The 107,995-nt window shown below is 45.7% G+C and overlaps 2 protein-coding genes and 2 pseudogenes across 5 annotated transcripts; 3 read left to right on the top strand and 1 right to left on the bottom strand.

Annotated features, from left to right (window-relative positions):
* The first annotated feature begins 25,728 nt into the window (after positions 1-25,728).
* AGT (angiotensinogen) lies at positions 25,729-38,708 on the top strand. Of its 3 annotated transcripts, none has more exons than XM_055308970.1 (5): positions 25,729-25,791; positions 30,699-31,557; positions 35,034-35,301; positions 36,882-37,026; positions 37,783-38,707. In XM_055308970.1, the coding sequence occupies exons 2-5, from the start codon at positions 30,729-30,731 to the stop codon at positions 37,972-37,974; spliced, it is 1,434 nt and encodes a 477-aa protein (XP_055164945.1). In that variant the 5' UTR covers positions 25,729-25,791; positions 30,699-30,728; the 3' UTR covers positions 37,975-38,707. The 3 variants fall into 3 exon arrangements, with proteins under 3 accessions (XP_055164945.1, XP_055164943.1, XP_055164946.1); XM_055308968.1 differs by lacking the exon at positions 25,729-25,791 and adding an exon at positions 28,299-28,447 and having other exon boundaries at positions 37,783-38,708; XM_055308971.1 differs by lacking the exon at positions 25,729-25,791 and adding an exon at positions 29,820-29,999 and having other exon boundaries at positions 37,783-38,708.
* Positions 38,709-46,919: 8,211 nt separating this feature from the next.
* COG2 (component of oligomeric golgi complex 2) lies at positions 46,920-99,209 on the bottom strand. Of its 2 annotated transcripts, XM_055308828.1 has the most exons (18): positions 99,022-99,209; positions 81,634-81,795; positions 80,047-80,112; positions 77,442-77,522; positions 75,458-75,561; positions 72,665-72,773; positions 71,519-71,698; positions 69,687-69,811; positions 64,603-64,729; positions 62,552-62,691; positions 58,034-58,095; positions 55,529-55,680; positions 53,666-53,863; positions 52,726-52,798; positions 52,294-52,436; positions 50,602-50,741; positions 49,148-49,331; positions 46,920-47,612 (listed from the first exon to the last, which is right to left on the bottom strand). In XM_055308828.1, the coding sequence occupies exons 1-18, from the start codon at positions 99,091-99,093 to the stop codon at positions 47,517-47,519; spliced, it is 2,214 nt and encodes a 737-aa protein (XP_055164803.1). In that variant the 5' UTR covers positions 99,094-99,209; the 3' UTR covers positions 46,920-47,516. The 2 variants fall into 2 exon arrangements, 1 of the variants encoding a protein (XP_055164803.1); XR_008662309.1 differs by lacking the exon at positions 50,602-50,741.
* Positions 92,807-93,461, top strand: LOC129499168 (rRNA-processing protein FCF1 homolog; annotated as a pseudogene).
* A 2,173-nt stretch (positions 99,210-101,382) lies between the features above and the next one.
* On the top strand, positions 101,383-102,415 carry LOC129499183 (glyceraldehyde-3-phosphate dehydrogenase-like; annotated as a pseudogene).
* Positions 102,416-107,995: the final 5,580 nt, after the last annotated feature.

Below are 107,995 nucleotides of genomic sequence, written 5' to 3'. Positions count from 1 at the left end.
CACTGTCGGGGCTCACCTTGCACCCTGCTCCCCACGACCATGGTGCCAGCGTGGGAGACAGGACAGCAGCCAGGACCCTGTCTGAGTGCTCCCGCCACCTGCTCGACCCTCCCAGTCCCGTCCCAAGGGACGTGTCATGCAGGCCTCAGTGCCCCGGACTTAGGGCTGCATCAGAGCCCCCCTGAGCCCGCACCCAGCTCAACCTGACCCTGAGGACAAGGTACAGGCCCCCTGGCTGGGTGATGTTCCAACCAATGTGTCAGGAAAGCAGATATTGTTCTTGAGCCTCTCGGTTTAATTTTCTAAATCTTCACTTCTTCTCAGCGTAGAAACTGGCTGGAGGAACGTCAGCCACATCTGGAGGTCTGGAGGCCCTGCACACCTCCTCCATGCAGGCCCTCACTCACCCTAGGAAATGCTCTGGACACCTCGGAAGGGAAGGTCTGTGGGTTTGCTCATGGGAATGGGGTGCATTTCTTGTAATAAAGTCTGCTTATCACCAGCCTAGAGAGAGACGTGGGTGGCTTCGAGCCCTGTGAGCCTCAGGGGGCCCATTTATCATTTGAGCTGTATTTCCTTCCTCTTGACAGAACAATCTGCTGAAGTGAATTCTAAATTAATTGGTCCTTACCAGGGCCTCAAAGGGCCTACTAGTCCTTTCCCTCCACACCCTTGGCCTGTGCTGAACATGCTTTTTTTTTTCCTTTCTCCATGGGAAGCCCAGGTGTGTTTGTGTGCGGGGCAGAGGGATGCAAGGATCATGCCTGGGATGGCCTGTGATGCGTGGGGGCAAAACTCAGGAACCCACGGTCTGACCCCTTCCCTAGCTGCAGCCACTTTGTCCTAGGACTCGAGTGGACTTGGACGCTATAGTGGGGCAGACTGACTCATCCATCACCACGTCTTGCCAAGCACGCAAAACAGAGCTGATCCCGGGAAAGGGATGGTTCTGTTTTTCGTGCCCTGCTCAGCAGTGGTGGATGCTGCTTGTGGAGAATGGGTGGAGGAAGATCCCAGAGGGCAGGGGAGCCAGGGCGCATGCCCAGGTGTCCAGGTGTGCGGGGCCACGGCTTAGGCCAGGTGTGGTAGGAGAGCAGACGAGAAGGGACAGAGTCTCTTCGCAGATTACTGTCGGGGCCTCCTCGTGGGGTGCTAGGATGGGGCTTTCTGGTACAAGGACGGTTGAAGGATAGACCTGGAAGTTCAAAACTTTGCTAGGTTGGGATGAAAATGCTCTTCTTGCTGCTGCTGGGAGGATAGAGTGTTAACTATTGTAGCTTTTTTGGAGAGCAGTTTATTATAAATCTATCAAAATTACAAACGCTCAGATGCTCAGACCACCCCACCCCCACCCCAGAGCCAGCTGTTTCCTCCTAGCAACTTCTATAAACCTGCACCCCTGAAAAGTGAAAGATGTGCAAGCTTATTCATTTCACTGCAGCATTATTCACTTTAGAAAAAGGTTGAGAAGCACTCAGGGCCCACTATTAGAGGCCAGGATCAAAAATGAGGGCCCAGCCAACCATGCAACAGGACACGGTGCAGCCGCAGACCGGAACGGGGAGACTCCGCCGTGACACTGATGTTTGAGTGAAAGGTCCACGTGCAGCGTGGCGTGCTGCACCACGGCGTGGAGTCCGCCACCATTTGTGGAGAAAGGGGGAAGAGGGTATGTATTTCTAGCTGCATAAGAAGCTCTTGGAAAATGCATGAGGCATTAACAAGAGGGTCCCCTCCCCTGGGGATAGACTGAAAAAGCAGAGGCTAAGATGTCAGGGAGACTTGTCTAGCTGCCTTTTTATAGCTCTTTAATATTTGTAGCCTTTTGCACGTAGTTGGTTGAATTTCTAAGTTTGAGATGCCCAGGAGATGGCCAAAGTGGACGTCAAGTGGGCGGCTGGACAGCGAGCAGGGATGCAGAAGTGGAGGCCCTGGCCCGTGAATGCCCCCATCCCCCTCCCTGGTAGCTCCCTGCAGCTACCAGTCCCTCTAGCTGCAGGAGCCTGGGGTGCTCCCTCCCCTCAGCATAGAGTGCTCTCCACTTCCCCTCTCAGCTCTCCTCACAACTCCCCTCATACTTGAGTCCTGTGCCCCAGCATGTGACACCCACAGTGAGTGCGAAGGGGCTTCTGCAGTCAGTGCTGGAGGGGGGTGAGAGGGTCCCACATGTGCAGAAATGGAATTCCCTCTCTTCTGGTGCCTTCACCCCCCCGGGCCTCGGGACCTCAAACTGCATGAGCACACAGTTATCCTGTCCCTCTCCAGGGCTTTCTAGCACAGGGAGCTTGCAGCCAGTCACTGGCTTAGTGACTCTTTCAGGCCAAAGCAGAGTCCTCTTGAGGTAAGCACTGTCTCCAGTGTCTCTGCCCCTGTCTCCTTTTCGGACACAGGGAGATGGGCCTCCATGGTGCCAGAACCAGGCCAGATGTCCCCAAGTCTTCTGGCCTCCGGTGGATCTGTCCTTCTCCCCTGACCCCAGAGAGCTTTCTTTCTAAGGTGGGAGTGACCCTTGTGCCACCAGAGATTCTTAAAAGTCTAGCTTGAAGTTCAAAGCTCAGCAGTGATGTCTTTGTTCTAGAGAGGCTCTGTCCTCCGTCCCTGCATCTCACCCCCCAAGAAGTCCGTGTGCTTGCAAAGGAGGTTCAAGAGTGGTGCTCATGAGTGCCACCCCATTTCCTGGAAGGCAGGAGCTAGTGCTCCCTCTGTTATTTCCCAGGTTCACGCTGGGAAGCCCAGGTACCCGGTGAGACTCTCACTTCCTCCCCAAGGATGAGTCCTCCCCAGAACAGCCCCCATTCCACACCCCTCTTCCCCAGTGGGGCGTCGGCCTCCCATTGGTAGGGATGAGCCTCCTGTCAGCATCACATCATGGGGCAGGAGGTCATCCTCAGGCACTCAGCCCAGACCTTCCCCAGACACCCTGCCCAGTTTCTGACTGCGGAGAGGTTCCAGCTTGGAGACACACACTCATCAGCGACCTAATGGATCCTTCTCCGTTTCCCAGAACTGCTCAAGCTGCCTAGGCTTCCTTCAGCTGCCGGCTTGCTTTCTGGCTCAACTGTGGAATATAGTTTCCTCCAAGCCTTGTCACCCCCAATAAGCACTAGGCTCCTGCGCTATGGCCCTAGGTGACACTGTTAAAATTGCCTTTCCATCTCTGAGAGGTTTCACTCTAAAGTTTCAGTGTGGGGGCACCTGGGTGGCTCAGGCAGTTAAGCATACAACTCTTGGTTTTGGTTCAGGTTGTGATCTCCGGGTCATGAGATCAAGCCCCATGTAGGGCTCCATGCTCAGCATGGAGTCTGCCTAGGACTCTCTTTCCCTCTCTCTCTGCCCCTCCCTGCTCTCTCTCTCTCTCTCTCTCAAATAAATAAATAAATAAATAAATAAATAAATAAAAATGTCTTGAAAAAAAATAAAATAGGGGCAAGTGGGTGGCTCAGATGGTTGAGCATCTGCCTTCAGCTTGGGTCATGATCTGCGATCCTGGAATCGGGCCCCCGGGCTCCCTGCTCTGCCTCTCCCTCTCCCTCTGACTCCTGCTCCCTCTTCTAGTGCTCTCTCCCCCTCCCCCACACTGTCAATAAATAAATAAATAAAATCTAAAATAAAATAAAATAAAATGTCAGTGTGAAGGAAAGACTAATGTCCCTGGCTTCCTTCTGCTGACCCTGCAGCACCTCTTCTGTCCCTACAGTCTGAGCTCATTCCAAGAGGACAGCTTTCAAGGCCTCCCATAGGGGCTGCAAGTTGATGCCATGCACAGATCTTGGGATGCCTTGAACCCCAGGCACAGCAGAATGGAAATTTACTCTCTGTGGTTTAGTGTGCAAACATTCTAACTTGACTTTTTAAAAACTATACATCTTGTCTCCTCTTGCTCTGGAGCCCCCATTCCCAACCAGTAGTAAAAATGCAATTTAAATTTTGCTGTATGACACCCTCTTTCATTTTAAAATAGTCTTTTGCTCTATAAAGGAGAAGTCACTTCAGAATTCAAACACCCTCGGAGTTTCTTTCCACTCGATGGTCTTCCTCTCCCTTCTCTCCAAAAGTGAGTAACAGCTGGAACAGAGGGATCTGACTTATCCAGGGCATCGGGGCAGGACCCTCTGGGGGCCTCCGGGACTTCACCTCTTTTCTGACTGTTTGCTGCTGGAGGCTCACAAATAGTATGGCCTGTGTTTCCATTTCTTATCATGGATGATGCTTTGCAATTCCCTGGCTCCAACATTTCCCCCTGTTGGGAGCCCCTCCGCCTGGGTCTCTATGAGCCCCTCCATCTCTGGCCCTCGGTTCCCTTCCCTGGCCGGGATCTCGGCACTGCAGCCTCCGCTGTGCACCTCCTGCCCGCTCAGGGCAATGCCTTGATGGCAAAAGTGACTCTTGATTCTCAGCCATCGCCTCCCCGACAGAGGGGATTGTCACGTTCGCACTGTACGGCATCATTTGAACACCCTTCTTCCAACCAGAGAGTTTCCATTTCATAAATCCCATTTCCCAGGGGTGGGAGCAGACCCGATTCCCAGGTCTTCCTAGATTCCCAGGCTGCGTGACTCAGGCTCTGCTCCTCAGACGCCCCCGTGCGAGACTGATTCAGAGCGAGAGGTGGAGAAGCAGGAGAGAAGGAATTTGTTTTGTTGTGGGTGCAAGGCGGTGATGGAGGCAGTCCGGTCTTTGTGGCCTGTGTGGCGAGCTTTTGGGGTCCACTTGTCAGCATCTTGTGTGAGACTCCAACATGTGGGCCCGAGGAACAAATTCTCCAGCAGCCAGCGACTGTGAAGATGGCATTTCCCCAAAGCAGCCTCAGGATGGCGATGAGCATCACTGCTGGCTGTTCTTCATGAGCCTGGGTCTCTGGCTTCCCTAGAGAAGAAGCTGTTAAACTGTTTCTCCCTATACCCTTTAGTAAATGTTCTGCCGTAAGTAGGAACTGTTGCTTGCGACTAAGAATCCTGGGCCCTGTGGGCACCCTTGGCTTATTTCCATGTGACAGTTGGGTCCTGGAACCTGGGTGGGCTCACGTGCTTCCCTCTATCTGCTCCTTCAGATGCACACAGAACCGGGTGCACGGCGCACTGTTCTCAGAGTCTCCCACAAACATCTGGAGGTTTTCCACTGCTCTCTCTCTACAGGTTTAACCAAGAGGAGTGTTGGGGTGGGGCAGGCAATGACTTCAGACGTGAGAGCTCCAGTCTCACCTTGAGCTTCTCCCACTCCCACCTCCCCGGCCTGGGCCTTTGAACACTTGGGGACTTCTGCTCTGGTCCTGAGAACCCCTCTGGCAACGCACCCACGAGCCCTGGCCAGTGTTCTGCTGAGAGAGGGTCCAGTCATCCCACAGTCCAGAGCATCCCAGCTCTGTGGTCTCCTTCCAAGCCAGCTCAGGTGCAAACATCAGAGCCCACCCAGAACCGGACACCCCAGCTGAGACTGATGTAAAATGCCAAGTACAGACTACTGAAAAACACATATTCTTTAAAATTCTTAAGTTGGAGGTGGTTTGTTACATAGCAAAAGCTAACTGATACACCTCCCATGAAACAATAACTATCATGGAATTAATGAGACAACCATTATGAGGCAGCTAGGAATTGAGCATGACTGGGAGTAAAAATATACTGGTTTGGGATTTAGTGTCAAAAAAAAAATCATCAAAATCAAATTAAATTTGGTCTGAACTCCCAGTCTTCAGAACTGATAGAAAAAGGTCACTTCAGTTAGCTTAGGGGGAGGCTCTGCTTAGGCTTGTACAACCCCTGCACAGGGAGACCCAGGAGGGCAAGGAGGTTCTTATAAGTCAGTCACTGCCTCTCTGGGGCCTCCTGGCTTGGATGAAAAGCAGCGTGCAAGAGCTAGAGATGCTCCCCCCTGCCCCGGCATTGGTCCCATTGGCTCTGTGAGGGTGCACATTGTCCTGCCCCTCTTTCCCCTGCGTATGATCGCCTCTCCCAGCTATTAATCCACCCTCGATCCTCCTTTGTATCACCCAGAGGAAATACTGATTGGGGTGAGTCTGGGAGACTCCCTCTCTCCTTTCCAGAGATGCTATGGGGGGTCTGCTCTAGGTCTGAAGGTTCCTTCCAGCCTAAGTCTAACCACCATGTCTGGTACCTTCTGAAATACCAGAAGAATTATCCCGAAGATCCAGGCAAAACACTTAACTGTCCTGTACCATCCCAAATCCAGAAGGCTTCGCAATTACACAGCCTGTCCCAGGGTCCCGGGAGGAGTCCAGCCTAGCTTTGAGGGGAGCCCGCGGAGACACTATGACATCAAGCAAGCCCCCTGGACCTTGATTTTGTTTTGAGCCTACATCTAGGGAGACTGGAGTAAGGGAGGCCCGAAGCTCCAAGGATGGGACTTTGCCAACAAGTCATGGGGCTCTGGGCGTGAATACTGCAGAGCAGGGTTTGTCCTGAAGCATCTTCCATCACGTAGGAGGAAGGGCAGTCACCGATAGTTTGTGAAGTTTTTCCATAGTGGAAAGAGATGAAATAAAAACAAAGCCTTTCATTGTAGAGATTTTTATATTCTCCACCATGCTGCTGGGTTTGTTGAACAAATTAATATAATTTAAAATATCTCATTTGAGCTCTCTCCTACATCAGATGTCCAGCTGCATATTCAATAATTGATATAGATTTTATTTAATTTCCATCTTTTTGGTGGTAAAGGTTTATCTTCAGCATCTCTTTATGTGTCTCATCTTTTGTCACTTCTCATTTCATCTTTTTGACACAGATGGGAAGGCGCCATTAGGCAGCAAACACATGCTATGTTTGCTCTGATGAATGGCTCAGGAAAAGAACTATTTGTCTCCTTTGAGCTAACGGCTTTCATAAAATCTCATAGAAATCCTTACGCTCCAACTTTCAAAGGGATTTATTAGCTTAGGCTCCCATGAAAAGATAATTTATAAAGTCACTGTCAGTCCTAGCTGTGAGGACATAAAGGAACATAATAATCGCTTATTTTGGGTAAGACTTTTTTCATTCGAGTACTATGATATGAACTATTACAGTCACAAGTTCGACTACTATGACTGATATATAAATATAACTTCCTGTTTCACTTAAGTAATTAAAAACTGTGTGAGCTGATGGGGATGTAGCCACTTTGGAAAATAGTCTAGTAGTTCCTCAAATGATTAAACATAGTTATTATCATGTGACCCAGCAATCCCACTTATAGGCATATTCCCTCCCCCCCAAAAAAATGAAAATATATGTCTACACAAAACCTTGTTCATGAGTGTGTATAGCAACATTATTCATAACACCCAAAGGTAGAAAGAATGCCTATCAAATAATGAATGGATAAACAAAAAAATGGTATCTCCATGCAGTGGAATGCGAGCGCGTCATAACAAGGAATGAAGCACGCACGCTACAACACGGAAGAACCATGAAAACATTATGCCAAGTGAAAGAAGCCAGTCACAAAAATCCACGTATTATATGCTATAGACTGAATGTCCCTGTCGCCCCAATTCATATGTTGAAACCTAACCCCCAGTGAGATGTCATTTAGTGGTGAAGCCCTGGGAGGTAGAGCACTCATGAGTGGGACTGTTGCCCTAGTCAAGGGGTTCAAGAAAGCTCCCTTGTCCCCTTCACCACTGGGGACACAGGGAAAAGACGGCCATCCATGAAACCCACAGGAAATGGATTCTTACCAGACACAAGATCTGGCAGTGCTTTGGTCGTGGGACTTCCCAGCTTCCAGAACTGTGAAAAATAAATGTTTGTTGTTTAAGCCCCCCAATCCTTTTTTTGTATATTTTTTTATTGGAGTTCAATTTGCCAACGTATAGCATAACACCTAGTGCTCATCCCGTCAAGTGCCCCGCTCAGTGCCCGTCACCAGTCCCCCGTCCCCCCGCCCACCTCCCCCCTTCCACCACCCCTAGTTCGTTTCCCAGAGTTAGGAGTCTCTCATGTTCTGTCTCCCTCACTGATATTTTCACTCATTTTCTCTCCTTTCCCCTTTATTCCCTTTCACTATTTTTTATATTCCCTGAATGAATGAGATCATATAATATTTGTCCTCCGATCGACTTACTTCACTCAGCTTAATACCCTCCAGTTCCATCCACGTCGAAGCAAATGGTGGGTATTTGTCGTTTCTAATGGCTGAGGAATATTCCACTGGATCCATAGACCACATCTTCTTCATCCATTCGTCTTTCAATGGACACCGAGGCTCCTTCCACAGCTTGGCTATTGTGGACATTGTTGCTATAAACATTGGGGTGCAGTTTCCTGCTGTTTCACTGCATCTGTATCTTTGGGGTAAATCCCCAGCAGTGCAATTGCTGGGTCACAGGGTAGCTCTTTTTTTAACTCTTTGGGGAACCTCCATACAGTTTTCCAGAGTGGCTGCACCAGTTCACATTCCCACCAAAAGTGCAAGCGGGTTCCCCTTTCTTCACATCCTCGCCAACATTTGTGGTTTCCTGCCTTGTTAATGTTCCCCATTCTCACTGGTGTGAGGAGGTATCTCATTGTGGTTTTGATTTGTATCTCCCTGATGGCCAGTGATGCAGAGCATTTTCTCATGATAAGCCCCCAATCTGTGGCATTTTTAATAGCAACCCAAAAGGACTAAGATATTCTACGATTCCATTCATGTGAGAGTCTAGAATAGGAAAATCTGCAGAGACAGCAAATAGATTAGTGGTTGCCAGGGACTCGGGGAGTGTGGGGGGATGGAGTAGAAGTGGGGTGATAGTTACAGGATCCAGGGTTTCTCTGATGTGATGAAAACGTGCTGAAACTGACGGTGGTGATGGTTGCACACACCTGTGAAGATACTAAGTATTATTGACTCGTACACTTCAAACAGGTGAATTGTGTACTATGTGAATTATATCTCAATAGAGTTGCTTATAAAAGAAGATGTGTGTGAGTGCTGTGCTTAATTATGCCCCTGACAAGATTTCATAAAGTTATGTGCTGCAAATGTGATTTAGGTTATATACTAGTAATAGTACTAATAATAATCGCCGCGTATGGCTCTTGGCCATCCCCTGCATGCAGTGTTCTGTGCAGATGGCCCCTTATGTGTCAGTGTTCTCCTTCAAGTTGTGCAGATCAGTCTGTATAAATTGGCTAGAAGGCATTTATCAAAATTGCTGGGGAAACCCAGAAAAGGGACCATGGACAGGAAAGCTAAGAACCAGGCATGGAGATAAGCAGGAACTGGGGGAGATCCATGAGCTGCAAACAGGGGAGCGCCTGGGTGGCTCAATCAATTGAATGTCTGCCTTCAGCTTGGGTTGTGATCCCGGGGTCCTGGGATCGAGCCCCAAATTGGGCTTCCTGCTTAGCCTACTTCTCCCTCCCCTCTGTTGCTCCCCATCTGCTCATGCTCTCTCTCTGTATCTCTATCTCTCTCAAATAAATAAATAAAATCTTTTTTTTAAAAAAAAAAAGAGCTGTGAACAGGAACATTCTGGAAGCAGGGTCAGAAGCTGGGGTGACCGGAGCCAACTGTCCGCATTGTCTGCACCTCTGTGCTCCAGACTCCACCCTAGCCGGCTGCCCCTGAGCCCAAGTTGGGCAGAGCTTCCAACTGACTCCTTCCAGATTCTACCCCAGAATCACAGGGGTCCAGGTGCCAAAAACTGACCGATGCCCACTGCAGTCTCCAGGGACACTTCCCGTTTTTCCAGGGTGAACCTCGTGGCCCCATCAGGAAACAGAGTTTCCTGATTTTACAATTTGGCCCCTAAGTGCTGCTCGAAGAATTATATTAGGCAGTATAGCAGCATGTGACTGAGTCAGGAAAAATAAATGTGGAGTGGAGAAAATATTTAATTAAACCCCAAACACCCGAGTAACATATTTCTTCCTTGCCCAGCCCCCATTTGCAATTCAGATCAGTGTTCGTGCTCCAGATGTTGTGAAAATCCTGGGGAAATGAAAATGTTTGAAATAATTTTTCTGACCAAGACCAAAATGAGAAGAAGTCAATCAAGTTAGAAACAACAACAACCACTGTGCATTAAACCTTTATATGTAAAGAATGAATCTGTTTCAGGAGCTTGGAAGCAGAGCTGCGTATTACTGCTACTGAGTATTACTGAACAACACGTTTTCTCAGCCACACCAACAGGTGAGAGATACGCCCAATCTTTGGGTTTAGGGTATCATCTTTGAGTTTTTATACTCTTTTCCAAACTCCCCTAAATGTACATGAGACATTTTTCTTTTAAATAGTAAAGTCAGAATCCTGGGAATAGGCTGTGCACCCACCAAGGCAATTGAGAAGACTTTCATCAATGAACTGTTTACTGGGATGTGGGCAGGAAAACACAAGAGCCTGAGCAGTTCCCTGGAGCTTAGAGAGACAGGACATCTTTAGAACCTCCACGTTGGGGAGGGTGCAGGTAGGGGGCAGTTCCAGGATGGGGGCCCGGGCAGGAGCTGATGGAAGAGCGTGTAGTCCCTGGTGAGGCTCCTATTTGAAGCAGGGGCTGCAGGAGTGGTGGGCAGATAAATAATGGTCATACCCCACACACACACACACACACTTGCAGGAACCAGCTGGAAGCCCCACCAAGGCTGCTCTGTGCACCATTCATGTCAAAGAGCCTCCGTGGAACAGGACAGGGAGGTGAGGGCAGGAGGGAGCCTTCAGTGACGTTTTTGCAGGGGTCCTGGTGGCCAGCAGTGCTGTTGGCATTGCTCTCCCACAAGAGGGCAGGAGGCTCCCAAACACCAAGGACAGCCCTGACAGCACTTTCCTGAGCCAAGGAGCCATCTGATTATTTATCCACCTTTTCCTCCAGATTGCCTCTGGCTCTGGTCTTTTGTTAAGAAGATGCGTACAGCCAATGACTTATGGAATTTACTAGTTAAATTCTTCCCTAGAGACTTCTTGTGGTAAAATAAAATGTAACATAAAAGTTAGAACCTTTTTTAAAAAAAGATTTTATTTATTTATTCATGAGAGACAGAGAGAGAGAGACAGAGAGACAGAGAGAGGCAGAGACACAGGCAGAGGGAGAAGCAGGCCCCATGCAGGGAGCCCGATGTGAGACTCGATCCTGGGACTCCAGGATCATGCCCTGGGCCGAAGGCAGATGCTTAACTGCTGAGCCACCCGGGCTGCCCAAAAGTTATAATCTTAACCATTTCTAAGTGACCTATTTCACTCAGCATGTCTTCAGGGTCATCCATGTTGTAGCGTAGGCCAGAATTCCCTTCCTTTTTAAAACAGAGTAGTATTCTATTGTACACACATACCGCTTTGCTTGGCTTATCTGTTCACCCATCAGTGGGTTCCTGGATTGCCCCACCTTCTGGTTATTGTGAACAAAGCACAGGGGTTTTAAGTGAAACATAATGCAAACTCACTCTGCAAATTCCAGCGTGTGCCCATGACCCCACTTGGGGGGGGTCGTCTACTCAAGAGGAATAGAAAATGCAGGTGCTGCATGCAAGAGAATGCACGAGAAGCTTCAACAGGCCCGGGTTCTGCTCCTTTTGGTATCAGAGAAGTGAAATCCAAGCTGCTGCCTGAGCTCTCCCTCTCACCTTACAGATGGGGGTGGTGGTTCCTGGATGACAGCAGCACATGTCTCCAGAACATGGTGTCCCAGTAGAAGAGATAAAAGAAAAGGTCTGGGGGTGGCCCAGTGATCGGCCAGCCGAGATGAAGATTCCAGCCCTCATCACAGTGGCTGTCAGTTGAACCAGATGCACCAGCAGGCAGAGCCTGGGGAGAAGCCATTGTGGAAATGCAATCAGATGAGTTCACCCCACCCCAACTGCACTGGCAAGTTTTCCAGAGGAAAAGTCAATCCTTCAAATGCTTCCTACTTTTACGGGATAAGCAAAGATGCCATTATGGCATGCATGGGTTTATTACATTGTAGCACATGAAACAGCTTTTCGGGTGTTGGTGAAGACGAACAATCTAGTAAGAAAAACTGTCTTATGACCAAAGGTCCTGGCTAGGGGTCCTGATGGTATTTGTCACAGGTACTTGCTTTCACAAGCTTTAGCCTTTAGTTTTTTTGTTTGTTGGGGCACCTGGATGACTCAGTCTGTCAAGTGTTAAGACTCTTGATCTCAGCTCAGACAATGATCTCAGGATTCTGAGTTCAACCCCACTTTGGGCTCCATGCTGGGCTTGAAGCCTACTTTAAAAAAATGGTAGATTTTTTTTGTTTATTTGTTTAAAACCTGGTGAACATGTAAAAGTGTGCTTGGAAACATCTAGTGAAGAGCTGAGTTTAATAGCTGATAGAAATATTCTATCATTTCAACTGGAAGGAATTTTCATAAAAAGGGGGCTGAATTCAAGCTCATAATACAGAATTCAATACACACACCATGTAGTTTCATTTGATGATCACCGGCATAAGGAAGGTAAAGAGGAGTCATGGGATAAAGGGTGGGGCAGGGTGCTTCTCTAAGGTGCTCACAGCGTCCTCTGAAAGGCAAAGTTCCAACTGATCAATGAGAAATGAGCCACTGCTCACAGATCAAGGAAGAAATCATGCTGGGTAGTGGTTTCTGCATTTGGGGACAGGAATGAGGTCACAGTGGCCAGAGCCCAGAGGATAAGGAGGAACATGTACTAGTGCTTACAGAGGAAGGCTGTGGTCAGCTGTGCAAATGACTACATGTGGCAAGGGTTCGGATTTGTCACTAAATACTATGGGCCGCCTTTGGAGAGTCTTGCTCTTAGAGGGAATGTGATATGATTTACTCTGAAGAAAGACCACAACAGATGGAAGGGAGCAGAGGGGGTGGGAAGCAGGGAGTCTAGTAAGGCTGACTGTGGGACATCTGGGGGAGCCATGCATGCAGGAGACAAGCAGTTATGGGGCCCTGTTGGAACATTTAATTAAAAACAGAGTCTTCTCCCAACCCAGCAATTCTCTCCACAACACAGTAGGGAAAGAACACACTTTTATGAGTGAATAAGCATTAAACCGAATCCACAAAAAGATGGCAAGCAGATACCACCATTACACACAGATTCTCAAGACAGATGACAACTAGTTCTCAAGTCAGAGGACATGTTGGCACTCCTGGTCACACAGAGTTCATCTAACTTTACCTAGTGATTGGAGTGATAATCTGTGTTAGCCAATTGGTCTTATCCAAAGGAAAGACACACTTTTCACATCTTTAGGACAGGTGGTAGTTTTGCAACATGGAGCCAGACCCCAACTCAGGTTATGCTCCTACTTATGGCACACAGGGATGGGAGTATAAGGGAGCTGTGGCCCTTCCTGTTTATATTTCAAAAAGAAGAGAATTGTATTGACAATGCCAAGTTTTCTATGGTAAGTGCTCTGAGAAAATGAATGGGGGAAGGAAGAGCCCCTCCCCCATTCTCAACAAGGAGGATGGAGTCTCTTATTTAATTTGAGTTTGTCCTTACAGGGCCCTCTGTGTGTAGGAAATACTGCCCAGGAGCACAGGGGAGCTGTGCTGAAGACTAGTTGGGCACCATCAGGCTCTTGCTGGCTGTGGATGAAAGTCCAGGGAGAGATGGAAAGCAGAGGCCAAAGGGCAGTGTGGGAAACTGGCGAGGGAGAGGGTGGCCATAGCACACAGGATAGAAACCTTAGGCTCTGGGTCGGGTGGAGGGTCAGGTTACCTCTACATTTGTGTTTGCTGTCAGCCCAGCAAAGTTAGCTCTTTACCCAACCACCTGGCTGGAAACCACATTCCCAGCAGTTCTCTCATGATTGACAGCGCACTGCATGCCAAACACTCATATACGTTAACTCATGAAATGCTCATCACAACCCTTGAGACAGGAATTTTTCTCCAAGGCTTGCAGAGAATATAAAAATGAGCCCACTATGTCCCTGACCTTAATTAAAAAGTATATGACACAAGAACAAGAATAATGGCTCTGCCCAAAGAGCTATGTTGCATATGATATGTTCTACCCATTTACCACATGCCCTGTTATGGAGACGGGAAGTGAAGTAGCAGGTGTGAAGTTTTAGAAAGGAGACCTGTACATCATAAGTGCTTTGGTGGCAGCAGCATCTTCTAACTGTTGCTGTGATCTCACTGGTGACATCTTCATGTGCATGAATAGTACCTCTCCAGGATGGCAGAAGGCCCTGGAAGGCTGGAGAACTTCCTGTGTTGTGCCTCCCAGTGCTAGGTCATGACCCTATACAGAATACGTGCTCAGGAATTATTCACAAAAGATGAGGATTATCAGTCCCTCAGAAGTGGACACAACTTGCCATTTTCCCCTTGAGCATGGTGTCTTTCCAGAGGATAGAACCTTAGCAGAATTTTGTTACACCCTCCTGAACTATTTACTTAAGGTTTCTATTGCTTCCTGAGCCTATATTGATTATTTGAATTTTTCTAGAGAATTGCCATTGTCACGTAGATTTTCATACTTCATGGCATAAAGCTGTATATGTTATTCTCTCTCAATTTCCTGATCTCCATTGTAATTGTAGCCTGTTTCTATCTCCTTAGCACAAGGGATCACTAATGTCTGAAAAAAAAGGGGGGGATCACTAATGTCTGGAGCGGGGAGTTGAAGACAGTTGTATTTTTCCTCTTCCTGGAATCTTTAGGAGGAGACATCACCCTCTTTGGGCATCAGGGTCATACGTGAGCACCACTGGTGTGATTTTAGGGCTCTCTAACACCTACCAGGGTGCCAGTTTCACGAGACCTTGTCAGAAGGTCCCACCATTCATCATCTGCAATGCAACCTTGACTCCAGAAAGTCAAGGGAGGACTTCCAGATCCCTTCCCCAAATTCCTTACTCCTCACTTGGATAGCCAAGGAAACATTTTGAGATCTAAGGGAATGGCATGAGATGGAAAAACAAGGATTGGAGAGACACAGTAGCTGGGTTCCCTCAGTAAGGCTCTGTTGAAGAACATACACAGACTGAATTCTTCGCTGAATTATGGAGGAGGGGTATTTGGACAGGACGTTAGAAGAGATTCACACACCCATCAGATTCCCTACTGTTGACAAAGTAATGTAAGTGGTCCGTCCAGCCCAATGTTTCTGTTTTTAAATATTGTAAGTGCAAACCAAATAGAGCCCTCTTCCACCTGGTTCATAGTATAACATCTTAGGCCAAGCCCTTATGTCCAAGTGTGACCACTTGCCATGGAACCATTTATAAGGCAGCTGGTCCCTCTGTCAGTAAGATGGGCAAAGCAATGGTTGTGGTGCTTCTCTTTACACCAAAGTTCAGACAGGACGTATCTTTTAGCTTTCTCCACAACAGTTGAAGGAAGCCCCAGCGGTGACCCAGGAATCCTGGCCTCTGCACAGGGCTGGCTTGACTGGCATTTTGCTGACACTCCTACCATGGCTGGCCTCCCCACGTCACTCTGACTTCTCCACTCCTTCCTGTTTGCGGCAGGAAGGCACTTACTCATATTTCTCTTCCCAAATTTCTTTGCAATGTTTTTCCTGGAAGAAAATCCGATCATTACATAAATACTATCTCTGGAATTTGGTTTTTGCAAGAAATACATCTCAGGCCCAGAAGGACAGTATCACAAGTATGGTGCTTCAGTCGGAAAAGGCTGACAACATTTTCCCATTGGATAGTCATTCCTTATCTAAACTTATTAAATGGTGAGCAGTACTGTCCTCTGTAGACTTTCCCCAACTACACGAGTGCCAAAGCAAACACCTGGAGTCCAGCCACCTTGCTGTAGTACTATAAGTGCAAGACGCTCTGAGGAGAGAAAATAGATTTGGAAAATAGTACCTTTCGTATCTGCTTTCATGATGTCTCCCTCTACTGACACAGAAACAGCACCAGGCCTGTCCATGCCACATGGCCATCCCCCAACCAGGGAGACACCTACAAAACAAATTAAGGACCTCTGAGAAGGTGCTGCCTTAAACAAGGATACTGAATTCAAATTTGTGTGACTACTGATGAATTTTCATTGAAAATGTATTTTCTGGAATAAAATCCATCCAGCCAATCTAATTCACTAATCAATTTCTATTATACAGAGTAGTGAAATCATTTTTATTTTTCTAAAGTTAATGAAACATTTTCCATTCTTATTTCTCAAAAGTGATTTTCATCAAGATAAAGCCTTTTCCATTTAAAACCTCATCAAATTTTCTTGATTATATCGTCTGCCGCCAAGAGTTTTCTTTTATGGCCAGACCCAAAGTTTCCTTTTGTTTTTCTCCCCTGTTCCCTTTGGTTAAGTCCAATGTCTCATGCTTAAAGTTTGCAGATCTGAATTTTGCCAACAATATATTTTTTAACTCAATTTTCTGTTGGTGACATAGTTTGTAATGTGCAATACTAGCTATCATCTAGATAGGTTATATAAGTTATTTCTACCTGTCCTTTTCATTGTGAAGAGGATAAAATGTTATCTAACTTTTTTTGGCATCAGTTTGTTCAGAATTTTCTGGATAGTCATCTCTTTATGTAGGATAAAAACAATAAAGTTATACATGAAATAGGCACTATAAATAGATGTTTCCAAAGCTAACTTTTATTCATTATGGTTTTTTAAAAGATTTTATTTATTTATTTAAGAGATACACAGAGAGAAGCAGAGACATAGAACAAGGGAGAAGCAGGCTTTCTGCAGGGAGCCTGACGTGGGACTCAATCCCAGGACCTTGGGATCATGACCTGAGCCAAAGAGAGACGCTCAACTACTGAGCCACCCAGGTGTCCCTTTATTTATTATGTTTTAAAGAACTAGAGAGGGAGAGAAAGAGAATCTCAAAAAGACTCCCTGCTGAGCGAGGAGCCCAAGACAGGGCTCGATTTCACAACCCTGAGATCATGATCGAGCCAACATCAAGAGTCAATCACTTAACTGACTGAGCCACCCAGCTGGCCCTCAAAGCTAAATTTTTAATAGACAGATGCCATACAAAAGATCTATTACCTTTGTCAGTGGCAATCTGAATTAACAGAATAGATTAGGGTTCAGCAAGCCTTTTGTGCAAAGGGCCAGGTAATAGATATTTTAGGATCATATCTTCTCTGTTGCACTCAACTCTGCTGTTATAGCCTGAAAGTAGCCAAAGACTGTATGTAAGCTAATGAGCACGATTGCGTTCAATTAAAACTTTATTGTATATATATTTATTGAAATATAATTAAGATATAATGTTACATTAGTTTCAGGGGTACAAGATATTTATTTAGCAATTCTGTACACTACTCGATGCTCCCCACAGCAAGTGGGGCCACCATCTGTCACCATACAATGTTATTACAATATGATTGACTGCATTCCCTATGCTATACTTTTCATCTCCATGACTTATTTGATGTATAACTGGAAGGTTGTACCTCTTAATCTCCTTTATCTATTTCTCCACTCCCCCACCCATCTTCCCTCTGGTAACTGCCAGTTTGTTCTCTGTATTTAAGAGCCTGTTTTTTATTTGTTTTTTTACAATCCACATATGAGTGAAATCACATGATATTTGTCTTTATCTGACTTATTTCACTTAGCATAACACCCTGTAGGTCCATCCATGTTGGCTCAAATGGCACGATCTCATTTCTTGTTTATGACTGTGTAATATTCCATTGTGTGTGTGTTCCACATCTATATCTATTCATCTATTTTTTTTAATTTTTATTTATTTATGATAGTCACAGAGAGAGAGGCAGAGACACAGGCAGAGGTAGAAGCAGGCTCCATGCACTGGAAGCCCTATGTGGGACTCGATCCCGGGTCTCCAGGATCGCGCCCTGGGCCAAAGGCAGGCGCCAAACCGCTGCGCCACCCAGGGATCCCCTCTATTCATCTATTAATGAACACTTGAGTTCCTTCCATATCTGGGCTATTGGAAACTATGTTGTGGTAAACAGGGATGAATATATCTTTTTGAAAGAGTGTTTTCCTTCTCTCCTGTTAAATACCCACTAGTGGAATTGCTACATCATATGGTAGCTCTATTTTTAATTTTTTGAGGAATATCCATACTGCTTTCCAGTATGGATGGCTGCACGAATTGACATTCCCACCAACAGTGCCCGAGGCATCTCTTTTCTCCGCATGCTGGCCAACACTTTTTATTTTTTGTCTTTTTGATTCTAGCCATTCTGACTGGTGTGAGGTGATAGCTCATTGTCCTCCAATAAAACTTTATTTATAGAGTTATGGTCCAGATTTGACCTGTGTGCCATAGCTTGCCAATTTCCTGGAATAGATGAATGCTATTCTATTATTTGTTTACTTGCCAAGGTTAACCATTGACTACTCTGGATAGAGAGGTCCTGGAATGCACATTACAAATGGTTTCTCTTCACCCAGCCTCTCAGGATCATAGCTGTTATTAAAAGTCCTGCACGTTGGCCATGTGTGTGTCAGCAGGGTGGTACCCAGTTTTCTTAGAGGAGCCCATCACCCGTGGACTTATATCGAGAACCATAAAAGGTTCTGTGGAGGGACAAAGGGAAGGTATTCACATTCCCATCTTATTGAAAATGGAGGCAGAACGATCCTTCAGACCCTAGACACAGGGTTAATTATGGATGGAGCATATTATATGATAAAATATGAACTAATCACCAAGGCATGACACTAGCATTGCTATTCATTCAAGGTTTAGAGTTTTCATGAACCTCATCTGGGCATAGTAGATTAAGTTCTGAATTTTACTGAGGAATTGTTACACTTTATACTTAGATTATTTCCTTGAATACAAAAACAATGATGCAAAAAAAAAAAACAATGATGCTTGTGAGTGTAGCATTACATACAGAATTGTCTAATCACTATGTTGTACACCTGAAACTAATGTAATACTGTGTGTCAACTGTACTTAGAAAAGCCAAAAATCCAACTAAAACAAATGTAAAAGGGAAATCTATTACAAAGAGGCTAAAATTTGATAGGAAATTTACTGTACTCAATGGTATTGAATTTTTTAAGGATTATATTTATTTATTTTGGGGTAGGAGGGACAGAGGGAGAAGGAGAGAGAATCCTAAGTAGACTCTGCACTGAGCACAGAGCCTAACGAGACTGAGATCAGGACCTGAGCTGAAACCAAGAGTCGGATGGTCTTTTGGTCTCTCGGTGGGAATAAATTTGAGGGCTGTGGTATTAGGGATGTTTTCAGCTGTGCATAACTACCTACAAATGCTACTAATTGTGCTCAAATGAGCAGAGGTCCAGAGACAGGCAGTTGTTGATGCTAGCTGGGCAGCTCTATGTGCCAATCAAAATCACAGATTTTCTCTATCACTCCACTCTATCATTCTTAGTTTGTTGGACTTTGGTCCTTATGTTTGTTGTCTCATGGTTGCAAGATGGCTGCTCTGTCTGCAGGCATTACATGTTTGAGGGAGGAGGAAGGAGTAGAAGAGTCTAAGCCACAAGGGAAGCAAAGACTCCCAATGGCCCTCAAATTTATATTTATGTCTCACTGGCCAGAATCATCTTACTTGACCATTAATGGTTACAGAGGAGGCTAAGAAAGTGAATATTTACTTTTCTCAATTTCTATGTGGATGTGGACAAAGGAGAAAGATATAGGGGGAGAGGAGAAGTCAGCATCCATCAGCATTTGATATAAAGTTTATTACTACCTTTTACAATAACCTGGAACTGGATTAGCTAATTGTATCACCTAATATTGAAATTGATAGAAACAAATAATCCATGTTTATTTATATAACTATAATTGGTGACCAAGAAGAACCGTCTGTTTGGCTATAATTTCTGAAATATGCTCCAACCACAAAATTTCCCAGAACAGTGTTATCTCGAATCACCATCCCCTCCAACCCATGTTAAATCAGCAGCCACACTCCTATCAGGCAAAGACTGCACACAGAAGTGTGATGTCTTAGAGGGCTCATGGAGGGGAGGTAGATACCTCCTGCTGAGATGTGGGTGCTGGGACTACTTTGTTTTATTTACCAGTAGTCTAAAGCCCTTGTAAGCTAAGAACACTGACTTTGTATTTGAGTACTCTTTATTGGAAGGAGATGTACTTCTCCCTAATGAATGCATTTTACAAACAGAGCCCCAAGAGCTGTTCCGGTATTCCTGGCACTGATGAGCAGGGATGAGGACTCAAGTGGTGAGCGTGTCCTGGTCGTAAAAAGAAAAACTCGGATTCAGGACAGGGAGCTCCTCCCTGCTCCCTGGTTCCAGTAAATGATGTGTTTTGTAGTCATGTGTCCTGGACCAGGCATGTTCATGGGACAATAGCTCTGATGCAGACAGCAACAAGCCAGTCCCCTGTGAAATAATTAGTTTTGTCCTGGAAGTAAAAATAGAAACCCAGTTCCTGTGCTTATCCCTCATTCATTCTACCTGGTTGAGAGTCTGATTGCATCACACACAACAAATAAAGCATCTCCCAATTTTCCAGTCTGGCTTTGTTTTGCTTTAGAGTAGGAGTTTGTGTGTGTTTGTCCCATGGCTGGCTGGTTGGTCAGGAGAAGGGAAAGCAAGTGCTTTAGATTAGACCAAGCCTCATCTCAGTGACCGCAGCGTGGATTTGACCTCCTGAGAGCATCAACCCTGTGGAGCACCCTCAACCAATATGTCACTGTGGTCCAGCGCTGCCTACTATCCATGGCTGGGTTCTCGGACCCAATTCTGAGGGATGGCTTACTCAATTTCCACGGCCAGTAGTTGCTATTCATTCAACAGCCTTCATTTAGCTGCAGATATACTGTCCCCAGCTTCCACTGATGAAGCGAACACAAGAAATGGTAGCTATTGGAAAGAAAATTGTCCTAAATCTGAACTGGGTCAAAAGTCTGTGGCCTGTTTGAGTGGCTGCTTCTTCTGGGAATAATTTACGGTCTTGATCAAACGCTCTAGCAATTTTCTGATTTATTTTAATGAGCTTAAAAGCCTGGCGTTGAAAATCCACCCAGCTGATAGTCAGCCTTGGGAGCTGATTAACGGCCTTTAACCAATATCGCAAAAAAAAAGTCGAAGCAGACATCCTTTACTGTGTTCGACTTAATGATTGCTTCCTTATTTTGTCCCCAATAACATGTCATTACCGAGACAGAAATGTCTGCTTAGAAGCCTCTCTCCACATTGTAATGAGTTTGAAATGAACTTTGACATGTGTTGTAATCCCTGAGAAGCTGCTTTCAAATATACTAAAAGCTGTAATTGTGTCATAGGGACTCTCGGGGCTGAAAAATTGAGAGAGGGAGGGAATCGTTCAAGGGCACTCATGGGCATGGTCTGCAGAATCTAAGGGACCCATGTGAGATTCAGTGATTTTTTTAAATGAAGATTTAGAACACTGGTTAGAGAAAACGTACTTATGTCCCTACTGTCTAATCAGTGAAGGTAAGACTCTTTCTGTTCTTTATTGTCAAATGTGCCATTCCTGGGTAATTTCCTATCTGCCACAGCAAATAAATATACTGTGGCTCCTCTGGCCTGTTCATGTAGACGGTACACACCTTCCTGTCTCTGCAGCTCCCTAACACAGTGTCATCACTCCCGAAGCTGTGTCCTCCTTAGAGGTGCCATTTGGGAATGCTGGCTTCCAAGGACTCACCAAGGTTGCCCTGTCCTTTGTGGACGACAGCCACAGATGCGAGTCTTACTGTCAGAGGTCTAAATCAGAATTCTTTTTCTGGTCATATTAAATTTACTGTTTGGAATTTTTAGGGCATAAACAGAGTAACACATCTTGCCATCATACCTTCCCCTGAACTCCATAGGCTGTGCAGGCTGGGTGCACTCCTAGAGTATAATCTCTTCTAATGTTACCCTGCCTTCGGCACCCAACACAAGCTGGGACGACAGATTGATGAGCCATGATTCAAGGGAAAGTGGGGGGGGGGCAGTGATTCACTGTCAAAAGAATGCCCCTCCTTCATCTGGCATGGCCGAAGACCACCCCAGAGAGCACAATGTCACTGCATTGATTTGAGGCAGGAGAGAGCTTCCATCAGAAGGACCAGTTAGCAAATGCAATACCGATTTTGAAAGTCCTTGGGAGGGACAGGACACTACCCCTGGAGGACTGCCTGGCACAGAGCCTGTGGAGGGTGTGGGGTGAGAGTTCTGAGGGCCAGAGGCAGGGGGTCCACTGGAAGAAGGATGCCTGCTGTCATCCACACCCTGAGGTACTGGAGAGCAGAAAAGATACATGGGACACAGGTGGATGAGACAGATGCACAGGCCCACACATGGCTCGAGCCCAAGGGTTTGGCAGTGGCTCTTGGTAGCTCAGAGCTCTGAAGCCCCCCAAAGAGGACATCAGTACCATTCTGGTAGCCCAAGCTCATGAGATCCTGCTATTTATTATCAGAGAGAGAAACCTTGTGCCAGCCAGCAAGAGTGATCTGATAGGTGGACTGCCTCCTAAAACTACGATACCCTACAGGCAAGAGTCCTAGAGCTACTCAGACATCTGGTCACCCCCGATACCACATGGGGAATGTGTAGAAGGTGAGGAAGTGTCTTAATGGGGAGAAACAGGAACCAGGGACAAGAGTCCTAGAGCTACTCAGACATCTGGTCACCCCCTGATACATGTGTAGAAGGTGAGGAAGTGTCTTAATGGGGAGAAACAGGAACCAGGGACCACACAGGTCATGGTCCTGCCACTCTACCTGTCCCAAGCACCAGATAACTTAAAAAATTTAAAAGAAGGTGCTCCAGGGCATAGTTTGCAGGATCTAAGGGTGGTACCATTGGGAGGCTCCTTCCAGTTCTGGGGTCCCATGATTCATCTCTTCAGGCCTTGGTTTACCCACTGTTTGGGGCCGTTTTGAGATAATACAGTAAAATCTAGTTTTATACATATTTGGGGTTCAGGACCCCTCCCCCAAACTTCACTAGTTTAAGAAAAATGTTCACTAGTTTAAGAAAATGCAGTACAGTTTGCCTAGATAGCAGATGTCCTCCTGCCCCTTAATACTGTCATTTTTGTGAAATATTTGCTGCCCTTTGGACAGTGGAACTAATACTCGTGACCAGAAATTGACCTTCAATTTTTGATGCACAGAAGGCTTTTGATAACTGTCGGACAAATGCGTGAATGTGGTAGGAAAGGAAGAGGTGTTGTTATTAACACTTTCTTTCTGGGTAACATTTAGCAAATCACTGGATGTCTTGGGGCATCAGTTTTCTCTCCCTGGATGGTGGTGGGTGTGCTAAAATTTGTACTGCGGACATCTAAGAAGATTTACGCACCTGGCATGTAGCAGCATGTTATAAAGAAAACCACAGGCCCAAAATGGTGTCACTTGGGCTAAATCAGCAAACCAAGACTTAATATCTAACCAACTGCAGTTTCAACCTCCCAAGAATGTGACCTTTCACCAGACAACATAGAATCTTCCGGTCAATACTAGGAAATCTACTGATAGACCTTTCTGCTCCCTTTAGGAGGCAACACTGCCTGACCAATGCACTCTTTGTCTTGCAATTATTTTTTTTTATTTTTTTGTCTTGCAACTAAATTCCTTTACTCATTGTTTACATGCCCTCTCTCTCTGTCTTTATTTAGTTTTTTTTTATTTTTTTATTTTTTTATCTCTCTGCCTTAAAAACTTTTGTTTTGCTCAGTGGAACTTCTCTGTACTTGCTAGACGGAGTACTGCCCAATTCATGCAACATTTAATAAAGCCAATCAGATCTTCACATTTACTTGGTAGAATTTTTATTTTTAACAAGCTGCTTAATAAATATGAAGTCTTTCATCCTTCAACTTAGGAGTGGAGAATATAGTTTTCCAGCTGCCCCAAACTCCCACCCCTTCCTGACCACATTTCATGAAAGAGGAGTTCATTGCTCAACCTTCTATTGGCTTCTCAAACCATCTCAGTCAGACCCCCTCCCTCATCCTTCCCCAAGGCCACTCTCCAACTACCTTGGAACTTCTACTGGCCTCCTCTTGGTCTTTGATGAGCAATAAAGAGTTGGTAAATGATTCATCAAAATGCTCTGGGTGAAGACATCTCAGCACACCTATGATTTGAAGCCATTCTGACATGCTATCCAAAGGACCTCCTTCAGGCCCTAGCTCCTCACTTCTCAGACCTCTTCCCCTGACTTCTGGAACATGAACCCCTATGTCTTGCAGAGGGTGGCGTTCCAGGAAAAAATATCTCCACCTACAGGCCTTGAAATCCACCATGATGCTTGGCCCCTCACATCTGTGTTTCCAGCCCAGACTTCTGTCCTGAGGGTGGGAATGTTCTCCCCAAGTATTCCCTGCTGGGATCCAATAAACTCTCAAAAGAAACCCACCTGAGATCAAACTCTGCCTGTTGCTTCCCCAAAGCTCTTGTGCTTTCAAGGTCCCTCTCTTGGCTATTGGTTTCAGCATTCTCTCAGGGGCCAGAGCTTGGAAATTTGATCCCGGCATACTGACACCTGTCACAATTAGAGGACATTTGCAAAAGCAGAAGTCAGACTTCATGGCATTCCCTCCCTCCAACATCTTCGATCCCTCCCTCCTGTGGCATCGACTTTGACCCTGAGCTGGTGTTCGGGTTCTAACCAGTGTCCCTTATTTCCACATCACATGTCCCATGCCCCAGATCTGGGGTGGCAAGTGGGTTTTGTCTTGTGCGTTGGCTCAGATCCTGGAGGATTTGGCCTAAAGCCCTGTGTCCAGGGAACACTCAGGAAAGATGAGATGCCCTCATCGTCCACAGAGGCAAGCAAGGGAATGGTGGCAATTTCCTGTTGTCCCTGCTTTTCCTTGTGGTACTTTAGGTGTGCTGGTGTCCCCCACATAAGCTCCACACTTTCCCACTCCTTTGTTACTATCCTATAAACCCTTTAAGGTTCCTTCTTCAGGGACGCCTGGGTGGCTCAGTGGTTAAGCGTCTGTCTTTGGCTCAGGGCATGATCCGGGAGACCCGGGATCGAGTCCAGGTCAGGCTCCCTGCATGGAGCCTGCTTCTCCCTCTGCCTGTGTCTCTGCTTCTCTCTCTGTGTCTCTCACGAATAAATAAATAAAATCTTAAAAAAAAAAAGATTCCTTCTTCAGATTCTAAATCCAAATTATTTACCCTTCAGGGTTTGACTAAAGTGACAGTTCTTCCTGAAACCTTCCCCAGGTTTAACGGACTGTTCCTTCCCATGATCTGAAAGCATCTTGCCGGTGCCTTTCCATCCGTTGGTACCGCTGCTGGGGTACCCCACGTGGGGGCTACAGTTCCCCAGCTAAATCACGAGTCCCCAGAAGGTGCTTCTGCTTGGTAGCGTGTTTCTCACCCGTCAGAGGGCCTCCCAGGGAGCAGGTGCCTAAAAGTTTGGACAACCACTGAGCTGCTCAACTGTGGGGTCAGAAGTCACCCCCGGCTGCCCCCGCGGCTCCTTCCCTGCCCCCTGGGGCCTCACGCACATTCTTGGGGACTCTCAGAAGCACACCTCTAGAGGGCTCTGTCAGAAGGTTTGGTGGCTGACCTCTGCTTGTCACAGCTCAGGGCAGAGACGTGTCACACGCCTATACACGCGGCCTACACACGTCCGGGGCGCTCCGGCTCCGAGACCCAGCCCGGGCAGGGGAGCTGCGGTCAATGTGTAACTCGACGGCCCAGCGGCTCATTCTGCTCAGCACCGAAAGTGTGCATCGATCACCCCGACTTCCTGGAAGGAGTCCCAGCCTGAGAGTAGCTCTGGCGCCTGTACCCTCCACCCCCCGTGGGGCCCCCACCCCCATGGTCGGGCCAAGTGATGTCACCTCCCGCCTCCCCAGCTTGGGCACAGAACGGTCTGGGAACGGCTCCACCCCCACCCCTCTGATATAAATAGGGCCTCAGTGGCCAGCCGGCCAGGGAAGAGGCTACTCTTGTTTGGGGGACTCAAGCAGCAGGTAAGCTGGGAGCCCCTCACCATGCACACCCCTCCCCCTCTCTCAGGGCAACGGAGCTACCTGCTGGAAGCCAGAAGCTGGGGGTCAGTGGTGACCTGCTGCAGGGGGATCATGCGGAAGCTGCCTCTCCCTGCCTCACACTGGCTGCCCTCCCACGTGCTGTCCTCCCCCTCAGCCCACCCCAGGTCTTACCAGGAGAAGTGCCTCTCCCCGGCAGCCGGGCGGGGTGGCCAGTCCTCCTGCTGCCTCCGAGCAGGGCTGGGGCCTGGGGGGCTGGCCAGGGAGCAGAGCCACAGCGGCCTAGAGTCCACTGGGTCTCTTCCAGCCAGAAGGACCTGCCAGGCTTGTGGTGCAGGTGCTGGGACGGGGCTGGGGGAGCAGGCTCAGGTAGCCTGGGGTTGCGTCCGGTCCCCATAGGCTCTGGGGAGGAGTGGTCTGCCTCTGCCTCCCTGCACCTCCCCTGAGGCAGTGCTGCCTCTGGTCCTGGGCTCATGGTTTGGGTCTGTGCCCTTGACTCATCGCTTTGTATCTCAGCCTTGGTTTGCTCCTCCATAACATGGGACAAGTAGCCGTGCCTGGCCTCCCTTGCTCCTGAACTATGGTGTAAATTAATATAATGTGAAAGTGCTTTCTAAACTTCAGGAGAAACTAAAAAGACAGGTTCTTATTATTTTGTTCAAGAGTCACCATAGATTGGTGCTGAAGTGTGTGGACTATGGCATCAGGAGGTCTGATTCGAATCCTAGTTCTGTCTCTCACTTAGCTATGTGACCTTAAGTAAGTCATGGAACCTCTCTGTTCCTCTGCAAAACAGCATTAATTAATCCATTTAAAGATTTTTCTTTCTTTATTTATTTGAGAGAGAGAGGGAGAGAAAATGAGAGAGAGAGAGAGAGAGAGAGAGAGAGAGAGAGAGAGAGCAGCTGGGAAGGGAATGAAGGAGAAGCAGACTCCCCACTGAGCAGGGAGCCTGATGTGGGGCTCAATCCCAGGACCCCAGGATCATGACCTGAGCCAAAGGCAGACTCTTAACCGACTGAGCTATCCAGGCATCCCTAATTAATCCACTTAACACTTATTTATCAAATACCTACTATGTTCTAGGAACACTTCTAGAAATGTGGTATATATATCAGCAAACAAAACAGAGCAAGGACTCCACTCTCATGGGGTTTGCATTCATGTGGGAAGAGACAGGCAATAAACACTAAACATAAATAAATAATTAAGAATTAATTATTTATAAGGTCATAGGGTGGTCAGTGCTGTGGTGAAAGGACATAAAGTAGGACAAGTGAGGGACACCTGGGTGGCTCAACAGTTGAGCATCTGCCTTCAGTTCAGGCCATGATCCTGGGGTGCTGGGATCGCGTCCCACATCAGGCTCCCTGCAGGAAGCCTGCTTCTCCCTCTGCCTCTGTCTATGCCTCTCTCTCTCTGTGTCTCTCATGAATAAATAAAATATATTTTTTTAAATGTGGGACAAGTGGGTTCAGGCTGTCAGGAGTGGTGAGGGGGTTCAGTTGCTTTGTGAAATGTGATGTCATGGAAGCTTTAGCAGGGTGTGTTGAGTTGGTCTATGGAAAGCTCTAGAACACTTCTGGCAATGACAGGCATTATTACAAGTGTCGGCTGCCAATCTCACCATATCATTAAACTACAAACCACGAACCATGAGGACTAGGGTTACCTAGAAGTGGGGAGATGGAGAGGGAGACTGAGGAGGGGTTATGGAGGAGGGCAGATGCACGGGTGCCCAGAGCCACCCTTTATTCCTAGCCACCAGCTGGGTGCTGACTCAGGACCAGCTGGGGCAGCAGCCACTGATCCCAGTTGACAGCCTCTGCCCCGACAATGATCCCTGAAACTGCTTCACCCGAGTTGGAGCCTGTGCTGTGCGGCAGTGGCAAAGTGGGGGTGATGGGGGGTGGGGGAGCTGTCCTCACCTGCATGGCTCAAACCTGGGACTGGGTACTATTACTGCAAGATTTCTCCAGCCCTCAGCTTCCATGAGTTTCCCCCTGATAACTCAGCGTGCTTTCGCTTTTTACACGAGGCACGAGCTGGCAACTGAGGCCTGTCTAGGATAGGATGGAGACTTTTCTGTCCCACTTCTGTATGTTATGTGGCTTCTCATGAGAACAGTGGATTGAGTCAAAAGCATGGGGAGGAAGGTAAAGCAGTGGCTGAGGTCAGAAGTCCAAGGTCCTTTGGTATTTGATGACCAGAGCAGGACAAAACACACAATGCTTTTAAGTTGAGAGCAGGTGCAGGTTACCAGACCGAGGAGAGGAGTGCAAAGTGCCAGTATAAGGGGCTAACTGGGTATGCATAGGCGTGCAGGAAGGACGTGAGTGTCAGGGTGACCTTGAGTTAGTGGAGACACACTTCAGTTCCAGGGATGCCTGGCCCTCCCTGGGAGGGCAGAGGGATAAGTGAGGATGAGGCTGGGAGCTCTAAGAAGTTAAGTTGGTAATACAGTCCACCTCTTCACCAGAAATGAGATATCATAGAAACAATCAGAACCATATGGACCCATACAACGGACATGGATCCTCCTCAAATGCAAAGAGCCAGACAGTAGAAGAAGTTAGCGGAGCCAGCCAAGAACCTTGTCTTCCAGGATCTCAGGCTACTCTGTGTGCTGTTGGTGAAGGTGAGGCTCGAGCAGAATCACAGGGCTCTAGAGGAGAGTGCTGGAGATCCTCCTGCCAACCTGGGAAACCCAGTCAAGGGCAGAGGATTATTCTACCCCATGGCTGCACATCAGTCACCCAGGAAGTTTTTTTTTTTTTTTTAAAAAAAAATCTATACCTGGCCCCAGCGCAGACCAACGCCATCAGGCTATTGGTGAGAGGTGCTGGCGGGGCTGGTGTCGACCTGCATGGGGGGGGGGGGTCCACCTTGCAGGAATGAATAGTTGTTGCCTGGTTTGGGGTGCTGAGACAGGTAGAAACACTGGGGCTTCAGGCTGAGCCTCTGGTGCTCAACACCAGCTGCCTGTTAGGGCCACTGGGAGGCTGAAAAACCCATTCCCAGGCCACACCCCAGGGCCATTTGAACTGGCATATCTGGGGGGAGAGACAGACTTCCACAGTCTCTAAGTGAGAGTCCAGTGGGAACCAGGGCTGGGGCTGACCCGTGAGAATAAACAACTCAACTGCATCTCCCTTACACGCTTGCTGCGGAAGCTGGGGACTTTACATCATGCCTTAGCACTCCCCTTTCCCTGTCTGCAAAGAGGTGAAACACTCCCTCCCTTGCATGAACAGCGTGAGGACTAGATTGGGTCATCCATGCACAGGGGTTTCTGCGAACTGGCACATACTACCCAATTATAATATCTCTATTCTTAAGTTATGCACCTTGTCTGGGAAACGAGGTGTACGTGTCCTCGGTTGATACTACACGGTTCGATCTTTCTTGCCAGGCCAATTTATGACATAGGAAAAACCTCTGGGTGTGTTAGTTCTGTATTCCACACTGGTTTACCACCTACCCCGGGGCTAGGAGGCCTCCTGAAGACTCGAAGTCTGGTCCACATTTGGCTTTCTAGGGGAAAACTTACAGCCAGAGGCAGGCGAATGCATGAGTTTGCTCAGGCTGCCATGTCAAAGTCCCACAGACTGGGTCACTGCAGCCACAGGAATCTGTTATCTCATGATTCAGGAGGTGGCAAATACTAATGTGCTCATTTTGGGATAACTCTCATATCACACATAGGATACAAGTCCAACAGGGCGCCTGGATGGCTCAGTGGTTGAGCGTCCGCCTTTGGCTCAGGTCGTGATTCCAGTGTCCTGGGATCGAGTCCCACATCAGGCTCCTCGTGGGGAGCCTTCTTCTCCCTCTGCCTGTGTCTCTGCCTCTCTCTCTGTGTCTCTCATGAATAAATAAATAAAATCTTAAAAAAAAAAGGATACAAATCCAAGATTAATGTGTTGGCAGGGTTGGCTTCTTCTGAGGTCTCTCTCCTTGGCTAATAGATGGCCTTCTTCTCCCTGTCTTTCCAGGATCTTCTATCTGTGTGTGTCTGTATCCTAATCTCCTCTTCTCAGATGGACATCAATCAGATTGGATTAGGGCCCACCCCAATGACCTCATTTAACCTAACTGACCTCTTTAAAGACTATCTCCCAGTATAATACATTTTGAGGTAGTGGGATTGGGACTTCAACATATGAAGTTAAAAACTTTAAGGCAACAAGGTAAACATTTTTTTATTTTAAAATTAAAGTTCCTTTAAAAATAACTTTAAATGTTTCCATATTACTCTCTTTTTAAAGATTTTATTTATTTATTTGGGAGAGAGAGTGTGAACACAAGAGCCGGGGAGAGGCAGAGGGAGGGGAAGAAGCAGACTCCCCACTGAGCAGGGGGCCCGACATGGGGCTTGATCCCAGGATCCTGCAATCACAACCTGACCCAAAAGCAGGCTGCTCCCCATATTCCTCTTTATTAAACATATAATATCACTGATTAACATAATGTAAAAATAATGTCAGCCACTCATTCTTGACGAGATGTGCTTATAATATTTCATGAAAACATTTATGTACGTTTTTACTTGACTTAATGAACAACTTCATATTTCTGTGTAAAATCTACGAATGTCTTAATATCAAGACATTCCCACCATTATAAAAATTAGACAAGTCAAAACCAACCCCAAAAGTAGCCCTATGAAGGCACAGCTGGGTCATGACAGCGTGTTGTGCACCTGGATCATAGATCATAGAGTTAGTTTCTCAGAGCTTTGAATCTATTGCTTCTCTTCACAATGTGTAGACTTGGATAGATTCCTCCTAGAATAAAGGATCACAGGGAATATTGGAACAATTAAAAGTCTGACCAGAGGGCACTTACTCACTTAGTAATCTGTCACCCTTCACACAATGATGTTTCAGGGCACACGGAAGCAAGCGCCCCTGTCAGAGATGGCTCCTGCCGGGGTGAGCCTGGCGGTCACCGTCCTCTGTCTCCTGGCCGGGGCTGGCCTGGCTGCTGGTGACCGGGTGTATATACACCCCTTCCACCTCCTCGTCTATAGCAAGAGCAGCTGTGAGCAGCTGGAGAAATCCAACACGGAGATGCCCAAGGACCTGACCTTCCTGCCAGTCCCGATTCAGGCCAAGACATCCCCTGTGGATGAGGAGGCCCTTCGAGAAGAGCTGGTGCTGGTCTCCGAGAGGCTGGAGGGGGAAGACAAGATGAGGGCCACGAAGGTGGGGATGATGCTGAACTTCTTGGGCTTCCACATGTATAGGATGCTGAGCGAGTCTCAGAACGCAGCCAGTGGGACCATCCTGTCCCCAACGACGCTCTTTGGCACCCTGGCCTCTTTCTACTTGGGCGCACTGGACCCCACGGCCAGCAGACTGCAGGCGTTCCTAGGTGTCCCCGGGGAGGATCAGGGCTGTACCTCCCGGCTGGATGGCCACAAGGTCCTCTCTGCCCTGCAGACTATCCAGAGCCTTCTGGTGGCCCAAGGTGGGGCTAGTGGCCAGTCCACGCCACTCCTTTCCACGGTGGTGGGCCTGTTCACAGCCCCTGGTCTGCGCCTGAAGCAGCCGTTTGTGCGGGCCCTGGCTCCCTTTGCCCCCATCACCTTCCCGCGCTCTCTGGACTTGTCCATGGACCCAGATCTTGCTGCTGAGAAGATCAACAGGTTCATGCAGGCAGTGACAGGGTGGAGAATGGACAGACCCATGTCAGGAATCAGCCCAGACAGCACCCTACTTTTCAACACCTACGTCCACTTCCAAGGTAAGGCAAACCTTGTGGGTGGACTCTGCCCCTGGGCTGGCGCCAGAGGGTGACAGCTCTCTGTGTCTGTGGACTTCATGTCCAGGATTCAGCTCAGCAGGGCGGGGCCTTGGAGATGGGCAGGGTGATGAACGTGAGGAAGCACCTGGGAGCCACTCTCAGGGAGCTGGGAGTAGCTGCCCAGTGGGCTCCTTGGTTGAGTAGCTGCCTATCTACCTGCTGTCCCACCACGGGCAACTATTACAGCACATCCTTGTACTTTTATCATTTAATCCCCTTGCGATGTGATGAAGAGATGTCACTGCCTCTAGAGAAAAGAACACAGTGACTTCCTCCAGATGGCACAGCCACAGGGGGGCCCTGGGACCCAAACCCACACTTTCGGCCCTGTGGCCCAGTACCATGCTCAGGAGGGAGGGGTTCTTGTCTCTAGAGAAGGTCAGTGTCTGTGCAAAAACAACTAGTTTGTTGGCTTACACCACTTTCATGTCAGGAGGGGTTATTATTACCACCACCACCCCTAAATCCCTACAAAGATAGTTTGCTCATTCAACAAATAATTGTTGAAGATTTATTAAGTGCAAGCCCCTGAGCTCGGTGTCTCGGAGGGGAGATAGATCCCACAGGCAAATGTCCCCTGCTACAGAGCTGCAGATTAAAGCACCTACGAAGTGCCTAGGAAGGTCCTCCGAGGCTCCGAGCACTTGGAGGAGGGAGAGTCACTGGGGAGAGGACGAGGCCCAGGGGAGGTCAGGGGAGCAGAAGAAGAAATGTGTGAGCAAAGGCTGGCGAGTTCAGGGCCAGGAACCAGAGCAAGGGCGGCTCTGTTTGGCCAGAGCTCAGAGTGAACGTGGAAGGCAGAGCCTGGAGAGATGGGTTCGGGCCAGATTTTGGAATGTGATTTTGGGAAGGTTGGCGGGTGTTGGAGCAGGCAAAGTGTTCTGTTCAGAGGTCATCCGGGCGGCCGGGGCTGTGTGCATTGGAGGCAGGGAGGGTCTCGGGAAGGTTACGCAACGGGCAAACTGTCCTGGGAACACGTGCTGAGGTAGTGGCTCTGCAAACTGATGGGTGGGCTGGGGAGGGTGCATTTGAGAGCCAAGTGAGCAAGCAGCCCAAGGATGAAACCAGAGACAGAGAGGTTTCATAGAGCATGACTATTTTCTTACTCCGGAAACATCCTGGACGTCTGTAAACCACAAAGGGAAGGACCTCCGGCCCGTTTAGGGGGCAGGAGGAAGATGATAGACCAGGACTGCTCAGGTCCCAGGGCTGACGGGTCATAGGAGCAGAGGCCAGCACAGGGACCAACCAGCTGAGGGGAGCCCCACCCCACGGAGGGCAGAAGGGACTCGTGGGCTCAGCCTGCCGTTCCTAAGAAGCCCCAGGCGGAGAGCTCATTGAGAAAGTCGTGCCCCCAAAAGGCAAAGCTAGAGAGCCACGGGTGTCAGAGATGGGGTCTCATTCCGGAAGAGCTCCTGTCCACGTGTTCTCATGATGCAGCTGGACAAGAGACATAGAGACAAGGAAACCACGCTCAGGACTCAGATGCTCGCCCAGCCCCACCAGGTCCCACCCTCTGATCTTGCTCCCTGACCTTCCTATGCCTGTTTGCATCAAACAGGGATGCACAGCCCCTCCCTGCCCACCACAGTGTGCCCACAGAGGAAGCAGCAGGCTGTCTTGGGGGATCTAGGCTCCCCTTTGGTGATGATGTTCTATTGCCATGACCTCAGCAGACAGCTGGATGCTCCTGACCTGTGAAGACGCAGGGACTGGGAGCCCCTGAGCTGTAGGGTGCCCTTTGCCCAGGCCTTGCTGTCATCCCGAGCTGCTGCTGGCCCTGGCAAGTTCCACAACATCAGTTGACTTAACCTTGAGAGATTTACTTAACCTCTGGATGAGGATGGTGCAGCTGAGCAGACAGGACAGGGCAGCCACCTCTGTTTCAGATTCTCACATCTTTCTGTTTAGTCCTCTCTTCCCCTAAATTGACAAGTCCTCGGCCAGGCCTGGTGGGCCAGCACAGAGGGCCCCTCGGGGACTCTGAGAGGAGGGATGCTGCAGCTCCTTACTCCCCCCGGCCTCTGAGTATCAAGGAGCAAGAGGACGCTGGGTTCCCCAGTTCCTTCTCAGGGGAGCCAGGCCCTGGGAAGGCAGCCCAATCAGCCACCTCCCCCAGGCGCCCGTCCTTCCAGCCTCCACATCCCCCAACCACCTTGGAGACGTCTGCTCCAGGAAAACGAAGCCCTGGCTCTTTCACCTGCCTCTACTCAGACTCCCAACTGGCCGGCACCCAGGGGCTGCTCTGTGACAGACTCACCATCACCTCATTCTCCCAGAAAGAGCCCCAATATGGGTGATGAGGCTCCTAGGACAACTGAGAAGAACGCAGGGAAGGGGCTGTGCTAGTGGCTGCAGTCATGGAGAGATCCCCGGGGACAGGGTCTTCAGCAGGTGTCCACCCCTCATCCTGTGACAGTTGAACCAGGTGGCCACTCTGCTCCGCCACTGCCAGGCACCAGACAGGCTGGCCCCGCACTCCCCTGCAAGGCCCAGTGTGAGCTGGCATAGAGCACTGTGCTCAGAGCCACTGGTCACACCAGGTCGAGCGTCTATCCCTGGCAGCACGGGGGCCTGAGACATGGAGCCTGGATGTGTGTGCCCAGGTCTGCGTCCTACGACTTGAGAAAGGGAGACTCACAGCTGGCAGTGTTTGCAGATTGAAAAGAGAATGTGCTCCGAGCACACGTAGGGCCTTGGAACTACTCTGGATGATACGGTGATGGTGGACATGTCATTGCACATTTGTCCAGACCCACAGGACGTACAGCACCGAGAGTGAGCTCTAACGTCACCCATGGACTCTGGGTGACAATGACGTGTCCGCACAGGTTCGTCAGTGTAACAGGTGCCCCCACTCCTTGGGAGTGTCGACAGTGTGGGAGACTGTGCGTGCGTGGGGGTGCTGGGTACATGGGAAAGCTCTAATACCGTCCTCTCAATTTTGCTGTGAATCTAACTTCTCTAAAAAGTTAAGTCTATTTAAAAAAGAAGAAAGTGAGCACGCAGACCACGGCTTTGGGCCAGGCCAGATCTGGGGTGCGTTTACAGGGATAGTTCGTCGTGGCCTAAGTTCCCTATGCTCTCTGGTTTCCCTTGCGGGCCTTCCGGTGACAGGTGTAAAGTCCCAGTGTGGCACCTGCTGTGTGAAATGGCTTCGACACTGGCAGCTGGTGTCTCCGTAGTGAACTCAAGTGGTTGGATTTTGCAGGAGGAAGTCGTGGCTGGCCCTCAGAGGTCCTGGAGCTGCTGAAGTGCTGGGGCGGCAGACTGGCCAGCGGCCTGGGGGTGTGCTAGGAGGGCAGGGGGCACAGGCTAGGCCTCCGGGGTCTGGGGGGCGTCCCCAGCCCTGAGCCCAACCCGCCTGCCCCTGCCTCAGCCAACTCTTCCTTCTTGTCTCCTCTCTGGCTCTCCAGGAAAGCTAAAGGGGCTCTCCCCACTGGCGGGGCTGCGGGAGTTCTGGGTGGACAACACCACCTCGGTGTCGGTCCCCATGCTCTCGGGTACAGGCACCTTCCAGCACTGGAGCGACCCCCAGAGCAACCTCTCCATGACCCGGGTGCCCCTCGGCAAGAGCGCCTGCCTGCTGCTGGTGCGGCCCCTCAGCACCTGGGGCCTGCAGACGGTGGAGGCCCTCACCTTCCAGCACAACTTCCCGACGTGGGTGAAGAACCTGTCTCCCCGGTACGGCTCCCTGGAAACATCCTGGCACCCCCCTTGGCTGGTCCCCTCCTGGAAAGTGGGGGCCTGGGCCCAACCTTCTGCCCAGGGTGGGAAAGGGTGTGGGGTGAGCCCGGGCCTGGGACAGGGAGGGGCCCGGGGGGGTCCCTGCTGTTCCGGAGCAGAAGGCCTGTGTGACCCCGGTCCTGCAGCATCCCTCCCTCCATCCATTGACCTAGCTCTCCATGTATTGTCTCCTCCTGGGAGTAGAAGAGGTAAGGGGGGGGGGCGTGCTCTCCTCAGGCTTGGACTCACCCACTGGTTTTGGAGGCCTGCATTTCAGTCCACCCTGAGAGGGGGACTTTTTCAATGCCATCATCCCCTGTACCCCCCACCCACTCAGCTGCATTCCAAGAGCTATTTTGGGGCCTGGCTTCCCAGAAGGGTTTGGGCCCCCCTGAGAGCTGAGGGTGGGGCTTTCTCGGAGCTGTCCTGGACCCCAGAATTCCTCGGCTTGCTCCTCTTTCCTACCGTGGCAGGAAGAAAGCCATCCCCCTCCACTGGGGCGCTACACTTGACCTGCACCCCTGGCCCAGAGCAATGGGGTCCAGAAATCTGCTCTGAGACAGGCACTTAGGAGTACACTGGCCTCCTGAGGGCAACTCTCCTTTTTAAATAATTTTTTGTTGTGGTGGTGGACACGGAACATGACATTTACCATGTGAACCATCTGTAAGTGCACAGTTCAGTGGCATGAAGCACAACCACACTGCTGTGCGTCCCTCACCACCATCCATCTCCAGAATGTTTTCATCATCCCAAATAGAAACTGTGTCCCCATGAAACACTGATGTCCCATTCCCCCGCCCTCAGTCCCTGGCTGCCACCATTCTGCTTCTAGTCTCTACAAATTTGTCTATTCCAGGACCTCAGATGAGTGAACTCATAGAGTATTTGTCCTTTTGTGATGGGCTTATTTCACTCAGCACGATATCCTCAGGGTTCATCCGTGGGGTAGCACGTGTCAGGATCTCCTTCCCCTTATGGCTAATATTCCATTACGTGGACAGACCATGTTTTGCTTATCTATTCATCCGTCAATGGACACTGGGGTCACTTCCACCTTCTATTGGTGAATGATGCTACTATGGACATGGCTACACTGTCAACTCTTGTAAGGGTTGGTCTTACGGGACCAACTGGGAAGGTCAACTGAGTTGATATAAGCAACACGCTGGGCACTAAGGTTCACAGGACATTCCTCCCATTGCTCGCCCCCTCCACGGGGATTTCTATGTCAAGAACACCACTGAAAGGTGGCTAGTAAGACATGATGCATTATTTCAGAGAATAGCATTTTTAAATTATCCAGGTAATACAGCTCAATGCAGGCAACCTAAAACCAGAATAGAATGAAGAACAGCCAGCTGGAACACCCAGAGAGCACTGCATCCTTCTCACAGTACTTCCAAGGCCACGAAAGTTTATTTGTTGTATTTGTTACTGGACAAACCTTTTCTGAGACAGCCTAGCTGGGCGAGGGGGCCCCAGGGCCTCACAGCAGAAGCTACCGGGACCTTCCTAAGTGTGTCTCATCCCTGCAGGGCCATTCGCCTGACCATGCCCCAGCTGACACTGCGAGGCTCCTACGACCTTCAGGGCCTGCTTGCTCAAGCCAAGCTGCCCACTCTGCTGGGTGCTGAAGCGAACCTGGGAAAAATCAGTGATGACAATGTCAGAGTTGGAAAGGTACCATGTGGGCAGTGATGTGTGGGCCTGCGTGGATTCCGTGTGTTCCCAGCGTGGGAAGTGTAGGCGGGAGGGGCACAAAGGGAGCTTCCAGGAGGCAGGCAGGAGAAGAGGGGAGGAGAGCATGCGAGGTCAGTGTGCACCCAGGGTGGGAAAGAACTGACTGGAACCTTCCAGACCTTTCCAGGGACAGATGGAGAGCAGTATATCCCTCCCCGCAGTGTGTTCTATGGCTCTGCCCAGCCTGGCCTAGCCTCAGGGTCCTTTCCAGATACTACAGCAGGGTCATGACTTGGGCCAAGAGAGTAAGTGCCCCTAGACCCAGTGCCAGCCCTGCCAGAGAGCTGCCCACTCAGAAAGCCTCAGCAGTAGGCAGACTGTCCTGGGACACGTGGACTGATGCACCTCTGCACCTGGGCTGCCTGGATGCCCTGGGCAGAGGAGTGGCCACTCACAGTTCTGGCCTGGAGATCACTGTTGGGGGCAAGAGGCCTCTTGCCAAATTAGCGGGATGACCCAAGCACTGGCGGATGCAGGTGAGGGCCTGGGGGTTCTTCCCTGGATAGTGAGGTGGAAAGTGGAGACCAGTGGGTTTGAGGGACTCTCTGGGGAGGAGCTGTCATGCGAGTTGGGCCAAGGGAGAGTCGTCTACACTGAGCGGCACGCACGTCGTGGGCAGGCTGCAGAAACAGCCTCCAGCTGTCCTGTGGGCCCCGAGGGCCTTCGGGAGCCATCCCAGCGCTTGCTGCTTTGCAGGTGCTGAACAGCATCCTTCTGGAACTACAAGCAGACCAGGAGGAGCAGCCCACGGAGTCTGCCCCGCAGCCGGATGGGCCCGAGGTCTTGGAGGTGACCCTGAACCACCCGTTCCTGTTTGCCATTTATGAGCAAGAGTCCACCGCCCTCCACCTGCTGGGCCGTGTGGCCAACCCGCTGAGCGGGGTGTGAGGCCTGGCCTGCCCCCGGGACGCAGCTGTCACCGTGAGCAAGGGCAGCAGCCCACAGCAACGCTGATTCGTCACCAGCCGTCTACTTTGCCTTCCAGTGAGTCAGCGTGGAGCGGGAAAGAAGCCGTTTCTCCTTAGCAAGTGTGGCGCTGTGTATAATGAGCAGCAGAACCTGCAGGCAGAAAGACCTCCCGGGTTCTCACGGTTATCTCGGGCCACGTGGGGGAGCCAAGAACCGGAGGTCAGCACAGGGAAGTCTGAACAGACCAACTGGTTTGTGAAACCCAAAATTGTTTTTTATCAGAGAACAGAAACTGAGTTTTACCATTTCACGGTTTTCATGGCCTTGGGTGTACATCCGGCGAGGGCCTGAGAGCGGACGGCCTGCTGTCCCCACCACGCCTTAGCTTTGGTTGCTTTCCCGGTCTTCTTTCCCAGGATACTGTTCTCTTTGAAAAACACATTGCGTCTGAATTTACGTTAGAATGTAATACCATGGCTGATTACCCCTTGTGTTATTAATAAATGTCTTGCAACAAAAAAAACGAAAAATTCTTGGGGCACCTGGGTGGCTCCGTCGGTTGAGAGTCGGCCTGAGGCTCAGGTCATGATCCTGGGGTGCTGGGATCAAACCCGGAGTCCGGCTCCCTGCTCAGCGGGAAGTCTGCTTCTTCCTCTCCCTCTACCCCTCCGCATCGCTCGTGCTTACTCTGATAAATAAAATCTTAAAAAAAGAAAAGAAAAGAATCCTTTTACTTAGCAGCAAAATAAAAACATACACATGCAGCTCCATTCTAGGGCTTTGAGCCATATTTTGGGTGGAATTCCCATGGGAGGTGTGGGCTGGTACTTAGCCATCATTTGGAGAATCTTTATGTGATGCTTTCCTCTGGACACTTCTATCTCTAAATGGCAGGTGGGTGCATGGGGGAGGCCCCATCCCCCCCACACACACACATACACACACTTGCAGCTGGCAAGGATCGAGGAGGACAGGCACTTCCTCCTTTCCAGGGACACAGGGTCAGACCACTGCTTCCATTGTGCTCAGGTAGTGGAAGATAAAGAACTCTCTGTCGAGTGCCTCTGCCTGCTGTCCTCCGGGGCGATTAGACCCCCACCATCTAAACTCAGGCAGAGAGTGAGGAGGAGGTGGACGCCCGGCAGCCCCACGCCGTTGACAGTGAAGATGTTTCCTGATGTACACGTAGCACTTTCTCTCACTCCCTCCGGAGATGCTGAGATAACCAGGCAGGCCCACTGGCGAGGAGGTGCACGGCAGCCAGAGAAGCATCCAGGGGTGAGAGTGGGGATGACCGTTCCAAAGCTGAACCAGTTCTTTGCTATGCGGTCTCAGTGGTGTGAGCAAAAGCATCTGTGTCCTGTTTGCATGACGACTGTGCTGCCCACTTGTGCCCAGGCCTTGCCTGCCCGTCTGCTGGGCACTGTGGCCACAGTCCAGAGGGGACTGACAGTGCTGTGAGGACGAGAGGCAGGCCTGCTCCTCAGTGTCCCCCTCATGTTCCCAAGCACCTGGCTAGTGTGGAACACACCTCCCTGCTCTCATGCCAGGGGGATAGCTGGGCCAGGCACAGGAGAGGCAGCATGGTGGTGTTCAGGAGTTGGGTTCCAAACACTGACAAGCAGAGCAGGAAGCCCACATCCAACACTTACTGCGACCTGGGGCAGGTGACTTCCGCTCCCTGGGCTTTCCCGCACTTCTGCGTAAAGTGAGAAATACTTGAACAAATAAATGAATAAAAACCACCACCATGTCAATGGCAGTCAGTCCACAAAAAAGTCATGACCTCTACCTTGTCTGGAGTCCTGTTCCATAAACACACAGCAGGAGAAGGATCCCTCCCTAGAGCCTCCAGAGGGAGCACTGCCTGGCCAACACTTTGATTTTGGCTGCTGAGATCCATCTTTGACTTCTGGCCTCAGAACTGAAAGAGAATCAATTTGTGTTGTTGTAAGCCACTACACTTGTGGTAACACATTACAGCAACAGAAGGAAACACAAGCCAGCCTTGGCGTGCACTCAAGCGTGTGTCCTAAGGGCACCACCTTCAAGGGGTGACCTTCAAGGCTGCTCCCTCCACATCCCAGGCTCCCCTTTGGGATGGTCTTCAAGGACGAGTGCTCCCCCCTATCCATTAAAGAGGACCACTGACCATACAGGGACCGGGCTGGCACCTGGGGAGCAGAGGTGAAATATCCCAGGGAAAGCTCTGGGAAGGGCCTCAGGTTTGCAAACCCTTTGGGGTCCAGGCAGCACCCATCCCTGCAGGTGAAGCATTTTAAAGCTGCAGGTGAAGCATTTTGCTGGGAATCATTTCAGTTCCTGGCAACCTCTACCCTCTTTCCTCAGATCAGGCTCTGCTTGGTCTGGCCGCAGGGGGAGGCCCCAGATACATGTCACACAGATATGGATGGATGCTTGGAAGTTCTAATGTATTCAGCTGGCTGCCTCCCTCCAGCCAGTGAATGAGCCGGAGCAAGGGGTGCATATTCCCCACAAACCCCTAGACCTCGCAGGATGTCGGCCTGAGTGGTGTCAAATCCCGGGAAGATAGATACAATACAGCACCTGTGCTTTACTTGGTCACTTTGAAGAGGCAGCAATCCAGATGTCCTGAGCCCTCCCCACCATGTGGTAATGAACTGTGGGTGCTGATGAGGGTCCCCCTCTTCGTGGATGGTGGGGAGTCTGTTCCCCCAGCAGCCCCGACCCTGCTGGCCTGGTCCTGGTTTCACTTGGGTAGTTTACCTTCTACCACGCTCTGCACCCCTGGATCCCTTTTCCCTCAGAGGCCCAATGTGGGGCAGAAGCTGGCTCCCAAACCCTGTCTGGTTTGGGCTTTTGGGAACGGCTACTAGATGCCAAGTCTCTGGGGAGAAGTGGAAGTTTAGGAAGCAGCGTGTTAGAGATGCAGAGCCTTGGGCCCCACCCAGGCCCCACAGTCAGCATCTGCCTTTCCCCAGGGGGCCCGAAAATGCACACTGGACTTTAGGGTTAGGGCCAGCACGGAAGCCCCCCTCCCAGCACAGGCTTCTGGAAGAGCCGGGGGCGGGGGGGGGGCGCCCACAACCAGTAGCGCCACCTCTTGGATTCCCATCCTTGGGTGGAGGACACGTCTTCGATCAGAACTCTGTGACAGCTTCTGTAATTCCTAAATCAACTGCAGACGAGAAGTGGTCCATATATATGTGCACTATGGGTTCAGAGCTATTCCTGAGACCCTCCGGCTCGTCCTTCCCCACATAGGACAGATGTTTGGGAGGTGCTGACCGAGTGCCAGCAGGGAGCCTGAGGCACCACCACTGACGTCATCCTGATTTGTGAACCGTGGTCTTGAGGTCTCCCACAGTGATGTGAGACAGCCTTGCAACGAGGAGATGAGAACTTTGGTGTCCTTCACCAGTTGTCCAGAAAGCCACTGGCAGCGGACTAGTGCACGTCTCCCGCTGAGCAGGCTGCTGGGCCTCGGCGGGCAGTTGCTAGGAGTACGATGTTGCTAACCGACCCGCTGCTGCTCTGTGTCCTCCAGCTCTTTCATAAATGGCAAGTGGGTCAGGATGTTACCAGGAGACAAAATACGAACATTTCCCAGATTACTCAACACAAATATATTAATTCTGCTCTTAAACCATTCTTCACTAACTTCTAAGTCTTCTTGGAGTTGCCAAGTGCTTCTCCCACAGATAAGGGCATGACTCAGCAGCTCAGATCACCTCCAGCCTGGGCATGTGTGGGACCCACAGTGATTCAGGGGCTGGGGGTGCTTCCCGTGGCCCACTGAGGAAACACCGCAGATCCCAAGTCTTTACTGAGTTTAGAAAACTCAATGATTTTTGTTTGCTATTCACTTGGCAGCCAGCCCCAACCTGAGCAGACATGAGGCCGCGTTACATGATCCTTATGTTACACAAGTTTGTGGAAGTGTGAAGAGTCCTCCATTTGCTGCAGAAAGATGTTTGATTACGAGGTGCTGTTCCAGAACCCCCGGGTGACCACATGGTACCCAGGACAGAAACCACATTACCTTTCTAAAGTCTGAAAAATTCTGATCTCTGAAACATGTCCTGAAGGTTTTGGACAGATTTTGGATTTGAATATTACCCCATGTGATTTTTTTTTCTAGCAGAATTTATTTTTTTTACAGCAGTTTTAGGCTTACAGCAAAATTGAGCAGAAAGTACAGAGTTTCCATAATACTAATAGATGAGAGTTTTGATGCCCTAAAAGTCCTGTGCCCCACCTATTCATCCCCCACAACTCTTGGCACCACTGATCCTTTTACTATCTCCATAGTTTTGCCTTTTCCAGAATGTTGTACGTTTAGGATCCTTCAGCATGCTGTCTTTTCAGATTGGCTTCTTTCTCTTAGCAATATGCATTTAAGACTCCGTATCTTTTCATCACTCGGTAGCTCATTTCTCTTCAGCACCCAATGACATTCCATTGTCTGGATGGGCCACCATTTCATATATCCATTCACATACTGAAGGACAATTTGGTTGCTTCCAATTTCTTTTTTATTTGTAATTATGAAATAAAAGCTTCTGTAAACATCTATGTGCAGGCTTTTGTGTGGACACTGGTTTGGCATGTGATTTTGTTAAGGACTTTGTTTATTTATTTGAAAGAGACACAGAGAGAGCACCAGCAGCGGCAGAGGCAGAGGCAGAGGCAGAGGGAAAGGGAGAAGACAATTCCACGCTGAGCAGGGAGCCCGACGTGGAACTCATTCTCAGGACCCGGGGATCACAACCTGAGTCAGGCAGATGCTCAACCACTGAGCCACCCAGGCGCCCCCACGTGATTTTTAAAGCTGCAGAATGAGCAGATGTTCAGGGCACCTCTGAGAGACTCTCAAACACAATGAGCTGCACGGCAGTGGCCCATCACTTCGGGGGGGGGGGCCCATAGCCTACCCCCGAGCATGCAGGTTACTCCACACTTCTGTCGAGTTACCTTACAAGCTACCCTCTGAGGCTTGTTTTTAAGCTTTGCTAAGTGGGTGGGACCAGTCTGTGGTTTAGGCTAACCTGGTGGCCCTCCCGAGGCCACATCCTTCTGAGGACCTCCCCTGTGGCCCATCAGGGCCCTTCCGTTCTGGCCAGTGGGAACACACACCATTCCCAGCCCCTCGAGCTCTGAGGATCGTTCTACTTACTCCTCTCTGGGGACCCACACCAGCGGCTCCTCAGCACCCAGGTCCCAGAGTGAGCCCTGCTCCTCTCCACTCGCTGCCCCCCAAGGTCTGACCTCCTCAGCACCCTCAACGCCAATCTCTCTCCAGCCAGAGTCACCAGGCTCCGGGTGTTCCTATGCCGGGGCCTTGGGGCCATCCACACGGGCTGTTTCCCTTCTCTCCGGGATCCTCCACTACTGTGGCCCTGTGTCCACACCCCGGCCTTGTTCAGCTGTTCAAGGTGGGAGAGTGACTCAGGTCCTTGTTACGGCCTCCAGCTGGGTCGTTCACCCATCGAAATACCACCTCAGCGATGACTAACACCCTCTAGTTCCATGGTAATGAGAGCTGAGACAAGATGAGAATCCCGAATGTTCTGAGACTCGGCGGGAGAGTGAGTGCTAAGGCTCAGTGGAACACGGCCGTGCCCGGAGCGGCGGGAAGGGAGCCTGTGACCACCACGACGCCCGGCCACCAGTTCAGGGAGGCGCCCAGCGCCTGGAACGTTGGCACAGGTCAGTGCTGGCGTCTCCTTCGGAGCTGCTGACCCAGGGTGAGGGAAGGGGGAGGAGTGGGCAGACAGGGAGAGGCCTGCTCTCTCCCACAGGGAGGAGCCCTGGTCTAGGATGGCTAACAGCCAGGGGTGGGAGGCGGGGGGGGGGGGGGGAGGAGAGGTCTCTCTTGGGTATTAGGATCCCAGGTACCTAGAAAATAAATGGGGCCTTCAGAGAAGAAACCACCCACAGACCTGGCTTAAGAAGCTACCATTCACTCAGCGTCTGCCATGCACCGTATCTTGAGTCCAGGAACATGAACCTGAGTGGGAAGGTCTCCGCAATCTCAGTGGTAGGGTCACAATCTGCCCACAATTGTGCCACCAGGGCTGATGCTGGCCTGAAGGCACCCGAGGTCCTGAGGTCCTGGAGTCCTGCCTGCTGTAGCCCACCAGGAGAGGCCTGAGGACATGGGGGCAGCATTTTCCACAGGCACCTTTGTGGCTGAGCAGTTCTCATACAGCAACTCCACGTAGTAGGTCCAGGGAGCTGCAAAGAATTACTAGTAAAGACTCCCAGCAGATCGAGGTGCATATCTAAAGCAGCTGCAAAATCTACTTTCCTCTCTTCTTCCTGGACACAAAGCTAAACCAATTTCCAGTCCCTGTGTGGCTGAGCTCCAGACACTGGAGTGTGTGAAGTGTGGTGTCCTCTCCCGGCAGGGCCACAACCACTCCCCAGTGTGGCCCTTCATGTGCTTTTCCTTTGGCTGCAGCAGAGGGCAAGGAGACTGAATGGTGGCCCCCAAAATGATATGCCCACTCCGAACCCCCCAGAACCTGTGCATGGAGACCTTACTTGGCTAAAGGACCTTTGCAAACACAACAAATTTAGGGATCTCATGATGAGATCCTCCGGGATTGAGCAGGTCCTAAATCCAATGACAGTGTTCTTGTAAAAAACTAGAGAGCAGACACAGAAGACATAAGGCCACATGAAGGTGGAGGCAGAGATGGACTCGTGTTAACATGAGCCAAGGGACATCTGGAAACATGTGAGGTGGCAAAGAGCCCTCAGAGGACCCATGGCCCCATCGACACGCTCATTTGGACATCTACCTCCAGAATTCTGAGCAAACAGAACTCTGTCGTTTTGAGCCACCACATTTGTGGTAACGTGTTACAACAGCTATAGGGAACCCACACAGGAAGGCACCCTCTGAACGTGGAAGTCGTAGGATGGAGGTGGCAGCTTGCAGGCAGCCTGGGTCCCCAAGTGACTGCATGGAGCACCCACTCGCGCACTGCCTCCTGGCACATTACTCTTGGGCTGAGATGGCTTTTGATTCTTATATTCTAAAGTAAAAAAATCATTATAGTTTTACTATAAAAATGTATTGCTTCATCTCTAACTTTGTTAAATTATGATTCTTCAAGGCAAAGCTAACAAACACACACTAAATGAAGGAGATGGTCTGGGGAAGCCAGGAGTAAGTGTTGTAGAACCTTTTGTTTTTTATTAAAGATTGTTTCTTCAGTCTGGAAATAGGGATCAGGGCCCCACGTGTGTAGCTTTGCGGAAACAAGCCCAGAACACAGTGTTACTGAGCCCAGGCCAAACCTGGGGCCCCGACCCCGGACTATCAGCCTCCCTGTACCGATGTTCTTACTATGGAGGGAGAACTACCTGTTGGCAAGCAAACTGGACTTGGAACAATCTTGCCTGGGTTTAAATTTGGCTTGTTAGTTATCTAACTTTTTAATTTCTATTTCCTCATCTGCATAATGGGGATAACATGGAGTTGGAAGGACTAATACACCGTATCCCTGCCAACCACATGTGGGGACAAAGGAGAAAGGCAAAGCAGTCCGGGACCAGGCTGGAGGGAGGTGCTCAGCCACGTTGCTATCCAGCAGACTGTCAGCCTGGTAGGGCTGTGTCTCCGCTCCCGCAACACCCCACTGGGCACGGTGGGAGGTCAGCGCTGCCCACAAGGGCCTGTTGACACTCGGAGGCCACCGTGGCGGCTCACAGATTCCACTGAGCTGCAGGCTCACCTGCTGATCTCTTTGGCTCCCTTGGGTGCGAGCAGCTTCAAGGAAGCATAACTTCCACAGCACCCCCTGCCCCGTCCTGAACTTGGCGTCTAGAGGAAGCAAGAGACAAAGGTGGGTGCCAGTTTATCTCCACTGGTTCCAGGTCGGCCTTGCTCTCTCTCACTTCACGCCTGGCTTTCCTTCCCGACCGCTCCTTGCTGCCTCAAGGCCCAGCACCATGCAGAGGCAACAGCCCACAAAGACAAGACAGCTGAGCCGGCTCCCGCGGCCAGGTGAGTTCTTTTTTTTTTTTTTTTTTTTTTTTTTAAATTTATTTATTTATGATAGTCACAGAGAGAGAGAGAGAGAGAGAGAGGCAAAGACACAGGCAGAGGGAGAAGCAGGCTCCATGCACCGGGAGCCCGACGTGGGACTCGATCCCGGGTCTCCAGGATCGCGCCCTGAGCCACAGGCGGGCGCCAAACCGCTGCGCCACCCAGGGATCCCAACGGCCAGGTGAGTTCTGACCCTGATGCTGAGTCCTTTCTGCTCTCTCACCCACGGGGCTGGGTCTGACCAGGCTGCCAACATGGTCTGCTTAGAGGCCAATCCAGTCGGGGCAGGGCACTCCCTACTGAGGCCAGGCACGCGCAGTCTCCACAGGGCGCAGGCAAAGGCCCTGAACAGAGGGGAAGCCACACTGCCCATGGGCTGGAAGACGTGGCCAGGAGCTCCTGCTGCTGCTCTTGTCGCTTCTACTGGGGTTCCTTCTATGCTCCTTATTTCTGCAGCTCTGCTTCATCACTGCACTAAAAAAAAAAAAAAAAAAAAAAAAAGTGCTGCTAGCTCCCAGATCTTCTTTCTTAATTGCCTATTGCTTATCCCATTCCTTTCTCTCTCCGGAGCTGATCTTTGAACAGAGGAGACGCTGAGCTGTAACAAAACACAAGCAGAGGAAGCGCGCCTGCCTCTGTGGGGTCGGACAGCAGCAGCCCACCTCGTGCTCCTACCTCTTCCCAAAATTCCTGCAGCTGTTACCTCCTGACATGCATGGGTCCGTGGCCTTGTCACCTCCCACACCTGCAGGAGGTTTTCCCAGGCAGGCCCCACCACAAGCGGTGTGGGAGGCAGGTGCCCTCAAGGAGACACACCTCACAGGGCACCTGGGAGGAGCACCATTTAACCTGCACTGGATCCACAAATAAAAATTACACACACTTTTGGCAGACACTTTTTTTATTCAGGAAATACATCTTCCCTACTGGTTCCAGCCGCTACCAGGAATGATGATGTGACGGGAAGCACTCTCACTGAACACCCAGTGGGAGAACGGAGGAGCAGCATTGCTTCTTGCCTTTTAGAGTGTCACCTCACACAGCAGGGCCCAGCAGAGGAGGGGCTGAGGGGAGCAAGCCACCTGTTGCGGTCACCCCTGCAGGCAGGTGCTTCCCATGGCAGGGCCAGTGGGCCAACTTTCCATAGTCAGACATCTTATTTCCTCTAATCGTATTTTAGAAATCGGCTCTTCCACGCTAAGATTTACAATAAAAATAAAATAATTTGCTCTGTAAACTATAGTAGAAAGTTAAGTGTCTTAAAAACTATCTTCCATACAACGGAAAAAGGCTTCTGTGTTCTGTTCTGGGTGAAAGGAGACCCAGGTGTGCGGAGAGAAGCCGCATTGGCATGTTGCTGGAGACATGTGGAAGCACTTCTTGGCCTCAGAGGCTTGGAAAGAGGACGGAGCCACCTTCTTCCCTTCGGGCTTGCCGTCCAGCTTTCCTCTCCCTGTGGGCTCTTCCAAGATGCTCACGGCTATTCTGCAGTTGCCTGGTCCTTGGCGGCGGCGACCAGTTCTGCCAGGGCCGGGAAGCTCTTTATGTCCTTTGTTGCCAGGCCCATCTTTTGTATCTGCAAAGGCCACGAAAGTGAATAAAAGCACTGTGGTCTCAGCTGAATACGAACAAAAGGCCCTTATGAAGGACACAAGAATAACTACCACCCCCACCCTCCAAGAAATCAGAAAAAGGCAGCTCCCCAAAGAATGGCAGAGTATTTTTTCCCTTCATAGCAAAGGATTTACTCATTATAAAGCTTCACTTTTTGGGGCTAAAGTTAGCATTCTATGAAGCCAGCATGTTCATTTATCTAAGTCCATCAAATCAGGCTTACCCAGGGTAAGAGCCTCTTTTGTGGACTGGAAAAGAAAATTCACACAAAAAGAATAATAAAGTAAACTATTTGTTAAGCAGAGAGTTTTTCCAAAAAGCAATGGCCTGAGCTTTTACTTTCTTCACATGCCATCAACAACCCTTTCTCAGAATCTGATGAATTGCGGATGCTGTGGCAGAGAACCAGAGTGAATTACTGAGGCAACCGAGTTGTGGCATACCATGTTCCCACTGTTGTTAACAACGGCAACAAACCACACACACACAGAGGAAAATCTGGGAAAATCTACACCAAGTACTTCACGTCTGTGGGCATGCTGCTGCTCATCTGGGGACCAGGACCACAGGGTACCATTTCTTTTCATCCCCCTGCTTCCACCCCTCCCCGCCTGTGTCTGGTTTCTTTGTTTCTCATTTTGCTGTAGCAAGCTGTCTTGTTTGTAAAACAGACTGTAAGTTTCCCTTGTGAAATAAAGAAATGGAGCAATGGATTCCTGCCGGGATGCATCTGTAAATTCACCTCAAAGCAGCAAATGTGGATCTCCAGTGACGACCCTGATATGCAAGTCCTCAGTGAGCTAGAAAACCAAGCATCTCCTGAGGGAGCTTTTAGGATCTCACTTCTTTTCCTCTAGCAAAGGAATTTCCTGGAGGACCCATGCCATACAGCGAATGTGAACTGCTTAGAAAGCCAGTTTCTCAAGAGCAGCAAGTTTCACAGTCCTTAAGCAAGTCACCTCTATGAGCAGAGGCCCTGTCCAGAACCTATACTTGCCTCCTAAGTAGCACTATATTCAGGAATGTTCATCTACCTGCCATGACTCTAAAACCTGAGAAAACCCAGCCAGGGAAGCAAAGAAGTCAGGCTCAGACAATTCCTTAAGGGCTGCAGTGAGAAACCCATGAGCTAATGCATTTCTAGTTATTCTAACCGTCTGATTATGTCTCAGACACTTTCCGGTCAGTGGACAAAAAGGACACCATTTTCTGTGAGCCCATACTCCAACGGGCTTTGTGAACATGAGGGCCCGTGAGCCAAGCAGATGTCAGCTGCACCAAAGACCAGTTCATCAGACCTCAACTGTCAATTTACAGTGTTGGGTACACACCCATATCTCTTTCAAGTCTGGGGCCCTGACCCTTCTTCCAGCTCTGGGAGTGGACGCCCCCCGCCCTGCTCGGCAGCACGTGTGGGCTCAGAACAGCCACCAGGAGACGGCTGGGCCCGCAGAACTTGCGTCAGACACACAGGGCTGATGATGGCTCGGGGCTTACCTGCTCTCCCAAGTACTCCACATCTAAGGCCAACTGCAGCCTGATTTTGTCATCATCACTCATGCCACCACCACTAGGACCAACGGGATTGGTGGGAGTGCTTTTCCTGGCTTGTTTCAGCCTTTTCAGGCTCTCCTCCATTTTCCTCACCGAGCTCAGAACGTCTGACACAGTTTCGTAGTACCTGGAGCATAAGACACACCCGCTGGTAAGACGGAGGCGTCTGTGTGCATCCCCAAACAGATGAACTGGCTTTGTGCACCAAAACAAGAGATTTTTAAGACAAAAATTCATTTCCAATTAAAAAATCAGCCATGGTACATTTATCAATGTTTCTTAAGACTGAAAAAAACCCAGAGTCTTGACTCTCTACCACTGCATTCCCTCAGAACTGAAGAAATATGAAGACTCTCTGTACAATTTTACTCCCAAACACTAAGAGGAAATCGGGGGCCAAACTGTCTTTCCTACTTGAAGGGTGAGCAGCTGGAGCTCATTCCCCAAGTGCAAGCAACAGATTCATTTAGAGTCAGTCCTAGGAATGGCTCATCTTTTAAAGAATGGAAGCATTTCAAAATTTTAAATAAAACTAATTTCCTTCACAATAATCTTAATAAAATTTGCAAATTATAAATGAGTTGCATTTCAAAACTTAGTTTACAAGCTGGTTACTTGGCACTTGGAATATATTTGCCTACAAAAACAACACTATAACTCATGGTTATGTTCTAAATTAACCCACAAATGTCACTTAATTCAGAAACAACTGAAATAAATCAAATACTATTGTAAAATAATTATACAAAATTCAATAATAAAACTGAATAATACACTCGGACATAACTCAATGCTGGCATTTGGAGAAGAGTTGATTAAATGAGAAATAAGGGAGACATTCAAACACGGAGATGCTGAAGACCTCCTTATGTTTTCAAGGGTTGCAGGGTTTTAGGCACTGAACATTTATCCATTGTAATGACACTTCAGAAAATATGTTTTCTTTTCCTAGACTGCAGTGGCCTCACCAGTAGGAGTCTTTCATTATCTGGAGTGATCAGACCCATTTTAGACTGAAACAGCTGAGGAAAGAAAGAATCCTCAAGGAAAAACGATGCCTGGACTTGCAGTAAGAGGCCTGCATGAAGTGTATAATGGACAGCAAAACCCAGGCCTGCACAGGGTAGTGCAGGACCTGTGTGAGACCCAGGGAAGCTAGGAGGCGGTTTAGGTGGAGGCAGGTGGCCCAAAGCGCTCTGGGTGCAGGAGTGAAGCGAGCACAGCTCAGCCATCAACACAGACAGAAGTATTAAGCACCTGTACCTGACTCACCCAGTGACACACTGACTTGATGTGCTCACCACCCCGTCAACATGCAATCCCCTGGTGGCCTCAGTGGTCTCTGACTCAGGGATCTTCTAAGAAAGTCCGGAATAGCCTACTTCTAAGGTACTCACTTATGAGTGCTCTCAGAAAGTGCGCCTTCTAGCCACTGCTGAATTATTGCCTGTTTGAGCTTATCCTTGTGCCCACTCTGAAGTTGGTAAAACGGCTTCAGAGCACTGTCCACATAAGAGGAGGCTGTTGTTGGCACCTCCTGGAATAATGATGATAGAGGTTAAAAAAACATATAAAGGAAAAAAAAAGGAGAATAAGTTACTCAAAACTTCAAAGAGATGCTAGTGATGTATCAGTTTTGAGACATGTACAAACGTCATTCCCTCCCCAGAATAACACTAATGTCTACAGAAAAATACCTGGAGAACAGGAGGGGGCCAAGAAGAGTAAAGCAAGGGGAAATCATATTTAGAGCAGAGCCAGAAAGAGGAAGAGAGAGAAAGATGGAACAAGCACCTAAGTGTGTACACAGAGGAGGAGGGTTGTGCTTGACTTGGTGCATTTCCAACGAGCTCCCACCAGGTGGACTGACCGACCAGCAAGGATCTACAGCAAGTAATTGGACTTTTCTTAGTTTAAGTTTCTTCGTCTGCAAACAAGGACACTGGCCTTCACTTTATAGAACAAATGAGAGTATCTGACCCCCAAGCACCTGGTAAATATTTTAACATCATATTGAACAGACAGGGAAAGCTGGTGGCTTAGTAAAAGAATATTAACGAATTTGGGAATATGAAGTAGGTCTCTCTCTCCCACTTTGACATGGGAGTTTCAGGTCAGATCAGAAAGGGAAAATCAGGTGACAAAGTACTCTTGCTGGAAGTGGTAAGCCTATTGCACACGCAGATTTTAAAAGGAAAAAGGGAGTAGCCACAAAGGAGACTTGCTGCAGCTAAGTTCAGCCCTCAAGTGCCTCCAGGACACTGAGTCAGACAGGCAGAGTAACATAAACAGGGAAGATGCCCAACATTGAGGCTGCCCTAAAACAGGGACATATGCAGGAACTCCAGAGAGACTCCAGAAAAGCACAATGTCCTGTCCTGGGAATTTTCACAGTTCTTGGAAATAATTTTAGTAAAGTGCCTAACATCCAACACTACAATTGAGGAAAAAAAGAAAATTCGATGGAAAATTAAATGACATGTGGCAAGAAGGAAATGAGCATAGAGATGCCTGAAACTGAGAGCTCAGGAGAGGAAACTAAACCACTGGTCAAAATGAAGTCCCCAAATCACCATTCTATAAGATGTGACAACAGGAAAATTCGACCTTGAACATCAGTGTGCATGCACACTTTTTTGAAGTCTTATAAATGCTTTTCATACTCTTAATGTAGCTTTTCAAATCTTATCAAGTTAAAGAACAGGAGAAGGTAGGTATGTGCTAGGGCACTATGAAGGGAACAAGGTAAATTCCATTTTTTTCAAATATAAGCTACAAAAACCAAGAAAGTATAAAGGAGTTAAAAATATTTTATTAAAATGCTTTCTTTTGAAATTACTATCTTTCCCTAAGGCCAAAGGAATCCAAACAAGTCAGTACTGTCTGAGTCCAATTCCTAAAGCAGCTGACCATCCACCCGGGGGGGTCCCCTTCTCAAATATTCTCTGGATGAGGCTAAGCAGGTCTGCCTCTGGGCAGCGCTGCCCCTGGGCACCCATCTCTGTATCTTGATCTGCCACTATCCCCTTGGTGGCTCTCCTACTATGTATTTCCCCACTTCAAAATTATTTTCAGGGAGTGGTGCTGACCTTATTGGTCCTTCGGTAAAGCCTGGGAACCTCCAGGGCACTTTTCAGGTAACTGAAACAAGACTCACTTAAGTCTTGGATGATCCTGTTACTTAAGGCAGGAACACAGGCGGACAGAGATGTCTGAGAGTCCTCCAGGGCTGCTGTTGAGACATATAGATTCAATTTAACCACTTACTCAGGCCCAGATGTGAATCTTATTTTAGACAGCGTCATAGTAGGTAGAGAGTGTACGACAGTAAGTCAAATCAAATCATGAGAATTAAACAAAATATCTCATTTAGAGAAGTTAAAATCACAGAACAGAATACAGATACAACCAAGAATTTACAACTAGAGAAGAAAATGGCATATACATCCTACGGTCTCTAAAGTTTTATTTTAAATTATTTTTTAATCAAAGATTTGCTGAGTCTAAAGATTCATTTTTACCTGAGATAGAAGAAAAATTCTTAAAGCCAATCATTTCAAGTTTTGGCTTGATTGTTTCCAAGAGTTCTGGAAGCTGAAATAAATATGCACTTTATATATTCAGTTACTTCTTATAAATCAAAGGAAGAGGCAATTCTATTTGCATCTGTAAACTCTAAAATATTGTTAATGAATGCTGAAACTAGACTCAGGACTTTCTGTCATTTTCATCAGAAGAAAATAAAACTCTTTACACTTTCATGATCACAGAATCCAACAACACAGGAAAAGCAGTCCACAGCTATAAGCAGACCCAGGGAATTAGCAGAAGCATTTTCTATTCTGTGGGTCACCCCAGTACCAAAAACAGCTTACAAGGAAGATCAGATTTTGCTCAAAATATATTTTTGTTCAAGTGCCACAAAATATTTAAACCGGAGGAAGGGAGAGTTATGTATCAGGGCACTCAAACACAAATTCAATCCACAAAGCCCTCTTCATTAATGATAAAGGCCCTCAATATGGACCCCTATCCAGGGAAAACAGAGGGGGAAGTTCAGCACTTTCAAAGTACAGCTGAAGATGAAATGTTACCAGGAAATAAGTGGTCAAGTGCAGTAGAAGCAATTAAACTCCAGCCCATTAGCAATCATGCCTGCACAGAGAAAGTGGAGCTAATGGACAGATGGTGCATGGCTCCCCCAGAGCTAATGACAGCGCCACTGAAAAGGAAGCAGAGGCCCCAGGGTCACACAGGACGAGACTAGACTGATAAGCAAGGAGGCAGAGAGCCCACCTGTGGGAGAGACACTTTGAAGGGCAGATGAACGTCTCCCCAGGTACCCCTGGGCCCCATGATGCTAAGCCCCGTGAAGCCAAATGGTGTCAGGTCTTTGTACATATGGCCTCCTGCGGGAGCACTGAAGCTAGCAGCTGGAATTCTGCCGGGACATGGGCCTACCTGCTCCTGAAGCTTGTCCAGGTCTGCTACCACATACACAAGTTGCGTACTGGAAATGGAGACCACAGGCTTTGTTTCCGAAGGGCCACTTCCTTGGTCTTCACCATTTCCTTGGGTGACAGAAGGGTCTTTGCTACCAGTTACCAAAGGCTTCTTAATATCCTTGGTACTTTCATTAGAGATGGGACGGAGTAAAAGCTGAAAAACCATTTCAATGATTATTTTTCCGCTAGCAACATCTCTGAGCTTTTATTTTTGTGGGTCAACAACTCACCTAAAGTGACAGCTATCTACAAAGTATTCAGTACAAGTTCACCAGTGAAAGCACAACAAGGAGAAACAAGGTCAAACTACATACAACCTCATGTATGCTTATCCTTAAACCTGTGTCTAATCTCTGATAAAAAATAACAGGTAAAAATAAAATAGGTCCCTAAATAGAACGAAAATTAATTTCTGGAATATCACAGTTTTAAAAAAATTCATTACCTCTATTAGCCAAATCATTTACCAAGTATGCTTAGTAAATGTATTACTATAATTAGTAAGGATAAAAAAGTTAAAATCCAAACCTCATTATGCTTCAAATACTACAAACAAAAGTGACTCACATCATGTATTGTTACAAGGGAAAAACCAGAGAGAGATACTCTGGCATCAAGAAAAAAATGGAATAACAAATATTCGAAGCAAAGTAACTTATTAGTGACGTAAGAATTAAGAACACATGAAGCGGCCGACTTGGGCCTAACTGAAGAACCGCACCAAGGCCCGTTGTGTCTCTGGAACCGACTACACAGTGCTCTTCAGAAACAGCTTGAAGGATGGGTTGTCTGCTAAGACCCTTTTGAGCAGAGGAAGGCAAAAGAGAAAAAGAAAACTAGCTTCCACAGAGCTTCCAGGATCTGCCAGGCACTTCTGTCAACAATTTGTTGGTCAACAAGTATCTCTTTATTCCTCACAACCACACAGAGAAGCTGCTTTCCCATTTTACAGATGAAGAATTTGGGACTCCTAGAGCTAATTGTCCCAACATCACAAAATATAAAAGTGGCAGAACCTGGGTTTGATTCTGACTGAAGCCTGTGCTCCTTCCATTAGAACATGCAGCAGGATGACGACGTGCTTGTCGCCTACTCCAGCTGAGATGGCATTCCCTCCCAAAGATGAGGCTTCTTCATGTTGTCCTTCCTGAGAGTTAACACACGCCTATCTTCATACTCCTCACATACACTTAACAGGCTGCTTATCTGTCTCCCTGGAGACAGTCCAGGAGGCAGGGCCTCTCTGAGGCCAAGACACAGGTGCGGGGCCTGCTTGTGTGCTCAGTGCTGGCCTGCAGGAACCCTTTATGGACAATACCTTATCTTTACAGGTGTGTGCAAATCTAATACAATCAACTACTTGACAAAGAGAAAAGTAGGCTGTTTTGAAATGAAGAAAAGGTTAATTTTCCTATCTTTTAATCTCCATGATCACATGATTTTTTAAAACTTCCAAATACAATTAAAATGTGTGTATTTTTTATTCCTACTCACTTTCATTAAAATGAGCATCTTTGTTTTAATATGGAGGCACCTCAAAAATTCTGGCCTTGAGAAGGGAACAAGAGCTTGTCAGTGCAGCACCTTCCCATAAAAGGAAGCACTGACTATGTGATAATTAACACCCGTAAAAGGCAACGGTGCCGAGACAAAAAAGGAAACAAACATGGTTGCAAACTTGAGAAAGGAGCCCACCCTTGTCCTCCAGATCAACCTCTCGTGACAACACGGCCTTGTAAAATCTTAGCACACCTAGTGTTAAGGTGTCTGGAATTCCCAACAGCGTTGAATGCATAAGAGCTGCTGGGCCAGCCCTCACCTCACTGACAAACATGGAGTACCGAGCCAAAATCTGCAGCGTGAGCCTCCAGAGGCGATGCGCCAGCGCTGGCAAGAACATCTCATCTGACCAGCACTTCTGCAGGCTGCTCCACGTCCGGTGAGAAGCCAAAAGGCAAAACGAACTGCCAGCTAGAGAGGAAAGAGGCATGTAAAGAATCACAGGCAATTTAAGGCTTAATTCTATTATTTTCAATGTGTAATTCCAGAGTGAAGAAGTGGCCATAATCCATGCTATCATATCTTTCATGACAATGCGTTTTCTAATTTTATACAATTCCCCTTCCCAGGTGTTTGAGAAATATTAAACATACACAGCATTCAAAATAATTTGTTAATGGGTATTTTATACCTGTCGGGAGCGGCCCCGCGGTGTGAGGCAAGGTTCCAAGTTGAGCCAAAGCTCCTTGTTGTCCTTAGCCAACCCGCAGTCCTGCGGTGCGAGGCAGGGTTCCAAGTTGAGCTAAAGCTCCCTGTTGTCCCTGGCCAACCCGCAGTCCTGCGGTGCGAGGCAGGGTTCCAGGTTGAGCAAAGGCTCCTTGTCATGCCTGGCCAACCCGCTGGGACTGCACCTAGCTCTTCCCCCTTATGGAAGTAAAAGTACATATTTGCTTCTCCTTTAAAATATTATTGGGACAAGTTCCCATAAAGTGAGCAAGGAAGTGGCTTGACATATGACTGCCTTGGTAGTCATTACTTAATGAACAAACCTCACTGTTTATTCTAAATGTGGCATTCATGCTCTACTGCTTAAGAACAAGTGACAGGAATTTGCGGTGTTCTAGTTATTGTTAGTTTTAAAGACAATGTATGTTCGTCCACGATATGTATTTCTCCTTAGAGAAATAGGTCACCTGCTTATAGAGGCTATATAAACTATACATGTAAAAATAAAGCTTGTCCATTGCGGCCATCAGCCGCATGGAACCTCCTATCCCATGAACTTTTAGTTTCTTGTTTATTTCTCATCCCCTTGCCCTCGGTTCCTGAATCCGGACCTTCTCGCGCCGGCCGCGACATATACCAAATCAATAAACACAATCAGGAGTGACAGTCACCTGCAAGGGTTTCGACTTTAGTTTTGAATGTGTCCTATTTTGTTTGTCTATTCTTGTGTTCCTCTACCTGAACACACTATTTATGTACAGGAAGTCAATTATATATGACCATGTTTTGCAAAGACAGATGGAAACAAACTTTGAGGCTAAAACAGTGCAGTCCAGGCTGACTTAGCCACACAGAAACGAACCGAAGTTTCAACAGAGCAGCCTAGAGACCTATGTAGCTACAGAAATAGACATACAGCATGTAAGAGGCCACCGGACATGAGATTAATGAGGCTATTAAGGAAAGCAAGCATGTCTGGAACCCACCAAAACCACTGTCATCTGCCCACTATCCCAGGATGGGAGCTGAGGACCCTGGAGGCTGGGGCAGGAACCCCAGTTGTGAATCATCCCCCAGGAGGGAAGGGCCATCCTTTTTTTTTTTTTAATAATAAATTTATTTTTTTATTGGTGTTCAATTTGCCAACATACAGAATAACACCCAGTGCTCATCCTGTCAAGTGCCCCCCTCAGTGCCCTCACCCATTCACCCCCACGCCCCGCCCTCCTCCCCTTCCACCACCCCTAGTTCGTTTCCCAGAGTTAGGAGTCTTTATGTTCTGTCTCCCTTTCTGATATTTCCTACCAATTTCTTCTCCCTTCCCTTCTATTCCCTTTCACTATTACTTATATTGGGAAGGGCCATCCTGATCCTTTACCTCAGCCTGGGAGGAAAGCAGATAGAAGCCAGTTTGCTATACAGAGAGCTGAACCCCCGGGGGGGATCCCCTTCACATGTTATTATATTCAGAAACAAAAATGAGGTCTGCTTCCTATGTTTTTAAAACATTTTTAAAAATTTTAATTCCAGTGTAGTTAACACAGTTAACATACTGTTGTGTTAGTTTCAGGTGTACAATATAGTGAATTCAACATGTATCAGTGCTCATCATGATACATGTCCTCTTAATCCTCACCACCTATTTCCCCCTCCCCCCACTGACCTCCCCTCTGGTGACCATCAGTTTGCTCTATATAGTTAAGAGTGTTTCTTGGTTTGTCTTTTTCTTCTCTTTCCTCGTTTTATTTCTTAAATTCCATATGTGAGTGAGATCATATGGTATCTGTTTTTCTCTGACTTATTTAGCATAATACTCTCTAGCTCTATTCATGTCCTTGAAATGGCAAGATTTCATTCTTTTTTTACAGCTGAAATAATATCTCATTATTTTACCATGTTTATAAAGAAGTTTTATAAACAAAAAAAAAAAAATTGATTTCTTTTAGCCTCTTTTAAAAAAAAAAAAGAGGTTGAGTTACGCCTTGAAGGTCTAACCTACTGCCTGACAGGACAAGGGGCATGTACCCTCAGACTGTGAAGGTCTAGGTGACTGGCTGAGCTTCACTCACTCTCTGAGGAATCACTTTCAGGAAGTTACCTGGAGCGTCCTCCAGTACATCTGTAAGTGCTGCTTCTAAGGATCCTGCGATTTCTCTAAACCTGAAATAGAAACAAGAGCACAGATTACGGTTTATGCAGCTGCTAAATGCCTTTCCCTGCCCATTCTCCCACCTTCCTGAGGACCAGGATCACCTCCACCCGCTTGTCCCTCAGCCTGACACTCTTAACGATGCCCAACCAGCCCCAGAATGCCTATTCTCCCAAAAGTCTTTTTTAACTAAACTAGGAATACATTTTTCTTGATTCAGCCACTATTACATAGGGCTTCTCTATTATTTCCAACTGAGTGGAATCACAACTAACCCCTCATGTTTCAAACTAAGCAAGCTGCCCATGTAAGCCTCCATCAAGAAGCTGTGTCTGGCAAGTCCTAGCTGGCTGGACTCATGCCTTCACCTCACAGCCACAAAATGGTATTTATCTCCAATCCATTTCGATTTGTGCAATCCCCAGAAAGGACACGTCCCCAAACTAAGGAACAGGAAGGCTGTATTCCGTGTCTTTGCAAACTAGAGAAAAGACACTGCAAATAGCCCATTAACACTGCAACAGCTTGCTGCTCACATGCTTCCTATTTCTACTGAGCCCCTCATGCTGTCCAGCACCTACCCTGCTGGCACTGCCACCCAACATCTGCATCACTGCTCTGTGGGTCAGTTCCTTGTGTTGGACTGCCAGGCATCACAACATCCCATCACAGACTTGTTTTAATAACTGATGTGGGCACATGTTTAGGACTTCGTGACACGAAAAGTGTGTGTATTTTTTAAATGAGCTGCTCATGTGGCAATCTATTTCCCAACTACGTACCTTCCCCCGTCGCATCTTTCCCAGCACACTCCTGTCACCAGCTAGTTCCTTTGCTAGCAACACATTCTGACATGCACTCAAGATTAATTTACCTAATTGAGCATTCTGGATTTTTATAGTATGTGTGCTTTTTAGAAGTGGTTCAGAGATGGAGCTTAAGGAAACTTTCTGAAGGGGGAAAAGAACAGTACAGTAAAGAGCAGCAGCCATGCCTTCCACAAATGTGCAACACAGCACAAAGCCCAGGAGCCCAAGGCCGCCCTACACTGTTAGAGCTAGCCCAGTTCCCAGAGCTTCCTGTAGCCTACACAGACAGAAACTGCCTAAGGAAGCCCACAGAAGGCTCACCTCCCCAAGCTGCTGGCGACAGGCACAGGGGGAACAAGGGAGAGGCAGAAAGGTGGGGTGAGAAGGGACCCTGGGAGGCTAACCGAGAATGGCAACAAGAGGGGTGGTGACCCTGTGCCCAGTGAAGAGAAGGGGGAAGAGATGCTCTGAAGATGGGAGAACACACCAGTCCCAGGTCTCAGCCTCAGGCCCTTCACACCACCACTTTTTCCAAAACCTACACAAACTACAGACAGACAGTAAGCTCCAACAGGGAAAAGGCCTGAGAGCTAACCCAGCACTGTTGATGGCTGGGAAAACCTGGAAGCAAGCTACATGGCCCCAAGTAAGAAAATGGTTACAAAACATGTGGCACATTCATCCTAGAATGTGGTATGAGAAGAAGTTGGCTTGAAGTTGCCCAGCAATAAGAACAAATATAAATAATTTAGTGGTAAGTAAAGACACAGGACACAAAATTATGTGTATGTTTATGCTAACAATGAGAACACACACGTGAGAAGGTACCAGAACCAAAGGTGACAGGACCCCTAGTATCTCACTGCCTTCACACAGCCCTCTGCCTGTGTGACCAAGTGGTAAGACTCCTGACAGTGCAACTGCCCAGGTCACTTGACAGAGCCGTGCCTCCCCAGCCAGAAGCCCAGCACCAGCACCTCATGCAGCTTTGCAGAGCAGTTAGCTGCCAGGATTGAAGTGATAGGTTACAGGTCATCTTGCAAAACAGCAAAAAGTGAGAGGTTAGTTTGGTGGAACCTGAGAAGCCATGCCGTGGTTTGCCCATGCACATGTGATGCCATTCTGCTCTCACCAGGGTATTTGTAACAAGGACAAACCCCAAATAAAACATCTCTAAATGCTTAAATTTGGGTTTGGGGAAGGTCTCTAAACATCTTCCTCCATGCATGCTACAGGTCTGCAAGCCTCCAAAAGTGCTCCTATAAAAATCAATATGGCAATGAAAATTTCCTTCTGCTCAGTGGTATATCAGAAATGTTGCAGGGCACATCTCTACTTTGCACACACACACATACTTGAGGGCAAAGGGTAAGCACATCAATGCTGTTGACTCCACATCATTAAGGAGAAAATACGCTATGTTTGGCATGTACCAAACACAGTACATACTGTGAACATTCTGGGAGTATATAATATTCTAATAAGATTTTAATTAAAGGACGTAAACCTTAACCTTTGGGATTTAAGAGACTAACACCTGTTTCTAGGTAGCCACTGACACACAATTTGACACCATTTTGTACACATTTGCATTCGTTTTCATCCTATGAGAAACTGAGTCCTAAAGCTACTTTCCAATATGCCTATAAAGAGGAATGAAATGAAGACCCAGCAGGGTCTCAGGAACAGTGTGGGGGTACAAGTATGCTCCAGAAGGTGCCGGATGGGAGTGCTGCCCTTTTTCCTAAGAAGTGGGGATGTAGGCCTACAGTCAGACCAGAAGCATAAACCTGTTCTCAAGGGTGCAATATGAATATTTCTCCCTATAAATATGTCAAAGCATACCACCCCACTGGCTTTTAGCTTCCTTTACATGACCCTGAAGTGAATTTGGTAACAATACAACTCTGACCCTAGTCATGTTTGTGGAACTTTTTGTCATCCCTCAGAGTAAACAATTCAATACCTGGTAAAAATCAACAGAACTGTCCTACAAAGTATTACCTGAATTTATTTTTAAAATGGAAAAACAAACATTGAATACAAGTTCCACACTTCGTAACTCAAACGTCATTTTTGAAAATTTCACAAATTTTAAAACACTTTACAGACAAAAGTTAACCAATCCCTTGGAATGCTTAATGTTTCTGATGAAGGTACAAAATCTCTCAGGGAACTGGCTGACTTTCAACATACTTTAAGGCTCAGTTGCCAGCCCCATGAGAACCAGTCAAGGCGAGGCTGTGCTGTCACTGTGGGGCCTGGCTGGCCAAAACAGGTCCCTGGAGCTCCAGGAGGGCAGGCCCAGGAGGCAGGGTGACAGGGCAAGATCGCCAAGCATGGGGTCATGGGATTGGGGGGGGGGGGCGGGTAACAAGAGGAGTCTGGAGGCAGCAGAGAGGCCTATATAGCATGATGGTACTGGGCACCTAAAGCATGCTAACTCTAAACGTGGACTAAAATGCAGACATGTCTTCTCCACTGCATCTTATACTGTGACATAATGCTTCACTATTTTTAATTCTGCTCTTGAATCAAAAGGCTTCTTGCCCTGGCTTGATCTTGATTATCTTCTAAAAACTACTTCCAGTGCAGCCTGCGAATATCTTAGATGAACAAATCCTTAATTTCCTACTCAGAGACAAGCTACGTGGTGATACGACCTCAGGAAATTAAGCATAAAACACAGTATGGTATGAGAAAGGGCATCTCACTAACGTTCTGATAACTGTGATTTCATTATCAGAGGATGATTACATACATTCTCAATCATGGCAAGCAATTATAATCAAGGTACCTAATCCTTAATATATTTCCCTCTCTCTAATTCTCCCTCAGAACTCTAGGGAAAAGGACTGCATCATAACGAATCACTCAGTGATTTAAAGAAAAAGCCTGTGACTCTTTATGGATCATTCTATCTAAAAACACTCTAGCTAATGTCATTCTATGAAGGAACTTACCTCATTTAAAGACGGTACAAAAATGCCTATTCTCATCTATTTTTCTAGTGGAACATACACTGCTAGGATTTTATCCTAAATTTCCCTGATAGTTTTTAGGAGCACTTATTTACATACATGATATTATCGTGACATCTGTTAGAAGCATCATCATTTTCCAGAACAGAGAGAACAAATGTCAGATTATAAAGGAAAGCCAAAAATAACTAGGATTCTCATAAACTGATTGATAGAACAAAATACAAAGAACACTTAAGGCTGTGCTTCTCCCCACTCTCTCTAAGGGAAAGAACTGTCCAGGGAAGCCAACAACAGATGTGGGCTGGGTCCACTGTTTGACAGAGGGGTGTGCTGAGAAGGGGCAAAGGGAGAGTCTGCTACTCCGGAGCCCCTCCTGTCTACCTCTGCGTGATGGATAAGGGCATACAAGGCATGTATGTGGAGTTGGGGGACAGGGGATGGAGTTGGGGGCAGATGGAGCTGGGCCCAGAATCCACCTTAAATCCAAGGCTGGTGTTCTCAGCCCCCTAATTGCCAGAACTTTGGCAATCGAAACACTTCTTACACGTTTCCCCTTTACATTTTGCTTCCAAGAACAGTATAATGATCTCAGAGGAAGGGCTGTTAAGTGGGGCAACAGCCTGCCAGTATTCAAATTCCATTTCAGCAGGTAGGGGGAGGAATAAATTACTGACCTTATTTGAAAATAAACAGGTAAGTTCCACTTATTATTGAAGCTGTGATAGGCAGGATGTGCTCTTAATCTTCTAACACTGGCCTGTGATCCACACTGCCGTTCAAATGCCCTTACAAAATCCATACTTATGGTGTATTTCTAAAATAAGAACAAACAGGTGGAATTTTTATTGTAAGCCAACTAACCAGAGATGAGAACCTACTGGAAAAACTATCATCAAGATAAAGGAGGTGAACACTTTGACTCAATTTCAGAGCTGACAGGGACCTGAAGAGAGCTTTCTTTGCAGGTCCTGACCTGAAGACCAGGTAATGCCCAAAGTGGCTCAGTGACATGCTCAAGGTCTTACATGGGCAAGCCCACCTGGAAACCCAGTGCTCTGTGAATGATGGCTCTCGTATTCTAGGGCAACCCTAACCTAGTCCATTGGAATTGGAAGAGACCATAAATTAAGTATTGCTCCAACAGGAGTAGAAAATTTTTAAAAGGAAAGAATCATCCAGGTGAGCAATCACATCTTTCCGTAGACGAGACAGCATGGAAGTTGACAGGGGGTGCTCACGATGCCATGGAGAGCAGCAGCTGAATCCTACTTAGCATTCAGCACCTGTGCATGTGCTTACAACGGTCTTATTTAATTTAGCCCACAAAACTACCCTACTGGGTAATAACTGTTATTATCTTAAAAATGAAGTTTCCTCTTCTGTTTAAGCTCAGAGAAAATTTGCCCAAAGAAATAGAGGGCACAGAACCATGAGTGGTCAGCAGAGCAAAACCACAGATGTTGTAAATGCGCCTTCCTCTGCAGGTACTCTAGACCCCAAGAGCCCAGGCTCTAAGGAGAACATTTGTGGACTTTCCATATACTTCTTAATTAAGAGGACTCAATTCCGGCTTACCAAACCATTCACCTAAATATGCTGAAATCTGTGCTTAGGCCAGAATTGTAGTGTACTCAGCACTACACATTTTTAATTTCTTTCAATTGGTCCGAGCAACACTTAAACAGACCCTGAGTGTGGTCTAAATGTATGGAGTTGAGACAAAGGTATTATTCATCTGTCTGGGATCAAACTATATATACCTCTGCAGATGATGGGATGCTAAAGGAATACAAAACTATTTCTCTCTTCACAAGAAGCATGTTACAGTAATGCTGAAAGCCTTTTTTGAAAGAAACTGACAAATGCCATGCGTGCTGGAAATATACCTACCAACATTCAGTCCTGGTTTAGAATTCTAAAGTCAAAATTCTATGAGAAAGTGTCATTTCTGAGCTGAAACATCACCTAAGCCTAACGTGATCAGTACTATTCCCTAAAGCACAGCAAAACACAAAGGATCTTAAAACGCTTGTGCTTAAGACCACTATTTCATTCTGCTTATAATATCTATTTTTAAAAGCCCTATTTTAAAAATCACAAAAATTGCTATAACACAAATTACTGAAAACAATACCAAGTGATCATATTGTTCAACATACTGCAGCATCACACAATTAGTTAAGAAAAGAGGTTAGTGGGATTTCTGGAAAAATAAAGCTCCAAATTTGTTGTCTTACCTGTTTTTGAAGTCCACCAGGCCCCAGGCTCATCACACTTACTGTCTGCCTCTCTACACTTTAAAAACTAAATAGAATTTTACAGTCCAATCAATATGCTTAGTTTTCCTTAAAATTAATACAGTACATACAGATCTGCAAATCTAATTTTTCATGGAAAACTGTGACAAGACTGGCTTTTAATGGTCTTTAGGATCTTTTTTAAAAAGTGAGAAAATAAATAATTTTTTTAAAAGTGAGAAAAATAATGCACATATCTCATCATAATTGTTTAGACTGAATTTTACTATACATTCTCAAATTAAAATATTTATTCCCAAAAGTGCCAGAGACTTACTTGGATGAAACAATTTTTAAGTAAATGCTCACTCACGAACCTAAATTTTTATTTTTAATAAACCACTAAACCAAGACTGGGCAGAAAACATGATTAGGCTCAAGCCTCTGGTTATTATCTTCAAGAATCAAGATGATGGAGGAAAAGGTACCTCATGAAACGCATCAGGATTCCCAGGATTAAAAAGAGAAGGCAACTTTTCTTCTAATCCTCGTACTATTTCTGGCCAGACAGAGTTCACCAAAAAATCATACCCAGGAACAGTATTGCCTTTTTCACTGTAAGACAAGGGGAAAATTTCAATCAGATACACTGTGCTCTTCTATTTAAAAAGGGTAAAATTCTATTTGTGGTGTTTTTACTAAAAGTTCCTCAGCCTAAAACTTATTTTGACCTTTAAAAAAAAACTCTCTTTGTCAATTAGCTTGTTCATAGCCTCACACTTCTAATTGACTCCTTGATCCCAGTCTCTCCTTGAAGCTGATATGTCCTCTGTATCCTGACTCCTCTATTTATCACACAGGAGAGCAAGCTGGTGTCAAGGTTAAGGCAAAACTACCACATCAAATTGCCTTGGCACGATTCCTCTCCTAATTAGGCCACCATACTTACACTCTATCTTGGAAAAGAAGTTGTTCAATAACATAAGAAAAGCAACCTTTGCACCCAATCTTAATATTATTAAGCCATAAAACATTGTAAATTATGTTAATTTATCAATTACTAAGAGCTTTGTGAAGATGATGCTTTCTCTAAGATCACCTTCAGTTCTAAAATTCTAGTACTGCTCTGTGTAAAATTTTGATCATAAATCCTGATACAAAAAACTTGTTACATTAATGGTTTGTTGTGTGTCCATGCTTTATTTTGCATTTTTTAGCAAAAGGCTGGACTTTGGATTTCTAATTCACAACTCAGATGAGAGGCAACACTGAGATAAAGCATCCACTCATGAGCTTATCTTTAGATAGAGATGATAGGATACAGATCATAGGATCATCATACAGGTTAACATTTGTAAAGCATTTAGGCTAGGGCCTGGCATACAGTAAGTGCTATGTTAGTGATGGTTACATACACTAAGTAAATAAGTAAGACAGATTCCTTAAGTTTCTCCTGAACTTAAAGACACATAAATATCTTTGAGGCAAATGTCCCCTCAATTACAACCCATTCTGATTGTTGTATGTTGCATAATATACTCTATTTTAAGATAATTTTCTTTAACGATGGTCAGCAATTCAATATACGTTATTTCAGCAAAACTGGGAGTTTTGTAGCCAAGTTGTGATAGCAAATTAGGATTTACTATACTGGTATTTTTTTTTTTTTAAAGATTTTATTTATTTACTCATGTGGGACAGAGAGAGAGAAGCAGGCTCCATGCAGGGACCCCGATGTGGGACTCGATCCCAGGTCTCCAGGATCACGCCCTGGGCCGAAAGCGGGCACTAAACTGGTGAACCACCCGGGCTGCCCAACTATGCTGGTATTAAACAGAAAAATGCTTTTGTAATTTTCCTACTTAGTGAAAATTATCAGGAAAGATAGGTTATCAAGGAAGCTATGCTTCACTGTCCAGAAAGGGATACCAAATAATCTTACTATAGTTCATTATTGGTAAGAAATCACTGGCTGGGAAGAGGGCTGGGGAAGGCAAAGAAGATGCCTGCTTCCCACACATCCATACTTTTACTCATACTAAGAACTAGCTCTATTAAGATATCTAGAGAAGCAAAGAATGAAATAAAGGATTTTAGAACTACAGAGGCACATAGTATAAGCAATATTAAATGACAAGATTTCCTCATCTCCCAGGTAAATACCTACTGAAAGCCCCAAAGAGAAAATTTACATCTGCAAGATTAACAGTTGAAACAGATGGCTGAAAATCTATAAAGAACTTATTAAACTTAACACCAAAGAAACAAACAATCCAATCATGAAATGGGCAAAAGACATGAAGAGAAATCTCACAGAGGAAGACATAGACATGGCCAACATGCACATGAGAAAATGCTCTGCATCACTTGCCATCAGGGAAATACAAATCAAAACCACAATGAGATACCACCTCACACCAATGAGAATGGGGAAAATTAATAAGGCAGGAAACAACAAATGTTGGAGAGAATGTGGAGAAAAGGGAACCCTCTTACACTGTTGGTGGGAATGTGAACTGGTGCAGCCACTCTGGAAAACTGTGTGGAGGTTCCTCAAAGAATTAAAAATAGACCTGCCCTACGACCCAGCAATTGCACTGTTAGGGATTTACCCCGAAGATTCAGATGCAATGAAACGCCGGGGCACCTGCACCCCGATGTTTCTAGCAGCCATGTCCACAATAGCCAAACTGTGGAAGGAGCCTCGGTGCCCATCGAAAGATGAATGGATAAAGAAGATGTGGTTTATGTATACAATGGAATATTACTCAGCCATTAGAAACAACAAATATCCACCATTTGCTTCAACGTGGATGGAACTGGAGGGTATTATGCTGAGTGAAGTAAGTCAATCGGAGAAGGACAAACAGTGTATGTTCTCACTCATTTGGGGAATATGAATAATAGTGAAGGGGAATATAAGGGAAGGGAGAAGAAATGTGTGGGAGATATCAGAAAGGGACACAGAACATAAAGACTTCTAACTCTGGGAAATGAACTAGGGGTGGTGGAAGGGGAGGAGGGCGGGGGGTGGGGGTGAATGGGTGACGGGCACGGAGGGGGACACTTGACGGGATGAGCACTGGGTGTTATTCTGTATGTTGGTAAATTGAACACCAATAAAAATTAATTTATAATAAAAAAAAAGCATTACTGTTATCAAAAAAAAAAAAAAAAGAAACAGATGGCTAATGAGAAAAGTGAATCCTTATTCTTTGGAAGATAAATACTACATGCTGCTGGAGCTGCCAGATTCTAAAGGGCACATACAGAAAACAACAGAGGGAAAAAGAAGAGAATGGAGAGGGAAGCAGAGAGATTGTGGAAACCTGAAGGCAAGAGCTGAGCAAGGGAGACAGTCAGGGGTGGCCTAATGAGGGTGCTTCGGGCAAATGAAGATCTATTAAGGTACAACTTTGATTCCTGAAATTTCTGAAGCTTCTACATGAATTCTGTCACACTGAAGTCTGTGGGAAAGAACTTCCAAAGCGCTGAACTCTGACATTTCAGAACTAAGACTAGCCTTGTCAAATCTAAGTGATGACTGATTGTTTACTAACTGTGGCTTCTTTAATTTTACATCATGACTTTTTTTTTTCAAAGATTCTATTTATTTATTTGAGAGCAAAAAAGCACAAGCAGGATGGGGAAAGGCAGAAGAAGAGGGAGAAGCACGTTCCCCACTGAGCACGAAACCTGCTGTGGGGCTCAATCTAGGAACCCTGAGATCACAACCTGAGCCAAAGGCAAACGCTCAACCGACTGAGCCACTCAGGTATCCTTACATTACATCATGACTTCTAAATTCTTACCTAAAATCCAAATCCAACTAAATCTTCAAGATTACTAAACAAAAGTGGCAAAATTAGGCTTTCTCTAAAATTATGTAGTGGAAATAGGACACTTCAATGGTCACGTGGCACATTTATTACCCCAGACTTTCTTTCCAAAGAACAAAAATCCAAGACCAAATATATTGATTGCTTACTTCATAAAGATTAGGGACCTCATTTGCCTTTCTAATGCTGGAAACAGATTCATTCTTTCATTATACAAACACTGGCGGGGGGGGGGGTTTGCTATCTTCAAGATGCTGTGCCAAGTGAGAAAGGTGTGGGCAGTGCAGAAGGGGAGTACACGCTAAGTTTATGAACATCAGTCTCAACACAGGTAAAGGTCAACATGTACTACAATCCAGAGCATGTAGATAATGCTGAACATCAAGATGAAGGATGGTCTCTTGAAAGAGGTGGTATCTAAGTGAAGCTTTGTATGGAGTGACAGGTCAACAGAAAGACAAAGGGGATAGGAAGGGCAGGAGACAATGAGGGAAAACTGAAGCACAGAGTACAGATGTTCCTCAACTTATGATGGGAGTTAGTTCCCAATAAATCCATCGTAAGTTGGAAATCTCATAAGCTGAAAATGCATTTAATACTCCTAACCTATTGAATATCAGAGCCCAGCCCAGCCTACCTTAAATGTCCTCAGAACACTTACAGTATTGTACAGCTGGACAAAATCATCTAACGCAAAGCCTATTCCACAATAAATAGTTGAATATCTCATGTAATTTACTGAACACTGCACTGAAAATGAGAAACAGTATGGTTTAAGTGTGTTGTTGCTGACTCTTGTGATTGGGTGGCTGCCTGGGAGCTGCACTCACTGCCCTGTCCAGCATCACAGGAGAGGATCCAACTGCAGATCACCAGCCCGGGAAAAGATCCAAGGTCAAAGTTTGAAGTATGGTTTCTAGTGAATGCATATCACTTTTGCACAAATGTAAAGTCAAAAACCCGTAAGTTGAATCAATGTCAAGTCAGGGATCTTCCATACAAGGTGTTTTAGGGAAGGGCAAGTACTACTGTTTGGCCAGAAACCAAAATGGTATGCGGCAAGTTCTACAGTGGAGAACCACTGGAACCAGAGCATCAAGGGCCTCACAGGCTGTGCCAGGAAGATTGGATGTTCCTCCATAAGCAACGAAAGGCCATGGAAGACTTAAAAAGGCAGCAGAGTTCCAGGCAGATGGGACAGCCAAGGGCTGCAATGAAGAGGGACAGGTGGAGCCAGGGAGACTGAGTGGGGAGAGCCTGCTCTTCTGGACAAGAGATGACGGAGGCCTGGACTGGGACGATGATGACGAAAGGTAATGGGATATTCATAACACAGAACTGGAAAGCTATGGAAATGAAATGAAAGAGGGAGGGAAAACTGAACACTTTAATCACAATCAGTATAAAACTTGTTGAATTAAAATCAAATTGCTATTTCTACACAGAATGATGACATCAGAATAATGGAAGGAAACTAATTTTGATTTCAAACCTGATTAAGGAGAAAATGTAGAGAAAAGTAGAGCCTCTGGATTCAGAGAAATGTAACCTTCTAGGTTAGTGCCCACTATTCGTTTCCCTCCCTGTAAACCCAGGCTAGTGCCTCAGAGCACTGGTAACAAATAGGAAAGCAAATACGTTCTCAGTTCAGAGAAGACAGCCAACGATCAGTGGCACACAACAGGTGGTCTTACTAAACTGAGCTAAGGTGTGAGCACAGCAGCTTACATCACCTTGAGATGGCTCCTCCTGTGACTTCTCGAAGAAGGCGGCAGTGGTGAGGAACGAACTCCAGGAGCTTATTATACATGATCTGAAGGCCATTTGGATGAGATTCAACAATCTGCTCTACGATCACCTATCAAAAGGAATAGCATTTTTTTAAGCACCTAAAAAAGAAGTATGAACTACATACGAAAGAGAAAAGAACAAAGAAAACCTGAAGAACACATTTCCTCATTCGTCCTCCCCGCTGGACATACTTGCTAAACAGGAGTTAAGCAGTAGTTACACTAAAAACTAGTTCCTAGGATTAGGGGACATGGTTCTAACCCTGAGGGACCCAGGGTTCTAATCCAAAGGCTGGGTTACAGACATGGGCCTAAAGCTGAAACACCACACACACTTCATCTGCTTCCCTTCTGAGCTTAAATGCCAAGTACCACATCCCCAGGACAGGACAACAGCTCTGTACTGTCTTCACCCAGGCCTTGTTGTCTATCATCTCCAGATTAGGGGAAGCATTGAGACAGAGAGTGATGGAAGAAAATACATTTTATTTTGCTTTATTATTTCATTTGTTGTGGTAAGGTTGAGTGTCAGGAGGTAAATGACAAGCATAGAAATGTGGCCAGAGTTCGTTTAATATGCCACTGAAACCTAAAGTCCTTCCTTAATATAGCACATAGATTCAGTTCAGCGCAAAAAAAAAAAAAAAAGGCATAAATTAGTAACTAAAGTATTTTCACTTACTGATAAAGAATAACATGATCTTTTTCACCCCCCCCCCCAGAGATAGCTATGAAGTATAATAGGATACACATAGAGAATTGACAGATCATCTATTTTTAATAATCCTAATAAAACTCAGAGGATTACTAAAATTAATCCTTCAATTTCACTTTTATCAATGGGATTCACATCCATTTTAAAACTGGAAGGCTTTCATCCTGAAGTCACGGTAGGTAGAAACTTTGTACTTACTGGACAGAAAGCACACTCATGCTGGCAGGTGACTGGAAGAAAGTCCTCAAACACTGAGGACCAGCTTTATGACTTCTATCAGCTCCAACCAGATGAAACTGACACTTCCTAAGTTGGAAATGGTTGAGCGTCGGCAACCTCATACCCCAAAGCCTATACTCCGGCTGCTCAAAGACAGGATATACTTACCTCCTGCATTAACTATATCCTCTTAGGTGAACGATACTAAGCAGCCAAGTCTGGATTTAAGGTTCTACCCTGGTAACTTGCCAGTAAAAGCCTTTCATCTTTGAATATTCCCTCCATCCCATCTTCCTGGCCTGGTAAACTCCATGGTGTTCAAGATGTAGGCCAAATCTATTCTGTGAAGACATCTTCCCTCAAGGGCTTTCCACACTCACAGGGTTGTCTTCAATTCCTCCACAAGGCACGTGCAGTGTGGTCATCCACCTAACTGTTCTATTTCTCCCCCGGCAGTGCTAACATGCTCTTCAACAAGTTCACTGACGTGTAATCTACAGAACTTAAAACTGACCTGAAAATGTTCTGGTCCATACTTTCTTCCTAGGCAACACCCTCACCCCTACTAAATTATGATGATCCCTTACTCATCTTAATTAAGCTATGAGCGAGCTATGGCATAACTAAACTACAGCATCACTAGAAGATACCACAGAGTATACCTGATGCCTGGCATGCTGACAATAATCCATGGGGACTAACCCTTTCTTACAACCGGTAGCGTAATAACCATGAGAATCTTCACAGAAAGATCCCCAATCTATCCTTCATAGCCAGAGAAGAATCAAAATCAGAGCAGCTGTTCTATGAGTGTTTGCTGAAGAACATGAGGTGCACGAACCTCATCCATGTACGGTTTCACTAGTACTTGGCCAACTAATGCCTCTGCATCTCGTGTCTTGTCAATTGTGGCATAGGTCCGTAAGCAGTGCCGAATTATATCAACATTGGAAGTCCGAAGACCTTCTAACAGCAGGCCTTCCAGAGACTGCTGTAACATGGCCGTGATGCCAGCTATACGCTGTGAGAAAAAAGTAAAGAAAGCTCCAGGTAGGACAATTTCTAAAAATTCAAATACACACACACACACACACACACATATCCCAAACCTCTTATTCTACTAGGATATGTATAAGATTCAAATATTTGCATTTCCTGGAGAGTAACAACAAATCTCCTCTCCTCCCCACCATTTCTTTGTAAGTAAATCTTTGTTTTATGAAAGGAAAGTTTAGACAGAATGTTATAGAATGACAAAAAGTTATTTTCCTCGTAAGCTACAGAGTAAATCTGACAAAAGTGCATTAAAACCCAGTCAAGGGCTTTGGATAAATGAACTCTGACTATATCATATAATATGTCCAGTTACATGAAATTCAGAATTAATTTTACTAGTTTAGTATGGAGACTATGGTTGCATCTTTACATAAAATTTACATAGCACGCCATGCTAGAAGCAGGGTCCCAAACAACAAAAACTGTAAGAAAAAATTCAAAGCTAGTTTCAACGACAAATACCCACCATTTGCTTCAACATGGATGGAACTGGAGGGTATTATGCTGAGTGAAGTAAGTCAATCGGAGAAAAACAAACAGTGTATGTTCTCATTCATTTGGGGAATATGAATAATAGTGAAAGGGAATATAAGGGAAGGGAGAAGATATGTGTGGGAAATATCAGAAAGGGACACAGAACATAAAGACTCCTAACTCTGGCAAACGAACTAGGGGTGGTGGAGGGGGAGGAGGGCGGGGGGTAGGGGTGAATGGGTGACGGGCACTGAGGGGGACACTTGACGGGATGAGCACTGGGTGTTATTCTGTATGTTGGTAAATTGAACACCAATAAAAATTAATTTATTAAAAAAAAAAACAAAGCTAGTTTCAAAATCCCATAGAACAACAATTATCAGGGGCAATGCTAGGTTGAACCAAATCATCCAGTAAATTCACAAACAGCAAACTGAAAATCTAAACCAACACTTACCGGTCTTACTTTGTCCAGAAGAGGCATGCCTTTGCTCTGAACAGCATGAAACTGTAACTGGTTAAATTCTGTGGCAATTCTCTCCAAAATCTGTCCAGTCCAAAGTGGACTAGTAGAGACAATTATAGAAATGTAATTCCCGAAGCTTAATTTCCCAAGGACCACATCACCCAGTGAGGCTTTAGCGCCCCCTGTGCTGTAATTTTCTTCACAGTGTGTTCCCAGGGTCCCCATTACAAGGTGACAGCTATTTCACCTGCATCTTCGTGCCATCAATTTTCCCCAGCAAGCCATCTGTGGGGCAGGTTCCAGGCAACGGTGGGGGCAGGGGAGGTTGTTACCCAGAAGCCACTGACACTGCGTGGCCCTGGCCACAAGGCCAGACAAGCAGCAGGAGCTGGACTAGGTCAGCGTGGGTACAACTGTGTGTTTCTGCCACGTTCCTCAGGCTCTCCCATTCATGATTTACACTCCTTCCCTCTCTAGCCCTATCCTATCAGTCATAGAATCCTCCTCTTCTCCATCCGCCTCATTCTCCCTCCCTCTATAAGACCTCTACTACTTCAAAGTACCCAATACTGTTTCTTCAATCAAATAAAACTGGCCCTCTCGTAACAATAAATGAAATACTCAAAATAGCTTACTTTAAATTTACATTTACCAAATAGCAGAAAGAGCAATCTATATGCTCTGGGTTCTAGTGAGAAAACATTCACTGTGAATCTGCCAAGTGTAATAAATGCACTCCCCATTCCCCATACCCCAAACACATTATAAAGCACCAACACCACTTAAAAAGAAGCTGCATTGTAAAAGAAGAAAACTATAAAGGCCCCAAAGCACTTGCTTGGCTTTTCAGAGGCATCCTGCATCTGAGGAGCAGTCAGGTAGTGCAGGGAAAGCCCACATCATAAGAAAACACAAAATGTGTGAACACCAGAAGCAGTGTGCCTAGTCCTGTAGCATCTGAACTAGCGTGAAGGAAAGTAAATGCCCGGCACGACCAACTCTGAAGCTTAATTCCTAACTCTACTGACTAATGTTGTGTGCATTTATTTATACATTATATCAATGTTTCTTGGCTAAGCAAGCATGATATATTCACTATTCACCAACGCTGCTCTGGCTTTCCTTACTCTTACAGCTCAGAGTTACGGTTCTAGAGTAAAGAAAAAATCCTCAAAGGTGATTCTGAGCAAGAAAGAGCATCATGTCTATTTATCAAAGACAAAATTGCAAGGGGATAGTATTACAGAAATAGAAATCACTGAGGTCTTTTGATCAAAAGAGCACAGCGGGACTGGGCAAAGATGGGAAGAAAGCTGGAAGGACTTGGCTGGTGGGGCTGTGAGAGCTGCCGAGGGCCACAGCAAAGCAGAGCAGCTGGAGACACAGGCTCCACTGGACTGGCCAGAATGGACGCTCACCGCGTCTCTGCTAAGTGCAGATGAACAGGGGCAGAAGCACAAGCAATGGGCTGAACAAACAAATGTGCCAGGTACAGACCACGTATTTACACATCTTGATATTAAAAGAGGCAGAGACCTAGGACTCAAGAATTTCTTCCTTTGGAAAGTCTCTGTTCACAATGTACATAATCAGAGATTTGGAGCTTATGGGTCTCTCAAGTCCTTTCCAAATCTAAAACCTTAGTTGCTAAAATTAAGAAATCTATATGTTGGGGCACCTGGGTGGCTCAGTTGGTTAAGCATCTGCCTTCAGCTCAGGTCACAATCCCCAAGTCCCAGGATGGAGCCATTGGACTCCCCACTCAGTGAGGAGTCTGCTTCTCCCTCCCTCTCTCTCTCAAATAAATAAATATAATCTTTAAGAAAAAGAGAAAAAAAGAAATCTAACATGCCTTTATAGTATGACCAAGCCTTTGAACTATGGGTATATTCAATTTGGATTTGATTGGCTGGTTTTGCGGATTATCCAATATTACTCATGGAAAAATGTTACAGCTATCCATGTGATTTTAAGAAAAACTTATGTTAGACCTATGTTGACACCTAGGAACACCTGTGTATGCCAGGTATGGCTGAGAGTATCTCACGGGTTGAGATGACCCTGCAAGCAGAGTGAATTGTTAGCCTTACATTAGAGAGGACACAGAGCACCAGAGGATCTTGACTCGGGCTGCCCAGGTGGTACATGCAACACGAGCCCATGCTCTTCTCAGCATACCATGATGCACCCCACTAGTGTTGATATGATCTAACAACTCATTTTCAGAGTCACTCATCTGCCTGGTTGATTGAAAATTCACACCAGGAAGGAAATAAGACAGTCACAGTTCATCTTTTTCTGTTTCATAAGCTTTTTCTTTCCTGTTTATAACTTTCAACTAAATGTGTCTATTTTTTCCCTAATGATATAATGCTGGTGCAAAATACATCAATGGTTACACTCTGGGAAGGTCTAGAAAAAAAAAATCTACAAATGGTACACCTTGAAGATCAGTAAGGCTTTTTCTAATCCTCAGGGAAGGTAATTCCAAATACAAAAAATTTCCCCTGGAAGCACACGGTCTTTGACTTCCTGAAAGGTGACACGTTGGAATTGTGGCCTATAACTGCCAAGAGTTTATAGTGACGTATTATAAACTTTACCAGTTCATGTGCTCCACTCTCCTGGAGCTATATTCAAAAACATTACACCACAGCCTTGGATTTTCTTCTTGTTCAGAAATGAATTCTAACTAAAAAAACAAAAACCAAAAAAAAAAAAACCCAAAATTTAGACTGGATGTGAAGTACTAACTTATGTGCTATTTAGTAAAGAAATACTTACCTGCTTGCTTCTAGTGCAGATGTTTCTTTAGAATTTTGAGAATTTAAGATTTTTTCAATTTTTTCAACTGATCGAATAACTTGTATAAGCCTCAACACACACATCTAGAAAAATAAAAATTAAGCAAACGAAGAAAGTTATGACCTTCCGTCTTAATCATCTTTATTTTCCATGCTAAATGCAGGAAAATATAAAACCAAAAAGTCACCTTCAAATATACAGAGCAACCTACATTTTGAGTATTTCTACAAACCACAGAATTACCAAGAATGCAAATCTTAATTTTGACTTTCTAGAAGAACCATATTTCAATATTCTGTTGCAAGTTTATAAAAAAAAAAAAAACAACTTAGACTTTTGCTTTTTCATATCCTGTATTCTTATTTCTTCTTTTTCCCATCCTGAACCTCTCTATGGGCACTTTATTTCCTTTTTTTTTTTTTTTTAGAAGATTTGCATGCTTGGGGGGGGTGCGGATCTCAAGCAGATCCCTAATGGGCATAGAACCTGACACAGGGCTTAATTTCACAACCATGAGATCATGACCTGAGCCAAAGCCAAAAGTCAGATGCTTAACCAACTGAGCTACTCAGGTTCTGCTCTGTTTATTTTCTTATGGCCCTTTTTTCATGTTTTAATTTTAGTTTCTGATCATATTTATCCTATTATGCATGATAAACCTATATCCAAGTATCAATTCATTAAAGACATTTTACGCTACAAATATTATCAAAGAGGTTGAAGGTTATTTTAAAAACTCTCATCCTTAAAAGAACAAAAAATACAAAGTGATCTATTCAACAAATAGTTACTGAACACCTCCAGGAGCTAGGCATTCTTCCAGACAGTGGGGACATGAGTAAATAAAACAAGAAAAATGCCCTGCTCGCATAAAGCTTATAATCTTGTCTTTCAGGGGGCACCTGGATGGCTCAGCGGTTAAGTGCCTGCCTTCAGCCCAGGGTGTGATCCTGGAGTCCCGGGATCGAGACCCATAGCGAGCTCCTTGCATAGAGCCTGCTTCTCCCTCTGCCTATGTCTCTGCCTCTCTCTCTCTGTATCTCTCATGAATAAATAAATAAAATTTTTAAAAAAATCTTGTCTGGGAATGCACTATATGAATTATTTGGACAAAAGCTGAGAGGAAATCTACAGGAAAATTAAACAGAAGGTCTCTAAAATAGGCTTCTTCCCCTCGATATTTTAAAAAATATGCTAATAAATACACATAGAAAACACTGGATAGAGCAGCAGGCTAGAGTTATAAGTCTGGAATCCCAATTCCCACTGTGCCCTTACATCATTATGATCATTAACAAAATCAGGGATGGGTTAATTGGGTGATGGTCACTAAAGAGTACGTTTGTGGTGATGAGCACCAGGGGGTATACAGAAGTGCCAGCTCACTGTCCTACACACTAACAGAACAGTGCATGCTAACTAACTGGAATTTTAAAAATAAAATAAAAGCTAACACTGGAACAGAAAGAAAAAAATTAGAAAATAAAATTAAAACCCAGCACCACTGAAAAGTAAGGGAAGAACATGCAGAGGTATACTTGAAGAAGGGAAACAAAAGAAGAAATTAACATGGCAGGATGAGAGAGCAACATACTACTTTTTCTAAAAAAACAAACCTGCAACAGAATGCTGAATGCTGAATTTGTTTCAAGGCCACTTCTACCCTAATCTCTAAAACAGACATATTTTCTTTATGGTTCACTGAAAATTTATGTGGCAGTTAAACTGTTAAGTGCTTCACTGACATTAGTTATTACTGTTTCTTGTTCTGGAAAAAGTGAGAGATCTTGAGACCATGTGGGTGCCTCTAAAATTCTTATTATTTCAAGTAGATAACATGACAATGCGTAATATGCACATGCACAAGAGTTTTGAAAAAAGTTGAATAGTACTGACAAGTAAAAAGAAATAAGAGGGGAGGGCTTTAACTGGCATGCTACATAAGAAAGCCACTGGAGGATACCTTTTTCTTCCTTATGTCCTCTTGTTTACACATTCGTTCATCTACTGCCTGGATTCCTTCACTGACAGATGACCTGAGACTCTTTAGAAGAATAATAAAGAAAATGTATCGTAGAAATTGTTTCACAAGATTATCAAGTTTATGCATTTAATTCAATTCCACAGAACTTAATACCTGCACACCAGTATTATGTAGATATTAACAAAAATATGACATACCAGACACAATTGCTGTTGAGGGTACTCATGATTTGGGGGCAAAATGACAGAAAGCCAGGGTCTCACAGCCAGAAGAATAACAGTACTTACAGTGAAAGTCATGGGGGGTCAGGGAAAAAAAATGGATAATCTGAAGCAAAGTACAGGAGAGTCTAGAAAATGGGTGAGGCTTGAATCCGACTCTGAAACCCTTTGTTGGCTAAAGTGGAGAGGGGATGTTTAGAAGACAAAGGTAAGATGTACGTGTGTACATGCTTGGGGTCAGACAGGCACACAGCCATGTGCTCTGCAGGCTTCATTTCAGAGAGAAGTAGAAATTGGGGCAGCCCTGGTGGCTCAGTGGTTTAGTGCCAACTTCAGCCCAGGGCCTGATCCTGGAGACCCAAGATCAAGTCCCATGTTGGACTCCGTGCATGGAGCCTGCTTCTCCCTCTGTCTGTGTCTCTGCCTCTCTCTCTCTCTCTCTCTCTCTGTGTGTGTCTCTCATGAATAAACAAATAAAATCTTAAAAAAAAAAAAAAAAAAACAACAGAGAAGTAGAAATAAGAAGCGAGGGTCAATTTATGAGGACTTCACTCAGATAAGGTCTTTAGATTCTGCATATTTTGGAGAACTAGAGAATGGTTAGACACTGATGCACCAGGATGAAATGTTGTTTTGGAAATATAAGCAATCAAAACATAAAGAACAGAAGGCTAGAAAAAGGGAGAATGCATAGGTGGAGAAACATGTCCAGAAGCTAATGAATGAAAGCAAGTACAAGACAATGAGGAATCAGGGCCAAAACACAGGTTAATATAAGCAAATAGAATAAAGTGGACAAATCACGAAAATTCTACAGAAAAGTGAATTAATTCACTCCATCAACATTATGAAATACCGTGCTCGTTTTGGCAGCACAGTGCTCGCTTCGGCAGCACATATACTAAAAACATTATGAAATACCTACTGGTCATCAGCTACTCTGGTAGCCCATAAGGATACAATGATGAAGAAGAAGAAACAGTCTTATCCCTCAATGATCTTAGAATCTCACAGAGTAGCTCCATGAATTGGGATCAGAAAGGTAGGTCAGGCCCATAGCTGAGTAGGACAAAAGTGGCTATAAAGATGGTTGGGGAAAGGGGAGAGGATACAGATACGGTGCTGGTGGGGGTTGGGGGGTGTGAGGCAGGACAAGAGCTTGGGTGAGCAGAGCAGCAGTCAGCAGAGCAAATCTGCCTTGAGGGAGGGGGTTTGAGAGGAGAGTGGGAGGCCAAGGGAAGGCTGTGCTTGGGAAATACCACAGCCACAAGGCTGGGGCAGGAAGAGGCACACAAAAAAGGAGTCAGGAGAACCATACAGTGGCTGGTGTAGAATCCAACAGAGGACTACAAAAATCACTCTTCCATTCCAAGGAAAAGTACCTTAACAAGACTTTGTAAAATTCAAGCAAGACATAAACAATGAAAAGTATTGACTAGCTCAAGGCACAGCTCCAGACTTACCTCTTTCACGAATTCTCTCCTGCCTACCCCTCCCCTGGGCTTCTCAACACTGGTATTTGTTACTTCGCGTTTTTCTTGGCTCTAACCATGCACTGTGTCTTCCCTTAAATTATCTTCTACTTCTATTCTCTCCTTAGGTTCCAGGCACCGTCTTAGGGGTTAGGTGCACGAGGCCATCCAAGCTAGAGGACACACACACAGGAATGATTGTTTTGTGCACCAAGTTTACAACAGTGCATCAAAACAGATGGAGGGTGGAAGTCGGGGCACCCAGCACAGATGGGGATGGGGGGTGGGGAGGACAGGTCAGCACAGTTCCCAGTTGGAAGTGATACCAAAACTCCGCTGCTCACCCAGGTGGAGTTCCTATTCCCAATGGCTTAGAGGTGGGGAGTCCCATTCCCACAGTAGAGACTTTCTGAGCAAAACATTAAAATGTAATGTTTATTAGGTATACATTTCTATTATCCTTCAGTTACACTGGGCATTACAGAGCTTTTATAGACCAGTCTAGGATCCTAACCACATGTAAAAGGGGGGGGGGGATACTAAAAAAATTACAAACCATTAAAATACAAGTCATTCATAAGTTGGAAACCACTTACATAGGAGCTAAGTGGCATGAATAAGTTGAATTCGGAAATACATTTCCTCTCCCTTGACATTTTAAGGCTGTCTACCCTAAGAATCTGTCTTCTGCAAATCGAACATGTTTTTCAGGTTTTAATAGCACATGCAAAAATAGAAAATCATTTACAACTTTTCTGAAGGTGAATACTATAATCACGAACCATTAAAAACCAACACCACAAACTTAACAGATGAAAGGAATTCTTGGAAAAAGCAAACAAGAACAACAATGCTTCACAGCAGATTGTTTTATATTATTTGGGAACTTACCAGAACTTCTTCTCGTAACTGTCCCAAGGGCACAGAAAGCTGATTAAGGGCTTTGTCCATCCCAACCTAAAGCCAAATCAGGTTGACACAAACACATCACACATCAGGAGTAATAGTGTTTAATGATCAAACATTACATTATTTTTTTTGGTACGACCATATTTTGCTAAGTAGCTAAACAATAGAAATGTTATTTTGCCATTAGTGTTGCTCACAGAATATTAAAAAAATCTGTTGGATACATGAGACTATAAAAATAAGAAAAGTCAAAATAAATGAAAGCTTCCTTACAAACAATTTGCCTTTGGAGGATACTGTAAATGAATGTAAAAAAATTTCACGGAAAGTGAACAGCTCTGTGTCTGTAATTTATGATACTCAGCCAGATGATGTGAAAGTCTGATGGGCTATGTCTCTCCTAAACATTATTATAACCCTTGAGAAAAATCCAAATTAAATAGAACAGAAATAAAATTTTCTAAGTTTCTAATTCCATTGGAACATTTATCTTAGTGGTATATTTCCCAAAAGCCAATATGCCTCATTAATTTTAATGCTTCTTGAAATTCCCATGGAGCTACTATTTTCTGTACTTCTCTGGGCAAACATATTTAAAACAAATTGAGGGGCACCTGGGTGGCTCAGTTGGTTAAACATCTGCCTTTGCCTCAGGTCATGATCCCAGGGTCCTGGGATCAAGCCTCATATTGGGCTCCCTGCTGAGGGGAAAGTCTTTTCTCCCTCTGCACCTCTCCTTGCTCATGCTCCCACTCTCTAATAAATAAATAATTTTTAAAAAATTAAAAATGAAACAAAATTAAACACCAGCAAAGAGACTTCTCTGCCAGGTAATAAAACTCAACATTCCTTTTCTTCTTTTTCTTTTTAAAGATTTATTTATTCATGAGAGACACTGGAAGAGAGGCAGAGACACAGGCAGAGGGAGAAGCAGGCTCTCCACGAGGAACTTGAGTGGGACTCAATTCCAGAACTCCAGGATCACAATCTGAGCCAAAGGCACTCAACCACTGAGCCACCCAGGCACCCCTAAAACTCAAGCTTTCTAAATAGCTTTTACAAACAACTCATATGCTCATTACAAGTCATTCTTATGTTTTTATAAAACCAAGCCTTCTAAATATCAATATTGGCTAATGTTCCCTCAACCTAGCTCTAGCTAACACATATACCTGGAAGTAAAACATTTCCTTAAATCAAACATTAAACAGTTGATGTTTGCTCTTGCAAATTAGTCTAAACCAAGTAAGACTTCAGGGTAATCACTTAGCAACTAACAAAACAACCATTCCGATTTAATCCTTTCTTTTTCACTACCAACAAATTCAAAAAGTAATCAAGCTAGAGTAGCCTTAAATGAATAACTAACCCCCCCCCCCGCCAAAAAAAAAAGTTTAGTTCTTTTATTAAGGAGATTATTAATCTCAAATTTCTCTTGGGGGCGGGATGGGGGTATAAAATCAACTGAAAGGTTTCTAAAAAAAATATACTCCGATCTTTTAAGAATAAATATGAGTGAGAGAGAAACTGTGTCTCTGTGTATATAGAACCTGTGAATTTCAGGTTTACCAAGTTTGTTGAAAGGTTGACAAAATCTGCATAATCCTTGTTGATGAGCTCGACCATGGCTGTTTTAAGAAGTTTATAGTATAGTTCCAGATCTCCTCTCAGTTCCTCCAGCTGGACACGCTTCCTACAGTCAGACACAAAATGATCGACATCGAAATCTTCCTGAAAAATCAAACCAGAAAGAAAAAAATGATTGCAATGATATCACATTTTACATATAAAAATAAAATCAGAGAAAGAGTAAGAGAGAGACATCATTCTATTTATTTAAGAGGCTATATTGCGGCAGGGGGGGAAGTACCTCTGAGTACACAGAGGCACCAGGGGGTCTGCTCACTGCATAAAGGTTCAGGAAAGGGGCCTCACCAAGAGCATTCTCTCCTGTTGCCCAAATTCTACAAGGCATTTAATTTTTTTTAGTTATACATTTCATAGAGGCTCTTCTCAAAATAGAAACAGTTTTTACTTAATTTAAAAGTAACAAATGATCAATGTGAAACTTTTAACCAACAAAGAAATAATTATATGAGAGAGAGTAAAAAAAAATCACCCACTCTCTGATGCTCTATAGTTAAGCACTATTAATGTTTTTCTTCACGATTTAACATTGTGATTCAGATCCTTCCAGACTTTGTTTTGGTCTTCCTCTTTAAAATATACACAACTTTTTTTTTAATTGAGATATAATGGACACATGTTAGTTTTAGTTGTACAACATAATGATTCCATATTTCTATCTATTGTGAAACGATCACTGTGAGACTAGTTAACATCCATCACCACACATACATATTTTTTTCCTTGTAATAAGAACTCTTAAGAGCTAACTTTAAAGAGTTAACTTTCAAATATACAATATACAGTATTATTTACTATAGTTACCATGATGTACATTACATCCCCAGAACTTATTAACTGGAAGTTTATACCATTTGACCCTTTTATCCACTCCCTCCACACTCTCACCACCTATGGCAACCACCAATCTATAAACTGACTTCATTTTGTTTTGTTTTTTAGATTCCACATTTAAGAGAGATCATACAGTATTTGTCTTTCTCTGACTTATTTCACTTAGCCTAATATCCTTAATTAAGGTCTACCCATGTTGTTGCAAATGGCAAGACTTCCTTCTTTCTTTGGCTGAGTAATATTCCACTGTATACACACACACCACATTTTTTTTCACATTTTCTTTATCCATTCATCCATCAGTGGACACAAGTTATTTCCAAGTCTTAGCTGTTGTAAATACTGTAATACTCATTACTGTGAGTATAACTCTTGCTAGCCACTGGAGCCAGGTGATTAGAGGTATCCCTTAGTAGCAACTGCAAAACTTGATGCATCATACAAGCATACAAGCTTCTTTCCAGGAGAAACCAGCGAACAGGAGCGAGGCAGGGGGACAGTGCAAAGATGGAACCTGCTAGCTCCAACTTCGGAAAAAAATTCAGTAGGCCCCTAGATATGTGTTAAATTCAATGCCTACCCCTCTGGGCTTTAAGATAAGCAGATGAGCCTCTCTTACAGAAAGTCTCAACACTCACTCTTCAGTCAGCTGCTTCTGTGCTGAGTCTTGGGGTGGGGAAGTCCACTCACGTGAAATGCTTTAAGAACTGTTTCTCAGTTCGCTATAGCCTTGTGAGTCTCAAGGATGCAAGACCTATTGGCTTTCAAAGTGCAGGTCTTAAAAGCTGGGGTGCCAGATGTGGGGTTCAAACCCTTTACTCCTCAGGGAGAAGCTTGGGGTTGTAAGTACCCTCCCAATCATGGGTCACTATGCAGGGGTAGGGTTTATGGCAAGAATGAATCTCACTTCAACATATTTTGTTGTTGTTGTTTTTTTTCTTACTCACTTAATGTGTAGGAATCACTCAGTTTTGAGTTTCTTCCAGAGGAAATTGTTCCATATGCAGCTGCAGATTCAGTGTATCCAAGAGAGGAGATAAGTTCAAGATCCTTCTACATCACCTTATTGAACTGAAACCCACACCTTCTCTCTGTGTACACACACATACATATGTACACACACACACACACACACACACACAGCTTAATACTCATGCTTTTCTAAACTATTTCCCATCTAAAAATATAACTTCAATGTCTTTTCATACAACATACATATTTCCATTAGTATTTTATATGGATGTGGAGTGTTCCATTGAACAGATGTTCAGAATCTTTCCTAATCAATTTCAAAGTACTAGTCTCACAAGATTAGCTATGTTCTGTTTCCCCTTTATAACACACTGATGCCTCTGGTAGGCTAACCTGCTTAGAGGTAGCAAATCACTGTCTACTTCACCTATGACTCTGCTACTCATTGAGCTGTTTAGTCATCAAGAATCAGATGTAATGATTCCCAAACTAGTTAAGGGTACTTACACTTACTTCATAACTATATAATTTTATAAAACATTATGTAAACCAACAAAATATGAGTGCAAAAAGATCACTGTTCTTATGAAAACTACGGCATGGGATGCCTGGGTGGCAGAGTGGCTGAGCGTCTGCCTTCAGCTCAGGGCAGGATCCTGGGTCCCGGGATTGAGTCCCATATATAGCCCGCTTCTCCCTCTGCCTCTGCCTGTGTCTCTCATAAATAAATAAATAAAATATTTTTTAAAAAAGAAAACTATGACAGAACTTTGAAAAGACTTGGTACAAAGAAATCAATACAAAAATGTTTGCTAAATTAAGTATGGGTGAGATGACCATGAACCAGGTAGTAAGAGGGTGATCACAGGATTCTCATTCAATTCAGTTAAAAAACTGAAACTGAACTAAATGCAAAAAAAAAAAAAAAAAAAAAAAAAAAACCACAGAAATCTAATCAGCAGACCAGCTTTCAGAGAAAAGAGTCTGGTACTACATCAATGGAGAATACATGTACACACATATATTTTCAAATAAAACATTAAGAACTATATGCACCATTCCTTAAGAGTATTTGTTTCAACTGATTTTCTTAGTTAATCAAACACCGACCTTGGCAGTGTCAGAGTAGAGGACTTCATACCATTATTTCACAGCCATCTACTGAAAACCACCTGCTTTTTAAACTGCGGCCAGAATTAGCCTAGACTTTTGTCTCTTAAGACCACCTCAGACAACAGCTTACACCAGAGAAAACTATGGGAGGAAGACTCAGCTCCTAATCCTGGCCATGCTACTAACCGGCCATTTGCTTTTAGGTGATCACTTTGCCTGCCTCAGTTACATATTCTTTGAAGCTCTGAACTTCACATGGATGAAGTTCAGATCTGAACTTTATGATGGCATTCTAAATGGTGTAACTCAGGCCTACTGAAAAAATGCTATTAGAGAAGGTTAGTTTTCAACACCACTTATGTATTTGTTTTCAGGTAAACAAATGTTGCATAACACAAGACTAACTTGCAACATCGCATCTGTGAATACTGGATTAGGCAGCTTTTGCTGTGACAACAAGCAAGCCCAAACTCACAGAGGCAGAATACAGACACACTTCACTCACCAGGAATGGTCCTACTTCATAATATAGTATAGTTAGCAAGCATTTAAAAAGAAAGAATTTACAACCCATACATTTATAGTCAATTGATTTTTCACAAGGATGCCAGAACCATTTAATGGAGAGAAAACCCAGCCTTTTCAAGTGCCTACTATTGGGACAAGTGAGTATCTACATGCAAAAGAATGAATTTGGAACACCAACCTTACACATGCACAAAAAATATAACTCAAGGGATCCCTGGGTGGCGCAGTGGTTTGGCGCCTGCCTTTGGCCCAGGGCGCGATCCTGGAGACCCGGGATCGAATCCCACGTCAGGCTTCTGGTGCATGGAGCCTGCTTCTCCCTCTGCCTGTGTCTCTGCTTCTCTCTCTCTCTGTGACTATCATAAATAAATAAAAATTAAAAAAAAAATATAACTCAAGATGGAATAAAGATTTATTTATTTATTTATTTTTATTTATTGATGAGAGACACACAGAGAGAGAGAGAGAGAGAGAGAAAGAGAGAGAGAGAGAGAGAACGCAACAGAGACACAGGTAGAGGGAGAAACAGGCTCCACGCAGGAAGCCCGACGTGGGACTCGATCCCGGGTCTCCAGGATCAGGCCCTGGGCTGAAGGCAGCGCTAAACTGCTGAGCCACCCGGGCTGCCCGGACTAAAGATTTAAATATAAGAGCAAAAACTATAATACTCTTGGAGAAAACAGGTGAAAATCTGTGTGACTCTAGGTAATGCTTTCTTAGATATGATACAGAATGCATTAAGAAATAATAAACTGAATTTGATCAAAATAAAAACTTTTGTTATCAAAAGACACTACTGAGAAAGTGAAAAGACAACCCACAGAATCGTCTATATGACAAGGTCTAATAACCGGAATATGCAAAGAACTCTTACAACTCAACAATAAAAAGATAACCTAATTTAAAAACTAGCAAAATGGGCAGCCTGGGTGGCTCAGCGGTTTAGCGCCGCCTTCAGCCCAGGGCGTGACCCTGGAGACCCGGGATCAAGTCCCACATCAGGCTCCCTGCATGGAGCCTGCTCCTCCCTCGGCCTGTGTCTGTGCCTCTCTCTCTGTCACTCATGAATAAATAAATATTAAAAAAAAAACTAGCAAAAGACTTTTGAATAGACATTTCTCCAAAGAAGATACACAGATAGTCAATAGCACATGTAAAGATGTTCAATATCATTAGTCATTGGGGAAATGGGAATCAAAATCACACTGAGATACCACTTCACATACACTAGGATGGCTACAAGAAAATAAGAAAAAAAAGGAAAAAAAAAGGAGATAAGTGTTGACAAGAAGTCAGAGAAGCTGGAACCCTCCTAGATGGCTGGTGAGAATGTAAAATGGTGCAGCTAATATAGAAAACAGCTTGGCAATTCCTCAAAAAGTTACACATATAATTACCCAGCAATTCTACAACAAGGTGTATACTTGATAGAACTGATGACAGATGTTGACACCACAACCCGTACATGAATGTTCACAGCAGCATTTGTTCATAACAGTCAAAAAGTATACAGAACCCAATGTCCATCAACTGATGAATGAAGACTTAAAATGTGGAGAGCCTCTAATACAGTCATAAAAAGGAATAAAGTACTGTTACGTGCCACAACAGGAGTGAACTCTGAAAACATTCTAATCTAAGGTTAAAGAAAGCCAGACACAAAAGGTCACATATTGTATAATTTCATTTATATGAGATGTTCCAGAGTAGGCAAATTCATAAAAACAGAAAGTAGATTAGTGATTGCCAGAGAATAAGAGGGAGGAAAACTGGAACTAACAGGTCTCTTTTTCAGGTGATGGAAGTGTTCTGGAATTAGACAATGGTGACACATGCGCCACACAGTAAATATACTAAAAACCACCGAAGAATACACTTTAAAATGATAAATGTTATGCTTAGAGAATTATGTCTCAATGAAAAATGAAACAAATATCAACAAGTAAATGTTCAGATACATTAAAAAACTGAATGTAACACTAATCAAAAGAACACTAAGGTAGGTATATGATTTCCAAACAAAGCAGATTTCAGAGCAAGGAAAATTATCAGGCATAAAGAGGAGCATTACCTAATGATAAAGAAATCAATTCACTAAGAAAATACAATAATCCTTACTGTATATATGCCTAATCAACAAAGGTGAGGCAAAACCTAACAGAACTGTAGGGGGAAATAAATAAATCCATTATTATAGCTGGTGACTTCAAAACTTCTCCATCAGTAATGGACATGTCTAAGAATAGGGGAATATGATCCATATAATCAGTCAAGATATAGTTCACTCAATATCACCATCAATTTACATACAATGGACATTGATAGACAAACTTCATTCAGTAATAGTGGAATACACATTCCTCTCATGCTCTTATGGAACATTCATCAAGACAGAATAATTCTGGGAACGCCTGAGTGGCTTAGCAGTTGAGCATCTGTCTTCCACTCAGGGCTTGATCCCAGAGTCCGGGATCAAGTCCTGCATTGGGCTCCCAGCAGGGAGCCTGCTTCTCCCTCTGCCTATGTCTCTGCCTTTCGTGGAGAAATAAAATCTTTAAAAAAAAAAAAAAAAAGGAATAATTCTGGGCAACAAAACAACAAATGGTGGGTGGGGATGGGTAACTGGGTGATGGGTATTGAGGAGGGCACTTGTTGGAATGAGCACTGGCTGTTATATCCAACTGATGAATCACTAAATTCTACCCCTGAAACTGATAATACACTATATACTAACTAAATTGAATTAAAAAAAAATTTAAAGCTAACTGCTTTTGTATATACCAGCAACATTTAAGTGGAACTTGAAATTATAAGTACAACCCCATTTACATTAACAGACCAAAAAGAAAATTAAATACTTAGGTACAAATCTAACAAAATACACAAAAGACCTATATGAGGTAAAATACAAAATTCTGATGAAATATAGCAAGGAATGTAAGATCCAAAATGGAGAGACAGTCCATAATCTTGGATAGGGAGACTCAATACTGTTAAGAGGTTGGTTCTTCCCAAATTTATCTACAGATTCAATACAATCCCAATCAAAATGTCAGGAAGTTATCTTGTGGATATCAACAAATTGAGGGCAGCCCAGGTGGCTCAGCGGTTTAGCGCCACCTTCAGCCCAGGGCCTGATCCTGGAGACCCGGGATCAAGTCCCATGTCGGGCTCCCAGCATGGAGCCTGCCTCTCCCTCTGCCTGTGTCTCTGCCTTCCTCGCTCTCTCTCTCTCTGTGTCTCTCATGAATGAATGAATGAATGAATGAATGAAAGAATAAATGCCAAATTGATTCTGAAGGTTTTTTTTTTTTAAGATTTTATTTACCCATTCATGAGAATACACAGAGAGGAGAAAGAGGGAAGCAGAAACACAGGCAGAGGGAGAAGCAGGCTCCATGCAGGGAGTCTGACGCAGGACTCAATCTCGGGACTCCAGGATCACACCCTGGGCTGCAGGCAGCGCCAAACTGCTGAGCCACCGGGGCTGCCCCGATTCTAAAGTTTGTATGGAAAAGCAAGAGTCCTAGAATAGCCAACACAATATTGAAAGGAAAAAGAAAAAGGAAATTGAGGATTGCCATCACCAATCTCAAGACTTACTATTAAAGCTATAGTGATTAAGACAGAATAGTGCTGGCAAAAGAGACAAATAATAAAAAAAAAATTTAAAAAAAAAAAGAGACAAATAAGTCAATGGAAGAGAGAGCCCAGAAATAGATCCACACAAATATACAAAGGCTTTTCAATGGATAAAGGAGAGTCTTCAACAAATGGTACTGAATAATGGGACATTGACATGCAAAAAAAAAAAAAAAGGAATAAAGACATAAGTTTTTTACATCTTCCACAAAAAATTAAGTTAAAATGGCTCAAAGACCTAAATGTAAAATGCAAAATTTCTAGAAAATGTAGGGGCCCTTGGATTTGGCAATGACTTTCCAGATACAAAACTAAAAGCATGATCTATAAAAGAAAAAAACTGATGAGATAGACTTTCTTAAAATTAACTTCTTTTCTGCAAAAGACATTGTTAAGAGAATGAAAAGACAAGTCACAGAATTGAGGAGCTATCTGCAAAAACACATCCATGGTAAAGGATTTAAAACCAAAAGATATAGGCAGCCCAGCCCAGTTGGCTCACCGGTTTAGTGCTGCCTTCAGCCCAAGGCCTGATCCTGGAGACCTGGAATCGAGTCCCACATCAAGCTCCCTGCATGGAGCCTACTTCTCCCTCTGTCTGTGTCTCTGCCCCTCTCTCTCTCTCTCTCTCTCTCTCTCTCATGAATAAATAAATAAATAAAATCTTAAAAAAAAAATAAGACCAAAAGATATAAAGATGTCTTAATAACAATAAGACGTCAAACAACCTTATTTAAAAATGAGAAAAGGTGCAGCTTTTGGGGATGCCTGGGTGGCTCAGCAGTTGAGCATCTGCCTTTGGCTCGGGTGTGATCCCCGAGTCCCAGAATCGAGTCCCACATCGGGCTCCCTGCATTGAGCCTGCTTTGCCGTCTGCCTGTGTCTCTGCCTCTCTCTCTGTATGTCTCTCATGAATAAATAAAATCTTTTAAAGAATAAATAAATAAAAATAAAAATAAAAATGAGAAAAGATCTAAAAAGATGCTTAACACTGTATGTCATTAGGGAAATGCAAATTTAAACAAGGTACTATTAAATATTATTAGAATGTCAAAAATCCAAAACACCGACCACCTCAAATGCTAGCAAGGATGTGGAGCAACAGGAGCTCTTCATTCATTGTTGGTCAGAATGCAAAACTGTAGACATTTTGTAAGACAGTTTGGCAGTTTCTCACAGAGCTAAATACACTCTCATCATAAGATCCAGTAACTGTACTCCCTGTTATTTACCAAAAAGAGTTCAAAACTTATGTCCATATAAAAATCTTGCAGATTTTTTTTAAAGATTTATTTATTTATTCATAAGAGAGAGAGAGAGAGAGAGGCAGAGACACAGGAGGAGGGAGAAGCAGGCTCCATGCAGGGAGCCCGACGCAGGACCTGAACCGGGGCTCCAGGATCGTGCCCTGGGCCAAAGGCAGGCGCCAAACGCTGAGCCACCCAGGGAATCCCCCACACAGATGTTTATAGCAGCTTTATTCCTAAGTACCAAGACTTGGAAGCAATCCAAGTTTTCTTCTGTAGGTGACTAGATACATTGTGCCACATCTACACAATAATATATTATTCAGGAATTTTTAAAAATGAATTACTAAGCCACAAGACCTGGAAGAACCTTAAAAGAATATTGCTAAGTGAAAGACCAGTCTGGAAAGCTAAATACTATATGATTCCAACTATATGGAATTCTGGAAAAGGCAAAAATCTACCAGCATTTTTATTTTTATTTATTTATTTTTAATGTCATCTCTATACCCAATGGGGGCCTGGAAGTCATGACCCTCAGCTCAAGAGTCAGATGCCTCCAAAAAGGTAAAACTTACACTGTAAAAAGATCTGGGGTTGCAGGAGTGAGGGTGGAAGGTGCAGACAGAGAAGAAATGAACAGGTGACGTACAGGGATTTTCAAGGCAGTGAAACTGCTGTAAGATACTGTGATAGATAAATAACATTATACATTTGTCAAAATCCACAGAACTATAGACAGAAGAGAGAACCCTAATGTAAATGATGGACTTCAGTTAAAGTTTACCTACTTTAATAACCAGCTACATTCAGGGATGGCAAAGAATAACACAAAATAATTTGGGAATTAATCATTTAAAACTTGCCAAAGACTCAAATACTAGTATTCTTACCACTATAAAAATTACACAGAACTTTGGAAAAACCAAAATTCTCTAAGCTGCCAAGAAGTAAAACACTCCCCCCACCCAAATACAAGGAATTATAAAATCACCACCTGCCATCTCCACACAGAACCAGAATCCCCCCTGACACCATCATTCTGTATTTGAGAGGTACTAAGAGAGCACATGAAATTTATGATCTCTACCCTAAAACACATTCCATTTCATTGAGACAAAAAACCAAATAGTTAAGCCTACACACTAAATAGGTTGAAAGACATAAGAAGTCAGTGTGAGCTTGTGTGTATGTATTTCCAACCATTCTTGAAAACCAATGGACAACAGAGATGAAGAAATGCCCCTGTAATATCCCACAAATATTAAATATGTACCATGTAATTTAGGCTCTGCTCTAAGACCTGGGGACACAGCCATGGTAAAGAAATACAAGGCCTCTGCTCTTAAGGAGCATATATGCTAATGCAGAAATGAAAAAATAAACATGAAAACAAACATATTAATGGAGAGTGAGCAAAGCTAAAAAGAAAACAGGACACTGTAAAGATGAGTGACAAAGGGTTTGTACTTTAATGTGGATGACCAAGAAAGACACTTATAGAACAATGACATCTGAGTTGAGATCCAAATGACACAAAGGAGCTAGCCATGGGAAGAGTGCCCCTGCTTAAGGAACAGCAGTTGCATAAAAATGTCCCTGGAGCTCTTCCCTCCCGTCCCTGCCCTCAAATCTCCCACCCAGGTAGGGGACAGGCAGGTGACACAGTCTCTCAAAACTCAAATTGTGTCTCTCAAACTCATTCTAAATCTTTATTCAGGGCAGCCCGTGTGGCTCAGCAGTTTAGTGCTGCCTTCAGCCCAGGATGTGATCCTGGGGACCCGGAGTCGAGTCCCACGTCGGACTCCCTGCATGGAGCCCGTTTCTCCCTCTGCCTGTGTCTCTGCCTCATTCTCTCTGTCTCTCATAAATAAATAGAATCTTTAAAAAAAAAAAAAGATTTAAATTTTTATTTGGTGATTAAATTATTCAAGCTTCAGAAACTAAAAATATACACTAACGAGTTCTTTCCACCCATCTACAGATTATCTTTAAAGTATCACGAAATAGTAACACTTAAATTCTAAGGAACTTCTAACATTTTAATCAATTTTATATCTAACTTCTTTGTTTTATATACACACACACACACACACACACACACACCTGTTTGACATATTTACAAAAAGGCAAAGAAAACCTATATTCTGTAAATTTATTCATCCAACAAATATTTGAGTACCTCTGTTCCAGTTGATTTCTTCTCTTTTTCTCTCCTTTCCCCTCAATTTAACACCAATCATAATCCATACAGGGTTTTAGTTTACTTTTCCAACTTATTTTCTTGAGTTGTTTAGTACAATTATCTGGTTAAAGTTCTAAGGACTGGCTGCATATTAGAATCACCTGAGGAACTTTAAAAAAAAAAAAACCCAAGGGGCACCTGGCTGGTTCAGTGGGTGGAGTGTGCAGCTCTTGATCTCGGGGTTAGGAGTTCAAGTCCCACACTGGGTGTAGAGATTACTTAAAAATGAAATCTTAAAAAGAAAAAAAAAAAAAAGGAAAAGAAAAAGCCCAAATCCCAGTTTGTGATTAATTTGTTTAAATATTTAAAGAAATTTGATGCTAAATGCTATAAGACTAGTTAAATAACCAAAAGATGTATTTACATAATGCTTTTCTCTTAAATTTTGAACAAAGAAAAATTACTAATAATCAGTAACTCGGTAGGCCAGAAGTGCAACATTTTATTCAACTAATAAGTTTTATAACATTACAACAAGTGAATTAGAAAAGAGAAACAAGAGTGTGGCATGAACATGGGGAAGCAAAAAAAGTAGAAAGACTGTAACCATGAAGCAAATGTTTAGCTCCAAGATCAGAGGCTTAAATAGGACAGATTAAAATCTACAAAGAAAGAAAAGATCCCAGTGTACTCAAGGAAAGAAAGTCCCCCAACACCCTTCTTCCTTCTTCCAATATAAACACACTCTGGGCCACCTTGCCATATCCTGGTTACACGGACTTTATCAACTTTCCCATTAAAACCAGACTTGACCTGGTAACAGTCAATGATGGGCTGCCTGTATGCCAAGTCATACACAGGATTTGTATAACTGTGTAATGGCTGAAACTGAGAAACTGGGGTAAAAGTATTGAGAGGCCCTAAGGATTGCCAAGGATCCAAGATTCGACTGATTACCATGCACACACAAGGGGTCCTATGCAGATGACTGCTTAGTACAGAGAGCCATTAGGCATCAGCTGACCTTAAACACAGGATCCAGAAGATCCCTGGAGTTCCCAGCATGTACACTTCTAACCAGAGGTACAATACTGAGCAGATGCCAGATGATTACAGAGCCCCTCGGTTCTAATTCTTAAAAGATAAAGCTCCTCAACCTTCCTTTAACAACTTTTTCTGTTGCCAGTTCATATAGCAATACTCTGTCGCATGAATTATCCTTCCCCGATTTGCTCTGAGTGGAGTATGGTTAAATACACTCACTTTTTGATGTTGTTTTGAAACTACTATTCTGTATCACTTTAAATTTTGTTGCATCTTTTTATAAGTCAGATGATTCCTTACGTAAAAAAAAAAAAAAATCAAAAGCAAGGACAATAAAAAACACATCTTTTTGCCAGAACCTCTTCTTACCAAGTGCCAATTAAATAAACTTTGTTTGATATTACATCTCTACCACCCAGGAAAGTATTTCACATAAGAAAATTTCTCTATAAAATGAGATATAGCCTATATTCCATATTTGGCTTATTCAAATTTTATGATGATGATGTCCATCTCAAACTGATGTGGAAGAGAATGGAATCTTGTCATCAAGCTCAGAACCTACAAGGTAAGCACTCAGCTCCAGTGACACAAAGGGTGCTCCTACAAGCAGGGGGGGCAGGAGGGGCCACTGGGTAACAGTGGCTGACCTGCCTGCATGCTGCTGTCTGTGATTTGTAATTTTTCCCTCTTCCTTCTCTGTCAGCTGCTATCTCTTGATGCCATCAACAAAGTCCAACTCAAACAGCTCAGTTTTTCTCTGATCCTGTCTATTATACCTAAGCTACCGGCCAAGAGTCCAAATCACCAGCCCTATTGGAATTTCTTCTAAAGTAAAAGGCAGCCTGGGCACCTGGCTGGCTCAGTGGTTAAGCGTCTGCTTTCAGTTCAGGTCATGATCTCAGGGTCCTGGAATTGAGCCCACATTGGGCTTCCTGCTCAATGGAGGAGTCTGCTCTCCCTCTGCCTCTGCCCCTTCCCCCCTCCTCGTGCTCAATCTCTCTCTTGCTCTCTATCTCAAATAAATAAACAAAATCTTTAAAAATAAATAAGTAAAGAAAGAAAGAAGTGACCCTACTGATAAAATGCAGGCGCTGTGGCATACAGACTTTGTACCAGCTTTTGGGCTATTCTTAATATTCTTATTACCCCACTTCCCAAAGTTCCCACCTGTAGCCTCTAGAAAGGAACATGTTACAGCATGATTTCCCAGGACCGATGCATGGGGGTCAGGACATCAGGCCTGTGATTTGCCCCAACTGGCTGTGTGACTTTAGGGGAAGTCATGACACCCCAGTCTCCTTACCTGCAAACCAGAAAAACCGACCACTGTCTTTTTTTTTCACAGGAGCATAAAATGTCAAGAGCTGGAAGAGACTGCAAAGATCATGTAGATAAGCACTGCCTCATTATACTAATGAGGAAACTGAAGCCCAGAGGCGAGTGATTTGCCCCAAGCCACACACAAGCAGACAGCAGAGCTGAAAGTGGACCCACATCTCTGGGTCACAGCTACTCAACCAGCAAAAAGAGATCTAGGCAGCTGGTCATTTTTCCCTTTTCCATGTTGCCAGTTAGAATGCATATTCCTTCAGAACAGAGACACCCTAGACACACTTCCTACAGTGCAGACCACGGACCAGAAAAAGACAAGGACAGGTGCAAGGAGACTGGGTCAGAAGCCTCTATGACACGATGGTGAGAGAGCACTGTGAAGGTACAAAAAGAGATAGAGAGAAGTAGATGGATATGAGAGGTATGTAGGAAGTGAAATCCACAGGACTTGGTAACAGACTAGATTTTGGAAAGGTGAGAAAGGAGTTGACTCCTGAGTTTTCCAACTCCCAACTAGATGGTTGTTGGAGCATTTACTGATATAGGCAATAGGATAAGAAAGCTGGTTTCTAGGGGAGGAGGAGCTCACAAATTCAGTTTTCAACATGATGAGTTTGGGGGACCACAAACATATCCAAATCAGCAAGTTCGGTATATAAGATTGGTGCTCAGGAGGCATTTGGGCCAGAGACAGGAATCTGCCTCAGCTGCCTATAGGTGAAGCTGCATGAAGGGTCATCCAGGGAAAGGAGAGGACGTGTGACTGAGCCCATAACCAGCCATTTATTGGCTACTAGGAGAAGTATGATTATGCACAAAAGACAGACCAGAGAGGTATGACAAAAATCAGAAAGCAGTGCAGGGGGATCCCTGGGTGGCTCAGCGTTTGAGCCTCTCTCTCTGCCCTCTCTCTGTGTCTCTCAATGAATAAATAAATAAAATCTTAAAAAATAAAAAAAATAAAGAAAGCAGTGCAGGACATTTGGTTTGGTGCCAGGTCCAGTAAGGAGACAAAAAAAGGTCTGCTGAATTGATTTACACCTGGCTAACTTGGTAAGAACTTTATTTAGAGGAACAATGGAGCCTTAAAAGTGAAAGGTGAAAAAAAAAGTGAAAGGGGAGAAAGTAAAGACAACCCTTGAGCCCTGGCTGTGATGAGCAAGAGTGACAGGGCAATACCTAGAGGTGGGAGGGTCCAGTGGAAGAGCCTAAAATAGGAGCATGTGTGCAAGCTGATAAAAGAAGCGCAGGAGAGAGGATCCTAACAGGGTCCAGGGAAGGCAAGACGGCATGGCTGCCAAGCAAGGGTGAAAACTTAGCCTGAGGAGGGAGGAGAGCCCCTTCACATAACAGGCAAGGAGCAGAAGGAGAAGGGTACAAATACAAGAATGGGACTGTGATTGGCAAGATGAAGGAACTCCCTTTTTTTTTTAAGATTTTATTTATTTATTCATAGACACACAGAGAGAGAGAGGCAGAGGCAGAGGGAGAAGCAGGCTCCATGCAGGGAGGCCAAGGGACTCGAGCCCGGGTCCAGGATCACACCCCGGGCTGCAGGTGGCACCAAACCGCTGCGCCACCGGGGCTGCCCAGGAGCTCCCATTTGATGTCTGCTATTTTTTCTGTAAAACTGGAGATGAGTCACAGGTTGAGATTTAAGGGAAAGGCTATGATGTCAACAGCCATGTAAATGGGTCTAATTTCTCTCTCTATTATGCCACTTTCTCTCCCCTACCAAGTCACTACCAATACCTTATGTGCTATTCACCTATAGTTGGCTGTCAATCCTAAGGATTTTTGTATTTTTAAGCTGACAAAGTATAATGTTGCCACCACCTCTGCACCAGGGGACTCTCCCCACCTGCCACTCCTGCATTGTGATCACCTACGTCTTTCACATACCTTTCCTCTCCTCTGTATTTCTCATTAGATCTCATAAAAACCACCGAAATAACTTTTTAAGTAGTCTCCTGCCAACAGTCAGCTCCAGAGCAACAGATACGACCATGCAACTTCCTGCTTTAAACCTGACTGTACATCCACAATGAATCAACATCAACACAAATCCGTCACTGCAGTCTCCAAGGTACAACTGGCAGCCCCAGCCCATCTACTTTTCTACCTCCCCCGTCTCATTCCTGGGCACTCTTCCAGGCTCCAGCCACTGTGGACTAAGGGGAGATTCTGGGCACAAACGTTCTTCCTAGTACCAGCTCAAGAACCAAAACTGTATCTCATCTATCTTTGTGCCATCATGTCTGGATCGCTGGCTGGCACCCAGTAGGTGATCAATGAACGCCTGTTTACTAAATGAGCAACTACCATTGCCCTACCAGGTCCACATCACATGGGGCGGACTAACGACACATTTCTCAGCAACGACTGGATTTAAGTAATCTCAACTCTCCCAGTGAAAACATATTCTCTAACTTTCCCTCAGGCACAAAACCTCTCCAGTTACAAAACGTGTTAAATGAGACATATATGTAGATGTATAACCCCAACCGCAAGCTCTCCACTCATCGCTTCTGCCATGGAACTGCAAGTTATAAAATGTCTCTCTGAAGGAAACACAAATTGCAAATGACCTTTATCTCTGGGCCTCACCTAGACAATCAACAACGTTTTACACAGCACAGCTGTTCTACGTACTTTCCTTCATCACATGAAGAGGTCACGTTCATTAGCACCACAAATTATCTGGCACATTCAAAAGCTTAAGAGCCATGAAAGAACAGGGAGTTGCTGGCATTCGAGCCAGGTTCTGGGTCTGCTCTCTCCCTACCTCTAAGTCCTGCTTTAGAACTTCTATTTTGAGATTTCTATTTTCTGAAGCTGCTTTGGCCAAAGGCATTCCGTCAGCTCAGAGTGAGAGAGATGGCGGGGCTAGTAAGGCTGAGGGAATGCCGGCGTCAGGCTCCAAGCAAGCTGAAGAAATCGAAAGACGGACAAGCCAGAGATTTCTGTGCTGAGATTCAGGTCTGTGTGTGTGCCTCTTCTTCTTCCAGTGACCTCTCCCTGTCATGTACCTTTAGTTAACAAAGGGTTTCTGGATCAGTGAAGTCACGCTCTGCCCTCTTGCAAACATCCCACTCAAGTTACACCTGTCATTACAGTGGCTTACTGGAAACACCCCTGTGTAAGAACAAGGGTCCAGCACTCCTCGGTCCAGACAGTCCTACATGTTAAAAATGACACGGCCACACTGCAGAGGATCCAGATATAAACACTTCTTAAAGCCGGAGTCTGGGAGATGTCATCTGAATGCAAATACCAAAAAGGGACTAGTTGGTTGGCTCAAAAAAAGAAAAAGAAAAAAAAAACGTATTATGACGAAGCCGTCAAAAAATAAGAAATTTAAACTCCTTTCAAAACTTTTAGGTGCCTATAGAGCCGAGCTTTTAACTTTCTCACACGAGACTAGCTACTAAGTGGTGTCAAAAATCCCAATCGTTGGGATCCCTGGGTAGCTCAGCGGCTTGGAGCCTCCCTTCCACCCTGGGTCTCCAGGATCGAGTCCCATGTCGGGCTCCCTGCATGGAGCCTGCTTCTCTCTCTCTCTCTCTCTCTGTGTGTGTGTGTGTGTCTCGTGAATAAATAAAATCTTTAAAAAAATCCCAATCGTTAAACATAGATTTTTTTCTTGATAGTTTAAGACCCAGAAGAATACACATAATAAGTAAACCAGAGTTCCTCCTAGCTCTGATTCAAATCTTGGGCATTTTCAAGACTGTGCCTGATGAACCTTTATTGTCAGTAAAGTGTTCTCAGTTTGTATTTCCATTCTGCAAATTTATGTGCTACGATTATCGGCAGACCAGCTTCGAGTTCCCCTTAACGAAGGGAAGCAGGGCAACGTCAGAAGAGGGGCTCGGTTTGCTTCGGAGCACTGCAACAGAATCGATCAGTAAGGGCCGCGGCCGTTTAAAGCTCTCACTTCAGGGCCTCGAGACGAAAAGTCAGGCAAAAACTTTTGACTACGTGCCCTTCTCACCCGACCCGATGCCCGGGTAGGTAGGCTGGCTGAGCTTCTGCGCGCAAGGCACTGGCAGGCTGGCGGGCCAGGGGCCGGCGGTCCGACCGCGCCGCGCCGCGCCGCCCTGCACCCTAACGCAGCCGGGCCCCAGCGGGGACTTTTACGTTCAGCTCAAAACCACTGGCCCTGAACTTTCAGGCCTTTTCGCTGCATGTGCACGATCTCACACAAGCGCCTGCTCCGGGCTGCGCCTACAAACCTGAGGCCAAGAGACTCACTGCGAAGCGCAGCGAGGTCCCCGCCGAGGGCCGGTCCGGGCGGGTGCGCCCAGGGAGCGCTCGGGAGAAGCCCGAGGGAGGCCCGGGGGGCCAGCGAGGGCAGGTCACCCACGGCCCGGCCCGGCCCGGCCCGGGGAGCCGCGCCCCGGCGCGCACCTTCATGAACTCGTCCTTGTCGAAGCAGAGCGTGTCCGGCCCCTTGGGCAGGTTCATCCTACTTCTGTCCATCCCGCCGGCCGCCGCCTCTCAGCGCAGACCGTCGAGCTAGGAGAAGACGCGGGAGGTTGCGCTCGCTGCCGCGGCGGCCGCGGCCACCGCCAGCTTCTACGGCCCGGCAGGCGCCGCTTCCGCCAACATGGCGGCGCCCGCGCCGCGGCCAATGAGCGGGGACGCCGCGGGCCCGCCCCCGCCTCCGCCGCGGCCAAGAGGGGCGCGCCGGCCGCCGCCGCTGAGCCGGCGCGTGGTGCTGCCACCGCGAGGCGGAGGGCGGCACTACGGCCTCGCGCGCCGTCCGGCCGGGCCGCCCAGGAGCCCGCGGGGCCCGAGGGGAGCCGGGGAGGGGACGGCAGGGGACGCTCAGGGGATGCTCAGGGGATGCTCAGGGGCGCCCCCCCGGCCCCACCGTTTCCACTGGAAAATCGTCCCGCGGGGCTGTTCCCCTGTCTCCTCCCCACTCTGTCCCGCGGGAAGCAGAGCCGTGGCGGGACGCTGGCCCTCGCCGCCGCCTGGGCCGCCTGGGCCGCCTGGGCCGCCTGGGCCGCCGGGCCCCTGGGAGCTGGCCGGCCCTGAGCCCCGGCACCCCGGCGGGCGCAGCCTCTGCTCCCCGGCTCAGCTCCAGGGGCTGCGGGGACGGCGGCGGCCCGCTGGGCGGCCTCGGGTGCCAAGTCAAGGGCCCTTCCCCGAGCGCCTCGCCACCCGCCCACGCGCAGCCCACGGCTGTTCCGAATCGGGGCCGGGGACGCGCACGTGCGTGTCTGAGGCCCGCCTGGGAGCGAGCGCCGCCCCCCCCTGGCGCTCCCCCTCCCCCCCTCCCCCGTCCATCCCAAATTTATCTTTGAGATGTTCTTTCTTCTTCCATTGCTCTCGGGCCCGCTGCCCTCCCCTTTCGTGTGAATGCCGTGGTCGAATGATGATTCATTTCTCTTTTTTCTCCTTCGACTCTGACATCTCAACCCACGAAGCCCCCTGCACGCTTCGCTTCCTGCAGCCCCGGGCTGCTGCTCCCGGTGCTGTGTTCCCCTGGAGGTAGCATCAGCCCTTAGTAGTCCTTACAGAGGGATGGAGCAGAGGAAGACAAGACCTTATAACTAGAGTCTTGTATTCGAGTCACTCCAAACGGGAAAGTGCTCACTTTTTAAAGAAATGTCCATATAGAATCCGAAACAATATATCCCCTAGCAGTGGGCCTGGCAAGGCTCGTTGAAGAAAATATTACCAGCCGATACCCAGAGAATATGGTAGATGAGAGGAGAGCTGGGATCTTAGCTGGAAAATCAGAATAAATTGCCAGGGGAGCAATTATGAAAAGTGCACTCTATGTCCCTGTCATGTTGGTTTGGGTATAGGATCGAAAGCCTCATTATTTGGTCTTTGTTTGCTCTTATTATGAAATTTTTTCAAACATACACGAGAGTATGTAAGGATCCCTGCTCTTCCATGTGTGTACTCATCGCTCTGCTTCACCAATCCTCTGTTTCACGTGCCCTCCTCCTACCATGTCCCCTGCAGCGCCACCCTATATAGTTTGGGGGGGGTGGGGCATCTGGAATACATTTCAAAGTAAAAAATCCCAAACACCACATCATTCTCTGCTCCCCAAATACCTTGGTTTACACATCAAAGAAGAAGAGGAAGAGGAGGAGGGGAAGAAGAAGGAGTATAAGGAAGAGAAGGAGAAAAGATGAAGAAGAAAAGAGATTTCCTTACAAACCCACAAAGCCACCTAAAAAAATCAATAAACCCTCAGACTGGCTCTGAGAGGCATGACTTTTAGCCCAAGGCCACGCGGTTAATAAGTGACAAGTGCAAACCCAGGCAGCGCAAACTGCAAAGCCCACACTCATCCAAAGCACCCGGAGAGGAGGCGAGGATGCTGGGCAGACCAAACAAAGCTGTCCGGGAAGCCCTGCCTGCCCTAGAGGTCTGGAGTTGAACTGTTTCTTACCTTCATTGTAATTCCCTTCTGAAATTATCGCTAGGCCTTTCGTCAAGACATGAGCCTAAACTGGTGCAGCCTGGTGTGCTAATCTTGGGGATGTTGAGGGATTAGGGGCCAATGAAGAATGAAGATTCCTGCTGCCTGCTCTTCTAAGAGTCAGTAGGGAACAACCAAGACCCCCCACAGTGGGCTGCTGCCTCTGAGCCCCAGGCTCCGGCAGTGGTGCCCTTAACCAAAGCCAAGAGCAACAGGAAAGGTCCCATATGCTAATAGAACATCCTGGAGAGGCACTCTGCTCCTCCCCATCCGACAGACAGCCCCATCTTCTGGTGCAGGGCCAGCCGCGTCCCCAAGATACGATGGCGAAGGTCGGAGTCAACGGATTTGGCCGTATTGGGTGCCTGGTCACCAGGGCTGCTTTTAACTCTGGCAAAGTGGATATTGTCGCCATCAATGACCCCTTCATTGATCTCAACTACATGGTGTACATGTTCCAGTATGACTCTACCCACGGCAAATTCCACAGCATGGTCAAGGCTGAGAACGGGAAACTTGTCATCAACAGGAAGCCCATCTCCATCTTCCAGGAGCGAGATCCCGCCAACATCAAATGGGGTGATGCTGGTGCTGAGTATGTTGTGGAGTCCACTGGGGTCTTCACCTCCATGGAGAAGGCTGGGACTCACTTGAAGGGCGGGGCCAAGAGGGTCATCATCTCTGCTCCTTCTGCTGATGCCCTCATGTTTGTGATGGGCGTGAACCACGAGAAGTATGACAACTCCCTCAAGATTGTCAGCAATGCCTCCTGCACCACCAACTGCTTGGCTCCTCTAGCCAAAGTCATCCATGACCACTTCGGCATCGTGGAGGGCCTCATGACCACCGTCCATGCCATCACTGCCACCCAGAAGACCATGGACAGCCCCTCTGGGAAGCTGTGGCGTGACGGCTGAGGGGCTGCCCAGAACATCATCCCTGCTTCCACTGGAGCCGCCAAGGCTGTGGGCAAGGTCATCCCTGTGCTGAACGGGAAGCTCACTGGCATGGCCTTCCGTGTCCCCACCCCCAACGTGTCAGTTGTGGATCTGACCTGCTGCCTGGAGAAAGCTGCCAAATATGACGACATCAAGAAGGTAGTGAAGCAGGCATCAGAGGGCGCCCTCAAGGGCATCCTGGGCAACACTGAGGTCTCCTGTGACTTCAGTAGTGACACCCACTCTTCCACCTTCCATGCCAGGGCTGGCATTGCCCTCAATGACCACTTTGTCAAGCTCATTTCCTGGTATGACAATGAATTCGGCTACAGCAACCGGGTGGTGGACCTCATGGTCCACATGGCCTCCAAGGAGTAAGAGCCTCCTGGACCACCAGCCCCAGCAAGAACAAGAGGAAGAGAGGCCCTCAGCTGCTGGGGAGTCCCTGCCTCAACTTAATCCCCCAACACACTGAGAATTTCCTGACCTCCAATTTACATCCCAGACCCCGAGGAAGGGGAGGGGCTTGTGGAGTCCTACCTTGTCATGTACCATCAATAAAGTATACTGTAACCCCCCCCAAAAAAAATAACACCCTGGAGAGGAGGAAGGAAAGACAGTAAAGTGAAACCTGCCTAGAAGACACTGCCCCCAATTTCCACTCTGATATTCAGTTGGTACACACCATTTCAGCCACACAAAGTTAGGGGCTATACTCTGGCCAGAGCCTGCTATGTGTCCCCCTGCTGCCCTGACCCCTTCCAAGATCCCTAGCAGGGCTTTAGGATCCAGACATTAGAAAGGTAACACATGGCTGAGCAGGGGTCCTCTGGCCACCTTTAGATTGGTTACTTGTCTCGCTGTTAAATATTTGTCTAGTGTTAAATGTTTGACTATCGTCTTTGGTGATAACACCTATTTCATAGGAAATAGGAGCTGGAATCCAGGAAACAGGAGCTGGAAGATTCCATTTGAAGGTAGATATGAAGCTTCTTATCAATGCCAGACATAATTGGTGGTCAGTATACCCTAATTTCTCCTCTCTTCTCTGATCTGTACTTTCCTTAAGAGGGATGAAACTTTAAGTTGACATGTTTTATCTTCAAGTCTCTTTCTATATTCCCTAATTTGTCTTTCTTGCCTTCATTTCACCCTAAAGCTTATGCCCACTACTTCCTTTCTAAGTAAATATTAACCCTCTTTGACTTTCTCTGGAAAATTCTCAGTTCCCTCTTTTCACTGGCACTGTGACAGGTCCTCATTTCTCCTTCCCACTCTTCTCTATTTATAGTTTTCACATTTTTGGTAGGTTTGCTACAGAACACTCAAAAATTGCAAAGAGAAATATTGTGCTCGGGAAATTTGTACGGGCATTTTCTCCAATATCATCCTTATGTTCTTCTGAGCCTCTCCTGAACTGTTGGACTAAAGCAGCCAACTCTTCTACCAGCAACCAGAGTCGTCCTTGTTCACTACTGTGGGAACAGAGGGTTTCCATTTTGAACTAAAGGCTGAGCATATAGTCTGGTGGTCTTCATTGCCAGGAAAGCAGGTGCAGGGTGGGCGGAGCATGGAGACAGACATCAGGGGGAGGCCTCCATGTGACTGGGAAAGCTCACAATGAGCCAACAGGGCCATTTCAACATCTTCTGTATTTTAGCTATACCCTGTTTCATTCCAGAGTGGATTTGAGGTCATTTGGTTTGATTCTTAAATGTTTCCCATTCTGGGGCACCTGGGTGGCTCAGTGGTTGAGCATTTGCCTTTGGCTCAGGGCATGATCCCAGGGTCCTGGGATCGAGTCCCGCATCAGGCTCCCCCACAGGGAGCCTGCTTCTCCGTCTGCCTATGTCTCTGCCTCTCTCTGTGTGTCTCATGAATGAATGAATGAATGAATGAATGAATAAATAAATAAATAAATAAATAAAACCTTTGGGATGCCTGGCTCGCTCAGTGGTGGAGCATCTGCCTTCTGCCCAGGGTGTGGTCCTGGAGTCCCGGGATGGAGTCCAGCATCGGGCTCCCCACAGGAAGCCTGCTTCTCTCTCTGCCTGTGTCTCTCATGAATAAATAAATAAAATCTTTTAAAAATTTTTTCATTCCAACTAGAAAACAGATTAATCCGAGGGCCTCCCAAATTCTGCTTCATCTCTCTAATCAATTAGTACCCCAAATCAGGTATGATAGTGCCAGAACATTCTTCCATGTGTATTTTATAACAGACTGACATTTTACCAGGTTTTTTTCAAACTAATAGGAATGGGATAACCTTTTCTTAAGTATTACAGGGAAAATCATGAAAGACTTTGAAATGAACCTAAAAGATCATAGTGTCTTCAAAGGGAAAACAGGTGTTGTCTCATGTACCCTTCTGGGCTAACTGATCCTATGGGATATTCTGTGCCTTTCTAGTCTCTGAGCTACTTTGAAATTCTATAGATCGTACATGATTGATATGGATGCAAATAATCTTGCTTATGGACATGCAAATGAATTTTGCCCACTGAAAGGACAGTTGACCCTCTCTTTCCTTTGGTAGAAGCCAGTTCAGCATCCATTTGCATTCTATTTGCATATCTATTTGCATCTGTCAAAGCAAATTCATTTAAGTATTATTGATTGTATACATGTCTGCATTTGAGATTCTCGCTTGAAGTGGTGGTTACATCTCAGGGTGGTTTGCATCCTATGAAAGGATTCTGGTAATTGAAAAGGGCAGAGAAATCAAATCAGAGTGAGTTTTAGAATTACCTTTTGCGTGGCCAGCGCTATGCCAGTGGGGAGAATGAATGAAGCTCAAGCCCCAGGATCTGGCCCTGAGGAGCCCCAATAATCTGTGTAGACATTGTCATATCTGACAAGTGTACATTACTTTTTCCTGTCAGTGTTTCTCGGGGTTCAGTTAACCAACCTTCGTCTTCCATGCTACCCTCTCCTGTAGTGATATCAACTGTGCCCTTGGCTTCAGTTCCCATTTACGATAGAACACTTCTCCCATTGTATCACCACCATCTGTTTCTTTCCTCCCCACCAGACTCATGTAACCGACCACTTACTTGTGCTATTTCACTCTGATGTCCTATACACCTATACCCTCATTTCACCTGAGCCTCCAAACTCAGAATGCTCAAAACTTGATTTATTATCTTTTCTGGAAGGCTTGCTTATCCTCCTTCATTTTGCTTCTTTAAAAATGGCTCTACCAATGCCAGCTGCATATACCAGAAACCCAGGAATCAATCATATGACTGAGCCTACCTGTTGTACTTTAAAACCCTTGCCCACAAACCTCCATGGATACTCAACACTGACTTCAAACTCCCTTGTCTCTCCAGTGGGTTTGCTTTGCCTCTAATGATGACTAATTTCACACCTTCAAGACTTGCCTCAACAACCCCCAGACTCTCCTTTTCTGAACAATGTCCTTTCACTCTCAGCTCATGCCCTAGTGTCACACTTGGGGAGGGGGGCGGTGGGAAATAAAAGCCACTTATGCAGGAATTCCCTTTTCTTATCACCTTTAAATCACATTTATACTTGCATTTGTATCCATTTTTATTTGTTTTTAAACATTCACTCAACAAATATTTAGTAAGTACCTACTATGTGATACACATTGCCCTGAGTGTTTGTAAACTTGTGGTGAACAACACGGAAAAGCCCCTGGCATCCTGGACTTTATATGGTAATTGGAGAAATGTACAAGAAACAGAGAAAAGAAAAATGTGAGCTGAAGACAGAGCAGGTTTATTGAGAAGAGCAGAGAGAGACTATTCCAGGGGAGCATGTGCCCACTGGCTATAATTCACCCAGTGGGGACTCCCTCCCATGTTTGAGATTTATTCCCTCCAGCCTTTGCCAGGATTCCACTCCCAGCGTTAACATCAAGGTCTCCTTTCCAATGGATCCTTCCAATCAGCATATAAATGACCTTTGTCTCAAAATAAAACAGACTTCCTTTGACTTTACATCTTCCTATAGCCACCTCTATATTTCTTTCCCCATCTCATTCCTAGCTAGCATAACTTATAAAATATTTGTCTATACCTGTGGGTACACTATTAGGGTACCATGTACCCAAGGATACCTGAAAAATCTTCAAAGAATCCACATGTGCAGATCATTTTAAGGAAGTCCATTTTCAGATCCAAACACCATCTATACTCTGTAGTATAAATGATATGCCCAAGAATGGGTCTGATACCATGATACTCTTCTCACTTCCTCCCAAATCTTATTAGCGTATGACTTGGGCTGATACCAAACTTGAAATTATTGGTTTTGTTTCAAGTAACATCCTTCAGTGGGTAAACTTGGGGCTCCACCACTAGGGCTTCCTCTCCTTATTAAGGTTGAAGGTTAGCATTGGAAAGAGGGTATTCGGGTTGATGTTGAAGCTCTAAAATCAGAAAAACAACCAATTTGGGTTAGTGACACTGATTCCTCTATATTTAAGTTAAATTATATTTTTTTTAGAAACATAATAGGGAAAAACACAAGTAAGCATTTTAATGATGTCGTTTCATTCCAGTGTAGTTTGGTAAGTAAAATAACAGAAAACTAGGTTGTTCTTCCTTTAAAAAATCAAATTGTAGCAGGAAAATTGTATTCCAATGAAGTCAATCCTTTCCTGTTTCATTTTTTTAATGTTTAATATTTTCAATGTCTAGTTAATAAAATATACATAAACTGCAATGAAACATTTATGATTAAAAATTTCAGATGTCAACTTACAAATGTGCAAGGTGCATGAATTCTTGTAGGGGGTTTTTGTGCATCCTACACTCCTAGTATTAGAAAACATGGACATACACTTGGCATTTCTAGGTTCTCACTTCTCTACTGCACTCTTAGTCACGTGGTTTCTCTTCCTACCATTCTGGACCTATACCCTCAGCTTGCTTCTCTGACTCATCTCTGCACCTTAAGGAGCTTGATTCTGGGTTTTTTGTTCTCTCTCCATCAGGGTTTCACAACTTGGCACTATTGACACTTTGTCTGGATTATTCTCAGCTATGGGGCCTGTCCTGTGCACTGCAGGATGCTTATAAGCATCTCTGGTCTCTAGCCACCAGATGCCACCAGGGTGGCCAGTAGCCACCCCTGACCCAGTTGTGACCACCAAAAACGTGTCTGGATATTATTCAATCTGCCCTGGGAGCAAAGCTCCTTGCCTCCCAGCCCCAGTTTGAGAACCACCGCTCTAGATGATTCCATCTGGCATCATTGATTTAAGTACTTTGTATAAGCTGAAGGCTCTGAAGTTAGCATCTTTAATCCTCACCTGACATTGGAGCTGAGACTCATGTGCCCGACTGCCTGCAGCATTTCTCCAGGAATATGTAACAGGAGTCTTGTTTTCACCATGATTTCTAACCTGCTCCCTCCTCAACCTGCTCCTGTCCCAGTCTCCCCGTCTTAGTAAATGGCATCCCCACCTACCACCTAAAGCCTCAGTCCCTGGGATGGGTTCTCTCTTTCCTTATCTCATATTTAATCCATCAGCAAAGCCAACTGATTTTACCTCTAAAACAGAAGTCAGACTTGATCACTGCTCTTCATATCCACTGCTCCCATTTGAACTCAGACCTTGAAATTTTTTTGCATTTTAGATACTGCAAATAGACTTTGGTCTCACGACTACACCTATGTAGATATTTTACAAAATCGCTGAAGATCACTAATCACTACCACATTGCCAAATCTAATGAGTAATTCTCAGATCTCAAATGACTCAATCCATCAGTCCCAAATGACACAGAAGTCCCTTCACTTCTCTTAAAATATTCTATTTTACTCATTGAGATTTTGGCTCTCTCTTCCTTTTCCACATTTGTCACTGATTGCTCCTTTCTCTGCTGGATTCTCTTGAACTTCCTGACCTTTAAACATCAGTGTGCTCCCGGACTCAGAACTTCAGGCTGAATTTTCTGTTGTGTTAAAAACAAAATTCAACCGAGCAAATTTTTAAAAACCTCTTGGCTTTATTCAGTGATTG

The sequence above is a fragment of the Nyctereutes procyonoides genome, unplaced genomic scaffold, assembly GCF_905146905.1.
Source record: "Nyctereutes procyonoides isolate TBG_1078 unplaced genomic scaffold, NYPRO_anot_genome, whole genome shotgun sequence".
In the NCBI taxonomy this organism is placed as follows: Eukaryota; Metazoa; Chordata; class Mammalia; order Carnivora; family Canidae; genus Nyctereutes; species Nyctereutes procyonoides.
Note: the sequence above shows the minus strand (reverse complement) of the source record. Positions and strands in the feature narration are given on the sequence as shown.

Bases quoted from the DNA above. Each gene is read 5' to 3' on its own strand.
- AGT (XM_055308968.1), top strand. From the start codon at position 30,729: ATGGCTCCTGCCGGGGTGAGCCTGGCGGTCACCGTCCTCTGTCTCCTG. The intron at 35,302-36,881 runs GTACGGCTCCCT...TCATCCCTGCAG, and splicing joins GTGAAGAACCTGTCTCCCCG to GGCCATTCGCCTGACCATGC. The intron at 37,027-37,782 runs GTACCATGTGGG...GCTGCTTTGCAG, and splicing joins ACAATGTCAGAGTTGGAAAG to GTGCTGAACAGCATCCTTCT.
- COG2 (XM_055308828.1), bottom strand. From the start codon at position 99,093: ATGGACAGAAGTAGGATGAACCTGCCCAAGGGGCCGGACACGCTCTGC. The intron at 77,523-80,046 runs GTAAGTTCCCAA...ATTCTTCTAAAG, and splicing joins AGTTACGAGAAGAAGTTCTG to AGTCTCAGGTCATCTGTCAG. The intron at 52,437-52,725 runs GTAAAAATGAAT...ATGTCTCAACAG, and splicing joins GAATTTTTCTTCTATCTCAG to CAGCCCTGGAGGACTCTCAG.